The sequence below is a fragment of the Muntiacus reevesi genome, chromosome 2 (genome assembly GCF_963930625.1).
Source record: "Muntiacus reevesi chromosome 2, mMunRee1.1, whole genome shotgun sequence".
Lineage (NCBI taxonomy): Eukaryota > Metazoa > Chordata > Mammalia > Artiodactyla > Cervidae > Muntiacus > Muntiacus reevesi.
In genome coordinates, this window is record NC_089250.1 from 159,176,468 (window position 1) to 159,320,646 (window position 144,179).

Consider the following 144,179-nt stretch of genomic DNA (forward strand, 5'->3'; position numbering starts at 1 on the left):
AAAATACACTTTAAATAGTCTCGTTACTCCTAGATAGCAGAGGCAAATAGATAAATCTGGTATCTCACAGCATAAAAAAAGAGTAAAACCAAATTTAATGCTTTTAGACAATTTTCAGAATAGCAATTTTGTTTAGCAAAAGTGGACTTTTTTGTTAAGCTTGTTTTCACGGCCCAATTATACAGGCAATAATTCCACATAGATGCCGTAATCACTTTTTTTCAGATGTTGTTAAATGAAGATATTCTTGTTTTCTTGGTAATTTTTATTTATTATTATTTTTAAGCTATTGATAACATAGCATGGCAGAAAGATTACATCAGGAATGTGATATAATACAACTGTTTTCATTGAAGCTTTAGACCTTACTATTCCCTAGGTGGCTGGGAGGGTTTCCCCTCCCTTGCCCTAAAGTACAACTGTGATGCCTCTATTGCCTCTCACCAATAAATAGAAAAATATCACACTACACTGAAGGTATATTTTACAATTATCATTAGCAGCATTTCTGAGCTTTCCATAATTGTGGTTCTACAGAGTTAGATACTTTAAAAACATGAGCAGATTTTTATGAAAGCAAAGTTTTGCATTATTTCTACAGCTGTTTCAAATGCATCCATTTCAGCAGCATGCTTGGATGTCACTAAAACTTCCATGGTATGATCCAAAACCACCAGTCACTTACTCTGCCTTCCAGGTTGTCAGTGGCAAGTGATTTTTTTTATGGTAAAAGTCTGTGATCACACTGGGAAGATTACTTTAAGCTACTGTTTACAGAACAATATTTTAGCTTTCAGTGAATTTGGTGTATATAGACTTCTATAGCAGTGTTCTTTTAAAATGCAAGCATGCTTAAACAAAAAAGGGGGGCATAGAGAGATATATTTTTGTTATAAACTTGGCCAAGAAAGGTATTTGGTTTCCTTATATTTTACTTGATAATAAAACAGCAAGAATGAGAACTGGCTATTGATTCTAAAACTGGAATAGCTTTTCTACCCATAAAAATGTTTTACCATCCATGTAAGTCATCCCTTTTATTTGAACAGCTTTTTACTATTCAGAGAACTTCTACAGTTATGCTGTTATCCTCACAACAATTCTGTGAGGTAGTTAAGAGGAAGTTTTGGTTTATTCCTACTTTAGAGCTGGGGAGACTGCAGCATGGAGCCCTTTTGTGGCTTGCTTATGGTTACACAGTCTGCTAATGGCCAACAGAAGAGCTTCAACTTAAACTCTTGTATGGAATCCTAGCTTATGGACATGGGCCAGAATCCTTACTATTATACGATGCCATTTCCGGCCAGTTATATAAGTTGTGCTATCTAGTTTTAAATTCATGTCAGTTTTACTATATAGCAATTATCATAGTAGCTACCTACGAAAGGGAAAAACATGTACATATCTTTTACAGACATATAAAAGGCCAAAACTTTTGTGGTATACCAGCAAAGGTCATGCTCACACGTCTGCCCTCGTCATGTGTTACTGAGGATCCACACTGAACTATTACAGTAGACCTTCCTTTAAAGACATCTGGTCCCAATTCCTAGGTATCTACGCTATTTTTTTTTTTTAATGAATAAAAGACAGTCTGAACTATAGAAGCATTCAGAATGATCATTCCTTTAAGTCTGCAGATGTCAGGTGAAACAATAAATGTATTTTGCATGATCCCTCTTGTTCACAACATTCTCATGCATGAAAAAATTTCTAAAACAAAACAGCCAAACCAGATATCAACAAGGTCATTTTAAGAACAGTCCTCTGAAACTTCAAATATCCTTGCACATGCTTTATTTCCTATGGGAGAACTGAAGCTGAAAAATAATCATAAATGTTTAAAACTTCCATTTGAAAGGAAAAAATCAATATTTTGAAAGATTCTATTTCAAAATCCTATGGCTACTTTTTTTTTAAGCAATCTTGTTATCCTCTCAAAATTCTTAACCAACTGCATTCTATATTTATTCCCTATTGCATTTTGTTTTTCAATGCAAGCTCTTCAAATTAATCACTATATGCTTACTATACTTAAACTGCACAGAAGCTTTAGAAAAAAAGTTCACAGAAGCATAAAAAACAAGCAATATATGTAAATCTCTTTTTTTTTTTTACTAAATCAGCATAACTAACTAAAGTTGCAGCACCTGCTTTCATATTACATTTGGCAAAATCAAAACAGAAAGCATCACCCCCAAACCCCAAAATAACAAAAATCTCAAGCAAGTAGAAATGACAAACTTCATAACACAAAGTAAGATTCAAAACCTGTTCCCTCAATGATTGCTGTTGTCAAGTTGGGCATGCAGCAAATTTGTTGTTACAACCGTGATGGAAGTGAAAATATTTCAAGAATCTGGACAGTATGCTATTTAACATTAATTCAAAAACTAGGAAGAGGAAGGGGAAAAAACACAATGAGACATCACACATACATAAACACAAAAAGTTAGCTTACATAATTACATAATTAGAAAAAGTTAAAAATAAATTAGTAAAAATAAATTCCCAGTATAAACCCAAAAAAGCATAGCTATAAATGCAATCTGAAACAACCAATTTAGTGGGCTGGTCATGTTTTTACTGGAAAACCACCTCTTCCACTCTAGTTCTCACACAAGCAAATAACTGTAAAGAAGCAGGCCAAAGTGCATAATAGGAGGGTTTAAATGTGGTTGTATCTGTGGTATTTTAGATGCAACTTTTCCTCAAGCACTTGAAAGTTTAAATATGGACTGTTACACAGACTCAGATGGGCCAAATAAGTCATCTGATATGCTACTGAATGGCTGAGAGTCTATGAGCTGGGTTATCTCACTGTCGAGGTCTTCTTCTGCGTCATCTGTGTACTTGCTGATTTTCTTGGAGTGCTGGTCTAAAGACAGACTTTCTAAAGACTCAATATCTTCAATGCCTGCTCTGTAGTGGATCATGAGAAGTGTCAGAGCTTGTAGTCTTTCACCAGATTTAGCCAAAGCAGCAGAAAGAAGGGACTTTTTCCTTGCATCAGTTGTCTCTTTTTCTTCTCTAACAAGGGAATTATTATGTTCCAACTCCTGATCAATTTCATTCTGCAGTTTATCTAGCATGAACTCTAGTTTCTGAATCCTCTCCTCTGTAGGCAAGCCCCTGTACAGATCTCGACCGATCTCTTTAACGGCAATGAAAACGCTATCATCCAGACCACCCTCCTTTCTCACTAACTTTATTCCTGCACTGTTGCCTCGTTTAGAAGGGCTGTTCGAACCACAGACCTCTGTGTCACTGCCTTCATTGTCTGATGTGTTGGGTGTGTGTTTTGGTGAAGGTTCTACTAGATCAGTTCCTGGCTCAGACAGGCGAGTTTTGGAGACCTGACGCAGGTTTAACAAACGAGAGCTTGTATTGATAATATGTCTCGTCAAACCTGTTGTTCTGTTGACTGACTTCCCAGCTTCAGCATCAACACGAGGGGGCAGGCCTAAGAGGGTTTCCTGTCCTTCCAGTCTGAGATTTTTCAGGGCCCGATCTATCCGCTGATCCATCGCTCCACAAAGAGGAGTCTCGGCTAGACACTTTTCCTGACATTTTTTATGGCAGACATAAGCACAGAACATACACTGGGAAGCAGCTTTAGTCCAAACTTTTTTCTTACAGTAATCACACCAAGTCGGGTTCTGGAACTGAGTGTCCTGGAAACTGTGTTTATTTTCTGTTAAACCCATTTGTCCAACAAAATGCTCCTCTTTAGGCAGAGCAGAAACCTCTTCAACCAAATGGAGTTCTTTTTCTTTTTCTAAGTTAGTAACTACGTGGTCTGGCTCTCCATCTTTCAAATATTTGAAGTGAATAGTAATGTCACCGTAGCAGAATTTGTCATTGAACCCCTTCTGCATACTCAGATTTCGTAGTGCGGTTCTCGTGACCATGGCCTTAGGTGATGGGGGTTCCAGTCTGAACTTGGAAAGGTATTCCATGTTCGAAGTAGCTAAGCATCCTAACGCCACCTCTTCAAGTTTCAAGCTCACGTGCCCCAAGCAGATGAGACCCCCTAGTTTGAAAGGGTCCCTGCACCACAGTGCAATGTTTAAGTACCTGTGGCAGGCTTCTATGTCAAAGAAACAGCTGGCTCTGGTTCTTGTCCATTTTCCCAGCTTCTTGCGATAAGGAATTTCTGATGATTCCCACGTTTGATGGTCATCTGAACTGTCCTTAGGTGGGCAGGCACTTTCAGAAGTCAGATCTTTTGCCACTTCTTGCTTGGCTAAAAACTGCTTAGCTGCAGCTGCTTCTTCTACGTGATCCAGATTCTTCACTTGCTTTTCAGCAGGTTTATCTGCAGGAGGCGGTGGCAGCACCTTCTCTGGCTTTTCAACAGAAATGTCTGGTTCGGCCTGTGTCGGGGCATCAGCAGAAGGCAAAGGGACTTTGACTTGTGGTCGTGGCGGCACGGGTGGTTTGAAAGTGGACCCTTGGGTAGGTTTTGACACTTGGGCTGGTTCTATTACCTCAGAAGATTTCAGGGCTAAGGGCTTATTTCCTTCTTTGGATGGAAGTTTTGGTGGTGGTGGGTAACTTCCTACAACTAATTTACGGTTTAAAACAGGTGATATAGTTCCAAGGGGTTTAACAGAAAGTGTTGTTGGAGTACGTTTGGGGCTGTGACTTAGTGACTGTGCCTCCTCTCTGGCTTCAGTTTGGGCTCTGACATCACTTGCTAAGTCTTCAAATTCAGAATCCAGGTCTCTATTTTCAGCATCTACTGCCAACCCAGGTGCTTCCTCTTCAAAGTTCGGCTGGCATGAGCCTGACAGAAAGTTTTCTTCCAGCTGTCCAAAGTTATCTTGCAGCGCTGTACCCTGGTTACTCTGGCCAACAGGCCTCTCGTAATACACCAGCACCCGGTCACCAGCCTGCTTGATGAGCTTCAGCACCTGCAGTGTAGATGTGATTTTCACACCTGTTTTAAGATTTTAAAAGGGAAAACATAAAATTACTGCAGTAAAAATTACCTAAATTCACTAAGTATAATTGCCATTAATTCATGATCATTGAACTAATGGAAAAGCAAGAGTGAAAACTCTAAAATATGTTATGGGCTTATGGATACATCAGTGTACTGATTCCTAAACTCTGACTGCTCCAATGTCCTGGAAATGTTTACCTTTCCAAACCAAATGATGCCATGAAAATCTCAGGAGGGTGTCAAGCTGCTAACTCCTAACTGCTTTCCATTCCTTCCTAGGTTTAAATGACACTTTTTCTCAGTTTGAATTGAAGTGAACCTAGTGAAACCTACTGAAAAGGATTTTATTAACGGTTAAACCAGGCTTAAAAATGAGGGGGAAACTGTGATTCTACTGAAGGAAATTCTAAAGCACTTCAGGGATTATAAGCTAGGTGATGAATGATTCAAATTAAGAGACCAGTGCTTGAACTAAACTTAGCAAAATACTATGCTGTGAATAGTGGACGCTTACAGATTCTATTAGCCGTACACATGAAACGAATCTTTTTCAGGACGAGAAAGAATAAAGAAGGGATATGAGGGCTTCAATGTTAACCAAGTTGTTTATTACCTGTATCTGTAATTCAATAATACCTATCTTAAGTTTTCATTCTATTTTCTGATAGGTGCTATATTAATTCAAAATTCAAAAAGCACAGAAAGATGCACAGTGGAAAGTCTCCCTTCCCTGAGGCAATCAAAGCTAGCAGCTTCTGATGCATTCATCTAGGGACATTCCAGGTGTAACTTTAAAAGGTCTCCCTGCCTTCCCTCAAACAGTACTTACCTAAGCAATCCCCTTCTATAGGACTTAAGAGAAAGGTGAGGAGGAGTCTTGGCTTTCCAAAGATCCTACAGCCATCCTCAATAAATCAAAATAGTATCAGCCCCATCTAATAACCTGACTTCAGAGTTCCCCTATATTCTCCAACTTCAGCTGCCCAGACAAGAGCATGCTCTAGATCTGGTCATCACTTGGAACTTTTCCACATCAAAGATCTTCTACTTGGAATGAACTTCTGATCACAATCTCCTGTTTCCACCTGTCTGCTAACTGAATCTGTTTTGCGGTAGTGTCCATGTCCGGTCATTCCTCCTTTTGCTCCACTTGCCTCCCTCCCCAGGCTCAGTCTCACGACCTTACTGGTGTTCACATTAAACATTTTTATGCTTTTGCCCTAGCCCTCTCCTCTTCACCATAATGGTGTTCACATCAAGCTTCTTTCTGCTTCTGCTCCAGCCCTCTCCTCCTCTACCATCTGCTGCACCGCTGACCCCCAGCTGGGCAGCCCCTGCACGCCCTGTCCTGCTGCTGAGCTCCTACCTGGAGACAGCACCGAGTTATGCCAGCTGTTTCCAGCGTGCCTCTCAGTGCTGCTTTAGCATCCTTTGAATTGGTGTCTAAACAACTAAGTCTCCAAACACCAGCTTCAAACCTCTCTTACTCCCCTGAAGCCCACTGTTCCTGCTCTTTTATTCTATAGATGACATCACTCGAGTTACTGAAAAGACCAACAAACGGCTGCCTTTTCTCCCTGCCAATCATTTTCCAGACTGAGCTGTCTGAGAGGAGGAAGCCGCCTTTCACCTGTACTCTGGATTCTGTTCCCCATCTCCTTCAGGACGTTGCTCTGTCAGTTATTCTTGCTGAAATGTTAATTCCCGTCCTTCTTTTCCTTTAAAACCTTCCTTTTCTTTGGTTTTTACAACGCTGTAGTAATTTAGCTCTGATCACCTTTCCTTTACTTTCTTTTCCCCCCACCTCTATCGGTCCCTTGTATGCAAACATTCCCATGGTTCTGTCACTGGTTTCCTCGACCTTATTCTTCTTTCCCTAGATTACACCCATTCAGTAGTTTCAACCATCAACTTTTTCTTTGGGTGGCAACCCCTCTTCTTCAATCTAATTATACATTCCCAAAGGCTTCTGGACATCACCACCTGGATGTTTTGTTGATAAAGTTAAAACTTCTCTTTGACATTCTCATCTTGCTGTCCTCACTAGTACATGAATCAATTTGCTGCCCTCCCAGTTAACCTGATTTGAATTGTGGAGATGGTGGACTCTTGAGATTCATTCTGCTGTGAATCCAAGAGTTTTCCATTTTCCTTCCTGGTTCAGATCCTCCTGATCATTTGTTTCAACTACAGTAATAAACAGCTTTTTACTATGATCCCTCACTTAGAGCTTCCTTATTTTAATCACCAAACATATGCTGCTTCCCAACTTTCCTAAAACATTGGTTCAAAACCCTTTAGCAAATAAACTCAATCATATGGCAATCGAGAGCTAACATGACTTCATGATTCATCCAGCCTTAAGCTCTATTGCTTCCCTCTAACCACACACTGTTCCAGCAAAACTGTAGTCTGATATAAAAAATAAGTCCATCTGATGATCTGAGGTAGGTAAAACTTCATACCAATCTAAACTCATCCATTGGAACCGGCCAGCCAAACCTGGATTATTTTCCTTTTGGAATATTTCAAATATACACAAGAGCAGAGGAAATAGTAAAATGAACTCCATCATTGAGCTTAAATATAATATTTTGTCAGTCTTATTTCAACTATCACCAATCCTGTTACTAAAAATTTTTTAAATGATACATACTTGCATAAATGAAGTACAGTGATTTAAAAAAAAAAAAAAGAATGTGTATTATACCTGTCCCTTATCTCAATATTATAATTTTTAACAAATGTTCGACACGAAGAGATGACTTTTGCTTTTTCACCCTGTCTATACTTATATTGCTTGGATTTATTTTTGACAATAGATATTTATGACTTGTGTAACTGAAAACAAAAATTTCCTGTAAAAGGGTCTAAAAAGGAAAATTTTATGCTGTAGGTAAAACCAAAACAGGGTATGTATAAATATAAAAAATTATACTGAACTGTGAGTTTTAGCTGAGGGATAACTGTTATGTTTATGTTAAATAACTATGTAACAGATTAGGTCTATTTTATAGCTTTATTATCCTAGGTGTTTGTGGACCAGAGTCATCATCTGGGAGCTTGTTAGAAATGTAGAACCTGGAGCGCCACCCCAGGTCTACTAAATCAGAACCCACATTTTAACACCATGCCTGGGTGACTGGAATACACAAGAGACTTTGAAAAGCACTGTTTCAAAATTTTCAAATTCTAATTTTTCAATATTTTGAAACTTCAAATTTTTTCATTATTTTATTGTCATGATGGCTATGAATTAAAATAAAGACAGAGTTTCCTCAACATATAACCAAGGACAACTGCTCCTCAATTTAGGAACTAACCTACCTGGTTATTTATTGTCTTAGTTGTGACAGAATATTCCACATTGTCTTTAAAAGCTCAACTGCAACCAACCATGTGTTTAAGAAATCTCTTGACAAGTCTAGAATGGCTGGGCCAGGTACTACAAATATCTGAAAAGGCTTAGACTTTTCCCCACTGGTGTTTGCAGGTAGCCTTATTGATAATTTATACACATGCAAGCAAATAATTTGCCAATCAATAGATTTGCAGTTTTTATTAATGCAACTGACAGGAAGGCATGCAGGTGACACATTTTTCCACCAGTGACAGTGATTTGGGCTGCACTCTGAATGACAGTCTATCAACAAATGGCTGGCCAATAAGAACAATATGGGCCACCAATATGGGGGCCACAGGATAGATCAGGTGTGCCCAGTTAGACAAGGAATCTCTCTCCTGCTCTGTATCTAGTTCTAAGTGATGGGGGTAGTACTGCTAATTCTGCCAGTTTTAGGCTCAGAGTAGTAATAGTGGTGATCATAAAGAAAGATAACTGTTGACCTGCCCTTTCATATTCAGGAAAAAATACAGAAGTAAAAGGAGGAAAATGGTCTAACGAGGAAGTATTTTAAAGATTTATACATTAGAACTAAAATGATACCTGTTTCAAATTTTTTAAGGCTTCCTTCAGATTTTTACTTAATGCTTTTTTTTTTCCCATTATAAAAGTAATGTGCTTATAGAAACAAGGAAGAGGAAAAAAGCCCCACATCTACTCTCTGGTTTTCTTGGTAAATGTCAAGTATACTGCACAGTGGCATAATTACCTCCAATAGCAATCAGTCGATCTCCCCGCTGAAGGTTAGCAATTGCAGCTGGCGAATTTGGGGCCACAGTCTCAATTATGACGTGCCCAGCATAGCCGTCAGTTGACTGAACCAGACGAAGTGTAAGTCCGACACTTTGTAAATTCCCCTTTATTAATTCAACCTTTGATAAAGAGAAAAAAATGAAAACAGATTCAGTGGGTTCACGGTAGTAGAGTGAGAAAACACGAACACACAGAGCACTACAGCTCATGCTTTTACGCCACAGTGATTATTACAGACAGATAAAAGGTAGGAAATCTCTATTGTGACAATATAAACTAACCTATAGATAGCATACTAAAAAGCAGAGACATTCCTTTGCCAACAAAGGTCCATCTAGTCAAGGCTATGGCTTTTCCAGTGGTCATGTATGGATGTGAGAGTTGGACTGTGAAGAAAGCTGAGCGCCGAAAAATTGATGCTTTTGAACTGTGGTGTTGGAGAAGGCTCTTGAGAGTCCCTTGGACAGCAAGGAGATCCAACCAGTCCATCCTAAAGGAAATCAGTTTTGGGTGTGCGTTGGAGGGACTGATGCTGAGGCTGAAACTTCAATACTTTGGCCACCTCATGTGAAGAGCTGATTCACTGGAAAAGACCCTGATGCTGGGAGGGATTGGGGGCAGGAGGAGAAGGGGACGACAGAGGATGAGATGGCTGGATGGCATCACCGACTCGATGGACATGAGTTTGAGTAAAATCCGGAAGTTTGTGATGGACAGGGAGGCCTGGTGTGCTGCAATTCATGGGGTTGCAAAGAGTTGGACACGACTGAGCGACTGAATTGAACTGACTGATGCTTAGACTGCACATCTGGGCCATTGAAAACATGAAACACCTTATCTTACATATGTTAGGAAAGATGCATGCTTGCTGTAGAAAATTTGACAATAAAGCAAAATGAACAGAAAATCAATCCTAATCTAGAAATGCTGTTAATTTGTACTTTCTTATACACACACACACACACACACACACACACACATAAAGTTGAGATCCCATTATGAATATAATCCTGAATCTTGCTTTTTTGAAATGGGAATAATCTTCTATTAATATCTATTAAGATGTGCCTGGGAACTTCCATTTTTTATAGTATATTGTTAAACTTTTCTGGGGGGGAAAGAGTTTATGCTCATGTTTTATTAAGAGTTATCTTGTGAAATATCCCATTCTAACTCATCAAGATCATTCTGTTTTCTAAAGAAATACCATCCTATTTATTAGGAGTATGTGTCTCAGACTCATATCATCTATGAATTAAAAAACAACATATGCTATCTGTCCTCATTTGAATCACTTATTTAAAAAATGGATAGACCACAACCCTCTAGATGACAAGAATTTAATCTGTGTTTATGTACTATCATTCAGGCCATGTCTATTCTTCAAACTATCTCAAGAAGGACTCTGCCAAATAATCTGCTAATATGTACACAAATCACTGTCTATAGTGCTTTAAATTGACAAATCCCACTTAAATGTCAGAAATTCAATTCTCCTACTTAATGATGCTGGCCTAATGATGTTATTGAAAGCTGTTCTTTAATATGGGTGTTAATTGATATTGTAAAGTTATTTTTATATTAAGGAAAATCTTACCGATATTTTATGTTCAAGAAATGGGAAATGTAGTCAAGTTTTTGACTACCTAAAAGTTTACCAAAAAAAATCTATCAAAACAATCCTTCCATAAAACATTATTTCTGTTTAAACCTCCAAAAACATTGGTCCAATTCTTGCCTCATGATATAGTAAATAATCACCCTATAATGTTAAAAGCATTTTTCAGTTAATAAAAGCCTTAAAGAAAACTTTCTCTCAAATTCATGAGCCTATATGTATTCTTAATATACAGAGTACCAAAGCTTAAAAAGAATGCAAATTCTTCTACTTTCAAAAAGTTAACATGGCAAATGGGTAAAAAAACGCTAAACTGTATGAGTCTGAGAACTGTAAATTTTTAAAATTAACATTTAGAATGTGCTTTTTTGTGATCTACTCTTTGTTCCTAAAGTGGGATGGAGACGGGGCGGGGGGGGGGGGAATGAATGGTGGGGTTGAGAAGGGAACTGAGTCTAATACAGACTTCTGCACAATTCAGTTTCTTAATTTATTTTCCCCCTACCAATCATATTATTTCCTTTGCTTTTCTTATTTCAAATGATCCTTGAAGTAAACATTCCTGATGGAAAAAAGGTTTTTAGTAGGAATAATTAATAAGGGCAAATACTAAATTACTTCCTTCTCCCCCCAACTTTTATACTGATTATTAGTAAATGCTCTTAATTTCATACACAGGGTACAGAGCTTAAGACACTATTTATTTCATCTCCTTTCTTATTAAAAGCTTATTTCCTTTTAAGCTAATACTGCTGACCCATCTACTTTCAGAATTAGTTTCAGCCTCTCTGAAATACAAATTTAAAACTTACAATTAAGCGGTGACAATGATTCAAAAGTTTTAAAGTATAAAAACCCCTCAATTAAAAACCTGAGAAAAATTTTTAAAAAAATTTAAAAATGAATATCACACAAAATTTTTATTTTAATGAAAATTTAGGATAATGTTTACAAGACCATTCAAATATACCATACTTTTAAAACAAAACTGACATGTCCAAAAAAGAAAAACAAACAAAACAAAACTGACAAGTCCATTGGGGTGAAACTATTTTTAAATTAAGAATAGCAAAATAAGTATATAATTCTTCCCTATATACATGTATCTACATTTTAAACTTTTATGATTATTGGATATACCATATACTATAAAACATATGACAAAACAGAAACTTTTAAATGATGAGGTGAAAATAGAGATCCTAAATATTTTCCTTACATCTGGTAACAAAATTTTGGGGAATTTCACTAGTAGATGAGGATAATAATCATAATCAAGTGGAGTTGATTCAGGAATTCAAGGTTGATTCAAGCAGCCAGGAGTCAATAGCATAAGTCACTTCCTACTTTCTATAACTCTATCATCAGTTGATAACTATTATATTCATTTTTTAACTATTTTAAGCCATCAAGGTTGACTGAAAGTCAGCTGTGCTTAAAACACTATAACTATATAAATATTATTAACTGAGAATCTGGACATCTTTACATTTTCTGTCTTGTACAGTCTTTTGCTTTTCTTGGAGGCTTTTCTTAAAACAACATAGCTTTCACTTTAAACGCAGGATTTATGTAAGTACTGTTTCTGCAATTAGCTCTTAAATGCACCTATCCACTTGTTTACATATTAAATTATTTAAACTATTTAGCATTCGGTCAAATGGGAGTTTTTCTTTACCCCTCCCTCATTCCTGCCAAAAAGAAGCCAGTTAATAATGAAGCAGAAAGAATGATTAGATTTGAAAAATCACCCTTTTATAATCTCCCAAAAGGGCAGAGACGCATTTAGATTAAAAAAGAGAGAGACAAAGACTAAAGAGATGTAACAACACGATGCAACGTGTCAATCTTGGAAAGACATAAGCTTAGGGGAAAAAAACTCACAAAAACATTTATGGGACATTGGGAGCATTTTAATATAGACAACAAATTAAAGAATCATTAATTTTTTATGTGTGATGATGGTTATTGTAGCATCTATCTACCAATAGAACATGTAGTAAAATGTTCTATTTTTAGAAGATTCATACTGAAATACTTAGAGGTGAAATACAATGTCTTCAACAATCCTTGCCTATGACTTAGGCAAATATTAAGTTCTGTGAATGTCATTGACAAAATTACATGTTTTTCATATGTGGAGCTGAGAAAAGTTTCAGTATTTATTATTATTCTTATTAGTGAGACTTGGCACTACCAGTCAAAATGGGATACAAAAAGAAATTTAAAAACCTATCTTTTGTAAATGAACTTAATATACTGCTCAGCAAACAAGGCAAACATATCATGAAACAAATATCAATTCAGGATATTAGAATATTTAAACTATTTTATACTGTACAAAGTTTAATTTACTTTTATAAGATCAAGAAGCTAAAAATAATTTTATGATCACATGACTTTAAAAACTGTCTCATTAGAAAAGACAAAGATGGTGACTGATGTCAACACTCAGTAACAGAAGCGTAGCGGGTTCAAACCCGCTAGAAGAATGGGCTCAAGCATGGTCTTTATTAATACTTCTGAAATCTAGAAACCAGTGCAGTGATGATAAATATCTACCTTTCCACAAAATAATGCTTTTGTATTTCTATCTAAAATATGTTTCTATCCCACTAGAAAGTTTCCTCTATAGAAGACTAAAGACATATCAAATGAAAGGGGAAGGAGTCAAGAAAAGCAATAGCAGGGAGAGAAAAAAATTATATTTCTTATGGACAAATAAGAACATATATTTTGAATGAGGAGAGTGAAAAAGTTGGCTTAAAACTCAACATTCAAAAAACGAAGACCACGGCATCTGGTCCCATCACTTTATGGCAAATAGATGGGGAAACAATGGAAACAGTGACAGACTTGATTTTTTTGGATGCCAAAATCACTGCATCACGGCAGATGGTGACTGCAGTCATGAAATTAAAAGACGCTTGCTCCTTGGAAGAAAAGCTATGATAACTTACGCAGCATATTAAAAAGCAGAGACATTACTTTGCCAACAAAGGTCCATCTAGTCAAAGCTATGTTTTTCCAGTAGTCATGTATAGATGTGAGAGCTGGACTTTTAGAAAGCTGAGCAACGAAGAAATGATACTTTTGAACTGTGCTGCTGGAGAAGACTCCTGAGAGTCCCTTGGACTGCAAGGAGAACAGATCAGTCCATCCTAAAGGAGATCAGTCCTGAATATTCATTGGAAGGACTTAGGCTGAAGCTGAAACTCCAATACTTTGGCCACCTGATGTGAAGAACTGACTCATTGGAAAAGACCCTGATGCTGGGAAAGACTGAAGGGGGGAAAGAGAAGGGGATGACAGAGGGTGAGATGGTTGGATGGCATCACCGACTCAATGGACATGAGTTTGAGCAATCTCTGAGAGTAGGTAATGGACAGGGAAGTCTGGCGTGCTGCAGTCCATGGGGTCGCAAAGAGTCGGATATGACTGAGCGACTGAATTGACTGACTGGCTTACAGTATGTAATTAATAGATATAAATTACTGTATACAAAAGATAAACACCAAAGCAACAAAGATTTACTGTATAGCACGGGGAGCTATGTATTCAATATTGTGTAATAATCTATAAGGAAAAATAATCTGAAAAAATACATATATAAAATTGAATCAAATATATAAAATTTGAATACATATATAAAATTGTATACCTGAAACTAACACACATTGTAATTCAACTATAATTCAGTTTAAAAAAAGAAATGTCATGTAGAACAACCTAGTGGTTACCAGTGGGGGAAGGGAAATGAAAAGGGGCAAGACAGGAGTAGGGGTTAAAAGGTCTTCCCTGGTGGCTCAGATGGTGAAGAATCTGCTTGCAGTGCAGGAGACCTGAGTTCGATCCCTGGGTCAGGAAGAGCCCCTGCAGAAGGAAGTGGCAACCTACTCTAGTATTCTTGTGTGAAGAATTTCATAGACAGAGGAGCCTGGCAGGCTATGGTCTATGGGGTTGCAAAGAGTCAGACCATGACTGAGTGATTACCAATACCACCAGGGGTTAAAAAACAGCAAACTACTAGGTACAAAATAAGTAAGCTACAAAGATGTATTATACATACAGCACAAGGAAGATGAATCTGCCTGCAATGCAGGAGAAAGAAAGAAAGTGAAATCTCTCAGTCATGTCTGACTCTTTGCAACCCCACAGACTGGCCTACCAAGCTTCTCTGTCTACGGGATTTACCAGGTAAGAGTACTGGAGTGGGTTGCCATTTCCTTCTCCAGGGGATCTTCCCAACCCATGGATTAAAGCCGGGTCTCCCTCATTGCAGGCAGACGCTTTACCATCTGAGTCACTAGGGAAGTCCCAGCAGGAGACCTGGGTTCAATCCCTGGGTGGGGGAGATCACCTGGAGCAGGAAATAGCAATCCGCTCCAGTATTCTTGCCTGGGAAATCCCATGGACAGAGGATTTCTGGTGGGCCACAGTCCATGGGGTCGCAAAGAGTTGGACATGGCTGAATGACTGACACACTCAAGGAAGATTGTCAGTATGTTAGAAGAACTATAAAGGGTAACGACCTGGAAAACGGTGACTCATTATGTTGTACCCCTGAGGGTTATAGAATACCTTACATCAGCTATGCCTCAATTAAATCACAAGGTGATGATTAATCTTCTGACTTTCTTCCCTTTAAAACAGCCCCTAAATCAAAGACCAAATTGGAGTGGATTTGAGACTTGTCTCTTGCTCCCTTGCTTGGCACCCTACAAATAAACCCTCACTTAGATTCACACACCTGCTGTCAGTGTTGGGCTTTTACATCTCAGGCACATGAGCCTTGCCCCATAGCAAGAGGACCCCCAGGCTGGCAGCTCCAGGTCCTAGAGTGTCAGCGACAGAGAGGCTCTTGGAAGGGTGCAGGTCTAGGCATCTCCAAACTTGTAAGCTGCATCCTCAGGGTCTCCATGAGGCTTGAGCTGCTGTCCCTACCCGCCAGGGGCAGCAGAGTAGGCTTCAGAGAGCCTGGGAGGAGCAGGTAACTGCGGGAAGCCATCCTTGCTGGGCAGGGTTACACCCCTGCCCCCTGCCCTTGCAGTACCCTCATGTGCCAAGGGAAGTGGGCTTTAAATCTGTAACTTGTATCTTAGTAGTTGATTATACTCTGAACTGTTATGAAGAAATTCTTTAACTGTGCTGTCAACATAATCAATATAGCAATCTCTAATAGGAATAGGAAAAAAATGCAGGATGGAAAAGTGTTTTCTCTGTGGCTTAGCATGAATCAATTGGCCTGAATTTTGCTGAAACCAAAAGATAAATTTCTGTTGGAATAGAAATATGATTTCTAGTATTCTTTTGCATGATATAACCCTCCCCCAAAGTTTATCAATTGTCAAGAACTGCTGACACATACTAACTAAACAGCAATTACCTGAGCTAAATCACTAGTCAATACATACAAGATTGCAGACAGCCTGCATTTAACTCCACCAATAATGCTGAACTCAGGTTAAAAAATCCTAACTGCATGTGTACCTAACTGGTGGACAGCAATTTAGTAAAAACACCAAGATAGCCTTTAAGAGCTCTCACACTCTGACATAATTTCAGCCTTTCCTGGACCCAGCTGTGATGCCTTATTTTCACCTAAGAGGTTGGGAAACAACATATTGATTTTTAAATCCCTTCCTAACAGGGACATAATTTTATATAATGGATAAGAAAAGGATATATTTTAATAACACATCAATATAATTCTTTTACAAACTTCTCTTACTGGAGCTGGTAACATTGAGCAAAAAATAAAAAATGCAAGAATAAAAGGGTCTATGTGAAAGACGCTTGAATTACTGTGACCAGGTATACTTCTGAGTATTCTTTCATCAAAAAAGCTTCTGAAAAAGACATCATGAGGACTATTTCATAGCTTTTTTAATAGAGTAGGGGAACAGGAGAAGGAGAAATGACACAACAGCCTGTACACAAACGTACACAGCACCTGTATAAATTGAACTTTTAAACAGATTACCTTTACTTGGCTTGCTTTGGGACGTGGCATTTAAATTCTGAATATTTGGGGCCCAGTCAACTATGATTAAAGATTTATCCCCAAACTCTGATTTATATTTGAGAGGTCAAGATTTCTAAAACTAGAACAGCTTTTACATTAAATATAGTTTCTGAGCTGTCTGTAAAGGAAACTTCGAGGTACAACATGCTTGGCACACAGTGTCTTAGATGTGTAACTTTCCGGTCATTTGCTTGAATACCAGACATCGGATCAATCTGTTTATGGCTACAGGGCATAGACTACAGCCAGGCTTGGGACCAATGGTTTACTGCCCATCTTAATTAGAAGCACCAATGAGGCTGTTGAAGAGCTAGAGCCAGATTTCACAGTTTTTGTGTGTGTGAGCAGTTTTTTTCCTAATTGGAACATAACTGCTTTACAATGCTGAGTTAGTTTCCGCTGTACGACAGCGTGAATTAGCCGTATGTATACACACATCCCCTCCCTCGTGAGCCTCCTTCCCACACCGCCATTCCACCCCTTTAGGTCATCACAGAGCACCGAGCTGAGGGGCTGAGCTTCCTGCGCTATACAGCAGCCTCCTGCTAGCTAGCGACTTTACGCACGGTAGTGTATATATGTCAAAGTTACTCTCAACTCCTCCCACCCTCACCTTCGCCCACTGTGTATTTTACCATCTATCATCTTTAAAAACCAAAACCATAACTGATGATTCCACTAACTCCATTAGTTAGTCATGGGGCTCTCAACTACTGGGTAACTATGCTGCTTCCAAAGATTCAACTAAATTCTCAACTGTCTTCCATTAAAGTTTATCACCTGACCAGAAAAAAGGAGATACCATGCTTATTAGCTGTCTTCTTTGAAACTCTTTATCAGCAAAGAGAATTCACAATTTACCGTCTTTTTCACAAAAAGTGTAACTCTTAAAATACACATATGGCAAATATCTTGTTTTTATCATCTTGGCAAACAACTATCAACTCGCATAAATTTTTTCAAAGGCCTGGCATTAAAGTTAACCACTTCATAAAGGTTTAAATCATAACAGATCTTAAACTCATAAGCCAGATTAAAAAAAAAAAAAAAGAATCTGTCAGATAAAGTGCCACCACAGAAGTAAATTTTCATGTCCTGTCCCAAATGATGACAAAAATTATTTTTAAAAGAGATGGGTGTTTCTTAAAAAGGCATGTATTAGTAGTACAGGGGATAAACCCTAAATTCTCTCACAAAGACTTTACAAGTACACATCTTTTTTTTGTTAGCAGAATGCCTAAATTTTCAATCATGACATCTTAATGAATAGTTAAAAAAAAAAAAAAAAGAAACAACAAAAATACTGAAATAAACTCCCTCAGTACTAGGACCAATTCAAAATTCATCCTTGAAGAAAAACTGCAATGTCTGAGATGGCCTGTATTCAGTATTGGATTTGTATTTTAGCTCTAACATTTACTAGTTCTGTGGTCTCAGGCAAGTGAGTTAACCTCTATGGGTCTTCTTTGTGGGAAGGGGACACTAATATCTACCACACTGGGGTGCTGCCAAGATTAAATGAACTCCAGGAATAAATGTCTAGTCCAGGAATAAATATCTAGTACAATCCAGGCACTTTAATTATCTCTGTTCAGGTGGATTAGGAAGACCTCTCTCTGGGATAAAAATACAAGTGAGACTCCTCAAGTGTTAAAACGGAATGCCAGCTTGGCCACCTGATAACCTTGTCTCTAAAGCAACTGGATGGTAAATTAGGGCTGCATCCTTTCATTGCCTCATCTGAGAGACAACAAAGATGTACAAATATGCTGAGAAAAAAAAGTCCATTATAAAAATACAATTGAAAAAAAAAAAAAAAAATACAATTGACCTAAGAGATTCAAAGAATAATAATGATCCTTTGCCCAGGTTCAAAGGCTCTTAGGAAAGTAAGCTTATCCAAATGATTACCTTGCCATACACTAGGTTTCTTCTCTCTTTCTTTTTAAATGTGATTGAAGTCTGCATTAATAGTTTGATCTGACACTAACTTAAATTTTACACAACCATTCCAGTGAAATAAAAAGCTCTGAAAAGTACGTCAAGTCTGAGTTGTTATGGAAACAATACAGTGGAACACTTTTGCCCTTTTAAATTCCTTTGTCAAATAGAAACAGCTCTGATTCTGAATCACCAAGTCAACTCGCAGCTTCATATATTGTCAACCGTACTTCTGCAGGGTGATTTACATCTCACTAAGAAAGTATGAGAGCTTTAGGGCTGGACCATTTTTTTATTATTTTTTATTTTGAAATAATTTCAAACATACAGAAACACTGCACTAAGGGTTTCCATTTATCCTAAATCCTGATTTACCAATTATTAACATTTTCCTACTTTTTTCTTCTCTCATATTTTTTCATGAACCATTTGAAAATGAGTTGCGGACATGATGTCCCCTCACCATTAAATATTTGACTGTGTATTTCCTAACAAGGACATTTTGTTATACAACCACAGCACAGTTATCAAGGTCAGAAGATTAACATTGATATAATACTATTATCTAATTTATAGCCTTGATTCTAGCTGGGATGCAATTTTGAAATACCTACTAAAAGCTTTTTTTTGTATAATCTTTGATCAAAGAATCATTTAATCAGGGGTCAGCAAACTACAGTTATTTCTAAAAAAGTTTTATTGGAAAACAGCCACACTAATTTGTTTATGTATTGTCTCTGGCTGCTTTAGAATTAAACAGGTGAGTTGAATAGTTCTGAGACTTATGACCTTGCCCACAAAGTTTAAAATATTTCCTATCTGGCCCTTTATAGAAAAAGTGTGCCAAACCATGACTTAATGAATGTGTGTGAATAAACACACACACACACACACACACACACACACACACACACACACACACACACACACACACACAGCCATTATATATTTCTCTACAACATCAAAAAACTGGAAAAAATTCAAATGTTTACCAATAAATGATTGGTTTAATAGATTATGGTACATGGTGGACTATCATGCAGACATAAAAACAATAACATGTATTGAGATAAAAATATGCCCCTGGTATATTGTAAGTTGGAAAAAAAGTAGGTCATAAAATATACAATCTCATTTTATTCTTATTTACAGAACCATATACATACCTGTGTGTATATGCTTGTACCTATAAAATTCTTCTTAAAAGTTATTAGTGGTTTCTCTGGAAAGTAGGAATATGGCTGGCTTTTACAGCCTTATTTATAGTCTTCTCTCTTTTTTTTGATATGGGCAAAAAAAGAAAGCTCATACCAATTTCCAAACATATATCATTTTTATCTTACATAAATTACTGATTTTACTGTTAAAATATGCAAATATCCTCCAATTTCACAAATGAGTATAACAAAAACTAAAACTCTTCTTCATGATACGTACTTACTTATGTTCAATGGTTTCCTACTTAGACTTGTGACAACATTCACATCAGTCATGTCCAACTCTTCATGACCCCATGGACTGTGGCCTGCCAGGCTCCTTTGTCCAAGGGACACTCTAGGCAAGAATACCGCAGTGGGTTGCCACACCTTCCTCCAGGAGATCTTTCCAGCCCAGGGATCGAATCTGTGTCTCACTGTAGTTCCTGCATTGGCAGGTGGGTTCTTTACCACTAGCACCACAGGGAAGCCCAACGGTGCTGATCAGTTTACAAAAGATAATCATCAGCTGTGATGAGCAATAGCTAGTTGATCTTTATCTTTCTTCTAATAGTCTTTAATAACCTTGTAGATGTTTTTAAAAGTAACCATCTGAAACTCTTAAAACAATACTATCCCTTCAGGAAGCTATTTCCTTGTCCTCCTCACCTTATCATAGGAAGGATTTAAAAGCGAGATGGGGATTTTAAGAATGTACAAAATATCAGATGCCACTAAAAACACTGGTGCAAAAAAGGTGGCATTTGGGTCAAGTTCAATAATAATAGTTACTGTTACAGTTACCATGACACTGGGCTAAGTGCCCAACCATTACTAGTATTTCTTTTTTAGAATTATGAAATAATTTGTTCACTGGCATAGAACTAGAGTGGAAGAACCAGACTTGAAGCCACCATTCATGGAGATGGCATAGTAACGCAAAACCCCAGCTCTGGAGTCACACTGCCTGGGTGTGCAGACTGTCTTACCACCTGCTTAGCTGGATTATCTGAGTCTGTTACTTTCTCTCTGTGTCTCAGTTTCCTCACACATAAAACGGAGATGATAATAGTGCCTATCGTCAAGGAGTAGTTGTAAGAATTTCATGCATGTGTCTTAAAATTCCAAGAGGCACAGAGAAATCACTGGTATCTTGTTATTGCTCCTAAATACCACCAGACTGAACACATGTGGGCAAGGAGCTGTAATACACTGCAGGATCTCTGATAAAACCTAACACTTTTCTAAACTGTCTACTTCCTAGTTCTGTATCCTGCATCTGAATGTATGACTCAGAAAATAAGCTATCTGGCTAAGTGGATTTCTATGGGAAGGTGCTACTGTGCCTTGAACAGAATGTTTTAGTTCATGACAAAGTATGGACTTAGGGGATCAGTTTTACTTGGATTGCGGTGAACTGCAGAGTTTTAATAAACAAAACCCCAAACCAGTGTTTAGGTCTCATTAGTATTATTTCCTTAATGTGTTCTCAAAGGCTCTTTAAAAAAAAAAAATTAGATTCTTACTATTCTTTTGTGAAACCATTCTGCTTCTCTTTATCCTTGAATAAAGAAATCTAAAAACAGAGTGAAGTGAAGTGAAAGTCGCTCAGTCGTGTACAATTCTTTGTGACCCCATGGACTCTACAGTCCCTGGAGTTCTCCAGGCCAAAATACTGGAGTGGGTAGCCTTTCCCTTCTCCAGGGGATCCTCCCAACCCGGGGATGGAACCCAGGTCTCCCGCATTGCAGGCGGATTCTTTCCCAGCTGAGCCACAAGAGATATTCCAAATAAAGTGTTCAACTTACCAGATATTAAAACTTTGAACAACAGCACTGAAAATATTAAAAACAAATGAACAAAAAACAATAAATCAAAGCAGCACATTAAAAAAAAAAATGATCTCCAGACGGACCTCTGACCATCACTGTGCCCTAACACATCACAGGTACGGTGAGCCTCCTCATGGCTCCTGTCTTTCTGGTTTTCTCTCTCGTTCTCCAAAACCCTCCATTTCCAGTGGTATCTGAGCCACACTGATTCTATTTTCCACTTTCGCCACTGTTCTGTTTTAGACTTCCATTACCCTTCCCCTCTTCTGTTTCAAGTCTTTCCCTTGTCAGATCATTCTTGCTTTTACCCATTTGCTGCCAGGTTTAGTGAACATTTTACTACCTACTATATGCCAGATATTGTACTAGGCATTTTAATATACAGAATTTCATTTATCTACTGGTTCAGTTGGTAAAGAGTCTGCCTGCAACTGCAGGAAACCTGGGTTCAGTCCCTGGGTAGCAAAGTTCCCCTGGAGAAGGAAATAGCAACCCACTCCAATATTCTTGCCTGGAGAATTCCATGGACAGAGGAGCTGGGCAGCCTACAGTCCATGGGATCACAAAGAGCTAGAAACGACTGAGCAGTATTTAAGAGACAAATAAAACACTTGTGAATGAGGTAGGTTTGGGGACTTTAGCATCCTACTGCCAATAAGTGAAACAGCTAAGACTCAAGATGACATCAGTTTCATTCTAAAAGCCTCCGTAACTGCTGTCTGGGAGTTAACAGTCAAATTTAACATGATCCCACTGCTTTTACTCTTGCTTTGCATGCTCTACCTGCATTACCAAATTCTTTAGCCAACCTGGATGACTCACTCACTCAGTTGCTTCAGTTGTGTCCGACTCTCTGTGACCCTATGGACTGTAATCCACAAGGCTCCTCTGTCCATGGGATTCTCCCATGAATACTGGGAATGGGTTGCAAGAATACTGGAGTGGATTGCCATGCTGTCCTCCAAGGGATCTTCCTGACCCAGGGATTGAACCCATGTCTTTTTATGTCTCCTGGCAGGCGGTTTTTTTTTTTTTTTTTTTTACCACTAGTGCCATCTGGGAAGTCCCCAATGTATCCTAAACATGCTCAAACATTCATACTATTTATTTGAATTTACCTCATGTTTTCTACCCGAAATGCTCTCCTATTACGTTTCAAAATCCTACATATACTGTGAGGCTTGGCTCAAATGTCACCTCAAAATATTCTTTCCTGGTTTTCCCAAAAGAAAGCTATCTATCCTCCAATGGAGCCTTATTATACTTTATTATGAAACTCTCTTAGAGCATTCATGTGCTAACAGGAATACTGATGCTTATCATGTTGTTGCTGTTCAGTTGCTAAGTCATGTCTGACTCTTTGTGACCCCATGGACTGCAGCAGCCAGGCTCCCAAGTCCTTCACTATCTCTTAGAGTTTGCTCAAACTCATGTCCATTAAGTCAGTGATGATATCTAACCATGTCATTCTCTGCTGCCCCCTTCTCCTTTTGCCTTCCATCTTTCCAAGCATTAGGGTCTTTCCAAAGAGTCAGCTCTTGGCACCAGGTGACCAAAGTACTGGAGCTTTAGCATCAGTCCTTCCAATGAATATTCAGGTATGCTCATTATATTGCTGATCTTATCTCCTCCTCCTTGAAGGAAAGAACCACATTGTCATCGCCTCGCACCTCATGCTCAGTTTCCTCTTTCTCATACTCAATGCTTTATACTGACTTGATTTGGAGATACTTCTGATTTTAACCTAAGTTCCTATTCTTTTCACAGAATTTCACAATCATATTAAACACAGAAAACATGAGACAGAAAACTGTATCCTTCATTACTAACCAAGATGAACTTAAGAGTGGAAATGCCAAATAGGGTTTACTACTAAAGTTCAAAGGTATTTAGTTTATTTAAGAAGCCAAACTATAGAGGGTTATATATGGTTAAAATTTCACTGAGTCCCTACTGAATTCATAAATATTATCAAATGGAACTAAAGCAGTGTTTTCATAAAAACTGACATTTTCAAAAAAGCTTTATTTGTTTTAATCGTTCTCTTCCTTTCAACAAGATTAAGACTGTAAATGGCAAATGGTTAAACAGGAGCACCAAAAAATACCATCTGCAAGGCATCTGGCCTTAAACAAACCCACCAAAATGCCAACTCTGAAGTATCTAGCTTAATGTGTTGGTAAATTTGTCTCTTATGTTCTTACTTAAAATCACAGTTCTTTAGGGAGCTTTTTTCGACAGTTTGTATGTACACACAATTCATGGACAAATAATATTCAGCATGAACTAAAACTCCAAAACTGAGAAAGAAGTGAGGTAAGTAATATTTTAGATCCCAGTCATTTTATTTCAGGATATGCTGAACTACACACATTGGATAAGAAGTTCTTCTGATATTTTTAATAATGCCATTATACTATTATGCGCCATATTTGTAAACTCCTCACTCTAAAAAGCAGGCTTCTTGAATACTGAGCAGTAAATCTCATTCTGTGGTTATCCTTAACCTAAATATTTTTATTTGCTTAAAACATACATCAGAGATAGACTTGAAGGGAGAAATGAGACAGAAATGTGACTAAGTCATGCTGAAAGTTTGGAAGAAACACTGTGGAATCTAAATTTTACTAGCCTTATTTCCCTTTAAGTTGTGGGGAGTTTTAGCAGCTCTTGCGGAACACAGGGAGGAAGTATAATATTATTAGCAGAGGTTAGAGGCTGGAGCATCAAGCAGATTTTTCCAGCAGAAGGTATAAGTGTAGTGCGTTTGTGTCCTGTGAGAAGTATGGAGCCATGAAGGCCACCAATCCTCCTCGTCCCCTCCCAGGACATTCACCAACAACTGCAACATGCCAGGAATTCTAATAGGTGTAGGACACATAGAGTAAATAGAATAGAACATATTTGAGTTCCTGCAAAGTCTATCAGCAAGTACATAATGTGCAGTATTACCAAAGACCATTTAAGTACCGTTCTTTAAGCATTTATCATCTGATTATCATCAGGGCTACGAGATTTATGTTCACAGACCCATAGACTTAGTTCCTTGACACCGTAAATTTGATCATTCTATTGTTTACTTTTTATATTTATATTCTTCCATTAATCATTCACCCACATTTGTCTTTTCAGCTGAAGAACATTAATTTTTTCCCATCCATTTATCTTTATATGGCTACCTCACTTCCATGTAAAGTTTAGTTCTTTCTCCCTAGCTTATCTAGCAAATATAAATTTGTAGTATTATAGAAACCAGAAATGTAAAAACAACTTATTCTGAGAATTTCATAGCTTTAAAATAAGCATATTCACTTTGTGACACTCACTCTAAAGAAAAGCTGTCTTGTTTTGGAGGTACAATGATATAACTGTCTATTTCTTTAGGGAACCTAGATTTCACATATTTTAGGCACAGTTTGGAATTCTTTCTTACACATTTGTCCTGAGAGTGCATTCTCAATTTTGTACCTCTTAACTGGGCACATTCTAGAAGTTTAGTGACATGTGCAAAGCTGAGTTGCTTTCTCTACATTTGTGTTGTCAGATGTAGTCACATGTGGCTGAGCACTTGAAATGTGGCTAGGATGAATTGTGGTCTGTTGTAATTGTAAAATATGCACCAGATTTCAAAGACTATTAAAAAAAAGTCTCCTTAAATTTTATGTTATGCAGAAATGACAATGTTTTAGGTTTATGAGTCAAATAAAAGATTACTAAAATTGTTTACTGGCTAATTTCTACTTTTTCAAACGTGGCTACAAGAACATTTAAAATTACTTAAGTGGCATGCATTTTATTTCCATTGGAGAGTGCTATTTTATTTTAGATCGTTTGTGAAAGCTCTTCAAAATCCTGAACTCAATCATCCAGGATATTACATTGGTCATTTTTACCCTGTTTCCTCTTATCCTTAAGACAAATCTGTAACAAAATATTCTCCTAGTAATTAGATGATTTGGGAACCTATAGTATGGATATTCATCAAAAGCTTTTTGAAAGTTGAGAATGCATTTACTGTTTCCATTTCTTTTATATGTTTGTTTAGCATCTTCAAACTAGACAGGAAAGATTTCCTATACATTGCATTTTCTCCAAAATGCAAAATGCATCTTCTACAAAACGCTTCCTGTACTCAGTGGCCCTAACCTTCACGCTGGAAGTAGAGGAAGAATCATTCGGTTCAGTCGCTCAGTCGTGTCCGACTCTTTGTGTCCCTATGGACTGCAACACGCCGGGCATCCCTGTCCATCACCAACTCCCGGAATATTCAAACTCATGTCCACAGAGTCGGTGATGCCATCCAACCATCTCATCCTCTGTCATCCACTTCTCCTCCCGCCTGCAATCTTTCTCAGCATCAGTGTCTTTTCCAATGAGTCAATTCTTCACATCAGGTGGCCTGGAGTTTAAGCTTCAACATCAGTCTTTCCAATGAGCATTCAGGACTGATTTCCTTTGATGGACTGGTTGGATCTCCTGGCTGTCTAATGGACTCTCAAGAGTCTTCTCCAACACCACAGTTCAAAAGCATCAATTCTTCAGCGCTCAGCTTTCTTTATAGTCCAAGTCTCACATCCATACATGACTACTGGAAAAACCATAGTCTTCACTAGACGAACCTTTGTTGGTAAAGTAACATCTCTGGTTTTTAATATGCTGTCTAGGTTGGTCATAACTTTTCTTCCAAGGAGTAAGCGTCTTTTAATTTCATGGCTGCAGTCACCATCTGCAGTGATTTTGGAGAGCCCAAAAATAAGGTCTGTCACTGTTTCCCCATTTATTGGCCACGAAGTGATGGGACCAGATGCCATGATCTTAGTTTTCTGAATGGTGAGTTTTAACCCAACCTTTTCACTCTCCTCTTTCACTTTCATCAAGAGGCTCTTTAGTTCTTCCTTGCTTTTTGCCATAAGGGTGGTGTCATCTGCATATCTGAGGTTATTGACGTCTCTTTGCTAATCTTAATTCCAGCTTGTGCTTCATCCAGCCCAGCATTTCTCATGATGTACTCTGCATATAAGTTAAATAAGCAGGTGACAATATACAGCCTTGATGTACTCCTTCTCCTATTTGGAACCAGTCTGTTGTTCCATGTCCAGTTCTAACTGTTGCTTCCTGACCTGCATACAGGTTTCTCAAGAGGCGGATCAGATGGTCTGGTATTCTCATCTCTTTAAGAATTTTCCATAGTTTGTGATGATCCACATAGTCAAAGGCTTTGGCACAGTCAATAAAGCAGAAATAGATGTTTTTCTGGAACTCTCTTGCTTTTTTGATAATCCAACAGATGTTGGCAATTTGATCTCTGGTTCCTCTGTATTTTCTAAATCCAGCTTGAATATCTGTAAGTTCACAGTTCACATACTGTTGAAATCTGGCTTGGAGAATTTTGAGCATTACTTTACTAGTGTGTGAGATGACTGCAATTGTGTGCTAGTTTGAGCATTCCTTGGCATTGCCTTTCTTTGGGACTGGAATGAAAACTGACCTTTTCCAGTCCTGTGGCCACTGCTGAGTTTTCCAATTTGATAGCATATTGAGTGCAGCACTTTGACTGCATCATCTTTCAGGATTTGAAATAGCTCAACTGGAATTTCATCACTTCCACTAGTTTTGTTCGTAGTGATGCTTCCTAAGGCCCACTTGACTTCACATTCTAGGATGTCAAGGCTCTAGGTGAGTGATCACAACATCGTGGTTATCCAAGTCATAAAGATCTTTCTTGTATAGTTCTTCGTATTGTTGCCACCTCTTCTTAATATCTTCTGCTTCTGTTAGGTTCATACCATTTCTGTCCTTTATTGTACCCATCTTTGCATGAAATGTTCCCTTGGTATCTCTAATTTTCTTGAAGAGATCTCTAGTCTTTCCCATTCTATTGTTTTCCTCTATTTCTTTGCACTGATCACTGAGGAAGGCTTTCTTATCCCTCCTTGCTATTCTTTGGAACTCTGCATTCAAATGGGTATATCTTTCCTTTTCTCCTTTGTTTTTCACTTCTCTTCTTTTCACAGCTATTTGTAAGGCCTCCTCAGACAGCCTTTTTGCTGTTTTGCATTTCTTTTTCTTGGGGATAGTCTTGATCACTGTCTCCTGTACAGTGTCACAAACTTCCGACCATAGTTCTTCAGGCACTCTATCAGATGTAGTTCCTTGAATCTATTTGTCACTTCCACCGTATAATCGTAAGGGATTTGATTTAGGTCATACCTGAATGGTCTAGTGGTTTTCCCTACTGTCTTCAATTTAAGTCTGAATTTGGCAATTAGGAGTTCATGATCTGAGCCACAATCAGCTCCTGGTCTTGTTTTTGCTGACTGTATAGAGCTTCTCCATCTTTGGCTGCAAAGAATATAACCAATCTGAGTTTGGTATTGACCATCTGGTGATGTCCATATGTAGGAGTCTGTGTTTGCTATGACCAGTGCGTTCTCTCGGCAAAACTCTATTAGCCTTTGCCCTGCTTCATTCTGTACTCTAAGGCCAAATTTGTCTGTTACTCCAGGTGTTTCTGGACTTCCTACTTTTGCATTCCAGTCCCCCATAATAAAAAGGACATCTCTCGTTCTAAAAGGTCTTGTAGGTCTTCATAGAACTGTTCATCTTCAGCTTCTTCAGCATTACTCATCAGGGCACAGACATGGATTATCATGATACTGAATGGTTTGCCTTGGAAATGAACAGAGATCATTCTGTTGTTTTTGAGATTGCATCCAAGTACTGCATTTTGGACTCTTTTATTGACTATGATGGCTACTCCATTTCTTCTAAGGTATTATTCTTGCCCACAGTAGTAGATATAATGGTCATCTGAGTTAAATTCACCCATTCCTGTCCATGTCAGTTTGCTGATTCCTAAAATGTCGATGTTCACTCTTGCCATCTCCTGTTTGACCACTTTCAATTTGCACTGATTCGTGGACCTAACATTCCAGGTTCCTGTGCAATACTGCTCTTTACAGCATCGGACTTTGCTTCTATCACCAGTGACATCCCCAACTGGGCGCTGTTTTTGCTTTGGCTCTGTCTCTTCATTCTTTCTGGAGATATTTCTCCACTGATCTCCAGTAGCAGACTCACTGGACTCTACAATAAGGCAGATTATCAGGCTCAATCTTTGGCAATTAAACATGGCTGACCTTATTATGAAGGCTCTTCCACTCAACTTCCATCTCCCCACAGTCTCAGAGTTCTCTTTGCCTCTGGTCTAAAATAATCCCACTAACATCACTCCCAAATTGTCTCCTAATTATCAGATTACCACACACAGTCTAATTTTGTTAAGAGGTAGTGGGATTTGAGGGAACAAGAACAGATCCTATGGGCAAAAAGTTTGGTTCTTTATATATGGTAAAAGAATTCAGTATTTCGTAGACTCTGAAGTATTACTTATGTGACATATTTGGTTTACATGTTTCTTTCCCTACACTGACAGTTCTTGACAGTTCTTAGAAGGTAGGCATCATCTCTTCAAATGTTTCTCTAATTCTAGTCAAAATCAAAGTCACTCAGTTGTGTCCAACTTTTTGAGACCCTATGGACTATACAGTCCATGGAATTCTCTAGGCCAGAATACTGGAGTGGGTAGCCTTTCCCTTCTCCAGGGGATCTTCCCAACCCAGGGATCGAATCCAGGTGTCCTGCATTGCAGGCGTTACTTTTTACCAGCTGAGTCACAAGGGAAACCCAAGAATACTAGAATGGGTAGCCTATTCCTTCTCCAGCGGATCTTCCTGACCCAGGAATTGAACTGGGGAATTCTAAGGGTAGGTTAAAAGAAAATGGAAGGGAATCTAATATAAATTATCTCTCAGAATCAAATCCTTTCAAAAAATGAGGTTTTGATAGGGAAGTGGTAGTAGAGAGAAGAAAAAGTACCAATCAAATAAAACAAAAATATAAAGTCTAGACTCCAGATGACTTCTTCTGACTTCATGATTTTGGATGTGACTGATCCTATCTAAAGCCCTTCTTAGAGCAGTGGCCAATTTCAAGTTGCCAGCTGACAACACATAACCCTCTAAAAGGAATACATTCGTTCTGATTAAGAGTTTCAAATTCTTATTTATGGACTCTCCCCAAGTGGTTAGCTGAATGCTTTTTAGAAATTTATTACTTCTTATTTTTCAGACAAATCTGAAATGTCATGACATCTCCTAATGTCTTTAATGGTTCCCTCTGGTATCTACATACTGGGCTACATAAGACACTAAGTGCTTCTGTTTTTCATACTGAACATGTGACTGTAACAGTAGCTCTCTTTTGTCCATCTACTACATATCCAGAGAAGATTCCTTGCTAATTCTTCATCACCTCAAAGGAAGAAATCAGTATTCTTTCTTCCTGTTTGATAGTGACATATTTATGTGGATGGACTGCCTTAACAGTTATTTAGATTTTTAGCCTTCTATCTCTAATTAGAGAAGGGAAAACTTAAATCTTACAAGGGACAGTTGCTATCACGGGTCTCAGGGCATAGTCTGGTAGGCTGGTAGGAGAGGGAACAGGGTTAGTACCAAAAACGTACATTAAAAAGCTTGTTTTAAAAATTAAAACTCCTTTCATATTTTTATTCAAAATGGAGAGCAAGGGAAAGTTAGACCGGACAGCCGGGTGCCAAAAGGCTGCCACTGCTTTTCCCTCAACCCCAGAATTTCCACATTCAGAGGTTCCACAGCTCATTTTCATGGTGCCTTCTTCTCTTCTCCTCAAATGGCCTCAAGAATTCCACGCTGCACCAAGAATAAAACAAAGTTTGAAGACTCCAGTGGCAGTTTGGATAACTGATGGAAGAGAAGACATGGATGGCACAGACAGGATAGTTAAGAGAGAGCAAAAGAAAAGAGCATTTACAGATAACCTATCTTATGTCCGGGAGTAAGGGTAAAGCAAGTGGGTGGTCAAGGATGAGTGAACTCCAGTTCCGGGAGGGTAAGACTCAAGATCTCTCTTTCTTTAAAACCATGTATGTCTAAGTGGCATTTATGAGATCTGTTTGCTTTACCAAGCACACAATAATGATTATGTGTGATCAATATTTTAATATGTGTATGTGCTAAGTTGCTTCAGTCATGTCTGACTCTTTGCAACCCTAAGGACCATAGCCTGCTTAGCTCCTCTGTCCATGGGATTCTCCAGGCAAGAATACTGGGTGGGTTGCCATGCCCTTCCTTCAGGAGATCTTCCCAACCCAGGGATCGAACCAGTGTGTCTTAGGTCTCCTGCACTGGCAGGTGGGTTCTTTATCACTAGCGCCACCTGCGACGTCCCATGTTTAATAGATGTCAGGTTAACTGTATTTCCAATAGAGCTGAGCGATATTGTTGTCTTCATCGTTTCCTACTGAAATATGGCCTCCAACTTTTTTAAAATCTGAAAACTTCTTAAATTCGTTCCTTAGTAAAAGAGAAGCAAACTATCATCACCAAACCTGTATAGCGCAACAGATGAAATAAATCATAGTGTCCTGTCTCTTTTGGTGCAAGTAAATACATTTTTAGTATTGACACTGTCATCACTTTCAAGATGATCCTCTAATTTTTGTTTAAGCCTAATTTCAAATTTATTCCTCATTCTATCTCATGAGTATCTTTACTTATTATTTTTAAAGAACAAACGCTACCACAGAGTACTTCATTTACCCTATGAGCTCTTTTATTGTGCAAATATGCTAACAAACAGCACTGAACTGAGTGTCTGATTTTGATCCAAACTTTCCTCAGATTTCTAATAAGGTAGGAAGTAGGTTCTATGCAGGGTATTTATTAAATTATTCTTTTCAATTATTTTCTGACATCCCAATTTAAGAAAAATTCCACAAGACAATTAAGTTCTTTTCTTGCTTAAGCCGCTATTCATTAGATTTAGCTAGGACTCACAGCTATTGCATTACAACTGTTCTACTTTCACCCCCAGCTACAACATCTATGCAAATACCACAAATTCAAAACTTTCCATTTATTATTGATCTTACCCAACTTAAGAGCATAAAGTAAATTACACTTTAAAAAAGGTTTGAAAAACTCAAAGGAGTATTTAAAACATGTAATTAAGTTTCTTTCAATTTTTTTTTAGCATAGTTATTTTTTAATGATATACTTTTTTCTAGCCAAATTTGCAATGTATCTCAAATGATCAAATCCTATTCTGTAATGCTTTATGTAGTCTTCAGAAACACTGTGATTCTGCTCCCTAGGGTTATTAAATTCAGACACATGTGATTTAATGCCTGGAGACACTGCAGTGCTGCTGCCATGTTTGACACCAGATGTAATTACTAACCTAGAATTCCTTCCCCAAAACTACCTATGACATATGCTAAGATCTAAAATTATGACTCAAGATTAAAGTCTCAGTAACCTTTGCTACAAAATATTAAAGCTGTCTAATCTCATATCTTTGCAAGTATAATAAACGAAACTGAAAATGCCAACAGCAATGGCAAATTAGGACCCTTTCATATCTAGACAAAACAATGCTGGTTTTCACATATTTATTTATTTGAGAACAAACTGTAAACCTGGCTATTTTCTCTGAGAAGTTGCTTCAAATTGTTTGAGATGTAAGAAAGGAAAGGTGGCATGAACAACCACAAGAGAAAGGGGAGGTTTTCCTACAAAAAACTATTTTGACCCTGTCACTCTGTTCAGTTCAGTTCAGTCGTTCAGTCGTGTCCAGCTCTTTGCAACCCTATGGGCTGCATTCCCATGTCCCAAATCCAATTCTCCCAATTACTTTCACACATTCAAACTCTCGGGGCCCATCCTCCCTTTTCAGCTTTATTTCTCCCTCCTTTCCTATACTCATTGAAATTACTCTATTCCAAAAGAATTCCACAGTGCTCAATTTTTTTACGTAAGAATGTTCATAACAATTACTACATAGAGAAGCTGGCAACAATTCAAAAGTCAAAGGCACATCCATAAAAATACTACATAACCATTAAAAGTCAAAATTTTTGAAAGCATGGTAATATGCTTATGTATCTGTTTAAAAAATTGAGAACTGTCTTTTTAAAAATGCTATGAAGAATAACAGACTATCCTAGAAATTCCAAAAAGTACCCTTACTACTACTGTGAAACAGCTAGGTGGTACAGTTCAAAAGTACTTATTCACCAGTATAATGAAGACAAAAGAGGAGTTTTCTTAAATACTGGCCACCAAAAAATAATCATAGGATTAGTTATGCTGCCACCAAGAGTTAAATGGGAACAGCTAAATATCTAACTTGTTAAACACAACTTTAAAAACACAATAATTTATTCCTGCAAAAAACTACTGATGTTACCTTAAAACAGACTAAAAGTAACTCTGGAGAGGTCTGGGGTTCCAAAAGCACTCTTGGCATTTTATTATTACTAAAGCCATAATAGTATATGCTTAGTAAACTAAATAAACCTTTTTTTTTTTAAAGTCTGAGGGTCCCTTTAGGACACTGATTTTTTTTTTCTTTTCTATTTCAGCCATAAAATTCTGGGATCCTATTCTCGTGTAACTTTATGGGCTTAATGAAGAAAATTTGTAGACAATATCTTGAATAAATGCTCTAAAATCTTTAGCAGACTACTAGATTTATGCAAATTCCAAGAAGCAAGACATAACTGCTACTAAAACTGCTACGCAGAACATTCAAAAACACCAACTCAACTTTGAAATCAAATTAGCTAATAACTAGTGACAATTTTTACTCATTTAGGAACCCAAAGAACACAAACATGTTCAAATAAAACATAATGAGATTAAAGCACTGTTTTTATTTTTAATTATAGCACTTAAAATATTTTTAAAATGCTTTTACAGTTTTTTCAAACTCTTTGCAATTTCGGTGACAGCTTCTTTTGAGAGAGATCAAAAAAGGAAGCAGAATGCCATCCTCTTCTTTCCATTGCCTTAACTGCCACCTAGTTAAAGCAGTCAGTGTCTCCCCAAATGCCTCTTAACTGATCTGATCTCTCTGCAGGTTTACCCCTGTCCTCTTGTAATTCTTTCTCTGTACAGGCAGACGAATATCAAACCCTGGGACAGCACAACAAAAACAGGGTCTCTTGTCAGACAAGAGACTGTTTCCCCAGCAGCTAACACAGTGCCTGGTACAAAGTAAGTGCTCACAAAACATCCGATAAGTGAGTGAGTGAGTGAACGCTCTGAATGTACATACTTTTCAATGTTTTCAGAACTATCTCCCTCTGATCTCACAACTATGAAACGACTCAAGTTACAAAAGGAAAATTAGTCAGACAAGGTTTTTGATGCAAGCAAGCAATTAATGTTATACCTTTATGTGATTCATTTTATTATGGCTGCATTGCAACAAAAAAATAAGAGCTGTTCGTAATTATTTGCAAATGACTAAAAATAACTCAAGGATACAGAAATATGAAAAAAACTTATAGAATATAAACTTTATACAGATGTAAAACTAAGCAAATTTATCTTACCGTCTTAATAGAACTCCTTTGCTTTTCTTCCCAAACACCAGTACTCAGCTCAAGTGTGCAATGAATATTTGCTTCAGTGTCATATGATCCAAAAATAAGTAACCTGACGTATAAAATAAAACATAGGGACTATTATACCAGTTATATGTATTAAACTTTTTCTTCCTGATCATTATGCCCCAAATTAATACTGTTAACAGAGGAAAAAAATTTAATTAAACACTTGGTACACGCTCTCGTGGAAAAGTGAAATAAAATGAAAAATCAGATGAAACTCTAGGAAAGGCTGTTTTTAAGCAGCTTATTCAAAGAAAGTAGTATTTATTCATGAGGTAAACAAATTGATCAGATATGTACACATAGCAGCAAATGCTACAGATTTTCAAATCAGGCTGTTGAATTTTAAAAATAAGTTGCAAAGTGATGCATGTATAATAGTATGATACCATCTCTGTAAAAATTAAACACACATAAAATAGAATAATATGGTTGCTTATGAACACACACACACACACACACACACACACACCCCTTCCATCCACTAATGTGACTTGAGCAAATTATTTAACTTCTCTAAACTCATGTCTTCCTCTGGAAACTTCAGGCCAAAAACAGTAACTTACCTCTTAGAAGAAGCTGTTGTGAGAATAAGAGACAAGGCATATAAAGCATTTAGCACGGTGTTTAGCAAACAGTGTGGAAAAGGAAATGGCAACCCACTCCAGTATTCTTGCCTGGAGAATTCCATGGACAGAGAAGCCTGGTGGGCTACAGTCCATGGGGTCGCAAAGAGTCAGACACAACTGAGTGACTAACACTTAGCGAACAGTCAGTGCTCAATATATGTTTACTATTTCTATTAACTTGAAAATAACTGTCACAGAATAACTGCACCACTTAATTTTACTGTTTTATATTTAGATCTAAAAAGGAAATCTTGAATCCAATCTTGAGATGATATAAAGCAGTTTTTCTTATTGAAGGAAAAAACTGTCACTGACATGTTCAACTTCTATATTACATATCTCCTAAGTCAGAATGTGGGTCTGCCAATGTGTTTTAGGAGTAAGTTTGTGAATAGCTTTAGCATTAATCACCATTTTGACTGTTGCTCTATTACTTTATCTCTACACAAAGACCATAGGGATAGGAGTGAGATAATGAAAGAGAAGTGGATAAAAGACCTTAGAGTACTAAGAGAAAATTGTGTCCTAAGGTTGGAGAACTGAAGAAAACCAGGCCCGTACCTCACAAACTGTTTTCATAAACTGAAAAGCCAGTATAAACTCATAGCAAAAAAGTTCCTAAATTTAAATAGTTTTTAATCTTAAATGGAAATTTAAACTTACTGCCTAACAATTTATTGCCAAGAGCATTAAAAATTTTCATAATTCAAAAATACTAGGCTTAAAAATTGATAATTTTCATTCAGCAAAGCTCTGCTGCCACCATCTGTTCAAAACAGCAAACTACCTGAAGGATTTACTGTCAATCCAGAGAAGTCTATGCACCATCTGCTGCTGCTGCTGCTGCTAAGTCGCTTCAGTCGCGTCCGACTCTGTGCGACTCCATACACGGCAGCCCACCAGGCTCCCCCGTCCCTGGGATTCTCCAGGCAAGAACACTGGAGTGGGTTGCCATTTCCTTCTCCAACGCATGAAAGTGAAAAGTGAAAGTGAAGTCGCTCAGTCGTGTCTGACTCTTAGCGACCTGATGGACTGCAGCCTACAAGGCTCCTCCATTCACGGGATTTGCCAGGCAAGAGCACTGGAGTGGGTTGCCACTGCCTTCTCCGATGCACCATCTGGTACTCCCAAATTCTCAACAGGTATTACAGGATTCAGGAATGAGAAAGCATAATTCTTGCAATCCTTCCCTGAAATCATAAGTCATTCTATATTTTTGACAACACGTTTTTAAAATTTTAAAAACATGTAATAAAAATTAACCAAAAAGTAAGCCACAGAACTAAATGTGTGATAAGAAATATTTTTTTGTTGTTTCAGAAAATAAACTTCTGTTAAGAAAACATAAAACCAAACATTTGGGATCTTAATTAGGCAACAATTTCTTAAAACAGGAGACCAAAAGCACAGGTAACAAAAGAAAAAAATAGGTGAATGGAACTTTACTGAAATTAAAATTTTTCTCCTTCAAAGGATACCTCCAAGTAAGCAAAGACAATCCACAGAATGTGCGAATCAGGTGTCTCATAAGGACCTAGTATAACCCAATTGAAAAAATGAACAAAGACTATGAATAGATATTTATCCAAAGAAGACATGCAAACAGCCAGTTAGCACATGAAAATATGCCCAACATCATTAGTCATCAGGGAGATGCAAATTAAAACCACAATGAGACGCACTTCATACCCACTAGAAGCTAATTTGCAAAGAGAGACGTGTGGGTGAGGACATGGAGAACCCAGAAACCTCACACATTGCTGCAGGGGCTGGAAAATGATGTAGTCACTTGCTCCTTAAAAAGTTAACACAGAATTAACATATGACCCAGAAATTCTACTCCTAGATATATAATCAAGAAAAATAAAAGCATACATTCACACAAAAACGTGACATGAATGTCCATGATAGCATTTGTCACAACAGCCAAAACATGAAAACAACCCATATGTCCATGAGGTCATGAACAGGTAAATAAGATATGGCATATGGCATATACACACAATTTGTATTATTTGGTAACAAAAGGCAATGAAGTGATGATACATGCTATAATATGGATAAACCCTGAAAACAAGCTAAGTGAAAAAAGCCAGTCACAAAAGATCCCATACTCTATGGATCTGCTGCTGCTGCTGCTGCTGCTGCTAAGTCACTTCAGTCGTGTCCAACCCTATGTGACCCCATAGATGGCAGCCCACCAGGCTCCTCCGTCCCTGGGATTCTCCAGGCAAGAACACTGGAGTGGGTTGCCATTTCCTTCTCCAATGCATGAAAGTGAAAAGTGAAAGTGAAGTTGCTCAATCATGTCCCACTCTTAGTGACGCCATGGACTGAAGCCTGCCAGGCTCCTCTGTCCATGGGATTATCCAGGCATAAGAGTAATGGAGTGGGGTGCCATTGCCTTCTCCAATGAAATGTCTGGAAATAAGCAAATTTATAGAGGCAAAAGTAGCATCAAAGATCACTGATCATAGATCACCATAACAAATATAATAATAATGAAAAGGTTTGAAATACTCTGAGAATTAACAAAATATGACATAGACACAAAGTTAGCAAATGCTGTTAGAAAAAATGGTGCTGACAGACTTGCTCAATGTAGGGTTGTCACTCGATGCAGGGTTGTCACAAACCCTCAATTTCTAAATGCAATATTTATGAAATACAGTAAAGCAAGGTGCAGTGAAACGGGTAGACTTGTGTATCTCTACTGCTATTTCATGTAGTAAAGAAACTATTTTCATGCTTCTGATATCTGAATAGCAAAAGAATTTAAGAAAATTAAGTACAAACCCAGATGACATAAAGCGAACACTGTGTTAAAATGCCAGACTCCAAAATATTTCAGTGTGGTGTTGGCATGCTATACACTTAAATATGATACTTTCAACAAAAGTGAACTGTGAAATGAACTGTGGTCAGAAAAATAAGAATTCAAGAGACTCTTGGTTACATAAGGTCTGGTGGAAGAGGACTAGGGGGCATAAGGATTGACTGCTAATCAGTGTAGAGCTTCTGTGACAAGGACAAAAATGTTCTAAAATCAGACTGTGTTGATAATTGTACCTTCTTCTCCCTCTGAAAGAAGTGTCACTATTTCCCCCACAAGTCCTGAAGAGAGAAACTTTGTTTTGAACTTTATAACCTCTAACATTAGAAAATAACCAACACTTGACCAAATCAAAGTTCAGTGAGATCATAACTCTCCTAGACTCAAATTCTTAACATTCCTTGGCTTCTTCTACCTACACCCACCCACATATTCTGTCACTCACTAAATCCTGTCCTAGTTATACCATTTGTCCCTTTTTGTTTCTACTAACATGTATTTCAAGAACTTACTCCCTCACTTTTAACCTATAACACCTCTTAATTTGTTTCTGGGCCTTCAATTTCTCTTACCATGCAATCCACACTATAAATAACAATTTCTGAAAACAAGTGCTATCTTAATGTCACCTTCAGGTATCTTTAATAAGTTCATCAGAAGCACTTGATTGACAGTTATGGCATCATGGTGCAAAGAGAGGGAAAATTCAGATATAATACCCTTGAATTTTTATTTTTCTAACCACAGTTCATGTCACAGTTCACTTTTGTTGAAAGCATCATATTTAAGTGTATAGCATGCCAACACCACACTGAAATATTTTGGAGTCTGGCATTTTAACACAGTGTTCGTTTTATGTCATCTGGGTTTGTACTTAATTTTCTTAAGTTCTTTTGCTATTCAGATATCAGAAGCATGAAAATAGTTTCTTTACTACATGAAATAGCAGTAGAGGTATACAAGCATACCTGTTTTACCATGCCTTGCTTTACTGCTCTTTGCTTTACTATATTTTGTAAATATTACAATTTTTAGAAATTGAGGGTTTGTGACAATCCTGCATTGAGCAAGTCTGTCAAGACCATTTTTTCCTACAGCATTTGCTCACTTTGTGTCTGTGTCATGTTCTGTTAATTCTCAGAGTATCTCAAACTTTTTCATTACCATTATATTTGTTATGGTGATCTATGATGAATGATCTTTGATGCTATTATGTAATTATTTTGCAGCACCATGAAGAAGGCAAACTTGTCTGACTTTTAAAAAATCTGTGAATGTCCCTTTTATTTCAGTTGAACAATGCAGTGATAGTTTCAGGTGGACAGAGAAGGGACTCAGCCACACCTATACATGTATCCCTTCTTCCCCAAACGCCCCTCCCATCTAGGCTGCCACATGACACCGAGCAGAGTTCCCTGTGCTAAACACAGTAGGTAGTTGTTGATTATCCACTTTAAACACAGCAGTGTGCTCAGATTCATCCCACACTCCCTACATATCCCTTCCCCCTGGCAACCATAAGTTCATTCTCTCAACAAAGTCTGCGAGTCTCTTTCTATTTTAAGTTCATTTGTCTCATTTCTTTTTAGATTCCACATATAAGGAATGTCATGCAATATTTTTCCTTCTCTGACTGGCTTCACTCAGTCTGACAATCTCTAGGTCCTTCCATGTTACTGCAAATGGCATTATTTCGTTCTTTTTAATGGCTGAGTAGTATTCCATTGAATATATGTACCACATCTTATTTCATTCCTCTGTCAGTGGACATTTAAGTTGCTTCCGTGTCTTGGCTACCGTAAATAGTGCTGCAGTGAACACGGGGATGAATGTATCCTTTCACATCATGTTTTTCTCCAGGTATATGCCAGGGATTGGGACTGCGGGGTCATATGGTAGCTCTATTTTTCATTTTTTAAGGAACCTCCATACTGTTCTCCATAGTGACTATACCAATTTACATTCCCACCAACAGTGCAGAATTCCCTTCTCTCCACACCCTCTCCAGCATTTACTGTTTCAAACTCAATTGACTTTTGAAAATAACAGCAAAGGATTTAGACTATTACATAAACTTTACTGATAAAACAGTGGCAGAATTTGAGAGCACTGACTCCAGTTTTGAAAAAAGTTCTGCTGTGAGTAAAACACTACCAAGCAGAATTGCATGCTACAGGAAATCGTCTATGAAAGGAAGAGTCAAATCAATGCAGCCAGTTTCTCTGTTGTCTTATTTTAAGAAATTACCATGCCATCTCATCCTTCAGCAACCACACCTGGTAAGTCACAGGAGCCACCAACATTAAGGCAAAATTATCCACCTGCAAAGAGTTAATGACTCACTGAAGGCTCAGATGATGGTGAGCATCATTTGGTCATCAAGTCTTTTATAATAAGGTATGTACATTTTTCTAGACATAACACTATCACACACTTAATAGACTATAGTATAGTGTAAACATAACTTTTATATGTATTGGGAAACCAAAACATTCATGTGATTTGGTTTATCGTCATATTCACTTTATTGCAGTGCTCTGGAAATATGCCTATACAATTACAAAAGAAACAATACTATTTCCAACACAATAATCTTAGGGAAGAAGAACTGGGGGAAGAAAAGAAGACCTACATAAACCTAGGGCAAGTGAACTCCAAATTTGGGATCTTCTGAGAAGCCTGCTTCTAGTCAAAAGCAACCTAACTATAGGGAAGATTACTTAATTATACCCCAGAGAAGTGTATAGAAACAAAGGGAAACATCATTCAATTATTTTATTTTATTTATTTACCTCTTACTGCTAGAGGAACTTAAACAGTTAAATAAATACAGGCATAGGCATAAAATCTCTAGGAATTCAGTTCATCTTGTGAAGTTATATGTCCAAATTCAGAGTTACAGACCATTATTGTTACAGATCTACATAGCTTTTAAAAAAAATTCTAGGAATGATATTCAACAACAGTGCCAAGTAATTCTTTTGTTTTTCAACAGCTCACTTTGAGTGGAAGTTTTCCCTTAAAGAAAATTAAATATCTCATGTTTGAGCTAATTTCCTTTTATCTCTCCTCCAGCCTTTATATAAATGATGCTTCATTATTAATACACGTTTCTATATCTCAAGATCTTCCTGAAAAGGTAACTTAAAAAAATGACTTGCCTTCAAACAGACTAAAAAAAAATCCCAAAATTTATATACTTCTAACACAATATGAAAAATTTAAGAATCAAAATTTTCTTCAACAAGCTAAAAAAAAAAAAAAAAAAAAAAAAGACTATGAAGATAGAATGAGTGAAGGATTTTGAAGTCAAACAAACCTAGCTTCAAATTCCAGCCATGTGGTTTTAAGCAAGTAACCCATGGATCTCAGTTCTTCATCTATAAAAGATATATTATTAATCTCATGAAGATGTTCTTAGGACTGAAACAATGAATGCAAAGTACCTACCATATATATATGTGTGTATGTAAATTGCAGATAATAAGTAAATGCTATTAACAACAATAAAGGTAACTGTGGAATCATGCCCCCCAATATATTTAAATTTAGCTAGATATTTTCTCTTTTTAAAAAAGATAAAACTGTCAAATATTAAAATGAATGCAGACTATAAGGAACATTTATTTACCAACTACTCAGGAGAGGAAACAATATTTAGCATTATTTACTGTGGATAATATTTTTTTTTTTACCACTTGAGTCAAAAATAAACAAGTGAATGTACTCAAACTCAATCCTAAAATAAACGGAAGATTAAAAGCAAATGTAAGCTAGAATTATATCTTTGGTTTTAACTTTTAAAATAGCTCATGAGTTTGAAATGAATTTCAAAATTCCATGTTAATAGCCTTCTCTATGGAAGAACTAAACACTTCACCATATAATATGGATATAACGCTACTTAAAAGTATTAATTCCTTCTGCCAAATTTTTATGTCAAAGCTGCCTCTAATAAAAGAAACAAGACCAGCTGATTTTATTTTAAATTTGTTTAATCACACAATTAAACCCTTTCCTTTGCCTTATAAAAATCTAAGTAAAAATATGTATTTCTGGTTCTAGAAGGATAGTGGTAGTGATAGCATGGTTTTGAGTCTTCCAAAATCTTCCCATAAAAGCACAGAGAACAATCAGGAAAACAAAAGCAAAACAAAGGCAAAACCTGTCAACAACATCTAAAACAAAACCAGGTGAGCAGTACTTCAGGTAACAGTGGTAAAGTGGTCACTACAAACACTCCAACAGACTGCAGTTATAAAAAGTGGATAAAAAGATTTGTAAAAACACATTTAAAGGCAAAGAAAACTTAACCAAAGCAGAGAGAAGCCAGAGGACAGTCTAATTTCAAAAAATTTCAAGAAGGAGTATAAACTACTAGCGTGGGGTTTACACCGCTCAGGGCTAGAGTTGCAGGAAAATGGTAGTGTAGTTCATGCAGCAGAAAGTTGAAGATTTATGGGTTTTAACTATCAGAGGATGGCGTGCAAAGCCGACAGAGCAGCTAGAAATTATGGAGTGATCCCTAGGAGCAAAGAAACCACTGAGAGGGTAAGTTCCATCTCTGCTCAAATCCTTGGCTGACTCCTATGTAAAGGAGGAGACTCCGGGACACCAGTCTACAACGGCAGTAGTGGGAAGACAAAATAGAGAACAGAAACATGCTGTTGCTAGGAAGATGGAAAGGTGGGAAGAATAAGGAGACAACAGTTTGCAACTTGAGAAAAGGAAAGTCAACTGCCCTCTAGAACATAAAATCAATCATCCCAGAATATAACAGAATCCGGAGTTTCTACAACTCATTATTTCCAAAGTCCAGTTTTCAAGAAGCAGCAGCAAGAAAAAGAAAAGCAAAGAAAAAAGACAAGGTCATGTCACAAGCATATAGGAGCCAGTTTGAAGAGGCTCCAAGAAGCTACATCTGAGAAAATTTAGGCACTGAAATAATTAAGCATGGTAAGGAATTATAACCATTGAAAAAAATAAGAATCCATGAGTGCATGCTGATAACAGATAATTATGGGATAAGGGAGAACTCTTGGTAATAAAAGTAGAATGCCAAGGGCTATGGTTTTTCTGCATTTGTGTTAACATTTAAAAAATTTTTAAATGATGTATTTTTGGAACCCAGTAAAACAAAACAACACTCCAAAAGGTGCTGAGAAAACAGAAGCTTTACAATACTGTAAGTATGACTCAGTGAAGAACTGACCTTAATTAGAACTTCTATCTATAATAAGGACAGTCTATCCTAAATACTGCTTTAGAGTACAGAACTGTCACACGACAAAACTTTACAGGCTTCGCTTTCACTGACTATAATCTTAGCTCGTTTCTTAAAAATATCACCAGTGGCTAAAACCAGGAAAACAAAAGAGAGAAGAGATGAGATGAGGCCCACTACACTGTTTAATATCTTTTATACAAAGAGGTAGGGACAAATTCCTTCTAGAATTTGACATCAGAATCTCTCTTCCCCTGAAAAGCAGGCACGGTTTATCAAGAGATTAAAAACTAAAAAACCCATCCATCGAGTTTCCTTCTCTGCCAGAAAACCGATCTCTTTTCTACAAGGCTGTTTTTGATCTAATTTATCTTGTACTTAACTGCACATGGTAATATTATTTTCTCTAAAATCCTTTTAGAAGATGAACTATAAATTTAAAAATAACAATCTTAATAATCTTAGTGACTGCAACACTAATGTGAAATAATTTAGTCTTCTAATAGCAGTACTACAAACACAGCAGTTGAGTTCTTCTGTGATTAAAAAACTAACTTTAGTCAATGCAATAAAAAGGAGGCAACTTCAGAATGACTGTTCGCTTTCTAAAACATTTGATAAAAGCAAGGTGTAAGAACCAATTTTTACAAACACAACTATGTTTCCATTCCCAAGCTTTATTTGGGAAATTCAAAACTGTATTTCATAAATTAGAAAACAACTTCCCTTCACAGTGCAAGACCCTTTCAAATTAATAAAATTCAAATTCCAGTTCTCACAACTACATGTCCAAAAAACCCAGTTTTCTATAAAGATTTTTTTCTTGATAAGTATGAGAATGATTATATCAAGGCATAACAACAGAAGTTACACCTACTGAAGCCTTAGCGTGTAGTAATGGCAACCCACTCCAGTGTTCTTGCCTAGAGAATCCTGTGGACAGAGGAACCTGGTGGGCTGCTGTCCATAAGGTCGCACAGAATCAGACACAACTGAAGTGACTTAGCATGCATGCGTGCATTGGAGAAAGAAATGGCAACCCACTCCAGTATGCTTGCCTGGAGAATCCCAGGGACAGAGGAGCCTGGTGGGCTGCCGTCTATGGGTTCGCACAGAGTCGGACACGACTGAAATGACATAGCAGCAGGCGGCACTATAGTTTATTTACTTATCTCTGATCACAATTACCAGTAAGCAGCATACTTTTCCATTTTTACAGATGTGTAACTTGCCCAAGAACATGTAACAAACAGTAAAAGCGTATCGCCAGGATGTGAACATAGCATTTGCTAACTCAAAAGTCAGGATTATTTCTACTTTGCGTTGCCTTCTGAAGCATAAAGCTTCCAGCTGTACAACTCCAGTTATTTTCAGTAAACAGTTTACTATGAATACTTCTAACTTGTTTCCTCTTTGGCAAAATTTACTCTTAAATTACAACAAATTACAATTGCTAAATCTTCACACAGACTTCTGGAAGTCTGAAATTCAAAATAAAGCTAAGAAAGAAAAAAATCCTCACAGAACCATTTTATCATTTCAAAATAGTTTTAAAAATTAAGAAATCCTTGCAGAAAGCCATCACTGTGTGTGGGTGACAAGTATGATCCTTTCCTGGATTTCGGGAAAACATTATTAAAGTTATATTTTACTCGATTCAAGGTCAAGTTCAAAAATGGTTAAGAAACAAGCATTTAAAAGAATATTAAGCTAGGGGACTTCCCTGGTGGCAGAGTGGATAAGAATCTACCTGCCAATGCAGGGGACATGGGTTCAATCCCTGGTCCAGGAGGATTCCACATGCGACGGGGCAACTAAGCCCAGGTGCCACAACTCCGGAGTCTGTGCTCTAGAGCCCACAGGCCACAACTTCTGAGCCTGTGTACGCAATTACTGAAGCCCACGTGCCCAGAGCCTGCACTCCACAACAAGAGAAACTGCCACAATCAGAAGTCCATGCACAGCCACAAAGAGTAGCCCCTCTCACTGCAACTAGAGAAAGCCCATGTGCAGCAATAAAGACCCAGTGCAACCAAAAGATAAAAATTTTAAAAATACATTAAGTTAAAACTGTAACAACACTGGGCTTCCCAGGTGGCTCAGTGGTAAAGAATCTGCCTGCCTATGCAGGAGATGCAGGCTTGACCCCTGGATTGGGAAGATCCTCTGTAAGAGGAAATGGCAACCCACTCTAGTATTTTTGCCTAGAGAAGCCCATAGACAGAGGAGCCTGGCGGGCTGCAGTCCATGGGCTGACACAACTTAAGAGACTAAGCATGCACGAACACAGTACTGAGTGATCCCTATGACACTGTAACTTGGACATGCTGAAATAGTCTCAAGGAGGAGAGATGTGAATATGCATGCCTAGATGTTAAAAATCCAAGAAACTTCAACTCATGATAGCATGCTAATTTAGAACAATTTTATATACATACAAGTGGTCTACAGATATGTTCTAATCTTAATTGGTTTATGCTCTTTCAAAACTTTGATCATTCTAAAATGTTCTCCTATCGCCCTTTCCAGTGCCCTTTTAAGGCTGACGCAGTGCCTTAAGAGGCTAACACAGGAGGGTAAAGAAAGTCTCCGTAAAACCCAGAGAAGAGATTTTTAGAACTCCTCTCTGGATCCTGTCTGGAGTCACAACTGAATAGGAAGATTTTAAGTCTTAGCACTTACTAGTATGTGTATAGTTAATACCAAAGTCATTAAATTTAAACTTGACCGTCAAAAAATAAATAAACTTACTGTGAAAAAAATAAAATAAAATGTTCTTCTATTTGTTTCAAATCTTCTCATGTGAAGCTGGGTTTTGAAGAGGCAGAGGAACTAGAGACTAAATTGCCAACATTCACTGGATCATGGAGAAAGCAAGGGAGTTCCAGAAAAACATCTACTTTTGCTTCATTGACCATGCTAAAGCCTCTGATTGTGTGTATCACAACAAACTATGGAAAATTCTTTAAGAGATGGGAGTACCAGACCATCTTAACCTGAGAAACCTGTAGGCAGGTCAAGAAATAACAGTTACAACCAGACACGGAACTCACTGGTTCAAAATTGGAAAAGGCTGTATAATGTCAACTTCTGTGCAGAGTACATCACATGAAATGCTCGGCTGGATGAATCACAAGCTGGAATCAAGATTGCCAGGAGAAATGTCAACAACCTCAGACATGCAGATGATACTAGTCTAATGGCAGAAAGTAAAAAGAGGAACTAAAGAGACTCTTCATGAGGGTGAAACAGGAGAGTGAAAAAGCTGTCTTGAAACTCAACATTTAAAAAAACTAAAATCATGGCATCAGGTCCCATCATGTCATGGCAAGTAGAAGGGGAAGAGTAGTGACAGATTTTATTTTCTTGGGCTCCAAAATCACTGCTGACAGTGACTGCAGTCATGAAATTAAAAGACGCTTGCTCTTTGGAAGGAAAGTTATGACAAGTCCAGACAGCATGTTAAAAAGCAAAGACATCACTTTGCCAACAAAGGTCCATGTAGTCAAAACTATGGTTTTTCCAGTAGTCATGTATGGATGTGAGAGTTGGACCATAAAGAAGGGTGCGTGACAAAGAATCAATGCTTTTGAACTGTGGTGCTGCAGAAGACTCTTGAGAGTCCCTTGGACAGCACGGAGATCAAACCAGTCAATCCTAAAGGAAATCAACCCTGAATATTCATTGGAAGGACTGATGCTGAAGTTGAAACTCTAATACTTAGGCCATCTGATGTAAAGAGCTGACTTATTGGAAAAAACCCTAAAGCTGGGAAAGATTGAAGGCAAAAGGCGAAGTGGGTGGCCAAAGATGAGGTGGTTAGATAGCATTACCGACTCAATGGATGTGAATCTGCGCAAACTCCAAGAGATAGTGGAGGACAGAGGAGCCTGGCATGCTACAGTCCATGAGGTCACAAAGAGTCGGATATGACTTAGCAACTGAACAACAACTTTTCATATTACTAAGTGAAGCAATCATGGTAAAAATATCTTAAGAGCTCTTAAGCCTTAGGCTTCCAAAACTGAAATAAACAATAAGCATTTTTTTGTTCTTCCTCCAAAAAGGAGGGCATTGTTATTTGTTCTTCTGTTTTTTCTAAAGTGTCACTTTCTATTTTAGAGATTACAATAAACTACACAAAATGAATTTATATTCAGTAGGGGAAAAACTTAAAATACTGAGATAATAATAGTATCTTTCCTTTAATGTGAATCCTAGAAACTTGGAAGCTCTATGAATTCAGAGTTCTATTTTTATACTAACAAAAATGTTTAGAAGAAAATAATGTAAAAAAGATTTTAATAAAAATAAGACAAATGTTTCGACTTCTCAACACAAAGACAAAAAAGCAAGGATGAGTTGAAAATAGTACTTTATTCTCTCCTCCATTAACAATGTTAAGTACTCCTTAAACTGTGTGAATAACACACAGCACGACAACACTGAGGAGCTTTACACGGTCAGGTCTGTAACCATAGTGACTAAAAAACCACTGAGATGCGTGCTTGTTCCCAAGATTAAGCTGTCACCCGGTGGAAGGTGCTGGCACTATATAACCCAAGCCTACAAGTACTAACATAAGAACATGAACTACTGTCCATGCTTTCTCCTTCAACTCTCCAGAAATACAGGTCTTTAATTTTATTTTTTGACAAGGTGATACAGTCACAAAAATCAAACAATACAAAAAAAGTTCATAATGAGAAGTTTGGCTCCCACCTTCACCCCTGTCCATCATCATTAACCCAGTTTCCTTTAGCTTTTCCCCATAAAAATCTTTACTGGTTTCTTGTATATTCTTTCAGAGATTCGTTATACAGGTCCTTATTAAAATAAAGTAGGATACATATACTTCACAAATTGTCATGTTTTTCTTTGTATCATTTACCTCAATTCAGCATGACCTAAACAATGCCTTACTACACTCTCTTGATGCCTTCATGCAGTCGGGTTCAAGACTGACCCAAGGCTTTAGGTGAGCAGTATCTCAGATACAGCAAAAGAATGGTGAGCAAAGGAGACAACAATAGCTAGTGGTTAAAAGCCATACGCAATAGACACAAGGAGCTTGGTATGTTTAAATACCTAAGGCCGGGAGTGGCAAGCTATGGTCCATGGACCAAACCCAGTTCATTGTTGGTTTTTCTATGGCCTGTGGGCTACCAATAGTTCTCACATTTTTAAATGGTTAAAAAAAAAAAATCAAAAGAACTTTATGACACATAAAAATTATAAAATTCATATAATACAGTTTTATGGTTACACAGTCAAGTCAGGCCCATTCATTTACCTACTGTCTTATCTATGACTGCTTTCATACTACAAGGCAGAGTTGAGTAGTTGCAAAAGAAACCACGTGAATGCCAAAGCCTAGACTATTTACTTATCTGGTACTTTAGAGAAAAAATCTGCCATCCTCTTCTCTTAGGAAGGCCTTTTTGGCTGAAGCACTGTGAGTGAGGGGCTGAGTACAAAAAGAAACTAGACAGGTAAAGAGGGGCACGCATGTCATGGTAATAATGCTTTGGGTCTATAGTCTAAGAGGAATGGGGAAGCCATCAAGAGAATTTTAAGTAGGAAAGGGACAATCAGATATGTATTTTGAAAAGCTTATTCTGGTTGACATATTGGTAAGCAATGTTAGGAGATAAGGAAGGAGGCTAATGTAGTAAGTAGTTCAAGCAAAGTATAAACACAGCTTAGACTATAGGGATGGAAAAATAAAGAGGCTGGGCCAGATTATTTCTGAGATTCCCTTTCAGCCTAAAATTTAAGAATCACAGGGGTTTACAAGTCTGGTTTTGCAACTTTCCAAGGTATTTTTAATTACCAAACCAATTTTCAAAACTGTTATGTTATGAACAGCTTTCTAACAGGTAATAAGAAATATGCCAACAGAGCATTATGTACCTAAGAAGTCTGGAAATTACTGCAGGACAAATGATTCCCCCCATTAGTATGCTTTCTAAAATATAGTTTATATTTTTTATAAGTTGGAAAGGACTACTCTTATGAAATTTACCATTAAAGAATCTACAGATAATATAATATAAATTAACACAGAGGGGAACAAGCACAAATACTGCTCACGGACATTTTAGGTACACCTTCTTCCCTTTAATGTAGTAATAACAAAGAACATACCTGCTACATTCTAGCAATGTAACTTTAAGGCGGCCTTCAGTCAGTGCCCATTGCTGTATATGGATATACTCCTCGTCGTCGTCTTCAAATCCTTGCAAGGTTTGGAACGGGAAAAACGGCTTATACCTGACAAAAGTAAAGATAAGTCTAAATTTCTGAATAATAAACACCACACTTTAAAGCACAGTAACAAAACTTACCTGTAGGAAAACAACACAAAACACCTAACACCTAAATTATAAAACCGAAGTTTACCACTCTCCCTTCATAACTGGCTGTAAATGGTGCTTTCTTTGCAGCAGTCAAAACTTCCTGGTTTTTCTGGCATGCCCTCATTGACCAGGCAAGGCTCTGAGAAGAATGTTAAAGAAAATCTAAGGCCAATCAGTGGGCTCTGAAACTTGAGTGGGGAGGAGAGAGATTCTTCCTGGACCAGATGGGAAGTGTTCCTGCAGTAACAAGATCAAAACTAGAATGCACTGTTCCATGGGGATAGTGATCAGCACCGCTGCTGCTGCTGCTAAGTCACTTCAGTCGTGTCCGACTCTGTGCGACCCCACAGACGGCAGCCCACCAGGCTTCCCCCGTTCCTGGGATTCTCCAGATAATGATAAATAATAACACAACAACAATTAACAGCAGCAAAGGTATTTATCAGAGATGTTTACTATTTGCCAGGCAGTGTGCTAAGAGCTTTACATGCTTTGTATCTTATTCATGCTTACAATCCTGAGTGGGCAATATTACTAGCTTCCCTTTCCAGATGAAATGAGGGTTAGAAAGGATAAAAAATTTGTTCAACATTATACAGTGAGTGGCATAACCAGAATTCAAGCTATTTTAACCTCATCAAACCCCAGACTACATAACACTTCCGTTACCTATGAATTATTCACATCTTTACGTGTTCATTGTTAATAATCTTGGTTTTTATGGAGATGCTTGTGGTGAGTTATAATCTGCAGGCTTTAAAAAACTTCAATTTGAAACATAATTCGTACTCCTCTATTTAAGCAAAGGACAAAGAAAAAAAGAGAAAATTGGATTTGAGGGTCCATAGTTTTCAATTAACCCTATTTGCTGTCACTAGATATGACACTTATCTGCTCTAAAGCTTTATGCCTTCTCACTAACCATACAATACAAAAGAAAGTCAAAAGTTCTTGGTTTCATATTCGAGGTCTACCAAAACCAATCTTTCCAATAGCATTTTTCCTTAATACAAACTTTCCAATCTAGAAGAGTCATCACCTCATGAACCCAGAGGGTGCCATGTGTGTTCCTGTTTTCAAGCCTTCTGTACTAAGGGAAGGTCTCCCCTATTCCTCAAAGCCTACTTAAACCCGAAATAACCGGCTTTAGGCCCTTTATCATGGTGGATCACACACACTGATTTCACTCTTCTTTATCTCATAGTTATTTAAATTGCTGGGCACTTATGCCTTGAAATCTAAGTGTGATCTGGTCTCACATCTAATTATCTAACCCCTCATACATACCATCAGGACTGAAGCATGTATCGATCTGGTTTATAAAAATCCAACATTAAATATGAAACAAACATTAAGAAAATATGAAACAAACATTAAGAAAATATAAATGGCCCTCAACAGTTTATACTGAAAAAGATTGTTAGAGGGAGAGAAATATAATTTTACAGTTGCCCGATGAACAGGATTAAAGAAAAAAACTTAGAGAAAGGCAAGTAGGTACACAGATAATGCTCAGTGCTTTTCTTCTGCTTTTGAAATAGATGGAAAACAGAAAGGCCCCTTTTATTTCTTAGTTTCCATCGAACTTATTTGATTCAGACAGACTGGCGCCAAATTTCTGAGAGAAAAAAAAGCTAGAAACTACATCTATCAAAGAAATGACAGAGGATGTTGTAGCTCAGTGTTTTTAATAAGCCTTATGACTCCTGAAGAACATGTTACTGTCACTCTATTAAAAACAAACAAAAAAAATCACAAAAAGCACTACATACACTAGCAACTTTGAATAATCCAGGTGCTAAATCACAGCTGCTCCATGAATTAACTTTTCTTGTCAAATATAAAGCTAAAATTCAATTAAAAAATTTCTCACAGGTGTATGACTTCAATGTTACAAGCACTAAATCTAATTTGGGTTTATTAATACTAACTGGGGTGTTGCTGAAATGATTTCTGCACAAAAATAAACTAAAATTTAAGAATGTATTTCATTTAAAAACAGCACACTAAACAGTGAGATAAAGTTACTTGTTCAACACCCTCTCATCATACACAAAAACAGAATCAAAATGGCTTAAAGACTTTAAGACATGACACCGTAAAACTCCTAGAAGAGAACATAGGCAAAACATACTCTGACACAAATCATACTAGAATTTTCATAGGTCAACCACCCAAGGCAATAGAAACAAACAAATAGAACCTAATCAAATTTACAAGCTTTTGTACAGCAAATAAATAAACAAAACAAGATGACCTACAGAATGGGAGAAAATATTTGCAAATAATGCAACTGACATGGGCTTAATTTCTGAAATATACCAACAATTCATACAACTGAACAAGAAAATAGCCCAAAATAAAAATGGGCAGAAGATCTAAAAAGACATTTCTCCAAAGAAGAAATACAGATGGCCAATAAGCACATGAAAAGATGCTCAACATCATTAATTATCAGAGAAATGCAAATCAAAACTATTACAATGAGGTACTACCTCAAACTGGTCAGAATGGCCATTATTAAAGAGTTTACAAACAACAAATGTTGGGGAGGGTATGGAGAAAAGGGAACCCTGCCACCTGGCTGGTGGTAATGTAAGTTGCTGTAGTCATAGTCACTCTAGAAAACAGTAGAGAGGTTCCTCAGAAAACTAAAAACAGAATTACCATATGATCCAGCAATCATACTCCTGGGCATATATCCAGACAAAACTATAATTCAAAAAAATACATACACCCCTATGTTCACAGTAGCACTATTCACAACAGCCAAGACATGGAAACAACCTCTAAATGTCCAGAGACAAATGAATGAACAAAGAAGATGTGCTACACACATACAATGAAATATTATTCGGCCATAAAAGAACAAAATAATGCCATCTGCAGCAGTACACGTCAACAGATGCAAGTAGAGGTTATTGTACTAAGTGAAGTAAGTCAGAAAGAGAAAGACAGATACCATATAATATAACTTATATGTGGAATCTATTTCTTTTTTTAGGGCCAAGCCATGTGGCATGGGGATCTTAGTTTCCCAACCAGGGCTTGAACCAGTGACCCCTGCATTGGAGTACAAAGTCTTAACCACTGAACCACCTGGCAAGTCCCTGTGGAATATAAAATATGACACAAATAAACCTATCTATAAAAGATGAACAGAATCACAGACATTGAGAACAGACTGGTGGTTGCTAAGGGGGAGGAGTCAGGAGGAGGGATAAAGTTGGAGGTTGGGGTTAACACATATAAGTTTTAATATATAGATGGATAAACAACAAGGTCCTATAGTATAGCACAGGGAACTATATTCAATATTCTGTGATAAACCATAATGAAAAAGAGTATGAAAAAGAATGTATTAATAAATATGTGTATAACTGAGTCACTTTGTGGTATAGCAGTAATTAACACAACATTGCAAATTAAACTATACTTCAAGAAAACAAAACAAAAAGCTACTTGTTCAACAAGTTAATAAACAGAATCCACACTCTCACAAAGAACACCTGGTTTTCAAAACTTTTAGTCCAAGTCTTTAGTAGCTCAAACCCATAAACGAATCCAAACAATGAAGCAGGCTACTTCTATACCTTTCTTTTGTCTTCCCAAGGGAACATTTCATGCAAAGATAGGCACAATAAAGAACAGAAATGGTATGGACCTAACAGAAGCAGAAGATATTAAGAATAGGTGGCAACAATACACAGAAGAACTATAAAAAAAGATCTTCATGACCCAGATAATCACAATGGTGGGATCACACCTAGAGCCAGATATCCTGGGATGAGAAGTCAAGTGGGCCTTAGAAAGCATCACTATGAACAAAGCTAGTAGAAGTGATGAATTCCAGTTGAGCTATTTCAAATGCTAAAAGATGATGCTGTGAAAGTGTTGCACTCAATATTCCAGCAAATTTGGAAAACTCAGCAGTGGCCAAAGGACTGGAAAGTATTAGTTTTCATTCCAATTCCAAAGAAAGGCAATGCCAAAGAATGCTCAAACTACTGCACAACTGCACTTATCTCACCCGCTAGCAAAGTAATGCTCAAAATTCTCCAAGCCAGACTTCAACAGTACGTGAACTTCCAGATGTTCAAGCTGGATTTAGAAAAAGCAGAGGAACCCGAGATCAAATTGGCAACATCCATTGGATCATGGAAAAAGTGAGAGTTCCAGAAAAACATCTACCTCTGTTTTATTGACTATGCCAAGGCCTTTGACTGTGTGGATCACAAGAAACTGTGGAAAATTATTAAAGAGATGGGAATACCAGACCATCTGATCTGCCTCCTGAGAAATCTGGATGCAGGTCAAGAAGCAACAGTTAGAACTGGACATGGAACAACAGATTGGTTCCAAATCGGGAAAGGAGTACGTGAATGCTGTATATTGTCACCCTGCTTATTTAACTTAAATGCAGAGAACATTATGAGAAATGCTGGACTGGATGAAGCATAAGCTGGAATCAAGATTGCCAGGATAAATATCAATAACCTCAGATATGCAGATGACACCACCCTTATGGCAGAAAGCAAAGAAGAACTAAAGAGCCTCTTGGTGAAAGAGGAGAGTAAAAATGTTGGCTTAAAACTCAACATTCAGAAAACTAAGATCATGGCATCTGGTCCCATCACCTGATGGCAAACAGATGGGGAAACAGTGGAAACAGTGGCTGACTTTATTTTGGGGGGCTCCAAAATCACTGCAGATGGTGACTGCAGCCATGAAATTAAAAGACACTTGCTCCTTGGAAGAAAAGTAATGACCAACCTAGACAGCATATTAAAAAGCAGGAATGTTACTTTACCAACAAAGGTCCATCTAGTCAAAGCTATGGTTCTTTCAGTAGTCGTGTACAGATGTTAAGAGCTGGACTATAAAGGAAGCTGAGCGCCGAAGAATTGATGCTTTTGAACTAACTGTGGTGTTGGAGAAGACTCTTGAGAGTCCCGTGGACAGCCAGGAGGATCCAGCCAGTCCATCCTAAAGGTAATCAGTCCTGAATATTCACTGGAAGGACTGATGTTGAAGCTTAAACTCCAATACTTGGGCCACCTGATGTGAAGAATGACTCACTAGAAAAGATCCTGATGCTGGGAAAGATTGAAGGCAGGAAGATAAGGGGACCACAGAGGATGAGATGGTTGGATGGCATCACCGACTTGATGGACGGGAGTTTGAGTAAGCTCCAGGAATTGGTGATGGACAGGGAAGCCTAGCATGCTGCAGTCCATGGGGTCGCAAAGAGTCGGACAAGACTGAGAGACTGAACTGAACTTTGTCTTCCCACCCTACCACAAAATCGTTTCATTAGCCTTTATCTCTTGTTAACCTATCAATTTAAAACTGTCAGTTTTCTCACTCAAGTTCCCAGAAGACAAACCTTTGACAAGCTATCTGTATTTCCTCTTGTAGAAAACTTTAAAAACCAATCTGGGAAGATGGACTTTCATAATAACAGCATGAGACACTCCACTGACCTACTGGGGAAATTATTAAATTTCCAGTAAAACTGGGGAAATTATTAAAACAGATATTAAGCCCTCTGGAAATGGTTCCAAGGGCAAACAGCAAGTAAAGAAACTTCTATTCAAGAAAACCTACAGAAATATGGTAAGAAAGGGGACAGTCTATGGTGCTGACGTCAAGACTGCTCCCATCAACAGGCTCAGCAAGAGACATTTACTCTGGACTGCTGAAGCCAAGAACACAGGCTGTCTTGCCATCACCACCGCCCCAACTCCAGTTCCCTGTCAGAGGGAAGAATAGGTCATCAGTGTTTCTCATCTGGCCCTCGACTACCTATGATGAGGTTAAGTTCAGGGCAAGAATGCTCAAGAAATTGGGAGCTCCTTTCATCGACCCTGTCCCCACTTGAGAAACGCAGACTCTATCTTGGGCATGGCACACTAAGGATTCTGCTATCTTGATTGTCCTTGCCCTGGTTCATGACACAGTGGTTCTCTGCCGAGAGGCAACCCAAGAGGACCTCAGGCTTCTGCCACCCCCTCATCCCACTTCCATCTAACATCCAACAGCTAGAGTCAGAGGACATTCCAGGGCATTGTTGAAAACAAAAGACACGTCAGAGGTTTAACACTCCACTAAAATAATCCAGGCAAATCACTAAAACAATCACTAAACAAACACTAAACCCTGGGAGACGGGGACCAGTATCCAGTTACTACAATATATTATCTAAAATATTTGGTTTCCAACAAAAAATATAAGGCATATAAAGCAACAGGAAAGCATGATCTGTAAAGCAGAAAGAAAGCAGGCAGCACAAACTACAAACTGCCAGTTAAAATGACCAAGTGCTGGACTTAACAGAAGACTTTAAAATAGCTCTTAAAAATGTTTTTACAAAAAATGTTTAAAGCATGATTAAAGAAGTAAAAGGAGGTATTATGACAATGTCACATGAAATCTTTAATATCAATGAATACATTGATATATATTTAAATATATATATATTTTTAAAAAGTGTGAATTCTGGACTTGGAAAGTACAATATAATTTAAAGTACAGAGAAATTCTGAAGTTCAACAAAAGTGCTCTGAACAGTAGCTATGAACTTGTAGAAGAAAAAAAAGTAGTGAACTCGAAGACAGAGCAATAGAGGTTGCCAAGTCAAAGAATGGGGGGGGTGGCCGGCGGTGGATGAAAAAACAAACTGAGCCTTAGAGAAATGATACCATCAAGTACACCAACATAAACATAACGGGAGTGCCAGGGGGAGGGGAGAGAGAGAGAGAGAAGAGCAGAAAAAAATATTCAAATAGAGGTAGCTAGTAAGCCCCAAAGCCACAAATTACATGATTTCATTCATATGAAAATCCAGAATAAAGACATCTACAGAGACAGAAAGTAATTAGTGGTTGCTTAGGGTTTAGGGTGGTAGATGGGTAAGGAGGATGATAGTTGAGGGTATGGGGTTTTGTTTTTGAGGTGATAAAAAATGGTCTAAAATGACGGCAGTGACAGTGGTACATATCTGTGACTATACTAAAAACCAGTTAATTATAGATTTAAATAGCTGAATTTGGAGTCTGAATTATATATCAATAAAGCTACTTTAAAAAAATCTAACCCAGTTACCCAGAAATAGTTGCTCTTGTCACTGTTTTGCTATGTAAATATTTGGTTAGAATTATCTGATTAAAGAAACAAAACCATAAATGACACTTTTCATTAAAATAACTTATAGGGGACACACAGTTTTTCGAGGCAGAAGCCCAGTGTGTCCCCCTTTGCCTGACAAAGTAATAAATCTATCCTTTTTGGGGAGGAGCCAAGATGGCGGAGGAGTAGGACGGGGTAACCACTTTCTCTCCTAGAAATTCATCAAAAGAATAACTGAACGCAGAGCAAACTTCACAAAACAACTTCTGATCGCTAGCTGAGGTCATCAGGCGCCCAGAAAAGCAGCCCATTGTCTTCGAAAGGAGTTAGGACAAAATATAAAAGGAAAAAAGTGAGACAAAAGAGCTAAGGACGGAGATCCGTCCCGGGAAGGGTCTTAATAGAGGACGTTTTCAGACACTGGGAAACCCTCGCACTGGCGGGCCTGGGGGAAGTGTTTGAATCTCGGAGTTTGAATCCGACTGGGAGGGAAACAACAAATAAAACCCACAGATTACGAGCCTAAAAGCAACTCCCAGCAGAAAAGTACCCCAGACGCCCGCATCCCACCAGCAAGTGGGGGCGGAACGGAGAGAAGCGGGCGGCATTGCTCGGGGCAGGGTCCGGGCCTGAGTGCCGTGAGGACAATCAGAAAGAGCTTTTGTGAGTTGCCAACTTGAACTGTAGTACAGCAAAAGAGAGAGAGAAAATTAACCGACCCGAACACACTGCCGGCCGTTGGCAGAACAAAGGGACCAAGAAAGTCCTGAGAAGAGCTCGCAGGCTGCGGACCGGCCCAGCCCCGCCGGAGGCAGGAGGCAGGAGGCAGGGGAAGGCGGCAGGCTCTGCCCCAAGGACCGCATCCCCTACCACACTGCAAACGGGCCTCCACCTTCTAATAAAAGTCCACCCAAGATTCTGGATGGTCGACATCCGCGGGAGGGTCGCGGCTATACACAGGGCACACGCACCCGACCGATGCGGCCGGGGATTGGGGCTGGGGAGGCGGAGGGCAGAAGGCGCACGCACCCGAGTGGTGCGGCTGGAAACTGAGGCTGGGATCGCGCAGGACAGAAGACGCGCCGCACCCGGGGAGAGAGCGCCCGTCAAGCGCCTGGCTGCCTGAGCCACTCGGGCGGCGTAGGGACAAAATGCAGGCGCAGCTTTGTGTTTCGCGCTTTTGTGGATCACCCGAGGGCTGGAACCGCGCGCAGCGTGGGGCGCGCTCCATACAGAGCAGCCGGGAGCCTGAGCAGCGCAGACGGAGAAAATAGCGCCAGGCCCTCCGCGGAGCGCCAGCCCCTCCCCGCAGCGTGACGGAACTAGCTACCTGAATAAGAGTCCACCTCCGCCCGCCTGTGTCAGGGCGGAAATGAGACCCTGAAGAGACCGACAACAGAAGCCAAATAAACAAAGGGAACCGCTTCAGAAGGGACCGGTGCAACAGATTAAAATCCCTGAAGAAAACACCGACTTCACCGGAAGGGTCTGTAGATATGGAGAAGTGTAAGCTGGAACGAGGAGCTATCTGAAACTGAGCCGAACCCACACTGACCACAACAGCTCCAGAGAAACTCCTAGATATATTTTTTCTTTTTTTTTTTTAAGTAAGAAAAAAAAACTTTTTTTCTCTTTTATTTTCCTTTAAAATTCCCTATTACTCCCCCATTATTCCTTAACTTTCATTTTCATAGATTTTTACGATTTTTTAAATTAGGTAAAACAATTTTTTTTCCTTTTTTCTTCTTCTCTTCTATTTTCTATTTTTCTTTTTCTCTTATTTCCTTTTAAGTCCTCTAGTACTCCTCTTACTACTCCTTAATTTTCATTTTCAATACACTATAACCTTACTGGAAAAAAAAAAAAAGAAGAGAAGCCCTATTTTTAAACCAAACTTCATATATATTTCTAAAATTTTTTGTGTGTGTTTTGGTTTTTGTTTTTAATATAGTATTTTTAAGAGTCTAACCTGTACTCTAGATTTTTAATTTTTGTTTTTCAGTATATGATATAAATTATGAACATTTAAGAATCCAATATTCAGCTCCCATTTTTATTCAGGAGTTTGTTGATTATTCTCTCCCAATCTTGACTCTTTGTTTTCTACCTCAGAACACCTCTATTTCCTCCTTTCCCCTTCTCTTCCCAATCCAATTCTGTGAATGTTTGTGGGTGTCTGGGCTACAGAGAATGCTCTGGGATCAGACAACTTCGTAGATCTGTCTCTCTCCTCTTGAGTCCCCCTTTTTCTCCTCCTGCTCATCTCTATCTCCCTCCTCCCTCTCCTCTTCTTCATGTAACTCTGTGAACCTCTCTGGGTGTCCCTAACGGGGGAGAAACTTTTCACCATTAACCTAGAAGTTTTATTATCAGTGCTGTATGGTTGGAGAAGTCCTGAGACTACTGGAAGAATAAAACTGAAATCCAGAGGCAGGAGACTTAAGCCCAAAACCTGAGAACACCAGAAAACCCCTGGCTACATGGATCTTTAAGTAATAAGTGACTGTCCAAAAGCCTCCATACCTACACCGAAACCAACCACCACCCAAGAGCCAGTAAGTTTTAGAGCACGACATACCACGCAAATTCTCCAGCAATGCAGGAACATAGCCCTGAACGTCAACATACAGACTGCCCAAGGTCACACCTAACACATAGATCCATCTCAAAACTCATTACTGGGCACTCCATTGCTCTCCAAAGAGAAGAAATCAAGATCCACGCACCAGAACACCGACGCAAGCTTCCCTAACCAGGAAACCTTGACAAGCCAATCATCTAACCCCACCCACTGGGTAAAACCTCCACAATAAAAAGGAACCACAGACCTCCAGAATACAGAAAGCCCACTCCAGACACAGCAATCTAAACAAGATGAAAAGGCAGAGAAATACCCAACAGGTAAAGGAACATGAAAAAAAACCCACCAAGTCAAACAAAAGAGGAGGAGATAGGGAATCTACGTGAAAAAGAATTTGGAATAATGATAATAAAAATGATCCAAAATCTTGAAAGCAAAATGGAGTTACAGATAAATAGCCTGGAGACAAAGACTGAAAAGATGCAAGAAATGTTTAATAAAGACCTAGAAGAAATAAAAAAGAGTCAATTAAAAATGAATAATGCAATGAATGAGATCAAAAACACTCTGGAGGGAACCAAGAGTAGAATAACGGAGACAGAAGATAGGATAAGTGAGGTAGAAGATAAAATGGTGGAAATAAATGAAGCAGAGAGGAAAAAAGAAAAAAGGATCAAAAGAAATGAGGACAACCTCAGGGACCTCTGGGACAATGTGAAACGCCCCAACATTCGAATCATAGGAGTCCCAGAAGAAGAAGACAAAAAGAAAGGCCATGAGAAAATACTCGAGGAGATAATAGCTGAAAACTTCCCTAAAATGGGGAAGGAAATAGCCACCCAAGTCCAAGAAACCCAGAGAGTCCCAAACAGGATAAACCCAAGGCGAAACACACCAAGACACATATTAATCAAATTAACAAAGATCAAACACAAAGAACAAATACTAAAAGCAGCAAGGGAGAACCAACAAATAACACACAAAGGGATTCCTATAAGGATAACAGCTGATCTATCAATAGAAACCCTCCAGGCCAGAAGGGAATGGCAGGACATACTGAAAGTAATGAAAGAGAATAACCTACAACCTAGATTACTGTACCCAGCAAGGATCTCATTCAGATATGAAGGAGAATTCAAAAGCTTTACAGACAAGCAAAAGCTGAGAGAATTCAGCACCACCAAACCAGCTCTTCAACAAATGCTAAAGGATCTTCTCTAGACAGGAAATGCAGAAAGGCTGTACAAATGTGAACCCCAAACAACAAAGTAAATGGCAACGGGACCACACTTATCAATAATTACCTTAAATGTAAATGGGTTGAATGCCCCAACCAAAAGACAAAGATTGGCTGAATGGATACAAAAACAAGACCCCTATATATGCTGTCTACAAGAGACCCACCTCAAAACAAGAGACACATACAGACTAAAAGTGAAGGGCTGGAAAAAAATATTTCACGCAAACAGAGACCAAAAGAAAGCAGGAGTCGCAATACTCACATCAGATAAAATAGACTTTCAAATAAAGGATGTGAAAAGAGACAAAGAAGGACACTACATAATGATCAAAGGATCAATCCAAGAAGAAGATATAACAATTATAAATATATATGCACCCAACATAGGAGCACCGCAATATGTACGGCAAACGCTAATGAGTATGAAAGAGGAAATTAATAGTAACAATAATAGTGGGAGACTTTAATACCCCACTCACAACTATGGATAGATCAACTAAACAGAAAATTAACAAGGAAACACAAACCTTAAATGACACAATGGACCAGCTAGACCTAATTGATATCTATAGGACATTTCACCCCAAAACAAGCAACTTCACCTTTTTCTCACGTGCACACGGAACTTTCTCCAGAATAGATCACATCCTGGGTCATAAATCTGGTCTTGGAAAATTCAAAAAAATTGAAATCATTCCAGTCATCTTTTCTGACCACAGTGCAGTAAGATGAGATCTCAATTACAGGAAAAAAATTGTTAAAAATTCAAACATATGGAGGCTAAATAACATGCTTCTGAATAACCAAAAAATCATAGAAGAAATCAAAATATGTATAGAAATAAATGAAAATGAAAACACAACAACCCAAAACCTATGGGACACTAAAAGCAGTGCTAAGGGGAAGGTTCATAGCATTACAGGCTTACCTCAAGAAACAAGAAAAAAGCCAAATAAATAACCTAACTCTACACCTAAAGCAATTAGAGAAGGAAGAAATGAAGAACCCCAGGGTTAGCAGAAGGAAAGAAATCTTAAAAATTAGGGCAGAAATAAATGCAAAAGAAACTAGAGACCATAGCAAAAATCAACAAAGCTAAAAGCTGGTTTTTTGAAAAAATAAACAAAATTGACAAATCATTAGCAACACTCATTAAGAAACAAAGAGAGAAGAACCAAATTAACAAAATTAGAAATGAAAAGGGAGAGATCAAAACAGACAACACTGAAATACAAAGGATCATAAGAGACTACTACCAGCAGCTCTATGCCAATAAAATGGACAACTTGGATGAAATGGACAAATTCTTAGAAAAGTATAACTTTCCAAAACTGAACCAGGAACAAATAGAAGATCTTAACAGAACCATCACAAGCAAGGAAATCAAAACTGTAATCAAAAATCTTCCAGCAAACAAAAGCCCAGGACCAGATGGCTTCACAGCTGAATTCTACCAAAAATTTAGAGAAGAGCTAACACCTATCTTACTCAAACTCTTCCAGAAAATTGCAGATGAAGGTAAACTTCCAAACTCATTCTATGAGGCCACCATCACCCTAATTCCAAAACCAGACAAAGATGCCACAAAAAAAGAAAACTACAGGCCAATATCACTGAACATAGATGCAAAATCCTTAACAAAATTCTAGCAAACAGAATCCAACAACATATTAAAAAAATCATACACCATGACTAAGTGGGCTTTATCCCAGGAATGCAAGGATTTTTTAATATCTGCAAATCAATCAACATAATACACCAAATTAACAAATTGGAAGATAAAAACCATATGATTATCTCAATAGATGCAGAGAAAGACTTTGACAAAATTCAACACTCATTTATGATTAAAACTCTCCAGAAAGCAGGAATAGAAGGAACATACCTCAACATAATAAAAGCTATATATGACAAACCCACAGCAAGCATCACCCTCAATGGTGAAAAATTGAAAGCATTTCCTCTGAAATCAGGAACAAGACAAGGATACCCACTCTCACCACTGCTATTCAACATAGTGTTGGAAGTTTTGGCCACAGCAATCAGAGCAGAAAAAGACATAAAAGGAATCCAGATAGGAAAAGAAGAAGTGAAACTCTCGCTGTTTGCAGATGACATGATCCTCTACATAGAAAACCCTAAAGACTCTTCTAGAAAATTACTAGAGCTAATCAATGAATATAGTAAAGTTGCAGGATATAAAATTAACACAGAAATCCCTTGCATTCCTATATACTAACAATGAAAAAACAGAAAGAGAAATTAAGGAAACAATACCATTCACCATTGCAACAAAAAGAATAAAATACTTAGGAGTATATCTACCTAAAGAAACGAAAGACCTATACATAGAAAACTATAAAACACTGATGAAAGAAATCAAAGAGGACACAAACAGATGGAGAAACATACCGTGTTCATGGACTGGAAGAATCAATATTGTCAAAATGGCTATTCTACCCAAAGCAATCTATAGATTCAATGCAATCCCTATCAAGCTACCAATGGTATTTTTCACAGAGCTAGAAAAAATAACTTCACAATTTGTATGGAAATACAGAAAACCTCGAATAGCCAAAGTAATCTTGAGAAAGAAGAATGGAACTGGAGGAATCAACCTGCCTGACTTCAGACTCTACTACAAAGCCACAGTCATCAAGACAGTGTGGTACTGGCACAAAGACAGAAATATAGATCAATGGAACAGAATAGAAAGCCCAGAGATAAATCCACGAACCTATGGACACCTTATCTTTGACAAAGGAGGCAAGGATATACAATGGAAAAAAGACAATCTCTTTAACAAGTGGTGCTGGGAAAACTGGTCAACCGCTTGTAAAAGAATGAAACTAGAACACTTTCTAACACCATACACAAAAATGAACTCAAAATGGATTAAAGATCTAAATGTAAGACCAGAAACTATAAAACTCCTAGAGGAGAACATAGGCAAAACACTCTCTGACATAAATCACAGCAAGATCTTCTATGACCCACCTCCCAGAATATTGGAAATAAAAGCAAAAATAAACAAATGGGACCTAATGAAAATTAAAAGCTTTTGCACAACAAAGGAAACTATAAGTAAGGTGAAAAGACAGCCCTCAGATTGGGAGAAAATAATAGCAAATGAGGAAACAGACAAAAGATTAATCTCAAAAATATACAAGCAACTCCTGAAGCTCAATTCCAGAAAAATAAATGACCCAATCAAAAAATGGGCCAAAGAACTAAACAGACATTTCTCCAAAGAAGACATACAGATGGCTAACAAACACATGAAAAGATGCTCAACATCACTCATTATCAGAGAAATGCAAATCAAAACCACAATGAGGTACCATTACACACCAGTCAGGATGGCTGCTATCCAAAAGTCTACAAGCAATAAATGCTGGAGAGTGTGTGGAGAAAAGGGAACCCTCTTACACTGTTGGTGGGAATGCAAACTAGTACAGCCACTATGGAGAACAGTGTGGAGATTTCTTAAAAAACTGGAAATAGAACTGCCATATGACCCAGCAATACCACTTCTGGGCATACACACTGAGGAATCCAGACCTGAAAGAGACACGTGCACCCCAATGTTCATCGCAGCACTGTTTATAATAGCCAGGACATGGAAGCAACCTAGATGTCCATCAGCAGACGAATGGATAAGGAAGCTGTGGTACATACACACCATGGAATATTACTCAGCCGTTAAAAAGAATTCATTTGAATCAGTTCTAATGAGATGGATGAAACTGGAGCCCATTATACAGAGTGAAGTAAGCCAGAAAGATAAAGAACATTACAGTATACTAACACATATATATGGAATTTAGAAAGATGGTAATGATAACCCTATATGCAAAACAGAAAAAGAGACACAGAAGTACAGAACAGACTTTTGAACTCTGTGGGAGAAGGTGAGGGTGGGATGTTTGGAAAGAACAGCATGTATATTATCTATGGTGAAACAGATCACCAGCCCAGGTTGGATGCATGAGTCAAGTGCTCGGGCCTGGTGCACTGGGAAGACCCAGAGGAATCGGGTGGAGAGGGAGGTGGGAGGGGGGATCGGGATGGGGAATACGTGTAACTCTATGGCTGATTCATATCAATGTATGACAAAACCCACTGAAAAATAAAAAGAAAAAAAAAAATCTATCCTTTCCTAATTAAAATAAAGTAACTTACAGGTTGTTTTAAGGCTTATGAAAAAGTGTTACTGAATGGCTACCATACCAGGTACTGACTGTATAAAGCACGTATTTGCTCACTTAACTCCCCAAACCAGGAAATAGCACATTGTACATAAGGAAACAGTCCTAGATGTCTCACAAACACTATACACTGAAGCCAAAACTGGAACCTGTATTAGTTTCCTAGCACTGCCACAACAGAATACCATAGACTGGGTGGCATAAAAAACAGAAGCTTGTTTTCTCACAGTGGAAGTCAAAGATCAAGATGCCAGGGGGGCTGGTTTCTGGTAAAACCTCTCTCCTGGCTTATAGACAGCCACCTTCTTGCTGTATCCTCTCATGGCCTTTTCTCTCTGCACACACACTTCTGGCATCTCTTCCTGTTCTTGTAAAGAACCAGTCCTACTAGGATGAGAACTCCATCCTTATGAACTCTTTAATGTTAATTACCTCCTTAAAGGCCCTATTATCTCAAATAGTTACATTGAAGGTTAGGGCTTTAACATTTTGGGGACACAATCCGTCCATAAAAGAACTCAAACATAACTCCAGAGCCTGGTCGACAGTTCCTGAGGCTGACTTGATGACCACCCTGATTTCTGCCGGAACACATGCTCTAAACCTGGTCTGCAGTTATCTGACAAGGATGGGCATGGTTTCAAATGTACTACTGTGCTTGATTCTCACTCAGCAACAACAGGGTGAGGCACAGCTGCAGATCACAATAGGTTCACAGAGAACATGCTGGAGACTGCATCCTTTATTAAAAAGTTACATGTAATACACGCCAACAAAATGAGGGTCTAAAGCAAGAAAGAAGAAAGTAATCCAGGAAACAGGGGATCCAAGTCAAGAAGGCAATGATGTCCTAAACCCAGATGACAGGACTGTGGCAAACCAAGGGAAAAGTCCACTTTGGGGAAGGTGATGAAAACTCTAAGAAGGGGATCTACAGAATATAAGGAATGGAAGAAGAAATAAGGAAGAGGTTCATTTTTCAATTAAATCTTGAAGATTTGGTTAAGGCAATTTGGTAAGAGGATAAAAAAGAATTCAAACTTGACTCTAGGAACATACTGATTTGAATGGCTCAAAGATTTTGAAATTGTAATATAGAAAAGGAAGCATAAACCGGCATATTTGGCAGTTCTGCAATAAAAAAAAAAATTGTACAGACCTAACAATAAGGTATATATATCAATCAAGGAAGATTTCAGTCCGAATAGAACATAGTTGTTACTATATATGAACAAGGATGCAGCTCAGGGAATGAAGTGAAAATAGTGGCATAACTGATTGGAAAAAGACAGAAATGAATATGCTGCTGCTGCTGCTAAGTTGCTTCAGTCCTGTCCAACTCTGTTCGAGCCCATAGACGGCAGCCCACCAGGCTTACCTGTCCCTGGGATTCTCCAGGCAAGAACACTGGAGTGGGTTGCCATTTCCTTCTCCAATACATGCATGCATGATAAGTCGCTTCAGTTGTGTCTGACTCTGTGCGACTCTATGGAGAGCAGCCCACCAGGCTCCTCTGTCCACAGGATTCTCCAAGCAAGAATACTGGAGTGGGTTGCCATTTCCTTCTCCGAAAAGAAGGTGAGAAGGTATCATTTAGCTAAATCCTCATGTATCTTAGAAGGAAGTCAATCAATAGAAAATATTTAAAGATGTTGAAGCAAGACAACTGACTATATGACTTGGTTGAACAATATAGGTAATGTCATAATTAATTAGTATAGCTAACCTTTACTGAGTACTTACTACATAAGTCATTTATTAATTCTCACAATTTTGTAAGATAGATACTATAATTAATCCCCATTCTGTAGATGAAGAAACTGAGACACAGAGAGGTTAAAAAACTTGCTCAAGGTTACACATTCAGTAAGTGGTAAAGCCAAGAAGAGAATCTAGGCAGTCTGGCTTCAAAATCTATGCTATTTATCACTGCCTCTTAAATTAAAAGTTGCTAAAAACAGAAATAGTACATATAAATGGTTGCTTCTGAAGACTGTGATTTACAGGAGGAAAGTAGAGGGTTTAGGGAAGTAACCACTGATTTTAATTATCAGTCCTTCTATTATGTTTGATTTTAAAATTATGTACATTATTTAAAATTATGTACATTAACTCAAATGAAAAGACATGCGTGCATGCATGGTAAGTCGCTTCAGTCGTGTCCAACTCTTTGCAACGCTATGGACTGTAACCCACCAGGCTCCTCTGTCCATGGAATTATCCAGGCAAGAATACTGGAGTGGATTGACAGGCCCTACTCCAGGGGATTTTCCCGACCCAGGGATCAAACCCGTGTTTTTAAGTCTCCTACACTGGCAGGCACATTCTCCAAATGAAAAGACAGACAATATCAAATGTTGAAAAGGATGTGAAACTGCTAGTGTGCTATTATAACTACTGTAAAACTGTGTGGCTGTATCTACTACACCAAAATAGATGCTTAACCTATGACTCAGCAATCCTAGATATCCAATAGAAATGTGCATAAATGTTAACCAAAAACATGTATAAGAATACTTGTAACAGCAATATCCAACTATCCATCAACAGTAGAAGGGATAAATCGAGGTACATGTGAAGACACCACAGCAAATATAATGAACGAACTATATACACAATAACGTGGAAACAATCTCAGAAAGGTACTGTCGAGTCAAAGAACCCAGAAAAACAATGAGTGTAAACACTATGGCTCAATTAATACAAGTTAAAAAATAGGCACGCCCCCGCCCCCACAAAAAGCAATGGTGGTAGATGGCAGGACAGTAGTTACTGCTAAGCAGAGCAGGGAAGGCAGCATGTGAGGGACTTCCTGATTGCTGGTAATATTCTATTCCTTGTTCTGAATGCTGTTTTGTTCATTTTGTAAAAATTCACTGAACTGAACTTCTACAGTTAGCGTGCTTTTTAAGCAGTGAGTTATACTGCAGTAAAAGTTTAAAAGAAAAGCCATGTTTAATTTAAAAATATGTTACTTTGATAACATTTTAAAAATACATATTTAAAATTTTACACTTACAAGAAACGCCAAGCCTTCTTCTCATATGTGGATCCGAGAGAATCTTTTTTAACATCTAAAATATGTTTTTGCTCTAAGATGTTTCAAGACTGCTCTATAAGCACCCTGAATGCCAGCTGGTGACATCTCCATCACATGGCAGCAGTAAAACTGTTTGCAAACACTGTGATCTTTAGAGAAAAGGCTTTACTACAAACCCAGTATAAAAATATTCTCAGGCCTAAATCTACTTTGGACTTCACCATGGGTTCTTGTATCCTTGCCATAATAATAAATCAGCTAGAGTTTTCAACTCAATGAAAGGGAAAACTTTCTACCAATTAAGAGATAATAATATTAATAAAAAAGGCACAACAGTCTCGAGGCATTGCTTGCCTTCTATTTCTCAAAATATTCATGTAGAGGTTTATGAGGCCTTGTCAAGGAGGGAAGGTGTTGTGTTAACATGATTTAGAGTCATACACACACAGATTATGGTCCCAGTTCCTAGATATTTCTTTCAAAATAATCAAAGGGGGGGAGCATGGGAAAATACAGAAGATCAAAAGTGCCTACAAGTTAATGACTATCTGGATACAGATAATGGGGTTTATCAAACTATTCTCTTAACTTTTGAGTAAGCTTGAAATTTCCCATAATGGAGAATTAGAAGTTTGTTCTGTAAACTAAAACAACTTGGATTCTTTCTTTCCTTTCTCTTCTGTACTTTCCTTAGCAACATCATTTGCTCTCACTGCGTCTATGAATTCCATATATTTATGCTTAAAAGTAAATGGAACACCTTTCCTTCAAACTTGCTCCTCCTCTCCTGTTTTCTCTTCTTGGCATCATTGATCTCATGAACTCTTAAAAATCTGAAGGTAACTTGTACCTCGTCCTCACAACCAACCAGTTCCACCTCTGTTCCCCCAATTTCCTACTGTTAATATTCTAATATTCTGTGTTCTCCACTAGCTTGGTTCAGGTTATCAATGATTAGTCAGAATTTTGTGACTTCTAAAATTATGTTTCCTCTTCTTAAAAAAGACCATTTTCTGAACCAAAAACAAGAGCCTCTGTCTTTTTTTTTCTCTAAATAAAAAGCTACCTCCCAGGACTATTAATTAGAGAGTTCACACATGTGAAGCACCTCGTAGTTCTCAGCAGGTAACAGGTACACAAATGCTAGTTTTCTCCCTTCTCTGCGCTTGAGTCTCATCAAATTGGCTTCCTTAATGTCCCTAAAGATAGTACACAGTGTCCTGATTCTGTTCCTTTGCTATTTCTTCTACCCACACTAAACTTCCATCCCATCTCCCTAGGTCTAAAGCCACACCATCCTTCAACAATCAGCTTAAATGTCATCTTATCCCTTCAACAAAGGTTTACTGTGTTTAAAGATGGAGAGACCAGTCCCAGTCAGGCACTCAGAGGCGAGTCTTATCTCAGGCTCAGGAACATAACCAGCACTACATCCTGCCTAATGAAGAGTAGAACAAGCAGATATGAGCAGGCAACTGGGAGTTCTGTGTGGTTTTTGCCTTTTAGTCTGACAGTCTTGACTCTCTCACATTAGGAACTAGCAAACATAAATGTGCTCCCAAATCTCCTAGACCAAATATATAAACTAGACAAATCAGTGGTGATCATTTCAAAATGTGTCTCCATTCATTGTTCTTCAGAGGTACCTCAGTAGTCATTTAAAGAAAGAGTTCTCCTGGTGTATTTAAATATCATCACAAACCTCTATTAGTCATAACTTGTATGGTGCCCCTTATTACGCAAAGTACAGTACACATGCAAAACCGTATGTAATGAGAAAGAAAACAAAGTACAAGTAGTTCGAAACACTCTTTATTTTCTATATTGGTAAACTATGGACCTAAATTTCAAATCTTCTATTTTATGTAGACAACTCAACTAATATTACACTAAAAAGACAATTCATACACCAAGCTCCTCCCCTCAGCAAGGTTAGCACAGCCATATTATTTCCCCTGAGAGACTTGTCTGCCTGCTAATCACTCTGATCCTGTAACTAGCCTCGGATGGTAAGTTCCTAATTTACACTATTCAAAGTCACCTCCTCTCTAACAGCAGCCCCCTCCCCGCTCCCACCATCTGGTCACAGCTTCTCACTAATCACATTACATGTCTGTCTCTCTGTGGTTCTCCCACACCTCCCACTCCTCCCAGCTAAACAGGGAGTTGCCTGAAGAGAGGAAACATCTATGGCAGGTAGTACAGAAGAGTGGTTAAGAGCAGACTCTGGAGCCAGACAGCTGGGCTTGGGATCCTGTTCTGCCACTTTGCAGCAACGTGACCCTGAGTCAACTATTGCCTTTAAACCTCAGTTTCCTCATATCAGAAGGAGGACAATAACAATGATCTCACAGTGCTGTTATAAAGATTACAAGAAATAATGTAAAGCACTAAGCATCCTTCACTTCTCAGTTCCTTTTTTACATGGTAGTTTAAAGCAGTGGTAAGGACACAGATTTTAGTTAAGTCTTAGTTTTGAATTTCAGGTCCAACACTTATTAGCTTTGAGACCTGGGCAAGCTATTTCAACTTTCAGAGCCTCAGTCTCTCCATCTGTAAACATACGGTAGTAATTAGAACCTGTCTTACAAGGTTACTCTAAGGATTTGATGAGAAAGTTCACATAAAGCATTTGGCATAGTGAGATGCTCTAGAAACATTTCCTGTCAAACTTTCTATTTATTTGAAGGCTGGTCTCCTAGAGACATGTCAGACAGCAAACTTCTTCCCTTCCACAAGGAACCATCTCAGGTCTTAGTATTCATCATGGATGATGTTCAAGATTGTAGCTGTTTGTCTTTCTTGAATTTCAGATTTCACATGACCATGATTTCAGTCACTCCACTAGTTGGCCTTTTAAAAACTGTGTCCTTTGTGTGGATATAAATTTGCAAGTGCAAAGAAACAAGTTAATAATAGCCAGTATGCTTCCCTACCTTAGGTATCACCTTTATATTTCTGTGTCATTACGCTTTTTAAACAAAGACTTATATTAAACTGAATATATTAATACACTGCATGGGTTTCTTAAGGAAACCCACACAGAATTGTTCTATTTATGGAATTCCTTGGGGCACATTAGGTGGATCAAGTTCATACTTGGGAAAATGATTTTAATTTCTGTACTCCTGGGGAGAAAAAAGTACTTCTAAGTGGTAATTAAACTAATAAAACCGAGGATAACAAATAATGTTACAAAAAAATTTTCCCTCCTGCTCATTCATCCATACATCCTCTACCTAATATGCAAGGTTCACTTTTATCCAAACTCCTAATTCTGCATACACTAATCAAGGTCTAAGATGTTACAGAATTTTCTGAAGTGGTTTTATATATAGGCTGACAAGAGTGATAACAGAGGCTGCCAAGTCCCTCACTAAAGAACTCAATAGCTGGTGACTCAAAGGTGAGTCAGTGTTAACTGATATCCTATGCATGAGAGAGATAAAGTATCAAATGAGATGAGTTGCTCAGGAAACCAAAGCAAGTCTCTTGACCACGTCTAATAGATCTATCTTTTTATGTTTATCACAACCTACAACGTGAAGGTCTCTTACCATGGCCTGTGACCAATTACATTGAAACTCTAAGCTTTCATGAAGCTTAAAATAAAGGTAAGCAACTGACCCCTAAAATGGCCTTTCATTTAGATAAACTATATTCATGGGCTTTACTACAGACTAAGATCACCATGATTTATCTCCTTATACTTCATGAATTTCAAAATACCTGAACTAAATCTGTGCTATCTACTATTCCAGAATGAGTAAACAAAAGCTGTCATATTTCACTACAAACATTTACTTAAATTCTTTCCATGTAAAGAGTCTGCAATTCTGCTACTGCTACTGCTAAGTCACTTCAGTTGTGTCTGATTCTGTGCTACCCCATCCCTGGGATTCTCCAGGCAAGAACACTGGAGTGGGTTGCCATTTCCTTCTCCAATGCATAAAAGTGAAAAGTGAAAGTGAAGTCACTCAGTCTTGTCCGACTCTTCCCGACCCCATGGACTGCAGCCTACCAGGCTCCTCCATCCATGGAATTTTCCAGGCAAGAGTACTGGAGTGGGGTGCCATTGCCTTCTCCGGTCTGCAATTCTAGTCCTGATTGAAATCCAAAGTTAAATATTGAGAACTAATAACCTTCCCAAACTTTAAAATAGGCCAGACATCATCGTCCTGAATTTTACAGAATATTGTACTTAATAATGGTGAGAACAAAACAAAATTTTCAGTGTGTTATAAAAATAATTATCATACGATGAAATGAGCTACAGAAGAATGGCTCTTAACTTCAGCTACACCAAGTTTCACAGAACTAAAAGCTTTGAATAATTTACTTGCTTGACCAAATAACTAAGTAGAGAGATTGTGCAGTCAGCAACCACATCCATCCTTAGTAATGAGTATGAGTATAATCTCACAAGCATGAAAGGCTATTGTGTGAGGAGGACATTAGGTTAGCACACACCACCAGATGCTCTGTTTAGCAGATACTGATGCCTGCATGAAACAGCTGTACTAAGAACACAGTCATTTTCAAAACAGAGATTCTTATAGCCAGCTGCTAAACAGAAATACTTTCTCCCCATATTGCTCCTGAAGATTTTACAGCAAAAAAAAAAAAAAAAAAAAATACTAAAAACAACAGTCACTTATAATGTAGATAATCTAGGAGGATATGGAGTTGATCCTAGCAGAAGTACCATTTCTAAACACACACCTATTCAGTGACAGGCACATACCTCACCAAATGAAACAAGTGCACATTAACAGGCACATAATGCAAAAGAATGCGTGCATGCTCAGTTGCTTCAGTTGTGTCCAACTCTGTGACCAGGCCCCGCTGTCGTGGGATTCTCCCTGCAAGAATACTGGGAGTGGGTTGCCATGCCCTACTCCAGGGCATCTTCCCCACCCGGGGAACAAACCTGTCTCCCCAGCATCTCCTGCACTACAGGCAGATAAAACATCTTTACTGTTGTGCTTGCTAATCAGCATGTTTGTTGTAAGTACATATCAAGAAAAACTAATTATGCTGGGGAGGGGGAAATTGTGCAGCTTTTTAATCAAAGTTATGCAAATCAAGGCATAGATATTTTAGTAATTCACATAGCATATTATCAGCTCCATTCCCCCTACAATATATAAAGAATTCATGGGCACAAAATAAAGACCCAATGTGCTGATTACAGAAGAAATACATGTTCTGAAGCATTCAGCTGGTTTTAAGAAAACTGGTAATTATGTGAAAATAAGTTTTATTGTATCTGTCCAAGGGAAGGATGATAACCTAGTTTATCAATACTGACCTTTCCAAACAATGTGAAATCAAAAACCAGGGCTTCTAGAGTGTCAGAGAAGGTTGCAAATGCATTCATGTTTTGTCTTTGTTTGTGTGTAAGAATCAGAGGAAGAGAGATGGTGTCCATGAGGTGCCTGACAGACCTTAAAGTCAGCACTGTCAACTTTTGGAAACCTCAATCAGCATCATTGGAGTGCATGTATGTGTGTTGGGAGGAAGGCATTCCTCCTCAGTACTGATTTTACAATCAGAATTGGATTATACATCATCAGTCTGTGTTTATAACCACAACCTTCAACCATTAAAAAAAAAAGTTAATATATTCTATACATTCCATTTAAAGAAAGTCAACGAATAGGCATTCTTCAGACTAAATTCAAAATCCCAGCACTTGAGTTACAAGGCTGAGTTCACTTTGTGAGAATTTAAGTGTATCCTTAGGATTTGGGCAGTTTCTATATCACACACAGAAACACAATGTGTCAGTAAAAAGTCTGTGCAAAAAAACCCAATAATTCCACACGTAACACGCTAATGTACTTTTTTATATAGGATAACTAAAAGGTGATACGGAAGCAAGGACCTGAAAAGTGACAGGGTGAGCTCTTTGGCTATTTGTGGGAAAAATATTCCCAGAGAACAACTAGCCAAGGCCTCAGGATGGCTGCAAGATTGGAGTGTGAGAACACTCAGGAGGCTAGAACAAACTGAGAGGAAGAGGTATGGAATATAAGGTCAGAGTCAGAGAAAATAAGTTAGAGAAAATAAAGTATGACCAGGAACGGAATAAATCAGTGAATTAGACCTAAACATGCTGCCTGGAGGGATGTTTGTGTTACACCTACAAACCAATTTTCAGGGTCACATTTATATTACACTCCCCATTTTTTTTATTGAGGAGAAAAGGATGGGGACACAGAGAGGGAGCAAAAGAGGAAGAGACAGGCACCTCCTCAGTATATAAGAGGCTTGTATATTTGTGTTTGAGCATAAGAGTTTGGTGTACACCTGAAAGGCTTGTATTGATGTACCTGTGATTGAGCACAGAGCTGGGTGTACACCACAAACTTAACAATGGGTATATCGAGGAATGAAATTAAAAGGGAGAGGAGTATATTTTCAACTCCTTAATGCTCCTAAATACTACTTGAACACTGGCAAAAAAAAAATGGGGGGAAAAAAAAAACAAAAAAATACATACTCCTTCAAAAAAACAAATCACAAGAAAAAAAACTAGTATCTACTCAAAGATATATAGATAGAGGAATGTCTGTGATACCATTATTTATATTAGTGAAAAACTGGGGAAAAAATCAACAAGGTGGTACTTACAATCAGGGTAATTCCAAGCACCTTTAAAAAGAAAATAAAGCAGGTACATTTAAAAACCTAAGATACAGTGAGTAAAACATACCAAAAAAGCAAGATGCTAACAGTGGGATACCAACTGTTTTTATAAATTAGTAACAAATTACAGGGGCTTCCCAGGTGGCATTAGGCGTAAAGAATCCACTTGCCAATGCAGGAGACACTGGTTGGATTCCCTGGGTTGGGAAGATCCCCTGGAGGAGGAAATGGCAACCTGTCCTAGCGTTCTTGCTGGGAGGATCCCATGGACAGAGAGAAGCTCCAGTACTTTGGCCACCTGATGTGAAGAGACAACTCACTGGAAAAGACCCTGCTGCTGGGAAAGATTAAAGGCAGGAGAAGAGAGTGGCAGAGGATCAGATGGTTAGATAGCATCACCAACTCAATGGACAGGAATTTAAGCAAACTCTGGGAGATAGTAAAGGACAGGGAAGCCTGCTGTGCTGCAATCCACAGGGTCACAAAGAGGTCACATGACTTAGTGACTGAACAACAACAAATTAGAATACATTTAGAAAAAAATATGGAAGAATAGTCCCTGAATTTAACAGTTTTCTTTAAGAAGACATATTACAGGAGATTTTCCACTGTGATTTTCTCTAACAGATTTTCTCTGTATTTTTTTTTACAATGAGCTTATCACTCATTTGAAAAGAGAAATTTTTTTTATAGTATCACCTAACAAATTTCTGACATATCTCTAGCAAAACGTGACGAATGCAGGATAATCAATAAATGAGTACATTCGATTAGTTACTAAAGGAAAGATATTTATTCAGTAGGTATCATATATGACATTTATTATCTCCAATTAGATATTATTTCATCTCCATTTTACAAATATGGAAACTGAGAATAAGAGAAGATAAAAGCCTTTTGTCTAAGGTCCTTTTGAGCAGTAGAGCGCTGAATTAAGGTATATGGTAATCCAAAGCTCTATTTACTGGAATAGAGAATTGAAGTACTTCTCTGTAGCCTCAAACAAAAGAGTGAAATAATTCCACAGCACTGGCAGCCTCTCTGTAACACCTGTAGTTCTACTCATTTGAAGGTAAATAATTAACACTTACATCTCATTTTTCCCTAATACAAATACAGTAAGTATGTGGTTTTATCAGAGTCCTAACAATTTGGCACGGAGAAGGCAATGGCACCCTACTCCAGTACCCTTGCCTGGAAAATCCCATGGATGGAGGAGCCTGGTAGGCTGCAGTCCATGGGGTTGCGAAGAATCAGACACGACTGAGCAACTTCACTTTCACTTTTCACTTTCATGCATTGGAGAAGGAAATGGCAACCCACTCCAGTGTTCTTGCCTGAAGAATTCCAGGGATGGCGAAGCCTAGTGGGCTGCCGTCTATGGGGTCGCCCAGAGTTGGACAGGACTGAAGCGACTTAGCAGCAGCAGCAGCAATCTGGCAAGAGAGATTTCGAAACTACTCTGTAAAACTTCTGCTAATGACCAGGTAGGCGCTTTACAACTTTCCAATGAAGTGTGATGTGCTCTGATGTCATGACAAAAGTATTGGTAGGTCCTATGACTCTAGAAAGAAACAAAGGGATTAACAGCATTTGTTTCCTGATGACAACGTTAGGAGGGTATGGAGAATGAAAAGGGAAGAAATGCTGGGTCAGTGAACCATAGAAGCCATACAAGAAGGCCAGCAAAAGTATGAAGTGCTTAATATTTTTTTTCAGAAGATTAGTTTTAGTTATATTTATGGGAACAAAATTGTATTCCTTTGTGTTTACTATGCAACCTGGGTTAAGAACCCCAGACAGGTTTCCAGGGGACTAAAAATTCCATGAAATTAAACTGTTTATGCATTTTTCTGCAAAGTACCACAGTTATCATTAGCTTTCCAAAAAGATAGGACTCTCAAAAAAAGGTTTAAAAGTACCTTTCAATGTATTGTATATGCACACATGTTCCTTTTTTGTATACACTGAAGTACAGTTTTTTTGTGTGTTTTTTTCTTTAGGGCTTTCTGTTTCAGGGTTTAGACCAGGGATTAGCAAACCTTTTTTTATAGTGGACTAGAAAGGAAATATTTTAGAATCCAATATGGTCTGTTGCACATTCTTCTTCTTTTTGTTTGAACAACTTTAAAATGTAAAGTTAAAAAATGTAAAAGTCATTCTTAACTTGTAGGCCTAGCACCAGTTTGTTTGCAAACTCCTGGTAGAGTAACCATTGATTTATCTCCGTAGAAATAACACACACGACTTTAGGAGTTCAGGACTTTTTAAAAAGACTCTGAGGGTCACTAACCCCCTGGAAGTCTCAAGTTTCCACTGTCTCTGTAAAAATGAGATACCAACTTCTCCTACACAGTTCCTGTAACTATGAAAAAAGATAGCAAGTATTTGGAAGTACACACACAGTGCTTTGCATATAGCTAGCAAACTGATTTTGTTACCTGTGTCTCTATCTCATATGATAGACTAGTAATATTTTATAAGTCAATATTAAGTGTTTGATTAGGCATGCTCCTTCAGTGCAATCTACTTTATAGTGATCTGCTTTGGCTATTTCCAGTAACACAGTAGGGCTTTCTCAGAAGCCAACAGATCTCTACACTACTGATTAGACTCAAACAGCTTCCTCATTATTACTCCTCTTTTCAATATGTAAGCCAAATTTTTAGAACAAAGATTTAATTTTCAATATACTATTTTCCATCTAAAGTGTTTTAAATGCCTAAATCATAGTAATTCAAAATAGCTGAAGAAAACCCAACTTGCAAGAAGTTAAAACCAGCACTAAACTGGAGCATACTCAGGTATTCCAAGGTCACAAAACATTATACAGCACAAAGTAATCAAGTGTTTGCCTAGCAGACACTGATCGCTCCTCTTCATTTCTCACAAAACTGAAGGTCTTAAATATATACAAATGCCAGTATAATGAGCTTTAACTGCTTTCTGTTTTTCCCAGGAAGACTAACCAGCTTGAAAGCATGAACTATGCTATAACCATTTTTATCATCATACTCTTACAACACTAGCTATGGGGTGTGTGTGTGTGTGTGTGTGTGTGTGTGTGTTTTAGCCACTTAGTATTGTCCAACTCTTTGCAACCCCATGGACTATAGCCCACCAGGCTCCTCTGTCCACGGAACTGTCCTCCAGGCAAGAATACTGGAGTGGGTTGCCATTTCCTTCTCCACTTGGTATGATAGTCTTCAGTACTTCAGTTATCTTTAGCTACTAAAAATAAGGGACTATTTAAAAAATGACAATTATTTATCTAAGACAATGTCATCTTACAATTCCATTTATATAGAGATACTCACCTGAGCAGAAGTACAAGAAATAACAAATTAAAAATTAGCTAATACATTACATCATTACTCTAGAACAGTTCGAGTGATACCCCAATGTCCTTGTCTTCACTATCCCAAAGTACCAAAGGTGAATTTTTTCTACTAATATAAGTAAAATTATAATTAGTAGCTATTTTAAAGTATTTTGCAGCCTAAGCAAAGATATTTTTTAAAATCTGTCTATATAAAGAAAGAAAAGTATGAAAGTGTAAGTGAATAAACACAGAACCATACATTTAACTTTACAAACGATTTTGTCAGCTTTCAGAGAATTCACTTTGAAAATTTTTAAGAAGACATTGATTACTAGAAACTATCTTTACTTCCAATATTCAATAAAATTTTAAAAAGTTATAATTAACATTAAGAATAAATGTTTTTCTTTCTCATCTCAGACCAAGGAAGAAATAACACAATTATAAGCTGCTCTATATACTATGAGGCTTTCCAGACCAAGTCTAATTTAGTTCTCTGAAATTAATCATATATTAGAGAAGACACAGATAATTATGCTAAAAGACCCTATCAAACTAAATATAGACCTATCCTCAATCTCCAGTCACTAAGAATATGTGAAAATTTTCTACAAATATATATCAGAACATTTTTAAGAGTAAAAGAATGAAACAGTTTTGACAAAATAGTCATGCTCAGAAGACATTCCATGAACTTGAAAAGTGAAGTTTTCCAATATTTGTTCCATACTAATTTATTAAATTCAAATAGTGTCAATAAGTAGATGCCCCCTTATTTGTAACTCAGAGAAGTAAACACTTATACCTAGTTAACTGATGACCCACACTTTGCACTAAAGCAAAAGTCCAGCAAACTCAAGGGAAAAGCAGCCACTGTCTACTTACTATCATTACACTGCAGAGAAACAAAAAACATTTCAAGGGATTTTTAAAAGATTTCCAATAGAATGATGTTTTTAGCATTCAATATTATAATGATAATATCTTTTATAAAATAAAGTTGTTCAGTGAAAGGCTTTTCAAAGATATAACGTTTAAAAAGGGATAAAAATGATCAACCTCTACTACCCAGCTACTAACACTCTTCCCATTTGCAGTGAAGAGCAAGAGTAATGTTCATTTAGTAAGCAATTTCAAATGTATATAATGCCAGGCCAGGCAAGTGTCATCAGTAAATGTTGCAAGTGGGTGGGGACTCACTCAATGTAAGAGCTTCCTGCACCTAGACTCCATCTCTCCCATCTTATTACTGCTAGGACAAATGCAGGCCTAGTGCTTTAAGGTCTTCCAGATTTTCCTAAGAGAAGCCAGAAATCCAAATCATGCAATATTTTCCATTTTTAAATGCTGGCAATGAAGAAACAAAAAAACTACAGTGCAAGCCAAATTAAAAGTACCTACGAACCAGATCTGGCCTTTGAATATGCAACCACTGCTGACTACTCAGCAATGATACCCTAGGAAGAGAAGCATCAGTTCAGAATCTCAAATACCTGACTCGCAAACCCTAAACTCCTCAGGACTATTACTTAGATTTCATGTTGAAAATGGGTTCTCCATGTAGTCAAGAGCACTGGTAACCCACAATTCTCTGCTAATAGGAAATTAAATAAAAACAAAATTTTTGAGAACAAAAAAAAAAAAAATAAGAAGAAAAGAACACTGATGGTAATCTTTTTCTCTATAATTTACTATTTTAAAGTGTACATTTTAAGAAAAAACTCAAAAAAATTAACACTGAGATAGTGACATTGGAATATTAATAAAATTAGAATAATATGTAAAAAAATGTATACTCGTTAAAAAAATACTACAGCCTTTACCAACTATGTTACCTGGGGTAAAATGAAGCATCTTTCAGCTAGGTCCTTAGAAAGCAGCCAACCACTTAAGCTGCCTTCTCATCTCCTGATGAGAACTGGTAGCCCTGATGGGCCACTTTACACTTTCACTTTAGCAACATGAAAATGGAAAAACAAATGAAAAGGGGGAAGAAGTGACAACAAGGCCAACTGTTAAAGATATTTCTCCTTTATAATAATTTCAAGTGTCAAGAGACCCTAAGATTCAATATAGTTTTCTTTACTGCTTTAGCTCTACTAAGTAGATTAGGCAGATAAAAAGGATAAACTAGCAAGACCTTCTATTTGGAAACAAAATCTGCTGGATTAAAAATGAAATGCTAAACAGGGTAGCACCCAAAGATTTAACCTTATGATTTAAATTTTAAAAAATTTAAAAGGAATCTTTCTCAAAACTTCTAATTTAAGGGGGGAAAAAAGCTGTACAGTCATATGCCTCTTAAGAGTTCTCAGTTAATTTGGAAGGATACCCCCCACATACATTATTTTGACGGCATACTTTAAATATCCCTTAAGGACAACACAGTATAGTTTAAGAAAAAAGGGTAGTCTGGTGTATCTGAGCTGGATTTCACCATCTGACAGTTGTGTGACTTTAGGCAAGTTATTTAACTACTCTGAGCACTCTTTCCCATCTATAAAAAAGGAGAAACCACAGCTACTTTAATTCTCATTATGAGAATTGTGACACATCTTAAATGTATTTCAATTCATTCTCTGCTGAAACTTGAATTTGCTCCACAACATCAGTAGTTTAAAATATTCCTGGCAGAACAGCTACACACAGATAAGAGAACTCAACACTTTCTGAAGCAGCACTCTCCATCCTCATACTTCTATCATTTTCTTTTACTAAACTAAAATCAGCTTCCTAGTTACTTCAATGTTACCCCATCAATGTCATTCTAGCTAAATCTTACTAAGTACAGCTAATTCAATCCTCACTAAACTCCAACCTCCATTAGGGTTGAGACTGTATTGAAACCTTGTACCCAGAATAATGGTTAAGCACAGAGCAGATGCACAATAAATATTTACAAATTGAGTGATATATTCTGTGCAGTACTTACTGACTATGCTTTGGAATATAGAGCCCAAGAGTGTAGACTTTTGGAGGTGACCATTTAACTTTTAAGGTTTAAAAGCTGAAATATCATAATACCCAAACACACCCAAGATTTTTAGGTTTTCTAAAAATCCTTTTGGATACAGTAAATAAAAGCAATTTGACTATATTTTAAATGATGATGCTATTCAATTAAACAGACGCTAAAAGTTCCTTCAAAGGAAATAAACCTATTAATGGCTCTATAACTGCTAATCACAATTTCCTTCAGATTTAACTGAATTTCAAGTCAACACTGAAAACAACTAACCAACCAACCAACCAACTCAAAATGACATGTAATCCCATTACATGCTGGTTAACCTGCAAATAACCCCCAAATATCAGTAACAGCTTAGCCAAGTTTTTGGCATCTTAAAGCCACTTAGAAAATATTAGAACTGAAGTTGTGAAAACATATCAAAATCTCTAACAACTTTCTCTCATGACTTTCTCAGCCACACACTGCTATAAACACCTCACTGCTTAAACACTACAACTCACTGAGAATTTAGTCACATATTCCAGAGCTGAAAGAGTAGGTTTCATAAGTATGTTCTACTTCACGGAACAGGAAATCAGACAGTGAATGACCAGTTCACCATCCTGTGCAAATCTATGGAAAATTTTCCATTATAAATTTCTGCCACTTGACGGTTTTAAGCTGTCACTACGCTATTAGCCTAAACAAACACAACTACTAAGGCAAACCTGCCACATAATACAAGTCAATACTCCATCCCAAACAAAAGCATTCCTGAATTATCTGGGTCACTGATGTTTTAAACTGTGGTAGCAAGTTAGTGATCCAGAAATATGTAACTTCCACTAAAGGGAACTAGGTGAGGCAAATACCAGACTGACATAATTTTATGGTAAAGAACAAAATCCTAAAGGGTTAAACACTTTAAGTTAAAAATCTATCTGTTTTAGAAGAAATAGCCATATATGACCCTTCAACACCGACCAAGCCTTCCCAAAGTGAAGACTCCAGCCCCACAAAATTTCTTTTCCCCTTCCACCTCTACGATATTAAAAATAAAAATCCAAACCCTTGTACATTAATCAAAATAGTATACTACATAAAAATCAAGCCGCTAGATATAGGTAGGCTTTACAAAGTTAAAGTCACTAACCTATCTTAAAAATACTACCTGCTGGGCAATTTCTGGTACTGTGGGAGGAGCCTACAGCCAAGTAGAGTTCAAAGGTCAGGGGGCAGCCTGGGGTTGTGCTACAGAATTTACCCCAGACGACATTAGCACAAAATGTACAGAGAACTACAAGATGTATAGGCTCCCAACTCGTTTCCAATTTGCAGTGGGAAAGTATTCCTTTCCAATAGATGCTGCCTCTGCCTTGAAAGTTGCCAAAGCACCAAGGCAAAACTGGCCTGCGGTTGCAAAATACAACAGCTCTGGGCTCCCAGAACACTCCTCATGCCTGTACTTGGTGTCCACGAACAATTTCTCAATGTGGCCAAGGCGATGCTGCAAAGCTGCCCTCAATGCAGCAACCACCTAGAGAAATAGTTTCTCAACAGTCCCAGAGCCGTCCGGGGAGGGAGGGACTTCCCTTCCATTTTCAATATGCTGCTTCGACCCGCGCTGACAACACCGTGGATGCCCAAGAGCACACGTAAAGGCTTCCAGCTTCTTATTAATGCCCTTCGGAAGCAAAGAATGTGGGTACTTAATCGAGGGCCCTGTCCAGGGTGGGGAAGAGCCCTGGAAAGCAGGGGCTGTATAAGTCTCTGCCCTTCCCACCCAACGACGGAGGCAATGCCCTGCCAGGCTCGGGGTCCCAGCAGCCACGGGGCCCAAGAGCCCGAGCGACCTTCCCCCGCAACCTTCCTCTCACCTCATCTTGTAACTCGGAAGGGTGTGCTTGCGCTTGATGATCTTCTTGAGCTGGTTGACGATGAAGGAGGTGAGCTGGGGCAGGGGCCGCCCTTCGAACTGGGAGCGCACCTCGAAGTCGATCCGCGGGTCCTCCACGAAGGAGAAGAACCAGTGGGTGAAGGGCACGCGGGTGAGGACGAAGCGCAGCCTCCCTACCACCCGCGATAGCTTGACGAACAGGTAGGCGGACTTGCCGAAGACCAAGTCCACGTCGATGGCCAGGTGGAAGCCCCCGTTGTACTCCACCTCCGCCTCGAAGGCCAGCTCCTCGGGGGTGGTGGCGGGGGGCACCGCCTCCCCCTCGGGGCCGTCGGGCTCCCCGGTGGCCGAGGGCGCCACGGGCCGGAGGAGCCGGATGGTCTTGATGAAGGGCACGGTCTCGCCCAGGAACACGTCCCGCAGGCTCAGCCCCTCCAGCAGGCGCCCAGCCGTCTTGGTCTGCAGCAGCTCCTCGAACTCCACCTTGATCTTCTTGGTGACCCAGCGGCGGGCAAGTGCGGTGTCCCGCAGCTCCCGGAACAAGAACAGGATGATGGCGTTGAGGAAGTAGCAGGTCTCGCGCGTCGGCGGGGCGGGGGTCTCGGGGGCCGGGGTCGCGCCGCCCTCGGGGGGCCCGCCAGAGGGCTCCTCAGCCCCGCCGCCGCCGCCATAAAGGTACTCTCTCAGGGACAGGCCCGGCACCGGCTTGATATAGCGGAAGCCGTCGGCCGCGCGGGCGGCCTCGTCCGGCGGCGGCTCGGGCTGTTTGCGGTAGAGCAGCAGGAACTGGGTGAGGAGCGTGAGGAAGGAGCCCAGCACGGCCGACGCCAGGATCATGAGGAGCAGCCCCATCCCGCCGCCGCCGCCGCCGCCGTCGCCGCCTGGGGCGCCCGGGCCCTTGCCCCAGCGCACACAGCGCCGCTTTCTTCACGCCGCCCTCCCCGCCGACTCCATCTTGAGGACATCGGGCGGCGGGGGTCGGAGCAAGCCGCACGCTGGGCCTCGGCCCGCGGCTCCGGACCGCGCGCTGCGGCTCCCGAGCCTGCGGCGGCCCCGCGCCCCCTCAGACACTCCCGGAGGCGGCAGCCGTGGTGGCGGTGGCGGTGGCGGCGGCGGGGGCGGGAGGGGGCGGAACGGCGCCTCCCTCCGGCCGCCGCTCAATGGACGAGCGGTGCGTGACGTCAGGAGCGTACTCGCTCCCGGCGGCGTCGCCTGGCAGCCGGCGCCCGAGCATGCGTACGCGGGTCCTTCTTCACCTCTTGGGCGCCCTTCCAGCCCCGCCCCCCACGCCAACATTCTAGTCCCCCGCAGTCCACGTGGCTGTCACTTCGGAAGCCGCTGTCCGGATCTAGGAGGATAACCGGGGCCACCAGCTGGAGGATAAGAGGCCGGGCGGAGAGGGCGTGGCGGCGTGTTCTTGATCCCGGTCATCCCGTTATCTTCTAATGCGCCCATCCCCCTTCATTGGCCTCGGTCCCTGTCTATTACCTCTGCTGCAGTGTGATTCTTCCACTCGCGCCCCTGAGAATGGGCTGGCGGCTTTCCCTGCAGGGCAGCGCCGCAGAGGATCTGAGCTAGCGGTCCGGAGACTTTCCAAGCCGAGGACAAGATTGCATTGCCTTGGAGACTGCCGTAACCGACCATCAGTCTGACCAACAGACGCTCTGCGTCCGCAGAGGGTGGGCCCTGGGAAGGAGGGACAGACCAAAAAAAGGCGTCAGATGCGAACTAACTTTACTACCTAGAGAGATATTTGAGATTTAAACCAGAAGGACAGAAAAGAACCGCTACAAGGAATGAATGAGGAGTGAGATGAACTTGCCAGATGATTGGAAGATGAATAGTCACCGTCAAGCTCTTGCAGTGGGTTAAGCCCCTGAGTGTATTGCCACGTTTAGCCCATTTAAGAGACAGTTTTAGTTAGCCACCAGTTTTAGTTAGCCACCATCCGTTTTACAAATGCAAACGCTGGCGCAGAGGGAAAGGAAGTTGCCGGGTTACACAATGGAGCCTGGTTTGTCTAAAACTAAACCCTAAGTCTTCGGTCACTACTCTGCACTTGGGTAGCAAGATTGCTAGAGTTGGAAGGGGGCTGATTGGTTCCCTGGGGCACAGGAAGGGGGAGTTGAGGTAGGGGGAAGGGTGGGGGTGAGGAAAGACTTCAGGAAATTTTGCACAGGGTAGCACCTTGAGGAAAGCCATAGAGTTAATGAAGCCAGGTTGCCCAGCAACAACGTTACTCCCCCTGCCGTCTGGTTACATCATAAATGCTTCTGTGCCTCAACCGCAGGGACAACACAAAGATCTGCCCCTACTCTCACTCGGGTCAGATCAGTTCAGTTCAGTCGCTCAGTCGTGTTGGACCCTTTGTGACCCTACTGACTGCAGCATGCCAGGCCTCCCTGTCCATCACCAACTCCTGGAATTTACTCAAACTCATATCCCTTGAGTCTGTGATGCCATCCAACCATCTCATCCTCCGTGGTCCCCTTCTCCTGCCTTCAATCTTTGCTAGAATCGGGGTGTTTTCAAATGAGTCAAGTTCTTCGCATCAGGTGGCCAAAGTATTGAAGTTTCAGCTTCAAAATCAGTCCTTTCAATGAATATTCAGGACTGATTTCCTTCAGGATGGACTGGATGGATCTCCTTGCAGTTCAAGGGACTCTCAAGAGTCATCTCCAACACCACAGTTCAAAAGCATCAATTCTTCGGTGCTCAGGTTTCTTTATAGTCCAACTCTCACATCAGTACCTGACTACTGGAAAAACCATAGCTTTGGGGAGGGGCGGGAAAAAAAAAACCATAGCTTTGACTAGATGGACTTTGTTAGCAAAGTAATGTCTCTGCTTTGTAATATGCTGTCTAGGTTGGTCATGCTTTTCTTCCAAGGAGCAAGCATCTTTTAATTCCATGGCTGCAGTCACCATCTGCAGTGATTTTGAAGCCCAAAAAAATAAAGTCTGTCACTGTTTCCACTGTTTCCCCATCTGTTTGCCATGAAGTGATGGGACCAGATGCCATGATCTTAATTTTCTGAACTAAGGGTCAGAATACTCCATATGTAAAAGTCTCATAGGTTCTGGATGGCCTTAAGGGGCCAGGGCAGGCCTCCTCTCTAGTTCTGGAAGATCCCCAAGCCAGTGACTGTCCTGAGTCTGGGTGAGTCTAGAATGAAAACAGAATTCTGACCCAGCTGGAGCAGGTATAGAACTTTGGAACCAATCTGACCTCGTCTTACTTACTCATGCCCAAGTCAGAGAAGGCAATGGTGACCCACTCCGGTACTCTTGTCTGGAGAATCCCAAGGATGGAGGAGCCTGGTAGGTTGCCACTATGGGGTCACACAGAGTCGGACATGACTGAAGCGACAGTAGCAGCAGCAGCATGCCCAAGTATGAGACCAGAATGACTCCTTTACTATGAAAATGTAAGGCTGCTGAGAGAACTAGGCTCAAAACCATATTCCACATCCTGTGGAAGTTCAGAACCCTGTAGGGATATCTGGGAGCTCCAAGCAGCCTCTTTTCCTGCAATCACCTCTGGCTCCTGCCTCTGCTTCTGGGCTGCTGTCTCAGTTCTATACTGTTTCAACGCAAATGGGAAATGTAGACCCTTAATTTCCACCAAAAACCTTTGTAATACTCCTGCACCATTGCAGTAAGGCTTCCCTGATGACTCAGAGGGTAAGGAATCTGCCTGCAATGCAGAAGACCTGGGTTCAATCCCTGGGTAGGAAAGATCCCCTGGAGAAGGAAATGTCAACCCACTCCAGTATTCTTGCCCGGCAAGTTTCATGGACAGAAGAGCCTGGTGAGCAACAGTCCATGAGGTTGCAAAGAGTCAGACAGGACTGAGCCAATAACACGTTCACATTGTACTAAACATCCCAGAAGCTGGAGGTGAGGTGAAAAATTATCTGAGTAATCTTCACATTACTGAGATACAAAACCTTCAAATTGTGTGTTAATGCATTAAGCATCTTAAAATATTTTTCGCCCACTTCCCTCCCCCACACAGAAGTTGATGATTTTCCTGGGAGTCTCAGTCTCAGACTCCATCTTGCAGGCTGTTCCCTCTTCTGCCCTCCTACCTCATCCTTAATCCTCAGATTATCTCTGAGAACCTCAGATCTTCTCAGTCCATTATATAGGGTTGATCAGGTGCCCAGCAGAACTTGTCCCCTAAAGTTCGTTCATTCGTGCTCATGCTCAGTCATGTTCAAATCTCTGCCACCCCATGGACTGTAGCCTGCCAGGCTCCTCTCTTTCTGGGACTTGCCAGGCAAGAATGATGGAATGTGTTGCCATTTCCTTCTCCAGGGAATCTTCCCAGCCCAGGGATTGAACTGGCGTCTCCTGCATTACAGGCAGTTTCTTTACTGCTGAGCCAGAAGGAAAGCCCATGTGTCAGGCTTAGTGTTACAGATTTTATGTGCCTTATTCCATTTAAAAATTAAGATGTCCATAAGCATTGGCCCTGTCCCTCAACCCTGCCCAGGCCTGGGATAGCCAGTCCACTTCCTGTCTAGCTGACCTCATCATAGCCCATCTGGCCAACCCACTCCCACATTTCAACAGTGTCTGCCAATTCAAATGTCTGCCAGGTTGGGGGCTTCTCTTCTTATGCCTTTCATTAAGAGCAGCTAACCCAGGGTTTCTGAACCTTGGCACTATTGTCATTTAGAGCTGAAAAATTCTTTGTTATGAGGGATGTCCTATGCATTGTGGGAGGTGATACTGTATTCCTAGAAGCTTATTATTTTTAATGGCATTCTAGGGAAGAATAGAAATTCAGCAACCTTTTAAAAATATTAATGCTAGTTCACAGAAACTCATAAGTCTGAGAACCTTTGACCCCACCAGCTCTCAAGGTTTATGATTCTGAGTATGTTTTTGAAGGAAGAAGTACTTGGCCAGCCTTTTAATGAGTTTCAAATGATGTCATTGAAATGTATCTGCCCCACCAGCCTTCCTGGGAAGTATCCATTTCAAGAGGAAAGGCAGTTGAATACTGGAAGATGGGGTACAAATAAGACCAGCATTCTCTCCAGCCAGACAGAGGTGTGAACCACGTCTGCTATTAAACTCTGAATTCCTCTTGGTGAGGGAACAAATAGGATGAAAAAGCCAAAGCATGTGAATATGGAGGCTTTGTGAGTAACCTACTAACCATTTATAAAAATGATACAAAATAATGCAAATGTCACAAGATATGGAGAAAACTGTAGAGAAGTTTAGAATGCACTGAAGATAGTTAAAGAGAAAGAACGTTAGAACATTGATGATACTGAAGCTTTATACAACCTTGCAGTCCCACCTCGGGACCTCTTTTGCTTTAGAGAAATATATCCCTTAAGCTATCTGGCTATTTCTCAGGTCTCTGTTGTTGTTTAGTCGCTAAGTTGTGTCCAACTCCTTTGAGAACGCATGGGACTCAATCCTGATACAGGCTCATCACATCTTTTGGTCATCACTTGTACAACGTGTCTTATAAACAACACAGTGTTTCCCAGTCCTCAACATAGAGCTTGGAAGATAGTAAGTGCTCAACTGATATTTATTAAATGAATGAATGTATTCACATGTCATCCTCTCTCTCTCTCACTTTTGGTGAGAGAGAGCTACCCTATTTTTCTGAAACTTTGAGACCACTTGTTTGAAGAAAGAGGCTAGGGAAGAGGCAGCGGTGATACCAGAATGCCCCATTAAGACTGAGAGAAGAGACACTACCCTTGGCTGTACTCTGCAAAGCAGAGGAAGGTAACTGTGGGGGAGGATGATAGGCTGCAGCTGCAAGAGGCGTGGAGTTTGTAAGCCCTTGAGATCTACTGGTGGATCCAGATCTACTGTTGGGAATCAGTGTAACTGATGGGGTCCCAGGGCACATTCACCTCTTCTGTTTTTATATTCACTCCTTAGGTGATCTAATTCAACCACATGACTTCACATAATACTGAGCAAAACTAAGCTGATATTCCCCACTACTGGTTCTTCTGAGGGGCAGCCCTCAGTTAATGGTGCCTCTGTCCTTCTAGGTACTCAGGCCAAAACTTTTGTGTTGTCCTTGATACCTTTCTTTTGCGTATATCTACATATGGTCCGTTGATCAATCCTGTTGGCTCTATCTTCAAAATATATTTGGAATTTTACCAATTCAACATCCTGGTTCAAGCACCATATTGGGCCTGGATTTTCAGAGCAGACTCTTCACTGGCCTGTCTCTTTCTTCCCTGGCCACCTTGATGTCTGTTCAAACACAGACGCCCCTGTGGCTGCATTAAAGCATAAGTCTGATTGTTTCACTCAAGTGCTCAAAACCACCAATGTCGTCTTGGTGGGCAGAATAGTGACCCCCTCAAAGATGTCCCCATCCTCATCCCCAGGACCCTTCAGTATGTTGTGTTATACAACAAAAAGGAATGAATGTTGCAGATGGAAGTAAGGTTGCTATTCAGCTTCCTTTAAGAGAGGGATATTATTCTGGATTATCCAGTTGTGTCCAGTATGATCATAAGAGTCCTTAAAAGTGGAAGAAGGAGGGAACTTTCCTGGAGGTCCCATGGCTAAGACTCTGAACTCCTGATGCAGGGTGCCCAAGTTCAATCTCTAGTTAGGGAATAGATCCCACAGGCCACAACTAAGAGACTGTATGCAGCAACCTAAGACCCCACATGCTGTAACTAAGACCTGGCTCAGTCAAATAACCAAACAGAAGTTGTTTCTTTTTTCTAAGTGGAAGAGGGAGGCGGGACAGAAGATCAGAATGACATGATGGGAGAAAGACTCAGTCCACTATTGCTGACTTTGAAGATGGGAGAGGGCCAAGAGCACAAATTGTGGCAGCCTCCAGAAAGGCACACTTTAATTTCCATCCAGTGAGATTGCTGAAAGTTGGGCTTTTGACCTCCAGAACTGTAACAGAATAAATTTGTGTTAAGCCCCTGTTTGTGGTTAATTTGCTATACGAGCCACAAGAAACTTACACAGTTCCCTGTCTCAGGCAAGGTGAAAGCTGGTGTTGAACAGTGAAACCCAAGGTTCCAGATGACCTGGGCCTGTTGCCTATCATCTTCCACTTTCCACCTCATTCACTCTTCAGCCATCCTTTTGATCCAGTCATTAATCTACAGCTTTGTAGAAGGAATGAATGACTTTGAAACTTCATTTTCCAGAAGAAAGAAGTGACTTGCCCTGGTGCCCCAGCAGGGACTTGAACTCAGGACTCCTGTCCAGCTGCCAGTGGGTTACTGATTCTCTGGTGCTTAGCTTTTATTTCAGTTTCTTTCCCTAGAAAGTCTTGTGGTTACATTTTCCTAACCACCTACTGAAGTGTTTAAATTCTCTTTCAATAAGGGAGTCTTTCTTTTGGCCATATTCCTTGCCAGAAAAGTAGCTCGTTTCTTGCTGTCTAAAATTCAAACACAGGGACTTCTCTGATAGTCCAGTGTCTAAGCCTCTGAGCTCCCAATGCAGAGGGGTTGGGGTTCAACCCCTGGTCAGGGAGCTAGATGCCACTTGTTGCAACTAAATATCCTGTGTGCCAGAAGTAAGACCCAGCGCAATCAAATTAATAAAATAAATAGAATTCAAAGACAGAAATATTTTCTCTTGAGAAGGCAGAGGAAGATATTCCCAGGGCATCAGACTATAGTGATCAAGACAGGCAAATTCCTTAGGAGGAAGAGTCAGGTGTGGTTTTTCCTTCAGTCAAAGAGGTATTTACTGTGTGGATTCCTGTTTACACCCCGGGATGTGGGGTGACCAGGAGTGAGCTACATATTTAGAAACCAAGGCACTTTTCTAAGTGATGTTGGCCTTGTTAATCTGAGTGCAAATAGCCCTCCTTATTTTGCTGACTTGGCACTTATATTTCCAAAAAAGAAGGTCTGATTGGTTAGCTCCTCAAGCCCCCTCACCCCACTTTTGTGCTGAGTCATCTCAGTGTTGCTCAGCCTCTCTTGTGTTCAACTGATGTGTGTTGCTCTGGGACCGATCTCTGGTCTAGTCCGCTCTGGCCACAGGAGCCAAAGTGGCTTCCTCTCAAAGCTTGTGGGTACTGGCCTGGCCAGTATAGATATAACAGGCCTAGTTATGTCACTGGATATTTTTTTTTTGTCTGCCCAGCACTGGTTTCATTTGGAAACTCCCCCTGGATCAGAGGTCTGAAAACTTTTTCTGTAAAGCAGCAGAAAGGAAATATTTTAGATTTTCTGGGCCATCCGTTCTCTATTGTAACTACTCAACTCTGCCATTGTAGCCAAATACAGCCACAGGCAGTAGATAAACAAATGTCGCTGTATTCCAAGAAAGCTATATTTACAGAAATAGGCAGGGGGCCGTAACTTGCCTACTTCCTGTTCTAGAAGATCTGGAAATTTGCCCTCTATTCACAATCCAGCCTCACCAGCCTCCTCTCAGAAGCTTCATGCTCCAACCCACAGGGCTCTTTCCTTAAGGAGCTCCCAGCCTGAAATATCCTCCTGAACCTTTGTGCGATTAACCCCTACTCCGACCGTCCTTGATGAAAGGTCACCGCCTCAGGTAATTCTTCCCTACTTCCCTGTGGCTCCCCTGGTAAAGAATCTGCCTGCAATGCGGGAGACCTGGGTTTGATCCCTGGATTGGGAAGATCCCCTGGAGAAGGGAAAAGCTTCCCACTCCAGTATTTTGGCCTGGAGAATTCCATGGACTGTATATAGTCCATGGGGTTGCAAAGAGTCAGACATGACTGAGCGACTTTCACTTAACTCTCAGACTGGACCAGATTCCCCTAGTTCCCACTTTCCTAGGGCACCTACCTCTCCTTCATGGCATCTTGGATCATTGTGGCAATTTTCAGTCTTTTCATGTAAGTTTGCTCTCTGTATCCCCTCTAGACAGAAGGATGAGGTTCTGTCTGCTTTGTCCTGAACCAGGCATAGTTCTCAGTGAGTGGTGTTAACTCAGTGTCTATTTCCTGACAGACAGACAGAGACAGAGCGAGAAAGGGAGAGAAAGGAAGGAAAGAAGAAATCAGACCTCAGAATGAGCATCTAAGAGTAACACAGTTACAGGGGACCTTCTTCTTCCCTGTTTATGTTAAAGTCAGGAGAACATGAAAAGCTGGCAACGCTGGTGCTCCTGCCCACCTGTTCAGATGTCTGGTAGCTTTTGGAGCTTGGGGATGCCCTCTGGAGGTGACCTCAAATCTCCGGTCTGACTGCAAAGCCCGGTAGAACGTGTTCTCGAGGCCCTTTCCCCCTATACCTTGGCCCGCCCACATCGCCTTCCTCTGTCCAAGTTCCCCACAGCACTGCACATCAAGGTTGCCTCTCCTAACAACCTTTCCCAAAGTTACTCTGACTTCCTGGGGTCAGATCCCAGCTCCAGGACTTAGAGGTTATATGACCTTGAGCAAGTCACTTAAACTCTCCAAACCTCAGAGTCCTCTCTGTAAAGCACGGATACTAAAATTACCGGTGACACAAGACTATCAGGATTTAATAAAGTAGTATGTAGAGAGTACTTAATAGGAAGTCTGACACATGCTTAGTGTCAATAAGTTATTACTAGCTAAAATTCAGGAAAAGAATAATCTGATTATCTGATTGAAGCAATGGGGCCCCGTCTTAGAATATGTGGACTCAGGGCTAGAGTAGGAATACTGAAAATGTCTGAAAATTATAAATCAGACTGTTAAACAGGATTTGTCTTCTCCTTCTGCATTATGAATATGGATTCACAATGGCAAAACTTTTTAAAAAATCTGCATGTTCTAGTTTTTACATGGCTGAAAGTTGGTAAAATATCAAGGACAACTGAAGTTAATTATTATCGTTTATGTGCTATTGACGGGAGAAGGCAATGGCAACCCACTCCAGTACTCTTGCCTGGAAAATCCCATGGGCAGAGGAGCCTGGTGGGGTGCAGTCCATGGGGTCTCGAAGAGTCGGACAGGACTGAGCGACTTCATTTTCACTTTTCACTTTCATGCATTGGAGAAGGAAATGGCAACCCACTCCAGCATTCTTGCCTGGAGAATCCCAGGGACGGCGGAGCGTGGTGGGCTGCCGTCTATGGGGTCGCACAGAGTCGGACACGACTGAAGCGACTTAGCAGCAGCAGCAGCATGTGCTATTGATGGCCAAGAAATATTTGCATTGTAACAAAGATTCCTACTCAACCCCCGAAGAATTTCTGGGATGAATGCATAAGTATATGTGCTCATTATGTGTCTGATTCTTTGTGAACCCAAACCCATGGACTATAGCCTGCCAGGCTCCTCTGTCCATAGAATTTCCCAAGCAAGAATCCTAGAGTGGGTTGCCATTTCCTACTCCAAGGGATCCTCCAACCCAGGGATCGAACTCGTGTCTCTTGCATCTCCTGCACTGGCAGGTGAGTGGCGCCACCTGGGACCTTTAAAAGGAAATTTGTGTAGTGCTGCCTGCCCTTACTGTCCCTCACTGCCCCCCCTGTCCCCTCCACATCAGAAGAATGAGCGTCTTCACCTCAATGTCCTCATTCTGACTCCACACTCTTTCTAGCTAAGCAGCAGTAGAGTCACAACTGTTCAGTAGCAAAATACACAGTAATCAAATGCTTTAATTCTTTATTTCCTGATTGATAGCAGAGTTTCAAGGAAGAACTTGGACAAGTAACTCAATAATAAACACACCAAAGTCAAGCAGGACTAATGAAACAGGAATAAGATACTGATCTGCAGAAAATGCCAACACTATTTTTTAAATCAGGACAAAGTAACCAAGATATATTGCTCATAAATGCCTATTAAAAGTTTTTTAAAAACAAAGGTAACTGCAATGGGCTCAGCCCTCAAGTAAAAACTGGATCAGGATGTGTGGGTGCTAAGTTGCTTCAGTCATGTCTGACTCTTTATGACCCCATGGACTGTAGTCCACCAGGCTCCTCTGTTCATGGGATCAAGATAGAATTCCTGTTTTACAGAGAGGAAATGGAAGCACAGAGAGGCTAAGCAACATGCAGAAGGTCACACAGCCACTAAGTGGCAAAGGAAGAAAACGAATCCAGGTTCATGTGTCTGGATTCCAACTTGGTGACCACCTTGACATACTGGCTCTTTGCTCCCTACCATCTCGCTTCCAGAGAACCAAATAATCAACAATAGTGAAGAAAAATTTCAGTGGGACCCCTGGGTAAGCATCTTTCTTCTTCTTACTCCTCAGATTCTTCAGAAAGACAAATAAAGCTTATTAACACCATGCAAACATTTAATAAGCATGTGTTAAAAGTTAGTTTTAAGATGTTGTAAACCAATATTTTCTGACCTATGCTTTCCTATTGAGTAAAAACCTGACCTATGAACGTTGAAGTACTTCTTCCCTCTAATTACGAAACTTTGACTTGCTTTATCTTTTGAAGACCAACCGGCTTTACAAGGTTATTACAAGTTGAAAAAGTGCCAAGAGGGTCTTGAGTAACAAGATGGGGAAACATACTGTAGTGCTAGGAAGATACTGATGTATCTTTATGTTTTATGTTTTGTTGATATCTTTATGATTAGTGAGATTTGTAATAGGTTTGTTGAAATATTTCTCACATACCGTAAGATTCATCCATTTAAACTGCGTAGTTGATTAGTTTTAATTATTCAAGAGTTGTGATGCCATCACCATAATCTAATTTTAGAACATTTGAAGAAGGAACCTCATGCCCATTAACAATTACTCCTCATTTCCTCTCACTCCAACTCCAGGCAACAACGAATCATTTCTATCTGTATGCTTAATCTGGATATTTCATGTAAAAGAAATGACACAATATGTGATTTTTTTTTTGTCACTGGCTACACTTTGGCCACCTGATGTGAAGAACTGACTCATTGGAAAAGACCCTGATGCTGGGAAGGATTGAAGGCAAAAGGAGAAGAGGGCGGCAGAAGATGAGATGATTAGATAACATCACTGACTCAATGGACATGAATTTGCACAAACTCTGGGAGATAGTGGAGGAGAGAGGAGCCTGGCCCGTTGCAGTCCATGAGGTCACAAGGAGTTGGAAGTGAATCAGTGACTGAACAACAAAAACTTGCGCTTAGCATAATGCCTTTAAGATTCATCCATTCTATAGCATTTATGAGTATTTTATTCTTTTTTATGACCAAATAATAGTCCCTTGTATGATTATAAATTTGTTTATGCATTTAGCAGATGTTAGACATTTAGGTTTCTCTGCTTTTTTGGCTATGATAAATAATGTTGCTATGAAACAGTGTGTACAGGTGCTTGTGTGGACATATGTTTCCATTTCTCTTGGATATACACTTATGACTACAGTTGCTGGATCTTATGGTAGCTTTATGTTTAGCCTTTTGAGAAACTACTAGGCTGTTTTTCAAAGCAGTTGCACCATTTAACATTCCACCAGCAGTGCATATGTGTTCCAATTTCTCCACTTGCTTGCCATTGTTTGTTTTCTTGATTTTAGCCATCCTAATGAGTGTGAGGTAAGATCTCTTTATGGTTTTGATGTGCATTTCCCTCACATCTAATGATGATCATCTTTGGAGAAATGTCTTTTCAAATCCTTTGCCTATTTTTAAATTGGGGTACTTGTCTTTCATTATTAATTTACAAGAGTTCTTTGTATTTCTGGATGTAAGTCCCTTCTCAGATATATGATTTGCAAATATTTTCTCCCATTCTGTGAGTTGTCTTTTCATTTCCTTGATGATTGGGCTTTCCTCATAGCTCAGTCGGTAAAGAATCTGCCTGCAATTCAGGAGACGCTGGTTCAATTCCTGGGTTGGGAAGATCTGCTGGAGAAGGGACAGGCTACCCACTCCAGTATTCTTGGGCTTGCCTTGTGGCTCAGCTGGTAAAGAATCTGCCCGCAATGCGGGAGACCTGGGTTCAATCCCTGGGTTGGGAAGATCCCCTAGAGAAGGGAACAGCTACCCACTCCAGTATCCTGGCCTGGAGAATTCCATGGACTATAGTCCATGGGATCGCAAAGAGTTGGACATGACTGAGTGACTTTCACTTTCCTTCATAGTATCCATTGAAGTATAAAAGCTTTCAATTTGGATGAAGTCAAATTTATCTGGTTTTTTTTTTTTGTTTGCTTGTGCATTTTGCATCATTACTTAAGAAATCATTGCCTAACCCAAGGTCATGAAGACTTACCTCTATATTTTATTGTAGGAATTATAGTTTTAGCTCTTACATGTGGTTACTACATAATCCACCTTGAGTAGACTTTTGTGTATGATGTGAGGTAGGGGTCCAGCTTCATTCTTTTTCATGTAGATGTCCAGTTGTCCCAAATCATCCGCTGGAAATACTTTGTCCTTTTCCCCATTGTCTGTGCCCTTTTCAAAAATCAGTTGACCGTAAATGTGAGTGTTTATTTCTCAGAAGAGTCAGGTGATCCTGGTTGTCTGCATATGTTTAAGAGAGGTGGGCCAGGTAGCTGATAGAAACTTTGTGTATGTTAGTCTGCTTCTAGATTTTGAACTGTCTATAGAATGATCTGAATCAGCCATCCTTTGGGTAATTGCTCATGCTGTATCATTAGATATTTCCTTGCAGGCAAGTGAGATTCCTTAGAGAACGCTCTTTGATTCTCCTGGCTTAAAGATACAGACCAGAATGTCAGGGTTCTGGGAACTGTGTAAGGGTAGAAAACAGGAGGAATTCAGAGATCAGTGTGCATCCATTTATAAATTTTTAAGTTATTTTATTACAGCACTCATGCCCTCAGCTGTGTTTTACTCCCTCCAAATATTATAATCCCAGTCTTCTACCAGGGTGAGAGAGGAGAAATAATGTGGAGTGGGAGGAGGGAATTATTTCTCACACAGCTTTCAACTAAGTCCTCCCAATTTCTAATTTTAATCTCCCACCTTTACTTTCACTTCTAAAGGTATGTGGTGCCACGATTTCCTGAGTCTTTTGAATTTTCCCCACATTCCCCACTGCCAGTTTAGAATTTGGCTTCCTTCTGTTTGTCAAGTCAATTAACACTCATCTGTCTGCTCTCTGGGCCTCCCAGGTGGTGCTAGTGGTAAAGAACCCACCTGCCAATGCAGGAGACATAAAAGATGCCAGTTTGATCTCTGGATCAGGAAGGTCCCCTGGAGGAGGGTCTGGCAACCCACTCCAGCATTCTTGCCTGGAGGATCCCATGGGCAGAGGAGCCTGGTGGGCTATGAGAGGGTAACAGGCAGGAAGGCCAGGGGTCTCCAAACGGAGGAAATAGGCTGCAAGTGCCAGACATTTTTATCTCTCTTAAGCGGCAGGAGGAAACAAACCAGCGATATTTTTTTCTGCTCTATACAAATTTAAAAGGAGGTTTCTCTTAAAATGCTATGTTAAAAAAAAAAAAAAATGCTGTGTTGCCATGACACCTGGTTTCACCTGAAGCTAACTACTCTCAAACCTTGAGTTAACCAATACATTTCTTTTTCTTATGGAAAAGTTGTCTTAAGATATGTTAATGTACCCCAGACTCTACCTTCAAGTTGGTTCCAAATGGCCCAACCTACTTACTCAGGTATTGTTCCCCTAATCTATGTAAACGAAACTATTTGTTGGTAATCTGGCCTTCTACAAGATTCAAGTCAATCAGATTCAAGTTTTCTGGCCAGGGATGAATTATCTGGTGCCATTCTAAGTTTTATGACATTCCTTTCTTTTCTTAACAGATTGTGAGTGACTATATAACAATCATGTATCCTGCCTGAGGACAGTCTTTGGATTAAACCCTCTGGCTAATTCTGTTATCTTAAAACATAAATCATGGGGTAGGCCTGGTCTTTACAAGGATGTATCCTGCCTGAGGACAATCTTTGTATTAAACCTTCTGGCCAACTCTGTTATCTTAAAATGTAAATTATGGGAGTAGGTCTGGTGAGGTCTTTACAATCTCCAGACATTCTTTGGATTCATTGGAGAGTATTTAACTCCATTGCTAACACTAGCAAAGGGGGTACTCTTTTGCCCCCTTCTGATGCCTATGTCAGAAGTTTTCTCTGTCTCCTTTATGCTTTAATAAAACTTTATTACACAAAAGCTCTGAGCGATCCAGCCTCATCTCTGGCCCCGGATTGAATTCGTCTCCTCCGGAGGCCAAGAATCCCGCGTCTTATCGTTCAGCAGCAACCTTTCAGCTACAATCCATAGGGTCGCAGAGTGAGACATGACTGAAGTGACTCAGCACGCACACACATCTGCTTTCCAGAATTTTGATATTGTCTCTTAGCCAACTCTCTCTGTCCTTGTGGATTTAGGTCTTAGAAAAATTTTCTTTAATATAGTTTTAAGTGAGATTTTAAGAGGAGGAAAACCAGATGCTTGGCTTAATACACCATCTTTGTCTGGGAATCTGATAACCATCTATTTAAAAAAACACTAAGTGAAAGGAGAATGATGGAGTGGAGGCCTTTCTTCTCTTTGTAGTCTGTTTTTCCCTTGGATTCCATTACTCTGTCCTCTGCTAACTCCTGTCTTTAATCTCTGATTATTTGTTCTGGTTTCCTTTGCTGCCTCTTCTTCCTCTCTCTGTCCCCTAAATGATAAGAACCTCCACATTTGGGCCCTTAGTCCTCATTTCTGGGGCTTCCCTCATAGCTCAGTTGGTAAAGAATCCACCTGCAATGCAGGAGACACCAGTTCTATCCCTGAGTCAGGAAGATCCTCTGGAGAAGGGATAGCCTACCTACTCCAGTATTCTTGGACTTCCCTTGTAACTCAGCTGGTAAAGAATCTACTTGCAATGTGGGAGACCTGGTTTTGATCCCTGGGTTGGGAGAATCCCCTGAAGAAGGGAAAAGCTAGGGTCCTTAGTCCTCATTTCTGGCCTTTTCATCCTTTGCCTCTTTTAACAGCCTTCATCTCAGAATAGCCTTCCCAGACCATGTTTTCTAAACTGCTTTCCAAACCCATTACTCTGTCTCGCCTCCTGATTATTGCCTTCACAGCACTCATCACTATGTGAAATTAAGTTTATTAGCTTGTTTATCCTGTTTCAGCCCATCAGAACGTAAACTCCATGAGCTCGGGAACTGCATCCGTCTTGTTTAGTGCTGTATCAAAAAGTACCTGCCTGGTAAGTAATAGGTATTCAGTGAGGCTTCCTGAAGGTATTCAGTGAGGCTTCCCTGGTGGCTCAGAGAGTAGAGTCTGCCTGCAATGCTATCTGAAGCAGTGAGTGAAAAATCTGACCTCTCCTGGTATGGGCAAAAGGGAACACTTCTACACTGTTTGGACATAAACTGGTGTAGCCACTGTGGAAAACAGTATGGTGGTTCCTCAGAAAATTAATATGATCCAGCAATCCTGCTTCTGGGCATATATCCAGACAAAACTGTAATTCAAAAAGATACATGCACCTCTATGTTTATAGCAGCTCTATTCACAATACTGGAATCAAGATTGTCGGGAGAAATATCAATAACCTCAGATATGCAGATGACACCCTTATGGCAGAAAGTGAAGAGGAACTAAAGAGCCTCTTGATGAAAGTGAAAGAGGAGAGTGAAAAAGTTGGCTTAAAACTCAACATTCAGAAAATTAAGATCATGGCATCTGGTCCCATCACTTCATGGCAAATAGATGGTGAAACAGTGGAAACAGTGGCTGACTTTATGTTTCCGGGCTCCAAAATCACTGCAGATGGTGACTGCAGCCATGAAATTAAAAGACGCTTACTCCTTGGAAGGAAAGTTATGACCAACCTAGACAGCATATTAAAAAGCAGAGACATTACTTTGCCAACAAAGGTCCATCTAGTCAAGGCTATGGTTTTTTCAGTGGTCATGTATGGGTGTGAGAGTTGGACTATAAAGAAAGCTGAGTGCTGAAGAATTGATGCTTTTGAACTGTGGTGTTGGAGAAGACTCTTGAGAGTCCCTTGGACTGCAAGGAGATCCAACCAGTCCATCCTAAAGGAGATCAGTCCTGGGTGTTCATTTTCAGGACTGATTTTGAAGCTGAAACTCCAATACTTTGGCCACCTGATGCAAAGAGCCGACTCATTTGGAAAGACCCTGGCACTGGGAAAGATTGAGGGCAGGAGGAGAAGGGGACGACAGAGGATGAGATGGTTGGATGGCATCACTGACTTGATGAACATGGATTTGGGTGAACTCCAGGAGTTTGTGATGGACAGGGGTGCCTGGCATGCTGCAGTTCATGGGGTTGCAAAGAGATGGATACGACTGAGTGACTGAACTGAACTGAACTGAACATGTGAAAACTAAAATATGACACAAATGAATCTATCTATGAAATAGAATCAGGGACATTGAAAATAGACTAGAGGTTGCCAAAGGGAAGGGGGGTGGGAGAGGGATGGATTGGGAGTTTGGTATTAACAGATGCAACAGATGATATGTGTATATGTGTATATGTGTATAGTGGATAAGCAACAGGGTCCTACTGTATAGCACAGGGAACTATATTCAGAATCCTGTGATTTTGATGGAAAAGAATATGAAAAAAAGAATGTATACCTGCATAATAATCATTTTGCTGTATAGCAGAAATTAATATAACATTGCAAATCAACTATACATCAATAAAAATATTGATTAAAAAAAAAGATCAGACCTCTCCCTATGTTTCTTCATCTTTATCTTACATGCCTGTTTCAATACTCATCATACCTAACCATCAGCAGTCCCCTGAGTACTAAGACTTTACATCTCAGGGCCTTTGTACAAGCAGTTCTCTCATAATGGAGTGCCCTTGTCTTCCTGCCAGCCTCCCTCTTTATTCTTGAAATACCTTCTCTGAGCCTTCTGACACCCCTTCCTCCACACCTCCTCTTTCTCATACAAACTTCTTTCCTTGACTTAGTCACTCTACAGGGACTTTCAATTTGCTAACATGCCTGTCGCTCCAACATAACTGTGCTTCTTGAAGACAAGGGTTGCATTCTATCTGTGTTTGTAACTCCAGCCTAGGAATTCACAGTGTGTTGAAGGAATGATTTGGATGCATTTGGTGTATGCGTACTCCTGTGGGTAGATAAGCACACGGATATTGTACAACTATTGACACTATAAGTCACGTGTGTGGCCGTGTTTCTTATACAAACTGAACAGGAGCTTCGACAATTACTGGATTCATTGACAAGTAATCGATGGTTTATTAAGAGCCTGATCAGGCTTTATACACACATATTTAAAAGAAATCCATATGCATTGATCAAGTAAACTGATGATTGTCAAAACTTCTCTTTTCTTGGAATTCTATAGAAATTGACTGAGATGTTCATTCAGCCCGAGGAAATTCCGCTCTCATTTGTGCTAAAGCTACTTTCCTCAAACCACACTTGGGCTCATTACATCCTCTAATATCTTTGATCAATAGGTGGAAGGTACTCATGGGTTTCAGATGTTTTTACCCTCAGTATCTCACTTCCTGGCTCAGACAGAAATATCTTTGGACTGCAGACAATTCAAAACCATCTATCCTGTCCAGTTTAGACCACATGACTTTTTACGGTTATTCCCATCAGAGTGAGAGTAATTAAGACTCTGACTGACAAGTGTATGACTTTTTTCCATAAAATTGGTTAGCTGGGCAGACTTTCTTCTTCCACGTTCTTTAGTTACCTCAAAGGTCTCTGGAGGTGGGATTGGGTGGGGTCTCATTCTTAAAGAAGAGGAACCAAAAGGTCTTTGACCAAGGACAATTTCCTACTCTAGCATTTAATACTCCATGTTGTCTAATGAACAAATCTGACACATATTCCCAATGTATTATGAAGGTTAGGAAACTTCTACTTTGAAACTACTCTCTACTTTGCAAAGGATCCTTCAAAGGACTTCTTACTAATTTTAACCACAAAACCACTGCAGATGGCCTCGCATTACTTCCTTCCCCTACCCTTCGTGTTCAGAGGTCATATGTAAGCAAAAAAGTGAAAAGTGAAAGTGTTAGTCATTCAGTTGTGTCTGATTCTTTGTGATCCCATGGAGCTTAGCCCTCCAGGCTCCTCTTGTCCATGGGATTTCCCAGGCAAGAATACTTGAGTGGGTTGCTCTTCCCTTCTCCAGGGGATCTCCCCGACCCAGGGATCGGCCTTCATCTCCCATGTCTCCTACCCTGGCAGCCAGGTTCTTTAGCACTAGCAGGACTTGATGACTGATTTGCATGAGATAGCAGAGGATGGCGTCCTGGTGGCTGACTTGGGTGACTGTGTGGGTAGAGCTAGTGAGGAGGAATAAAGCGGGAGGTGAGTGATGATCTTCATCTGCACCGTGTGTCCTCAACTCTTAAGGGAGAGGAAGGGGAAAATTCCACTGGCAATAAGGAGGAAGGGGGAAACTATGAGAATAGGGTGAGGCTTTTGAAAATAAATCCTTTCCTGAGGTTGGGGTAGAAAACTACTATGACAAAACATGTACCAAGAGAAGCCTTCCCTTTGGGGCATGACCTTGAAGGCTGCTTCACTTCAGTTCTCATCCAGGCACACAACTTGAGAGGTGACATTAGCAGCTTCTCTAGTGAGAAGAGTTTTCTAATTCAGGAAGTCCTTTCTAACCTTTAGTTTACAACTGCCACTCTGGTGTCCACCTGTGTTGTGTTTCCTTAGGTTGGTAGAAATAGATCTGTAAGGGCTGATAACTCCTGGGCACTGATGAGCAGGAGCACCTGGGACTTTGTCCTACTGACTTCAGCAGGTTATATCCAGGGAAAGACCTGGCTAGCCTGATTGGTCTCCCGGAATTTCTGCACCATCTCTCTAATGGAGGAAGCATAAAGATCAAAGGAGATAACTGTGACGACCCAAAGGCAGTGCTTGACACATGGTAATGTGTGTGTGCTAGGTCACCTCAGTCATGTCCAACTCTTTGTGACCCTATGGACTCTAGCCCACCAGGCATGAATATTGGACTGGGGTTGCCATGCCCTCCTCTAGGGGATCTTTCTGACAAAGGGATCGAACCCTCATCTCTTGTGTCTCCTACATTGGCAGGCAGGTTCTTTAGCACTAGCGCCACCTGGGAAGCTGACACATAGTAGGGGCTGCTTATATTAGGTCCTTCTCTTTTCTCTAATATCCACAGCCCTCAAAGGTGCCAAATCTCCAAAAGGTCTTCCTGGTGATGAAAATGCTGACTTTGCACCAGACCAATTTGAGTGTGACTCCTGGGGATAAGAAAACCACTCTCAGAAGATCTTGGTGTTGCCCCATAAACAGCCAAATACAGTGCCTGCTACTGAGCACGTGCTCAATTCATCACACTATATTATCACCAATACAAATCCAGAAGAGTTTAGAGAAGACAGTGAGTTCAAATATGACAAACCAAGACTTGAGTCCATCCCAGAATATTCAAGAACAACTGGTCACAAAGCACTTCCCCTAAAAAAAAAAAATACAAATAGATTTTTATTTCATTTATTCATTCCTTAGAATCTGTAAACAGTTTTTGTTGTGGGCTATATATCAACTGGTCACTGACACTTTGCAAGCCTAATCAGGAGTGTTTGGCCAACTCACCCCTGGGCTCAGTGGGTTGCAAGGTATATAATGAACTGAATGGTGACCCTCTAAAAGCTATGTTCAAGTCCTAACCCACAGTGACTATACTCGTGATTTCATTTGGAAAGGGATCTTTGCAGGTGTATTTAAGTTAAAAATCTTGAGATGAGATGATCATGAATTAACCAAGTGGGCTCTTAATCCAATGACAAATGTCTTTAGAAGTGACAAATGGGGAGAGAGGCAGAAGAGAAGAAGGGCATGTGAAAATGGAGGCAGAGATTGGAGTGATGTGGCCACAAGCCAAGGAATGCCAGGAGCCACCAGAAACTGGAAGAAGCAAAGGATCTCTCCCTAGATGAGAGAGAAGGTAATTTGTTACAACAGTCACAGGAAGCTAATACATAAGGAACAGAAGCACACTCAAAGTAACTTTGGTAACAAGAAAGATGGGGAGCAGGCATTTTCTCAGAAGACACAAAGGGTATCATGGATTCCAAGGATGGGAAGTCCATGCTGGCCTCATAAGGGACAAGGATCAGGACCCAGGAAGGTGGGAATGGGGTGACTCTCTTGTTCATGGACACTTGACCTCTTGTCATCCTCCCTATCGGCAGGCTGGCCTTCTTTGGTTCTTCACACATGCAGCCAACACAGTCACCTTCAACGTGACTTGTCTGCACATCACATTTCAAGTGTGTAAACAATTCTATCCCACTTGACAGGTCAGGGAGAATATGACCTTTTTTCCAAGTCTTCTTTCCTGCATTAGACAACGTCCTTAGCTTTCTAACCTTCTGTGTCCTCAAATTCCTCGCTCTGGCATAACCGCATCATATCACAGAGGGGAGAAAGCAAAGAACTGTCCATTAGATTCTTGTTTTAAACATGAAGTTAATCTACTGGAAGAAAAACATTATTGATCTGTGTCTATGATAGCCTTCTGAAACAACCAGTGTGTGCTACTCTTGGCAAAATATTTGGCTTGTTTGAATTCAGATCTTAATTTTTAAAAATTCCTCTTTTTGCATTCTTCCTTCAAAGGGCTCCTTTTGGCCAACTGGCACGAGAGATATTTGGAGGTGGAAGGCCTTTGTCTTTGCCTATAATGCCTTTGATCCACGAAACAAAGCCTCAAACCAAACAGAAATCCAAGCCAAGCAGGGGTGTGGCAGAACCGGAGAAACAAGTTCTGGGAGAGAGTCTCATTACTTGAAATTCATTGAATAATCAAGGAGAATTTGCTGAGTGCATGATATGCACAGAAGTAGAGCTAGGATTGTGTATGTATACATGCTCAGTCGCTCAGTTGTGTCTGACTCTTTGCGACCCCATGGACTGTAGCCCATCAGGCTCCTCTGTCCATGGGATTTTCCAGGCAAGAATACTGGAGCAGTTTGCATTACCTTCTCCAGGGGATCGTCTTGACTTAGGGGTTGAACCTGCACCAGGTAAGAGTTGGGATTACAGAGAGGAATAAGCTGGACTCTATGCTTCCCACATGGAGCGAGTGTTGCCATTTCCTTCTCCAACAGGAGAGGCAGGCAGAGATAAAAGAAAATGACCCAGATAAATGCATAATTGCAAGTTACAGCTAAGGTCATGGAGGAGAGGGCTTGGCACAGAGAGTATGAATAACTTGGGCAATTAGCCTGAGGAGTCAAGGAAGTCATCTCTGAAGAAGGCACATTTCCCCGAGATCTGAAGGTGTGTTGGTGTTTAACCAGATGAAGCTGATGGAGGTGGGGAGATGGGGGATATTCCAGATGAAGGGAGCGTTGCATGTAGATACTCATTATGCCATCCAGGTAGAAAGTCATAAGATGTAGAGACATTCATAACACGCAGACCCACTGACGTATGAAGGAATGAGACATCGGACAGTTATGTGTTGCTTTTCTGCACATCCTCAGATACAAGAGGCTGCATGTGGCTTTCCACCAGGCCTCTGACTCCAGATAACTCTCACTAGAGCCTCTGGCATCCCTGGCCTGACCCCTCAGGGCTCTCTCAGGGTCAACATCCTCTAAAGTGTGTCAAGGAGCTCAGTCTAAAGGAAATTAGGCAAGCCTGGATGGGAGCGGAGTTTGAGGGAGAATGAATATATGTCCATGTATGACTGAGCTCCTTCACTGTTTACCTGAAACTGTCACAGTATTGTTAATTGGCTATACCCCAATACAAAATAAAAAGGTTAAAAAAAAATAAAGGTGCTTTAGGCAGACAGAAAACAGATTTTGTCAGAAAGAAAATTTATTCTGAAATGAGGAACTGTTTTGTCTTATTTTGTCTCTAAAGGAAATCAACCCTGAGTATTCATTGGAAGGACAGATGCTGAAGCTGAAACTCCAATACTTTGGCCACCTGATGTGAAAAGCCGACTCACTGGAAAAGACCCTGATGCTGGGAAAGATTGAGGGCAGGAGGAGAAGGGAATGACAGAGGATGAGATGGTTGGATGGCATCACCAACTCAATGGATATGAGTTTGAGCAAGCTCCAGGAGATGGTGAGGGAAAGGCATGCTGCATTTCGTGGGGCTGCAAAGAGTTGCATCCAACTCAGTAACTGAACGGTAACAACAAAGGGAGAAGGTGGGATTCCTAGGGCATGGGGAGATGTCCATCTGAGATTTTCCTATCTGATGATGTGCTTGTCTGAGAAGGCTACCTGGAGGAGTCAGTTTATCACCCTAGAAGGAATCAATGCAGACGACATTAGTAGGGGCATCTACCTTCTCCCCAGGACATTGACCTTCACTGGCCATTCCTGATGGCCCTCTCCTTCCCACCTGGCCCGGGACCCTGGGCTAGACCTCTCTTGTGGTCCACTTTATCGTGCTTTCCTATCTGTCTGCTTCCCCAGCTAGCTACCGGGCTCTTTGAGGGACCGTGTCTTTTTCAGTTTTTGTTCTGTGCCTGGCACCTGGCAGTCACATGATAAGCATTCAATAAATGTTAATTAAAGGAATGAATACACAGACCTTATTAATTTACACTCTGTTTAGTACCAAACATTTTGAAGCTGAATCATGTTGCTTAGTAATAGATGAGCGGAGACTGGATGAAGGATACGGTTCACACTGCGTTGTACGGAGTCGTTGCTCAATTGTGACATAGCGAGTGGGTGGTTACTAACATCTCCATGTTAATGTTCTGGTACAGGTGGTGCAGTGCTAAAGAACCCTGCCAATGCAAGAGACGCAAGAGATGTGGGTTTGTTCCCTGGGTCAGGAAGATCCCCTGGAGGAGGGCATGGCAACCCACTCCAGTATTCTTGCCTGGAGAATCTCATGGACAGAGCAGCCTGGAGGGCTAAAGTCCATGGGATCTCAAAGAGTTGGACATGGCTGAGGGACTGAGCGCACATACACACACACACACACACACACACACACACACACACACACACACACACGCAGCACAATTCAGATCTTAACGGCATTGATTTTGTAACAAAGCAGCACTTTTGGGCAGGATTCACACAATCCTAAGCTAGTTATTTCAGTGAGGCAGAATCTTCCAGTTATCATTCTTTCGTTACATAAGAGAATATATCTGCCCTTCCATTAAAGATAGGACACAGACTTCTTTTGTTGTTTTTTTTGTGTGTGTCTTGTTCTTGACCTTTGTAGATCAGGACAACTAGTTCCCCCTAATTTGTCAGTGTGTGTGTGTATGTGCATGTTCAGAAAACAAAAGCTCAAAGTCCTTCAGCAAAGGCAGCTGAGGCTCCTGTGTCTCCTCCTTGGATAATGAGTCCTGCCAGTCAGGGCTATGCAAGGGTGGGAGGGGGTGGCGACTTGCCAGCATGGTCTGTGGCATTTGGATAAACAGACATCAATATTTATCAGAGCTGCTCCAATGTGCTTCCACAGCGGTTGCCAGAACAAGGAGCTCTCCCTCTACCTGTATGTAGCTTTCTCAGTATGAGATAAAAGTTAGGGGCCATTAAGGGAAAAAAATGTTTGTACTCTGATCCCCAGTTACCTAGGTTCATTTACTGCACTAGCAGGCTTTGTAGTTCATTAATAATATACAAATACAAACCAAGGGAAGAAATTGACTTGTTAATTGACTTTTGTGATGCTAATCTAGGACTCCTTGCCTTTAAACCTTACTCAACAACTGGGCCTGCACCAAACACTTTAGAGAAAGCAGAAAGTCACCCAATGCAAATACTTGAAATCTTTGCCTCTGGGTTATATAAACAGACACAACTCTACTGGTTCTCTTTATGAGTCTGGAGGTGGAAGACTCAAGGAAAAGATGCAGAGAGATGGGGATAGACTCAGCCATCCTAGAATGCAGCCCAGACATGCTACAGTTGCAGGCCAGGCTACGCTACGCTACACTGTGCCGGGCTGTGTAGAAAGTTGCCAGGCTCTCTACTCCAGACCAGATGGCTGCAAAGCTTGATTAGACGCAGTATTATCAGGCTTAGCTGACTGGTCCAATTAGGAGCAAAGTTCATCAGCGTCTTAAAAAACCAAACCTCTCCCACTAACATCCCTAAGCTAGGCTTCTGTCTCTTGTCCTCTCTGACATGGAGTTTTGTCAGTTCACTAATGATGAATTGGGCAATAGTAGAGGTCAGTGACAAGGTTTCCCAGGCCAGCCTTGATAGTTAAATAGATCTGGATTGGAATCCTACCCATTCTCCCACCAATTACCCATCCCTACAAGTCTGGAGAACAGGAGTTTCAAGTTCATGAATGTGACTTTAGGGATTAACAACTTCCTCATCCCCTTTGAGTCCTCTGGGTCACCTGGATGACGACTCTGGTTCCTCCTTGTAGAAACCTCTTACCCATGGGTGAGGAGCCATGCGGATTTTACTGCAGATTTCATAGGGTGGACAAAGGGGGGCCTTTATGTTGCATGCCCCACAGCATACAGCTTAATCTTTGTGTTTGATTTTTCTATTTCACTAAGGTCCTCCTTTTCAAAAATTTTTCAAAATTTATTTACTCTTAATTAGAGACTAAATTGTTTTACAATATAGTGTTGGTTTCTGCCATATATCCTGAATCAGTCATAGGCTTACATATGTTCCCTCTCTCCCTGAGGTCCTTCTTGATTACTTAAACTCTGGGACTTCTTCCTCTCTGACTTTGCCCTTTGGAATCTCCTAATTCCTCTCATTCTTTTTTTTTTTTTTGAATAATAAAATAAAAGAAAAATCAGATCTGGTGTGTGAAGCCTGAGATTCATTTTTCTCCTGTAAAATGCGGATGACAATAATTCCTACCTCATAAGGTGACAGGGAGAATTAAATGAAAATTAACTGAATTCTAAAGCCATGTTTTTCTAACATGACCCTGAAATCAGTTTAATGGGTTGCCACCAGCATTAAAAAAAAAATGAAGTAAGATAAAAATAGAATAGAAAATATCAGAGGGCATCACTTGTAGTGGAGGGGTCACTCTTATTTTGTGAATCTTTTCTTTCAGCTTTATATATTTCTGTGCAATTGTGTGTCACCACCGATGGAGCATAAATGGATTTTTTACTGTAGGTTATGGTTCTAAAAAATGCTTGAAATATATGTTATTAAAATTTGTCTTCAGCTTTGAGGTGACCATCTCTGAGAGCTAGTGAGTGAAAGTGAAAAGTCGCTCAGTCGTGTCTGACTCTTTTCGACCCCATGGACTGTAGCCCACCAGGTTCCTCCATCCATGGAATTTTTCAGGCAAGAGTACTGGAGTGGGTTGCCATTTCCTTCTCCAGCGAATCTTCCCGACCCAGGAATCGAACCCGGGTCTCCTGCACTGCAGGCAGACGCTTTACCGTCTGAGCCACCAGAGGATGGGGAGATACCAAATCTTAATGTTGATACGATCAGCCCTACCTCCAGCCCCAGCCAGGAGGCTACGACATCACACCAAGGCACACTCGAGCAGCAAGGGACTCAATTCTGTTCATGGATATTTTTGGTAGGCTAGCACTGCACTGACAAAAAATTTTGAAATCATTACTATCGTTTGAAAATCGGACATAAAAATCTAGATTTTCAGCTTCTCTGGAAAATTCAGAAGATTTAACTGTACCAGGTATCTTTGCCACAATCTCTGCCCTGTTAGCATCCTCACTTGTCTCCTGTCTGGGTTTGGGAAACACGCAAAGCCTTCTGGTAGATTCCATGAGTGGGTTGCTGCTCATTCCTTGACCTAGAGTCCTGGCTCGATGTTTTAATAAAGAATCACAAAGCTGGATTGTAATCAAAGAGTCCTTTGGTCCAAACCCTCATACGTGGGTAGCGGAAAGAGGCCCAGGGAGGAGGAGGTGACTCATCTAAAGTCACACAGGTCATCTGTGATGGGGATGGAAAAGTACCCAGGTCTCCACCCTCCGAGGTCAGTGCTCCTGTCCTCATAAAAACTGAGACTTCCTTAAGAGATGTGCTTGCTTCACTTGCAGGGTCATCAGCCCGCACTTTTTCCCTCTGTCTCTACCAAGGCAAATGTTTACCTTGCAGAAGAGAAATTTGATCCTGAGTGGTTCCTGCTTGTTTTACAAGGTGTTTACATGACTCCGCCTTTGTCCTCGCTGACTTCTCTGTGGCTTGGCTGTGGCTGCAGCTGAGTGAATGTGGCTTCTGCAGGAGGAAGACTCTCAGGCAAAGAGATTCGCCCGGGAGGGTGTTAGGAAGGGACATGTATCCCCAATGTAGTCGGGCTATTTGTTTCACCTTCTTTAGCTGAAGAGCAGAGAAAACCAGCTTCAGATGCTTTATTTCTCGAGCATGGTCACAGGCAATGCCAGTAGCAGCAGATGATGTATGTGTAATTCCCCATCACCCTACAAGAATATATAGGGTGGCCATTCTCAGAGGTGGAAGCCTCCCTTTGCCAGGCACAGGGCCAGGAGCTTGACAGATATTTTGGCTGTTTGTAATTTTTTTTAATTTATAAAAATAGTCAAACATATACCAAAGTAGAAAGGATTAGTACAACGAACCTCCATACACTTATCACTCAGACTCAACATTTAAAGATCTTGCTGTGTATACTTCCTAATCCCCCTTTTAAATTTTTCCTTGACATGTAATTCATATTTAGTGAGATTCATAATACATTAAGTGTACAGGTATGTGTTTTTTTTTAATTTGAATTTTTATTATTTTGAAATGATTTCATACTTCTAGAAAGTTACAAAAATAACACGAAGAATTCCCATATACTCTTTAATGTGACTCCATTCATGTTAAAATTTTACCACATTTGCTTTATCATACTTTACACACATACTGTCATCATCATCATCTTTCTGAACCATTTGCAGGTTGGTGAGTTTTGCCATCTATGCAATTATCAGTGAAATCAGATTATAGAACATTTCCAGCACTCCAGAAGGCTGCCTGGTGCTCTTTTCCATTTCTCATTTTTCATTGCTTTTCTTTCATTTTCATTTCAATTCTCATTCTCATTTTTATCATCATAGATTCATTCTGTCCGTTCTTGAACTTGATGTATGTGGAATCATCCCCCACTGTATTTTTGCTCAATTTTTTAAAACCCCTGATCTCATGCTGTTTCCTTTCTGTATATTTTGTGAGTTTCTCTAAAAGTTATGGGCATTTTCTTATATACTCGTAATGCCAATGGAATTATGTAAAAAGTCTCCACAGAAAGCTATTGGGATTCTCTCTATTTACAGGTGAGAGCACAGACCCCGGGAGGTGGCAAAACTTGCCCAAGGTCACCCCGGAAGTAGCTGGTGGGGTGGCAGTTGTCCACCAGGGCCCGTACTTAGGGCTCCCTAGTCTCAGGTATGAACCCAGGGAAGGGTCCTTGTGGAGCTATTTGCCTTCTCTGGGGCACATGCAAGGCTGGTGCCTCTGCAGACCCTTTCTTGTGATTCCTCTCAGCCGAGTCCCCTTGGCACATGGCACATGACAGACCAGAAACGCGCTCAGAGTGGCCCTTTGAGCACCCGCCCACATATACACTCACTCATACCAGCACTTTTGAGAGTGCTGCCTGCGGTCTCTGGCTGCCTCTCTTTAAAGACAGAGGAAAGAAAACACTCAGCCCCACAGTGGCTGAACAGCCTGAGAAGGCAGATGTGTTTGAAGGCTGCTCAGAGTTTCCCATTCACCAGGATTTAGACCTCAAAAAGGTGCCAAGACGAATTAAACAGTCCAAATGCAGAAAAATACATTTCTTGCCTTTAATATTGACATTTTAGATCATCTTTGCAAATGAGTTCCAATAATACACAAACTCACCTTTCATTTAAAAAAAGAAACTATCAATAACACCCACAGCAATCTGTTTTCCAGGAGACAATTAGGTATTAGTAGAAGGAAATCTAAAAGGGTATTTTCCCCACTCTGGAAGCCCAGCACAGAACTTACTGTAAACAACTTGTTGTAAGCCTGGATGAACTGCTAGTAACCATGATTTTATTCAATCTCATAAATTGTAGGGCTCATGAAGCAAGTAGATAATTCAGACTTAAGTGTATTCACATATAAAACCTTACCCCTTTCCCAAGAGACAGAATTGTTTGATAAACACATCTTTGTTGCCTGTTTCTAAAACAGAGCTGGATGGACCTGCTTGATTGGAAATGGATTTTCAGCAAAAACATATTTCTCAATTACTTAGAAATAGACTCCTCCCTCCTATCCCACCTTCGTCAAGTCTCTGTTCTCCACATGATGGGCCTGTTGAACCCAGGCCCATCTTACAAGGTTTTCAAGCTCTGTTTGCTTTCCACAAAAATCAAAAGAGGGGCCTCATAGACCAGGGGATGGAGGGTGGGGATGGTTGGAGCCTCCCTGTCTTTTCCTCTTTCCCTCCCTGCTTCCTTTCCTTCCTTTTAATTAGCTGTCTGGCTCCTTTTGTAACCTGTTTTATGTACTAAGCTTGTGTACAAGGCTCAGACAGTAAAAAATTTGCCTGCAAGGCAGGAGACCTGGGTTCAATTCCTGGGTCAAGAAGATCCCCTGGAAAAGGAAATGGCAATCCACTCCAATATTCTTGCCTGGGAAATCCATGGACAGAGGAGCCTGGTGGGCTATAGTCCATGGGGTTGCTGAGTCAGACACAACTGAGCAACTAACACAACACTTGTGTATAAGATGGCCTTTGGAGAACAACTGGCCTCATCGACCTTTTCTTTCTCTAGCAGATGAGATGCTAAGTAAGTCAACATTGTGGTGGTTTAGTTGCTAAGTCATGTCCAACTCCTGGGACCCCATGAGCTGTAGCCTGCCAGGTTCCTTTGTCCATGGGATTCTCCAGGCAAGAATACTGGAGTGGGTTTCCATTTCTTTCTCCAGGAGATCTTCCTGACCTAGGGATCAAACCCAGGTCTCCTGCATTGCAGGCAGATTCTTTATCGACTAGGGTAATTTCCTAGGCTGTCAGCACTGGGCAGGCCTGGGAAGTGGCCTTGGGTCCTGTAGCTGTCAATTCTATCCTGAGGCCCATGGACTTGCTACCATGGTGCCTCCATCTCCCCAGTGACTTCTGGGTATCCAGAGAGGGAAAGTGTGATTTTAGATGGAAACCAGCAATACGCAAAGGCTTGAGAGGCCTTTCAAGGTTTCTCACCTCCTCCTTTTCCTTTCTCCCCTCATCCTCATTATCTTTATAAAGTTACATGCCAGGGTCTTCCCTGGTGGTCCAGTGGACAAGATTCTGCACTTGCAAGGGGAGTGGGGTCGATCCCTGGTTAAGGAACTAAGATCCCACATGCCACGTGGCACAGCCAAAAAAATTAAAAACAACAACAACAACAACAACATGGTCATGGAAAAATTAGTAAAACACAGAAAAGTAGGAAGGGAACGTCCCTGGTTATCCAGTGATTAACACTTCACTTTCCAGTGCAGGGGATTTAAGTTCAATCCCTGGTTGGGGAACTAAGATCCCACATACTTCCTGGCCAAAAAACCAAAACATAAAACAGAAGCAATATTGTAACGAACTCAAAAATGACTTAAATAAAAAAAGAAAAGTAGGAAGAAGACAAAAAAAAAGCCTCATCATCCACTGGCTAGACACAAGTAAGTGTTTTTATCTTTAAAAAATTTTTTTAAATGCATTTCAACATAGCTTGGATCATACAGCATGTAGTACAATTTTGTACTCTGCTTTTTTTCACAATCCTTTTTCAACATGATGTTTTTACTGATCAAGTAAAATCCCCTTGCAGTACTGAACCAAGATTTCCCTACAAGTGGGGATTTACAGGAGGGTTTTCTTTTCTATGAAAATTGCTTAAAATGTGTCCTAACCTTGCACTGAGGGTTCCCTGATAACTCAGTTAAGAATCTGCCTGCAATGCAGGAGACTCTGGTTCAACTCCTGGGTTGGGAAGATCCATTGGAGAAGGGACAGGCTACCCACTCCAGTATTCTTGGACTTATCTTGTGGCTCAGCTGGTAAAGAATCTGCCTGCAATGTGAGATGCCTGGGTTTGATCCCTGGATTGCGAAGATCTCCTGGAGAAGGGACAGGCTACCCACTCCAGTATTTGGCCTGGAGAATTCTATGGATTGTACAGTCCATGAGGTCTCAAATAGTTGGACACAACTGAGTGACTTTCACTTTTACTTTCAACGTTTCACTGAGTGGGGAGGTCCCTTCCCTCTGACTCTCTCCAGCACGAAGCAAGGGGGTTGCATTTGCACAGAGCCTACACTCACGGCGATGGAGCAGGCAGCCCCAAAGGCCAGCTAGGAATGAACTTCTTTTAAATTCTGTGGAGAATTTAAATTAAATAGAGAATTTAAATGTGGAGCATGGCAAGTGCATGGTCAAGGTCTGTGACCCAGAAAAGTGCTCCCCAGTTAGTGGTGCTGGAGCACCGCTGCTTCTGGGCAATAAATCACTTCCTTGGAGCTTTCAGGAGAGCTCACTGCCCTCTTGTCTCATTAATCATATGTATATTTCAATCATATGTATATTTCAATCATATGTATATTTCTCAAAGCCTTTCCCACCCCTTTATTATTCTCTCCAAAGGACCCAGCAAATGTCCCCTCCTCTCCCTGCACCATCAGAAAGCATGCTCTAACATACAGCCCTGTAGAATGTAAAGCCCCAAAAGGAATGACGGAAATATTCTCTGGATGTGTCTGCACCAGGCATCGTGCCAAGGAATTACGTGACATTTCATTTAATCTTTATGAGGCAGGACTTGTTCTCCCCGCTTTGCAGATGAATAAAGAGACACTCAGAGCTTCAATTATATGCTTAAGGCTCCCAGGGCTTCTCAGGTGGCGCTACTGCTAAAGAATCTGCCTGCCAATGCAGCAGATGTAAGAGACATGGGTTCGATTCCTGGGTCAGGAAGATCCCCTGGAGAAGGAAATGGTGACCCAATCCAGTATTCTTGCTTGGAAAATTCCAAGGACAGAGGAGCCTGGCAGGCTACAGTCCACAGGGCTGCAAAGAGTCGGACATGACTGAAATGACTTAGCACGCAAGGCTCCCAGGTAGGAAGGGCAGAGCTGGGACTAGGACCCGTCTCCCTGCCTTACCTGTGCTGTCTGGCATCGCAGCCTTGGGCCATGATCAGTTGCAGGACCCCTTCACTGTGGCCAGTCAGGACTCTCTTCCTCACCACGATTCTCTTCCTGGCTGGAGGAGCCAGCCACCCTTCCTCCCAGGCCTTCTTAGTACCAAAGGTAAAGGTGTATCCTTGGCTGCATTGAAAGACCTCATAGGATCTCCCTGGAGCCTGACAGTGTTCAGAGAAATGAGGCAGGCAGAGTTCCCTAGAGACAGGGCCTGTTTATTTTATTTCATTTCACAAACATAATGAAAAGAAAAATTCTGCTAATAGGATTGCCGACTCAGCACGCCTAGGCAAGCAACTCCAAGTAAACATAAAGCATCCCAGTACACCTTGAGACTGATGACAAGTCAGGAACAATGACAGACAACCAGAAACTAATCAGGAGAGTTGTCTTTTACTAAAGGGAGGGGGAGGGAGAGAGAGCAGACAGGAGGGCGCAGCTGTTATACCAACTCCTGCTGATTTTGTGCCTGCTTCTCTTGGGGCCCCTGTGGCTCCTAGGAGCCGAGGAAGCAGCCAGGTGGCTCTCTGGGCTGCCTGAGTGCTTGCATGCATACACATGAAGTTGCTCCAGTCGTGTCCGACTCTTTGCGACTCTATGGACTGTAGCCCACCAGGCTCCTCTGTCCATGGGATTCTCCAGGCTCCAACACTGGAGTGGGTTGCCATTCCCTTCTCCAGGGGATCTTCCCAACCCAGGGATCGAACCTGTGTCTCCTGGGTCTCTTGCATTGGCAGGTGGCAACTCTGACCAAACCAACACTCTTCCTCCATGCGGAATCTCTCTGCCTATGAAGGAGGGGCTTCCTCTGGTCCAGGTGTGATAAGCCTCCTGCGATCCTGAGCCCTGCCCTTCAAGCCTCGCTGGCAAAGTATGGTGTCTCCTGGGCCAACACCACCCTCCTTCTAATACTGTCCTGGCACCAGCAACTCTAACTTGGGGCTGATGGATCATGGCCAGCCTGCAAACTGCTGTCAGTCACCTCCTGGGTTGGGCTGGTCTTGAGTGCACCATTTGCACATTGCCCTTCCCTTTTCTTATCTTTCTCCTTCTCCAGGGAGCTGACTGTGGTAAGGAAGCTAGCTGGTAAGTAAGTGGGCCACTGTCTGCCGGGGGTGGCAGAGAAACCCAAACTGTGCTTGGCTCTGGGCATGTATGGTTCACAAGTCCCCTCCTCTTTCTGGTCATGGTTAGCTCACCTGGAAGGTAGTCTGTGCTTGCTCAGTTCTTAGAAGGTACAGCTTAAATGTGTCAGAGGACATTCATGATCATAAGCTTACCCTTGACCTCACACCCTATATCCTAGTCAAGAATTTTCCAGAATGTCCCATGATCTACTCCTTCTCCATGCTCTCTCTCCATGCCTCTACTTGGCTACTCAACTCCTAGCTCCAGCATCACCTCTTCCCTGGTCCTCAGGAGGCCTTATTCCTCCTGTGTGTATCCCCACATCTTGTTTGCCCTCTAGATGGCAGGTAAATGTCATCCAGTTAACAGCTGTACACTTCTTAAACCCAGTTCAGTGCTACATCCCAAAGAAATACACCCAATAGAGGTATCTTAGGCACAACTTTGTAAAATGCAGGCATGTGAGAGGGGTGGGAAGCACTGGATCCATTTCTAAACCCCAAAAGCCTGCTACGGAGGCATCAGACTCAGACCCCCAGTTCTCTTCTAAGATTCAGAAGGTCTTCCTGAGCCTGAGAGCCACCATCAGAGACATTAGGTTGCTTGCACTCCTTTTCATTTTAAGATTCAGCAGTAACTTCTAGGAGGGCTAATCCCTATGGATGGGAAGTGTTGCTGGCTTCCTTGGTTTTCACTGTCTCCTTATCACAGGGCAAAGGGCAGAGCACCTTTGTGGGGCTGGAGCCTTTATGTGTCTGACTCCCATACCCATGCAGACCTGTGTCTTCAGGAGACCCTGGGCTCTACCAGGATGGATACACCCACATCTCTGCAGGGAGAGATGGGCAGGACACACCCAAGTATCTACTTGTAGGACAGTGAGGCCTCAGAGGTTTCAAGCTCTCAGGGATGGCAGCCTGGTGGCGGGGAGCTAGAAGACCCGGCCTCTGCCCAATCCTGCCTTTGTAAGCCAGGAGTTTCTTCCTGCTGGTCACAGTGCAACAGAGCTTTATCCTCTTCAGCCAGGCTTTTTCTCCAGCCCCATTAGGTTCTTTGGGTACCTGGTTTTCTGGTGCTAGGAGAAAGAGCAGAGGGACGTTCACATTTGGGGAGAATGTTGGGACAGTGGAACAACTGCCGTCCAGAAAGCACTCACGGGTAGGAGTTGGCAGGGACTTGAGAATCAATCAACCCGTTTGTGTCTTACCACTTAGGAATGCAGAAAGTTGGAGGGCTGGGTTTTGTTTTAACTTTTGAAGGGCATGAACCACATAGTGCTATGAAGTAACTGAAGAGGCAACATGGTGGTCAAAATTGTCAGGCCCCGAACTGTGGTAGATACTCATGACAGGGATATGTAGGTCAGAAGGGCCCCTTCCCTGAAGGAAACTCCCAGAAATAAGACCAAGTCTGGGCCATGTGGTCTCACGCCTGTGCCACACCATGCAATTGATTAGCTTAGTGCTGGCACCTGACTCAGATCAGAGGTCTCACCTGGGAATTCAAAAACTTGGAACCCTTTAGAACTTACTTACAAAACAGAAAGAGGCTCACAAACTTAAGAGAATCAACTTGTGGTTGCCAGGGGTGCGGAGGGGGGACGGTGGGGGAAGGGATAGTTAGGGAGCCTGGGATGGACTTGCACACACTACTATATTAAAAATGGATAACCAACAAGGACCTACCATATAGCGCAGGGAACCCTGCTCAATGTTATGTAGCAGCCCGATGGGAGGGGAGTTTGGGGGAGAATGGATACATGTACATGTAGGGCTGAGTCTCTTCTGAAACTGTCACCACATTGTTAATCAGCTATACCCCAATTCAGAATAAAAAGTTTTTAAAAGGTGAAAAAAAAAGATTTAAAAAATTGGAACGATTTGGAGGTTGGGAGCATTGAGATGTGAGATGGATGACAGTAAGCGTGTTCTCAGCTCATGGAGAAAGAATTAACTCAACGGGCGGAGGAGAGGTGGTGCTGGAGTTCCCGGTTTCAGTCATTCCTGCAGCCCCGCTGCCGCTCTCTCCGTGGTGGGATGAGAGACCTTTTTGTCTCAGCTACTTTGGTTGCACTCCTGGCACGTGCAACCCAAAGTGTCCTGACTCACAGAAAGAAAACTGTATCAAGCTATTTAACAGGCTTGGAGCTGGTTGTCCTTAAAACCCCTATCTGGATATTAAGAAAGATCATAGCAACTGTAGGAGATGACATCAGAAGAGAGTTCTGTAAATTGGAAGTATCTGTACCGAAATCACATTAGGCTCCCAGAAAGAGCTTTCAGAACCAAATAAACAAAGCGCAACTTCTGGTGTTCCCTAACTGCTTCTGACCTCGGAGCCTCCTCATCGATGCTCTGATCTGCTATTCTGCATCTAACCATTCCATGTGTCTCTAGGGTAGAAGGAGCACGGACTGGGAGCCCTGATGCTGTTCACTTCTGTCATCTGATGTCAAACACACCACTCACCCTCCATGGATGTCTCCTCATCTATAAAACGGAGGCCCAATGGGAGTGAAGTTCCAAACTCAAGTGCTGTGACTGTCTCTTGGGAAATGAAAAACAAGCCACATGGTCTGACAACTCTCTTCAGTCATTTGATTTAGTTCAGTACCATTCAATAAATATTGCTGAGTGACCCCCCCCCTCCTCCCCTGCCCTGAGCCAGTTCTGTTTTGAGAGCTGGTGATGTTGTAATGAGCAGGGGAGATGAGGGCTATTCTTATGCAGCTGATGGCCTACCAGGGGCAGCAGAAAAACAAGTCAGCCAAGAAATGAACACATAGGGACACTTTGAAAAAAGAGAAGTGCTATGAAGAAAGCAAAATGGGATGCAGAGTGAGTGACTGAGCTCCTGAAGACAGCAGGGCAGGCTATTTGAAACGGGGCCAGTCCTAGAAGACCTGGGGCATGAGGCACCATGATAATAAACCTGTCTTGTTAGGTCGTACACCTAGCATGCAGTGATGGGCCTATGGCCAATGAAGGATGTGGATAAACAGTTGAAGAAATCCCCATGCACACTGCCTACCCAGTTTTGGTCTCTGGAACCCAAAGAACTGATATCAGACTCAACTTAAAAAAAAAAAAAGGGTATTAACTGAACAATGGCTTGAGTAAGGAAAAAATGCCCCTCTGAACTCACATTTCCTTTGGCATTTCTTTGCTATGGATGGTAACTTAAAACTTTTCCAGGTTAAGGCTGATTTGGCATTAGTTTCGCCCCCCCACCACCTTCGACAATTAGGTCCCACTCAGTTTGCCCAGCTGCTGACATCTTTAGAAAAAGACTTTCACCATTGGGCTTCTAAATCCTTCTTCCATAATGATTCTGTTGGAAGGAAGGTACTAAAGCCTTAGACATGGTGCCAGGCGCATATCATCATTTAATTCTTTTAGGACTGAACTTGGTGAGGTTTTGTGACTCATCCTTGGTCACAAGTTACAAACCAATCACGCCTGCCTCTCAGCCCTGGGCTGGCCGCCCAGTCCCTTGACTTCTGAGCTTTACCAGTGGCTCTGTCTACAAACGACAGGAAGCATCCCACAGGAGGCTTTAAACGACGCCACGTTGTGGGAGCTCTTTTGCGGGAGCTCTGTACCCATCATCAGTTGATCTGCACAATGGCTCTGTGAGGTGTCATGGACATTTTTATCATGACTTGTCAGCATCCCTTATTCTCTTTCTCAGCTTTGCTCCCTCTTTTCAAGAAACTGCACCTACCTCATTCCAATGAATTGGATCTACAGTCATGGCAATGGATCTTGCCAGGCACCGAAAAAAGGGAGGGAAGCTTCCAGTCCTCCCAGTTCAGTAGGTGGTTTCCTGGTAACAGAAGAGGTACCTGCTCCCTGTGGCCTGATTCTGCTGTGTGATTGAAAATTATACCTTTTTTTCCCAGCCCTTCCTATAATTCTGTAAACTGTAAAAAATAAAACAGAACAAAACCACCCTTCTAGGGATACAGTGGACTTCCCGGGCAGCTCAGTGGTAAAGAATCCTGCAAAGCAGGAGGAGACACAGTTTGATCTCTGAGTCAGGAAGATCCCCTGGAGGAGGGCATGGCAACCCACTCCAGTATCCTTGCCTGGAGAATTCTGTGGACAGAGGAGCCTGGTGGGCTACAGCCCATAGGGTTGCAACTAAAGCAACTTAGCATGCAGCACACACAGGGCAAGAATAGATTATTTTCCTTGACAGACAAACTTATACAGCAACATAATTATTTCTTTGGGTTCAACACCCTCTGATACCTCAAGGAAGCAGGGGATAATTGGTTTATAGTTCTTTCAAATTAAGCTCAAGTAGAAAGACTGGACTAAGCTTTAAAAAATTCTGCTCTGGTAATTTATGAAATCTGGTGGCACTGAAAGAGTCAGAACAATGGTCTCTGAGTCTCCAAAATCCCCTCCCCACATTTTCTCTCCTATGCACACCCCATTTTGCTATTTCTGGTCATCTCATAACTTCATTTAGAGCCACTCTGGAAGACAAGTCTTCCTTGCCAAAACCCTAGTCCAAATACAAATGGAAAAACAAGGGAAAAAAATAAAAAAGAAATGTACAAGGGTTATTCTACTAGTGCAGTAGGCATCGACAATAGCTCCCTTTGACATTAGAAGATGTGGTGCTTTGTGTTTTTCCTTTGGGTTATGATTCTACTTTTAAAAACCTGTTTCATATATGATTTTTGAAGTTATATGGGCTCTGAAGTTGCTCACCAATGTTTATCTCAGAGACTTGAGTCCAGGGGAAAATGCAGAATGCCCTTTTCTGATGAGGTCACCCTGCCAGTCCAAGGCTGAGTCTCTGAAAGCCTCAGTGAAATTGGAAATGTTATCTGTCATTTGGCCAAACCTCCAGAGTCACTTCTCAACATGTATTTACCGGCTCCTGTTTGCCCTACTATGTCCATCACCATTTCATCCTAGAAGCCCCAGCTGGACAGCATCTCGCAGCTGACAAAATGCTCTGCAAACATTCTCACTTGGCACTTACCACAGCACTACGAAGCTGGCTGAGAAGGGAGCGCCAGTCTCACTTTGAAGCGGAGGAAGCTGAAGCACAGAGAGTTTAAGGGGCTTGCTCAAGGTGACACAGAGCAGCAGGTCTTGAACCAAGCTTTCTTTTCTTTGGCTGTGTTGGGTCTTACCTGGAGCAGGTGGGACCTTCGATCTTTCCTCTACCCGGCAGGATCTTTAGCTGCAGCATCTGAACTCTTAGCTGTGGCATGTGGGAATCTAATTCCCTGACCAGGGATTGAATTCAGGTGCCTTGCAATGAGAGTGAAAAGTCTTAGCCACTGGACTACCAGGGAAGTCCTTTGAACCAAGCTTTCTAACTTAAAATCCCGTGTGTTTTTCAAGGCCCTGTGGCTCTTCAACATTTTAAATTTATATGGTCTTTACTGCATTGCCAGTGATGGCCCCATTTTCTTGCTATGAGACTAGAGTCATCATTCAGATAACCCCTGGGCATCTTGTAAACTGACAAGGCCTTGGCCTGAGTTGCTTGGCCTCTGGCTACAGATCACACCGTTCTCCAAATTAACAGTACGTATTGGTAGCTGTCAGCTTCCAAAGCTCCTCCTTTCCTTGGGTGAACACCCACTAGATTCTAGGAAGACAGAGATGGAGAGCTTCAGGCAGAGAATTCTCTGTGACCACTGGATGTCAGTACTGATCTACACCAGATGGCAGAACCTCTTCCAAAGCCGGGCAGAGCCACCAGCACTGGGATTTAAAATGGAACAGGAGAGGCATGTTGATCAAAAGCTAAGTGTACCGTGACTTCATATTTTAATTAAACAGTTGGGTTTCTGCAGCCCCATCTCTGAAGGCTGCTGTTCTTGGATTCCCCCTCTAAGTTGTTTGGCTTAACTATTCTGGACCTGATCTAGCAGGAGAGAGAGCAACTGGGATTCCAAGCAAAGCTGAGGACATCTCTGTTGGCTGGTTAATTCGCTTTCCCAGGATGGTACAACTTCAGATGTAGCAAAAGTATCACCAAGCAAAGAGTTTAAGTGGCTGCCTTTGAGATGGGGAAACCAAAAGCCTTGGAGACCTCTGAGATTCTTTAAATTAAAATTATGGCAACGTGTAGTCTGAATAAAATGGGAGCCAAAAAAAAAAAAAAAAGTTACAAAGCAGTCATAAAATGTAGAAGGAGGGGAAGGAAGGGGAAGGTAGCACCATGTTCATCTCACTACTCCCAGACCTTCCAAAACGAACTTCCTCTCTGGAGGGACTTCTGGCTTTGCTTATTTGGCCATGGCCTCCTGCCACCTTTGTTTTTTGCTATTTCTCATCACAACTGCCCCCCCCCCCCCACACCCCCACACATCCATGTAAGTCTCCACATATTTGCTTCTGGTTTTGCCCATCTGCGATTCTCCTAACCTCCACATTCTCCTCTTAAAAAAAAAAGTTTTATTGAGATACAATTCACATACCACACAATCCACCTAAAGTGTAAGATAAAATCATTTTTTAGTATATTCACAGGTATGTGCAATATTTCACAGTTAATTTTAGAACATTTTCATCACCCTAAAAAGAACCCGATAAGCCTTAGCCATCACTTCCCAGTCCCCTCAGCCCCAGGCTACCAGCCCTAGACAACCCATAATCTACTTCCTTTCTGAATAGATTTCCCGGTTCCAGACATTTCATATAAATGGAATCGTATATGTGGTCTTTTGTGACTGGCTTCTTTCACTTAGCATAACGTTCCCAAGGTTCCTCGGTATCAGAGCGTGCGTCAGAACCTCATTCCTTTCTATGACCAAATAGAAATACTCTCACTCTACCTTTCAAAGTTCAGCTGACTCTTCGCCTCCTCCAGGAAGGCTCTGTAGTTCCTCGGGTCCTTCTGACCTCTCCCTGGGATATTTTCAGTGTAGCATGCAATTGTCCCTGTGTCCTTTCTTGCCCTGTCAGATGGGGTCCCAGGCCAGTTCCCTGGGAAGCAGGCTCTTGTACACAAGAAGGTTACTGGAGATGCTCTCATGCCCGGGCTCATGGGGGAGTGAGAGGTGCAGGAGTGGGCAGAGGGAGAAGAAGAACTGCAGCCCTGCAACCTTGGTCTCAGCCAGCCTCCAGGAGCGCTAACATGGGAGCGCTTTCAGAGCTGGGCAAAGACTGGGCGTTTCCACCCCCTTGTCGAGACATTGGAGGCAGCTGCTCCTGGAAGAAAGTGTGACCTTGGACATCTTGTCTCTCTTCAGCCCAGGGCAAGTCCTGGAGAGGGACTCAACTGAGGGCTGCGGCAAAGCAGCGCCTCCAGTGACTCAGGGAAATGAGGACATCACGGCGTCCACTATGGACCGGAAGCCCCTCGAAGTTGGGGGCCACGTCATTCTTCCTACTTGCCTCTCCCCTTGTTCAAAATCAGGCTCTGGCGTCAGGCTGTAATGGATTCAAATGTCAGCTCTGTAGCATATTATCTGAGGAACCATAGAAACACTCCAAATTCCTTTAAGCCTGAGCTTCCTCACCTATGAAGTGGGGCTAATAACAGTCCCTACCTTACAAAGTCGCTGGGAATACTGAGCTGATATTTGAAAAGCATTTAACAGAATTGGTGCGTGTGTGTGTGTGTCTGTGTGTGTGTGTTAGTTGCTCAGTTGGGTCCGAATCTTAGCGACCCCATGGACTGTAGCCCACCTGGATTCTCTGTCCATGGGATTCTGCAGGCAAGAATACTGGAGTGGGGTAGCTATTCCATTCTCCGGGAGGACTTCCTGACTCAGGGACTGAACTCGGGTCTCCTGCACAGCAGGCAGATTCTTTACTGTCTGAGCCACCAGAGGAGCACATATTGGTACATACCAAGTCCTCAATAAGTGTTAGTTACTGTTGTTATTAATGTTATTATTAGCAGATGCTCAAGGCAATCTGATCATCAGCTGACAGAGGAATGGGAGCTGATATAAACTAAGGGGCAACAAATGAATCAGATGTCATATTGAGATGTTAGTATTCTAAGGTAGAAAGTTATTTTTTAAATTAGGAACTATTTCAAACATTCAGAAAGGCATAGGGATATACTGAATGTTCATGTTCCCACCATTGAAACTGATTTGCAGAATTATAGATATATTTGAAGCCTTTTGGGTACCCCTACCCAATATGCACCTGCCCCCAAGGTAAATCTTACAGATGATGTTTATCATTCTAAGGAATGTCTCACTGCTGCTGTGTATGTCTGAATCTCTAGATAAAATATCATTTTCTGTATGTTTTAAAACATTTAGGTAAATGACATCATCCCTTCTGCCTTTTTTTTGTTGTTGTTTTTTTGCTTTTTTTTTTCAACTTCACAGGATGCTTGATGTCAATTGTGTTTTTTGCTGTGACTCTGGCTCATTTATTTTCCCTGCAGTATAAGAATAAAAAGACTGGTCCCAAAGTATAAGAAGTGGAGGGAAAGAACCCCTTTCTGAGTGAGCTGCTTGGTTCCAACTTCTTTCCAGCCACTCTCATCTTCTGGGGGAGGTAGTGTAGCCTAGAGGTTAAAGCCACTGGAGCTGGATTTTATAGGTTTGAATCCCGAGTCTACCATCTGGGGAAACATGGGTAAGCTCCTTAACCTCTCTGTGCCTTGCTGCCTCATCTGTAACATGAGAACAATAACACCTCATGCCCACTTTAGAGGACTCCTTGGGAACACTTCATGAAGAAGCTCGAGGTGTGGTTCCAGACGGGTCAGCTAGGACTCTTCTACTTGGGTTGTCTCTAAGCAGATGACGTGGAACGTAGCTCCATGAAGCATCATCCCAGTCACAATGGCCTGATTCCTTCTCCGTAGGGGAGGGCAGCTTTACAGACCTGGATTTTCCACATTTGGAAAAGCTGGGATGCTAACATGGAAAGCTGACTGTCCGATTTTGTGGTTCCATATCCTGCTGGTGGCTCCTGGCCCCATCGTGTAGAGAGGGCTCCCGGCTCCCATCTATCGATGCCTTTGAACTGTCCAGCTCCCTTGAGGCCAGTCTTAGTACTGCCCCCATCGCACAGATGAGCAGATGGGCTCAGGGATGTAAACTGACCCGCGATGAATAAGTGAGCTGTGCTGTGCGGAGCTCATCGCTTCAGTTGTGTCCGACTCTTTGTGACCCCACGGGCTGTAGCCCGCCAGACTCTGTCCATGGGATATTCCTGGCAAGAATACTGGAGTGGGTAGCCATTCCCTTCTCAAGAGGGTGTTCCTGACCCAGGGATGAAACCCATGTCCCCACTGTCACAGGCTGACTTTACCTGCTGAGCCACTGGAAGCCCAACCTTCCAGAGACATGAACCCATCTCCTTATTTCAAATCCTGTGACCTCCAGCTGTCTACTTGGCCTCCCCAAATTCTATCACTGATTTTCAGCCTTTTGTTTTCTCGCTTGAGAACAGGGCAGAACTGGAGGCTCGGGAGGAAAGAGAAGCAGTTTTCAGGACCACTCACCCCATGGGAGGCATGACCTGCTGCTGGCTTTGTAACATCAACAATCACATGGCAGAAAGCCATGTTAGAACCAGAGGCTGTTTTGCGGATTTTTCTGTCTTTCCTTGAGGACTTTAGCTGAGTCATCACAATGTACTTTCCAAAAGGCTGAACAGCCAGCAGGGTGGGAATGAGGGGAATCAGTGGGTGGGTGACGAGCGTGGAGGCAGATGGTGGTCAGCCAGCTCGACTTGCATTCATTCAGACGCACAAGTTTTGTCTTGCCTCACATTGAAATGCAGCTTCCATGCGGGGAAAATTTGTCAAGGTAGACAGATTCTCTCCTTTTTGAAATGTCTTATGACTATTCTTGCATGCAGTTATTTCTTTTAAAATAATTCATAGTGGCAGAGCTCACTGCCATTAATCAGCTTCTGTTTCCATTACAAAACCAATTTTGGAAGGTGATGGTGTCTGCTATTTCATCTTCTTCAGGACTCAAACTTTATGTTTTTCTAATTAAAAAGGGAGCAGTTTGTGTGTATGTTTTAATATACTAAGGGCCTGGACTCTTTGGGGGTGGGTTAGCAGTAGGAATTTAGGCAAGAACAATGAGAGTAAAGAGGTTTCAGCTCCCATGATAACTTGGACCAATGTGTATTGGGCGACTGGAGTGCTGAGTGGAGAAGGATTCTGAGACTGTGTGCAGCATCAGTGGACAAGAGCTGTGATTGATTGGTGACGTCTGTCATGAATCTCTGCGTGGGAAGGGAGAGCCCAGAGAGAGCCCTGCAAACACTCATTTGTAAATAGAGTAAGCTTTGTAGTTTTCTCCTAAGACAAACCTTTATTTCTTTGTAGCACTTGATGGTTTGGAAAGCATTTTCATGTGCTTTGTATTCACTGAACCACTCCATCATCTGTGTGAACTAAGTAGGGCTAATCTGTTTTCATAGTAATTCATTTATCCTTTGAATATTTATTGGCGGTTATTGTACTAGGTTGTGGTAGATCATCTGTAAGGAAGATGACCACCAGTGTCTTCCCTTCCGGTTCATGAATGCTGTCCCTCAACAAGAAGTAGAATAGAATTTCCTTCTAGAATCTGGACTGCTCTTACTGATGTGCTTGACTAATAAGATGCAGCTGAAATGATATTCGGGGACTTCTAATGATAGGTCTTCAGAGCTTCTTTCAGCCTGTGTCTTCTTGAAATGTTTGCGTTTGATTACACTTCTGGGACTAGAGAGAGGGTCCCAGCTGAGCCCAATCTTCCAGCCATCCCACTGCAGCACCAGTGATATGGGAAGCTGTCTTGGGCTCTCCAGCCCAGTCAGTGGCCAGTTGAATGTCACTGAGTCACCCCAGTTGAGACTGCAAATACCAGAAGAATCACCAAGATGACTTCTGTATAAATTCCTGACTCACAAAATTATGATGTGAAAAGAGTGTTATTTTAAATGAGTAAGTTTTGGGATAGCTATGTAGCAGTAGGTAACTGGGACATTGACACTAGGCTTCCAGAGATGAGTAAGACCCAGTTTCAATCCGTAAGCTCATAGTCTCTTGGGAGAGATGGACCCATGAACAAACAAATCATAATTTGGTGAAACCAAACATGTACAAGATTGCTGTATTTAAAAGGGGGCTATTTTGACCCTGCCCATGTTTCATGGCAAAACTAAAGTGAGGAACTGAGGACAGTTCTCGAATTTTGCTAGATCCCATATGTCTTCTCGGGGCTTCCCTGGTGGTGCAGATGGTAAAGAATCTGCCTGCAATGCTGGAGACCCGAGTTCAATCCCTGGGTTGGGAAGATCCCCTGAAGAAGGGAATGGCTACCCACTCCAGTATTCTTGCCCGCAGAATCCCCATGGACAGAGGAGCCTGGTGGGCTACAGTCCATGGGGTCACAAAAAGTTGAACACAACTGAGCAACTAGACACACATCTGTCTTCTCAGCGTGAGGCAAAGGTGGCGTCCTTCTGGCGTGAGTCAGTCAGATGGAAGTGTACCATTGTCCACCTGGCTCTCTGTGTGTGTGTGTGACTGTGTGAAAGAGGATCTTTTGGGTCACAGGGTCAGAGATGCACTCAGGTTGTTTCAGATTACAACGGAAACTGAAGTGCTCCACCTCCTCAAGCAGCCATGCCTCAGGAAGACTCCTCTCCCTCCAACATCGTTCCCCTCCTCTCAGCAAATCGTTCCACTGCTCATGCTCATATTTAGGAGCAATTTTCTGCAGCTCTCAGTGCCCCAGGAGAGAGTCTTGTTGGTTTAACTTCTGCTCTAGAACAGAGCTTTGGCTCCTAGTCAATCATAAATCCTGCCTTTGGGGCTGTATCAAACTCCCGGTGAACTAGGTGCAAAGCATGGTAGACCCTCTATGGGCATCTTAGAAGAGGTTTATGAGAAAGCAGATCCCTGAGCTGCCCCCACAAGGGGAGGAGTCTTTGGCAGGCATGATTATGACTGCTGGAGTTAGGGCTCAACTGTGCAACTGATCACCCCTTGCAAATTACAGGCCGTGGCTCTGAACCCAGAATTCCCAGTTTCCAACCAGTTGGGCAAACCCAGTGGCAATGGACAAGGTGCATCCAGGGGAGGCCACTTTTGAGAATAAATTCCCTTGGGAAACTCCGAGGGCAGCTTAAATCTCAAGAAAGCAACTCATTAGGAGCTCGGGAAGCTGTTTAATTGCCCTGTCCAACCAAGATGCAGTGCTGCCTGGCCAGCTTGCTGAAAAATAATGAAGTCACTAGAAGTCCCAGTTCCCTCCCTGCCTGCCCAGGTTCCCTCCTGCTTCCTCTTCGTCCTCTCACCCCAGGTACTGTGGCCCCCTGCTGCCCAGAGGCTCTTGCTGTGGTGCTCTGTAACCTGTCTGTCCCTGCGGCAATCAGATTCTCAGAAAAGAATATACAGGACCAGGCAAAGGGATGATTTGCTGAACTGTTAATGTAGTCACTTGAAAGTTATGTTTACAAAGGTAGAAGGAGTAAATCACATAGAAATACTACTCATCTCTCCTTAGAAAAATATGACAGTTCAAGAAATTCATCCAGTCTTGGAAAAGCTGTGATTTTCAGTTGCCATGGCAACACCCGCCTCCTCCCTGGAGCCACCCTGGAGCCACCCTGGAGCAGGCTAGTTGCAGGCTGGAGGATAGTGCAGTGGGGGGCAGCGAACCACTGGAAATGGAGCTGGGAGGCCATGCTCTAGTTCCAACTCCTCTGGGGACCAGTCCCTCTGGGCTTCCCAAACAGGAGTGCTGCAGCATAGATCTTAAAAAGTCTTTTCCAGCAGGAACACTGCATGGTAACTATCTACCCATTTATATCGATCTATGTTTATATCTACTGCCCTGCTTCCGGGATCTTGGTTCCCCGACCAGGGATTGAACGCAGGCCATGGCAGTGAAAGTTCCAAGTCCTAACCCTTGGACTGCCAAGAATTCTCCCATCCATGGTAATTATCTGAAGCTAAGGGACCATAGGCCCTTTTAAGGGGATCTAGCATGTGAAACTGCTTGGTACTAGGAGACATTCTCCCACAGGATGGGTTAAGGTGTGAGGTGGAGCCTCCAGGTCCCTGAGAAAGGCAAAGTCCAGCAGAGGGCGTCTCTTCGTTCTTTTCCACTAGGGGGCAGCACTTAACTTGCTGGCCACAGGCTCTCTCCACTGGAACCTGGAATCTTGAGGGTCCCAAAGAGGTAGAGGCTGCTCCGGCTGGTAGCCGCTGAACTGCTGGTGTAATGACTGTGACTGGGAGTGTCCCCTGGTGCCAAGAGTGATGTCTCAATCAAGCTTTTCTGTGGCATGACCCTGACTGTGTTCTCTGTTAACCTGCTCTTGCCTCTTTTACTGCTTTTTCTTTAATTTTCTAAGCAGTGGCTTCCCAGGTGGTGCTAGTGGCTTTCATCCCTGAATTAGAATATCCCCTAGAGCAGAAAATGGCAGCCCACCCCAGGATTCCTGCCTGGAGAGTTCCATGGACAAAGGAGCCTGGCAGCTACAATCCACAGGGCTGCAGAGTCAGACATGACTGAGAGACCTAGCACAATACTTTCAGTAAGGATTTGGTGTTTTCTCTTAGGTTGGCCAGGGTTGAGTTCTCTCTCTCTGTCAATTTAGTGGCGGCTTGGGGTTTCACACATCAAGTGACACTCAGCCGGTTAACCATCCCTGTTACTGGAATATCTTACAGTATTACTTTTCTTTGGCTAATGTATTAACAACAAAGTACCCCAAACTTAAAGGATGTGAATGTATCTTATTCTGCAGGTCGGATGTCTGACACAGTTCTCACTGGGCCAAATTCAAGGTGTCAGCCAGGCTGCTCTTCATTCTGGAGGGTCTGGGGAAGAATCCATTTCCTTTATCTTTTTTGACTTCTAGAAGCTGCTCATGTTCCTTGACTCATGCCCCTCTTCCTCCACCTTCAAAGCCAGCAGTAGTTGGTATGTCTTTCTCCCATTGAATCACTCACTGTTCTTTCTGCCTCCTTCTACATTTAAGGACCCTTGTGATCACTTTGCTCCCATCCATATAATCCAGGATAATCCTTCAATTTTCAGGTTAGCAGATTACCAACTTTAATTCCATTTGAAGCCTTAATTCCCCTTTGTCATGCTAGGTAATGTATTTCCAGGTTCCAGGGATTAAGACAGGAACATTTGATGGGGGTTGTCATATTTTGCATGGGCTTCCCAGGTGGCTCAGTGGTCAAGAATCTGCCTGCCAATGTAGGAAATGCAGGAGATGTGGGTTCAATCCCTGAGTAGGGATGATCCCCTATTGGAGAAAGTGGCAACCCATTCCAGCATTCTTGCCTGGGAAATCCCACAGACAGCGGCGCCTGGTGGGCTACAGTCCGTGGGGTTGCAAAGAGGACATGACTTAGCGACGGAGCACACACATATCATATTCTACCTTCCATACTCACCTTCTTTCTGAAGTCAGGATTTCTCATCCTGAAAAACCATTTCTTTGGTCCTGCTACCTACGTGCATGTGCTACCCAGCTCTCCTGGATTCCATGCTAAGTTCCTTGGAGGAGGGTCTACTCTTGCTGTTTCCCATCCTTTTCACTCACTCCTTTTAAAAAAAGAAAAACTGAGATATGATTCATATACCATAATAGTCATTCTTTTAAAGTGTACAATTTAGGGGTTTTAGTGTGTTCACTATAGTGCAAAGCCATCAGCGCTAATTCTAGAACATTATCATTACCCTTAAAAAGAAATCTTATACCCTTCAGCAGTCACTCCCAGTTCCTCCCTTCCTCAGTCTCTGGCAACCACTGAACTTCTCTCTGTGTCTATGAATCTATCTATTCTAGCCTGAACAGTTCATATAAACATAATCATAGAATATGTGGCCATTTATATCTGGCTTTTTCCCCCAAATTCCCTGGTAGCTCAGGTGGTAAAGAATTCACCTGCCATGCAGGAGACACCGGTTCGACTCCTTGGTTTGGAAAATCCCCTGGAAAAGTGAATGACAACCCACTCCAGTAATCTTGCCTAGAGAATTCCATCAACAGAGGAGCCTGGTGGGCTACAGTCCATTGGGTTGCAGAGTTGGACACGGCTGAGTGACTTTCACTTCATAGTGTTTTCAAGTGCCATTCACTCTTACATATCTCCCAACCTGGCTTCCATGAACCTTCCCCATGCTTCACTTGCTGAGCTCCCTGAGACATCCACTCAGTTGCTCCCAAATTTCATGGCCTTTCATGGCCTCAGTCAGTCACTGGTGGCAGCCTCCCTCTTGGAACACTCCATCCTTGGCTTCTACCATGATGTCCCTTCCTGGTTCTCCTTCCATCTCTACGTTCTTGCTTCTCCTCTGGCCTTAGTCTCTCCCCTGGTCTGCTGAAAGGAACTGCCCCGCAATGGTCAGCCTGGGTTCTCTGCTGTTTCCTGTATCCCAGAGGTTCTAACACCACAGGCTGGGACCTTAGATTGTAGATAACATTTTGTGCATGCATCTGCTTCTCAAATGGGTCCATGAACAGTAAAGTGTTAAAAGCCACAGCTATGTAATCTTTCTGCCTCTGAGAAGAGAGGTTGCCAAGAAGCTTTGGGTTGCAAGTGACAGAAACCCAACTTAAGCCAAGTTGGACAAAGAAGGAATTTAGAGACTTAACATGCCTGGAGTAGCTCAAAGAACTCAAGGAAGCACAGCAGCTTTGTGGATTTGGGTGAACTGGAATCATGAGCATGCTGCTGTCAGAATTCTTTATTTTTCAACTATGCTTGGCTTATTCTCTCCTTAAAATTAGCTTTTTCACACACCACAGAGGCTGGTGCCTGGCAGCCCTCAATTCTTTCCCACTCTGGGACTCAAAGACCAAACCCTTCTCCTCCAACTGCAACTTAAAAATCCTGAGGCAGGGCTCTGAGCACCCTGTGTTGGGTCACATGTGGCCAAGTGAGTTGTGTGCTAGGATTGTGTTGTGTACCCTCGTATATTGTGGGGCAGGGCTCAGCGGTCCTGCCAGATGCCCCTAACGGGCATGAAGGGGAAGCAGCTCTTAGAAGAGGTGTGTGTGCATGTGCTGGACAGTGAGAAGCAGCAGATGTCTCCTTCAGGAGCCTGCCAGCCACTGTTGCCATGACGACCACCATGTGGCTAACTCCTAGTTATCCAGATGTCTCCTGAGGTCCACCCAGTGGTGCACTGGCACCCCCAAACTGAGCATCTCTGGGGCCCCCAGTTTTGTCAATGGCACCACCCCCAGCAAATCTCCCAAGTTTCTCCCAGTTTCTTGCCCCACTGAATGGCTGTCCCCTCTCCCGCGTAGGTAGTGGCGCAGGCCCACTTATCTTTGCACTTCAGCATCTTTCCCACCCCTTGTTCTCATCCCCAAGGCTCCCTGTCTAGAGAAGACCCTCAGTGCCCGTGCCTCAATTCACCCTCCTGAACTCTTCGTGAGACGCCCTGCCTCAAGGCAGATTCAGCCAGCATTCATGGAGCCCCTACTCCATGCCAGAAATGTGCTCAGCATCACTTAAAAAAATCTGCATAACAATTCCATGAGTAAGATAGTGTTATCACTGATTTATAGGTTAGGAAAGTGAGCTTTAGTAAATTAAGGGCTTGTTGAAAGAGGCAGGGGTGGTGGAGGAGAATTTGAACCTGGGTCTCTAATAGAATATATTCTGGTTCCCCTCCACTGCCTTTTCAAATAGTTGCCTAATGAATTTATTTTATTTTTTTTATACTATTATTTTATTTTCCTAATTATGAAAGATTACAATATGCTGATTTTAACTCACACAGCTGTTCTAAAAACTGTAGTTTATAAAAAAGTGTCCTTATAAAAATGTGGGGCCTTGCTCATTGCTCACAAAGGGAAGTTCTGCGGAGGTCACCCTCATATACAGGCCTCCCTGCAAGCGGGGGGGGGGGGGGGGGGGGCGGTCCCTCTCTCCTGCTGGGTGTCTGGGGTCACCAGGAGAGAAGAAAGCTTGTTTCCAAAAATAATTAAACAGGAGAATCCAGTCTTAAGCACTTAACACCGAGCGCTTGATAATAAAGTAAGCATCTGATAAGGTTACTTATCAGATAAGACTGCATGATATGATAGTTATAAGACAGTTATGGTGGTGGTTCATTCGCTAAGTCATGTTTGACTCTTGTGACCTCATTGACTATAGCCTGCCCAGCTCCTCTGTCCATAGGATTCTCCAGGCAGGAATACTGGAGTGGGTGCCATTCCCTTCTCCAGGAGACCTTCCTGATCCAGGCGGCCTCCTGCATGGCAGGCTGATTCTTTACCAACTGAGCCACCTGGGAAGCCCATAAGACAGTTAGCCACAGCTTTAAATCAGAGTTCTGGGGGGAGAGGGGGGAGAGCTGCACTGTCCTGGCTGCCCTGGAGGAGGCACCCTGTGGCCTCCTCTGGGCGGCTTCCACAGGCTCTGTTTGTTTGTTTGCTTGTTAATGTGCTGGTTTTCAGTCTGTCCCCCCATCCCCCAAATAAGCTGCAAATGAGGACCTCGCCTCTCTTCTTCAGGACCAGTGCTAGACAATGAGTAGGTGCTCCATACTTACTGGCTAGGTAGATGGATGGTTGGATGGCCTGGGGGGGAGAAGGAAAAGAGTTTCTAGTTAAAGTCCCAGAATGAGATATTCTGAATTGTTACTACATCACCCAGTGTTGTCATTCAGTTGCTAAGAGGTATCTAACTCTGTTGCGACCCCATGGACTGTAGCCCACCAGGCTCCTCGGTCCATGGAATTTCCCAGGCAAGAATACTGGAGTGGGTTGCCATGTCCTTCTCCAGGGGATCTTCCCAACCCAGGGATCAAAACCCTGTCTCCTGCTTGGCAGGCGGATTCTTCACCACTGAGCCACCAGTTCCACCCAAGTGGTCATTTATTTCCTACTGAGTAGGTCAAGTGTGCCTGAACAGGGAAGCCCTGCAAGGACAGGGCCTCCACCAGTTATAGAAGGCTCCATGCTCCCAGGCCCTCCAGGCTGCTCCTCCCACCGTCAACTTCCTGCTATAGAACACTGGGCTGCTCTCTAATTGACCTTGAAAGAGGCGGTGTTTACAGCTGCAACTTAGCAGCCATTGATCGTGAATTGATTAAGCCAGCATTCTGAAAAGAACTACAGAACAGGGACAAAGAACCCCGTGTTCCGAGGATTTCACACCATCCATTTGCATCCAGTGTGTGTGTGTGTTTTTAAAAAATAAACAAACAATTAATGAATTACTTAGGAGAGGAAACAGGTCCAAATTTTTCTCAGCAGGAGGGCACACTGGCTGCCTAGATCCTTGAAAGGGCATTCCCAGCCCTCATTAGTTCTAACTGGAGAGGTCTGTCCATTCTCCCAAGCCGGCAGCTGATCAGGGCTCAGAGGGTTGGGGCTTCGTCAGAGATTGTAAACTCTTTGGATCTGCCTTTTTTTTGTTTTTTTTTTTTTTTGTGTGTGGCAGTTCCAGCACTTGGCAGGGCACCCGGAAAGAGCAGAAAACCTGGGTTCTTGTCTTGGCTCTGCCTGGCTGAGCTTGACTAGGCAAGTGACCTCCCTTTTGGGGCCTCAGATCACTCATGTGTAAAATGAGGGGGTTGGAAAAGAACACTGGTTTCTAAACCTTTTACTTTTTTTGCCCTGAAATCTGTTCTTTAAATGAAAGCTAAGTGGGTCTCCTCTTCCCCTCCAGCACGTTGAAATGAAAGTTGGAAAAAAAGATGGAGTAGGAAGAGGCAATGGGGTCCCCTACACCCCCACTCCCAATCTACAGTCTGAGAAGTGGGATCCATGGAACTGCCTAGCATCTGTGGCATGCAATGTGAAAACCACTTCATGCTCTCCTGCCCAGCTCTAATTGGAGTTGTTCCTCATCAGAAGAAGCCTAATGCTTGTAGTATCTAGGAGTTGTGGATGGTTGCTAGTAATAAAGTATTAGTCACTCAGTCGTGTCTGACACTTTGCGACCCCATGGACTGTCATCTGCCAGGTTCCTCTGTCTGAATTTCTCCAGGCAAGAATACTGGAGTGGGTAGACATTCCCTTCTCCAGGGGATCTTCCCAACCAAGGGATCGAACCCAGGCCTCTTGCATTGCAGGCAGATTCTTTACCTTCTGAGCCACCACAGGAACCTGATAAGTAAAAGTTTAAGCAGATTGAGGGGGTTGTTCATTCATTCGGTAATGAGAAGTCTGAAGGCAGGCACTCCACGAGTAGTATGGTAGTTCCACAGCATCATCTGGGAGAAGAGTTCCAGACTCCTTTTATTTTTCTATTCCTTTATTCTGAGCATATGGCTCCCATCCTCAAAGTTGGCTCATGGTTAGAAAATGGCTGCTGAAGCTCCAGACATCACACTCACATTCTAAACAAGAAAAAGGGGGAAGGGAAGAAGGGCAGACAAGCACTTGCCAATTCAGTCTGCTCCCTTTAAAAAGTTTCCCTGGGTGCATTACTGGAGATTCCGGCTGATGTTACCTTGGCAGGAACAGTGTCACATGACTACTGGGTGCAAAGGAAGCCAGAAAACATTAGTATCATCATTTTTTTAAACCAAGGTGTATTGGCACCCAGCATAAAATTGGTGTTCTGCTAATAATGACAAGCAGAGACTTGATATTGGGTGGGCCACAGGAAGAATCAACAGCTAACAGCTCCAGAGCACTTACTAAATACTGTGTATGCATTATCTCATTTAATTTTCATAACTGCCTAGTGAGGTAAACACTCATCATTCCCATTTTATAGCTGAGGAAGTCAGAGCTCCAAGAAGTTAAGTGACTTGGCCACAGCAAACAAGTGATGAAGCCAAGATATTAACCCAGGCACTCAAGCTAGAGTCCAAACCCTTAACCACCAGAGTATACTGCTATGGTAAAGACCAAAATGTAGATTACATGCAGGGCTTTTCAATGCTGTTTCAGCATCTTTAAAAAAGAGAGACACAGCAGTCCACAGTGCCTGCCTTTTCTCCTCCTCTGCAGTTTCCACATCCTCTTTCTCCTGGTAATGACAACTGCGGTGGCAGACTGAATTGCCTATGATGCATTTACCAGAAGGTAAGTGTTTTAGATACGCTTTGGAGGGAGTTCAGGGGAAACATTTTCAGGGACTTGACTTACAGAAATGATTGATGAAGCAAGATTAAAAGCGCTAAGTCTATGTGGGCTGGCACAGCATGAAAGGAAGGGAGGGAAGAAGACAGCATGGAAGTGGAGCACGTAGGCAGCCTGAGGGTTCCAGAAGACTAGGGGAAGGCTGCGGTCCGTGAGGCAGAGGGCTCACAGCTCAGATCCCATTGGAAAGGGACCAACGGCAAGCCCGTGGCGATGTCTTTTAAGTCGTTCCATATTTACAGACCACTTGGGCCACATTTTTCTCTTTTAATCATCACAATATTATCCCAGGTGACATCACATACCCCGGGCAGTGGGAGATCCAGGAGTGCGGACAGCATCAAAAGCAGCATCTTGGGCTTCCTTGGTGGTCCAGTGGTTAAGAATCCACCTGCCAGTACAGAGGACGAGGGTTTGATCCCCAGTCTAGGAAGATCCCACATGCTGCAGAGCAACTCAGCTCGTGTGCCAAAAACGACTAGCTCACATGCCACAACTACTAAAGTTGCCTGCACACCCTGGGGCCCATGCCCCACAAAAGAGAAGCCAACTCAATGAGAAGCCCACGCATCACCACTAGAAAGTAACACCCGCTTACCACAACTAGAGAAAACCCATGTGCAGCAGTGAAGACCCAGAGCAGCCAAACATAAACAAATAAATAAAATTAGAAAGTGGCATCTTCGTTCAGTACATCCACTATGACGTCCACTGTCATAGTTGCACAATACAAGTTCTCTGTAGCTAATGCAGCTTAGAACCAAATCCATGGACATAGCCCTTGTGGGTCAGGATTTCTCTTAAGGGAACTGCAACTTCAGCTTGTTCACCAGGAGGCAGACTTCCAGAAGAGAAAGTGGGAATACTCCACTGTAAGACCAAGGAGTAACGCAAACTAAATTCTCATGAGCCAACACAGAAAGTGCTAGCTCCTAACCTGGCATTTTATTTTCTAATTGAGTTCTTTTTTAACGGGGGCTTTCTGGGCTTTGGTAACATTCTATCTTGATCCATTTGTGAAAATTCATTGTGCTTCATTGAATTCATTGTGAAAATTCATATTTGCATTTTCTTTACCAAAAAAACCACAAACAAACAAAACCAAAACACACAAAAACAAAAACAGGCATCTTCAACATTTCAAGGTGCTAAAATGGCATTCTGGTTAAGACTGTGATGTGGCAGAGACCACTGGGCGTCTCACAATCTCATTCTCTGCTTCCTCCTTAGAAGGAGACTCCTGATTTTTACCTGGGCACAGGGCTAGCTGGAATGAAACTACTGTACATCTTCCACCTTCTCTTGCAACTGAGTGTTGCCTTGTGACCAACTTCCGGGCAATGGGATATGTGATAATCATAGTAAGCAGTTTTAAGAAGTCACCTTTTTTCCTTCCCTTCTCCTTCTTGTTGGCTTGAAAGTAGATGAAATGGCTGGATCTTTGCAGCTATCCTAGTACAGGAGGTGGAAATTGTGCTGTGGATGTTGGCACACAGCACAGCTGGTCCTTGAGTATCACGTAGCTCCCACAGCAGCCCTGAACTGTTTTTCTCTAATTCCCTTTTTATAAAGCTTAATAAACTATCCTGCTTAAGCAGCTGTTTTGGGGGTTTCTCTGATTTGTAGCCAAATTTAATCCCAATAGGTATATAGGATGGACACCAAATTCAGATTCTTTTGAGTAGAAGGAGGAGAGAGTGTGATCAATTTCAATTCTATTGGTAAAAAGTTTGTTTCTTAACCTGGGTGGTGGGCATACAGGTGGTACTTAGGTTAAATTTTAAACTTTTGGGGGTATATCTAAGTATCACACATTAAATCTCTTTATATGTATTGGTAAAAATAGTGTCAAAGCAAGACCATGAGATACATAGAAAAATAATCAAATGGTGGCCGTTTGGGTCTTCACCCCAGTTCTGGGTTCAGATCAGCTTTGGTGTGAGAGTCTAAGTGCTATCTCTAAATAAGCTTCATGGACAGAATGAGCAAGATTTGAAGGGGCAAGGGTGGGTTCAGCCTGTGGATACCAAACCCAGTGTCTGGGAGCAGGAAGGGAAGAAGTAGAAGGTAAGAGCTTGGCACCATTCTCTCCCCCACTCTGCCCAGGCCCTGTCTGGGATGGGTCACCCAGAAGCGCTCACTGCAAACAAGCCATGGAAAGGTCTCTTTTTCCCATCCACCTACCTCATCCCTTTGCTCTCCACCAATCCCCACTTTTATTTTAAGGGAGTAAAAATGAATGTATTTAAAATCCTATATTTGCATGACAACAAATTCAACTGCTGCTGCTGCTGCTAAGTCGCTTCAGTCGTGTCCGACTCTGTGCGACCCCATAGATGGCAGCCCACCAGGCTTCCCCGTCCCTGGGATTCTCCAGGGAAGAACACTGGAGTGGGCTGCCATTTCTTTCTCCAGTGCATGAAAGTGAAAAGGGAAAGTGAAATCGCTCAGTCTTGTTGGACTCTTTGCGACCCCATGGACTGCAGCCTACCAGGCTCCTCCGCCCATGGGATTTTCCAGGCAAGAGTACTGGATTGGGTTGCCATTGCCTTCTCTGACAAATTCAACTAGATGTGGTTAAAGTGAAATATCCACAAAGCTTCCTCCTCTGGTCTAATCCTACCCTTAAGAGCTAGCCATGCTGAATAGCAGCGTGAGCCTGTGACTGCTGCAAACGCAAGTTTAAAGGCTGGAGCCCCAGGGAGACCAGGCAGATGTCTTGGTGGTGCAGGAGTAACGAATCCGCTTGCCAGGGTGGGAGACCTAGGAGACTTGGGTTTGATTCCTGTGTTGGGAAGATCCCCTGGAGAAGCAACTGTTAACTCACTCCAGTATTCTTGCCTGGAGAGTCCCATGAACAGAGGAGCCTTGCGGGCTACAGTTCATGGAGTCACAGAGTCGGCCAGGACTGAGAGAGTGCACAGTCCTCTGCCTAGGTACTGCCCATGGATATTGTAGGATGCTGTGGTAGGGAAGGGCTGCTCCTGCTGAAGGGTAGGCCTGGGAGCTCCTTGAACCTCTAAACTCCACGCCACTGCTTTCACTTCTCCTTCCACCTGCCTCCCCCTGAATGCATCTTCAGTTCTCACGATGGGGGCGCCCATCCAGGAAGCCAACCCTGACCTCTCTCCTCCCTGCAGGAATCCTCAGCCTCACCTTCGGGCCCCCAGAGCTCACGAAGACATCATGGAAACACCTGCAGCCCTTTATAGCATGGATGTGAGCCTGTGTCTCGTCTGGCCTCGTAGAGCCCCTGGGGGCAGGTTTCTCCCTCTGTTCTCTGAATCCTCAGACCAGCTGGAGCCCACCCCACGCTTGCTGATTGAAAATGGGTGTTTGGCCCAGATGTCTGCTTGGAGCCACATCTAAGACAGCCTGTGTTGTGGGAGAGGCTCCCCACCTTCCCAGGTGCCTGAGCCAGTCACCGCAATCCTCTCATCCTGACAAGAAAAAAACCCGCCAACCTCCGCTGGGCTGAGCCCTCTGAGAAGTGAGAGAAGATTCCAGAGCCAGAGCCCGGCCTGCCCGGAGGGCCTGGGACCGGAAATGGAGGGGCGGGGGCAGGAAGGGGGGGAGGAGCCGGCGGTGAAGGCTCTCCAGGATCCACCGGCTTTGTGGCGCCATCTTCTCTGTCGCCTCCACGAATGCACCTCAAAGCAGGTGTCACTCTCCTCCATGTCACAGAGAGCACTAGGTCAGTGAGAGAGCTTACCCAGGGTTCCACTGCAGGAAAAGCAGGCCTGGCTTGGGCCAGTTTGCTTGCTTTTAAATAAGCAGAAGTTTGGGCCAGGGCATGCTCTGACTGCCACTTGTGGGCCCACTGCACAGAGAGGCTGCTCACCTGCTGGGAGACGGGTCCAGTCTAAATAGGAAGACAAACAAGATACTTCCAGTTCAGTTCAGTTCAGTCTCTCAGTTGTGTCTGACTCTTTGTGATTCAGATTTGGATTGCAGCACGCCAGGTTTTCCTGTCCATCACCAACTCTCAGAGCTTGCTCAAACTCATGTCCATCAAGTTGGTGATGCCATCCAACCATCTCATCCTCTGTCATCCCCTTCTGCTCCTGCCTTCAGTCTTTCCCAGCATCAGGGTCTTTTCCAAGGAGTCAGTTCTTCACATCAGGTGGCCAAAGGGTTGGAGTTTCAGCTTCAGCATCAGTCCTTCCAATGAATATTCAGGACTGGTTTCCTTTAGGATGGACTGGTTGGATCTCTTTGCAGTCCAAGGGACTCTAAAGAGTCTTCTCCAACACTACAGCTCAAAAGCATCCATTCCACACTGGTACTCTATTGATATATAGACTCTATACCCACATCCCTGTATACACTGACACAATAAAGCTCAAAGCTCTTTAGTCCTGTTGCTAAAGGTTGCAAAAGAAAACTATTTAAAACAAGCGCATGGTGGCTGCGTCCAGGAGAGAAGAATGCACACTTGGGAAGAGAGATTTTGAAATCGCTGCTCAGCTGAGTGAACTTGGGCAGATGACTGCACTCCACTGAACTTCGGTTTCCGCGTCTGTAAAATGAAAACAGCCATGCTTTCCTTGCCTAGTTGTCCAAGGATTACATGTATGTGAGGTATGTAACTCCAGCCTGGGCCATAGCAAGTGCTCAGTGAATGAGCTGTTATTACTGAAATGAATGTCACTAGTGCGACCATTGTGTGTGTGTGCTCAGTCATGTCCGACTCTGCGACCCCATGGACTGTAGCCTGCCAGGTTCCTCTGTCCATGGATTTCTCCAGGCAAGAATACTGGCGTGGGTTGCCATTTCCTTCTCCAGGGGATCTTCCTGAGCCAGAGATTGAACCTGCATCTCTTAAGTTGGCAGGAGAGTTCTTTACCACTAGCACCACCTGGGAAGTTACCATTAGGAGACATTTTTGTCTCCCCCAAACATCCAGCAGAGTGCTGAGCCCATGGGGGCAGGAATTGTATCCTCCTCCCTCATTTCTGATCTCTGGTGCCTAGACATCGTCTGGCACAGAGGAGGCACTTGGTAAAGGTCTGCTGGGTTGAACTCAAGACTTGTTATTCTTCATTGTTATGGGGCACTCTGCCCTTATTCAAATCCTCTGAGTATATTATTCCTCTTGAACTTTTCCAAATGCCTGTGGAGCAGGCAGGACAGGTGATACTATTGTTCCCACTTTATGGCTGAAAAGCACTGAGGCTTAGAGCAGAGATGCCTCCTGCCCAAGTCATGTGGCTGAGCTGAGCTGAGGTCAGTCTCTTCAGACTGTGGGTTTCACGACCACTGTGTGTGAAAACCATCCACAGGAAGCGCATGGTGTTGCAATGAGCAGAGTTGGAAACCCCTTGGGAGACGGCTCCCTCCATCACATCCCAGGGTTCTCTGCCCACAGATTCAGAAAGGGCTTCAGAGAATGACTCAGTGTAGGTCATCTAAGTCACACTGATCTTGGCCCATTTTTCTACCCAGGCTCAGTCCTGCTCTGCATCTGAGGTGGATGCCAGCTGGACCTCCTGGCCCACCACAAAGGACCTGGAGAGCCTGTGGATTTCAGAGCAGGTCAGACAGGGACTCCCTGGGGCACTTGGAGGAACTGGAAGTACAGGGCCTTGGCTGGCTGCAGACAACACCTACGGGCTGCATCCTGGCCTGGTTGACAACCTCACTGACAGGTTTAGTACTGGGTTTTATGACTTCGAAACTTAGTCACTGCCTAAGGAAGTCAGCCTGCTCAGAAACAAACATTTAGCAAAGCCATGACCCAGATGCTTAAGCAGGGTCCCACCCTTGGCAGAACTGGCCTCTGGAACCAAGTCTGGGGATACAGGAGGCAGCAAGGCTGGGGTCCTGGTATCCTTCAGTGACCCACATGGTTGTCCTTTATTTGCCCAAGTTTCCACTGCCAAGTTTTAAGGGAGCAGGAAGCAGATGTCTGCTACAACCAGAGACAGCCTGACAAAGGCCAAGGGCTTCTGATCCCTGTCCCCAGGCCTTCCTTGCGAGTTGAGTCTGACGGGGTGAAGAGCAGAGGTCTGGTTCATCCTGTGGTAGATAAATCAACCCCCCTCCTGGCTTTCAGTTCCTGCCCTGCAGATGAAAGACCAATCTCTGTTCCAAAGCATTTCAAGCCTGGATTCCTCCATGTTGCTCCCCACCCCCACCTTCACCTCTATGAAAACTGGAAGCCTCTCCAGCATCTCTTCAGCCTTGACCCAGGTCTGCAATCTACCCTTCCTGCGAGGCTGGAACAGGCCCAGGGGGAGTGGGGGGTGGGGATGCCCCTCAGCTCAGGTCACACAGCTGCCCTCCTGCTATGAGGACATGGGATCCTGCTTGGATCTCTACCTAATTGGGGACCTCGGCCCAGGCTGAAGAAGAGATGGGGTGCCCAGTTAACGGAAACCAGCCCTGACCTAGAGTTGGGCTCTGTAGCTCTTAAGTTTGGATGGGGAGGAGGAACTTGGAGGATGCCATTGATGTTAGGTTGGTTGTCTTGCCCAGTTCCCTCAGAGCGTGGCTTTAGGACACTTGCCACATCATGTGTGTTCGTTCTCCAGGAGCTCACTTAACCCTTTCACCCTTGGTCAGGTCACCACTGTCACTTGCCTGATGATAACTGCAAGAGTCTTCTCATGGATCTCCTGGTTGGAGTGTTAGCTCCACTCCAGCCTCTTGAAATGAATAATAGTAATCATCTCTTTTTCCTTCTTTCCCTCACTGGGATTTTTATCTTCTTAAATACAATCCGTCTCCTTCATTTCTCTTTCTCCCTTTCCAAGATGCTTAAGTTTTATTCTAAAAATTGCTCCCGCTTTCTAGTGAATTTTAATACCACAAAACCTGCTGTAATACCACAAAATGAAGTGAAAGTTGCTCAGTCATGTCTGACTCTTTGTGACCCCATGGACTATATAGTCATTGGAATTCTCCAGGCTAGAATACTGGAGTGGGTAGCTGTTCCCTTCTCCAGGGGATCTTCCTAACCCAGGGATTGAACCCAAGTCTCCCGCATTGTGGGTGGATTCTTTACCAGCTGAGCCACCAAGGAAGCCCCAAAACACTGGAGTGGGTAGACTATCCTTTCTCCAATGGATCTCCCTGACCCAGGAATTGAACCGGGGTCTCCTGCATACTAGGGACAGCCTAGGAGCACAAAACCTGCTATTAAACAGGTACTTAAATTTTTATACAAATGAATTAGGATAGCATCACTGGTAAGTCTATAAAACAACTAGGATAAACTTGTGCAACCGGGCAGCTCCAGGCTCTAGCGGCCAGTTGTCTAGTACTTCACATCCAAATTTACATCACCACAGATGATGTAATCAGATACTATACAGATACAGATACAGTCAGTATCAGTGCAAAGGTTTTATTGAAGCAGCACCAATACCAACCTTTTGGAGGACTTTAGCCCCAGAAAGTCCTAGCTTTAAATCCCAACTCTGCCACACACTAATTTTATGACACAGGCCAAAGAATAAACCTCAATTCTAGTTTATCCATCTAGAAAATGATAGCAAACAAAACTTCATAGAATTGTTGTGACATTTAAATGCTGTGTCAGCTAGCTAATGTTGTGTAACAATCAACCAGTACATCTCAGTGACATCCAACAACAAAATATTTATTTCTAATGTTTCCAAGGATTGGCTGGGACCAGCTGCTGGAGCTGGTCTAGGCTGGGCAGCTCTGGTTCAAGCTGTGTGTCTGGATAACTCCAGTCTCCTCCATGAATCTTACCGTGGGCCCAGGCTGAGGTGGCAACAGCTGCCTAGGGGAATCTCTTCTCATAGCAAGAGCAGAGACACAAGAAAAAGAATGCTCAAGCACATTTCAAGTCCTTGCTTGCATCTTTTCTACTAACATCCCATTGTCTAAAGTAATGGGATGGCCCAAGGCAAGAGCACGGGTGCAGGGAGGAAGGAAGAATCAGAGTTGATAATTCGGGCAACCACAGAGGACAATGCTCACCGAAAGCAGCTATTCAGCTTCTGACATGTGGTAGGTGCTTAGTGAAAGGTAACCATGATCACTGCATGACCCCTTAGAGTCTGGGCAAAGCAAAGTGTCTCAGTCTCATCCTTAGTAAGCAGCAAAGTTAGGAACGGGCCTCAAAGCTTCTTGCTACTGGTCAACATTTTTTTAAGTGGTCCCATCACTAGCTTCCCATGTCTGACTTATCCCAACCCCATACACCAAGAGAGATACGTAGGATAGATGATAGGAATGTAGAAGTGAGAACCTTAGGCCATAGCAGCTGAAGACATGTCCAAGACTTGTGGGTATCAAAGAGGATATTGATCAGCCCCACCAATCCCATTTGTTTAGAGATGCGGATCCCGTGGGAAGAACAAGGCTGTGCATTAGAATCCTGGTTCTGCCGCTCACTGGCTGGGTCACGGAGGGCTCCTGTAGGTGGAAGTTTTCTCTGAGTGGTCTATGTTAGGTCCCCACATCGTTCACTCTCATGGTACCTTTGGCCTTTTCCTAACTATACTGTATTTACAGTGACATATAATCATATATTTACTTGTGGGCTCATTTATTTAATGTGGGCTTCCCTTGTGGCTCAGCTGGTAAAGAATCTGCCTGCAACGTGGGAGACCTGGGTTCAATTTCTGGGTTGGGAAGATCTCCTGGAGAAGGAAAAGGCTACCCACTCCAGGATTCTGGCCTGGAGAATTTCATGGACTGTATAGTCCATGGGGTTGCAAAGAGTCAGACACGACTGAACAACTTTCACTTCACTTCTTTAATGTGGGTCTTCCTCATCAGACA

The 144,179-nt window shown here is 41.5% G+C and overlaps 1 protein-coding gene and 1 non-coding gene across 2 annotated transcripts; one reads left to right on the plus strand and one right to left on the minus strand.

Annotated features, from left to right (window-relative positions):
* Positions 1-480: 480 nt before the first annotated feature.
* Positions 481-83,413, minus strand: PDZD8 (PDZ domain containing 8). Its single transcript, XM_065923405.1, has 5 exons — positions 82,255-83,413; positions 49,046-49,171; positions 34,156-34,258; positions 9,061-9,223; positions 481-4,942 (listed from the first exon to the last, which is right to left on the minus strand). Exons 1-5 carry the CDS (start codon positions 83,124-83,126, stop codon positions 2,742-2,744), a joined length of 3,465 nt encoding a protein of 1,154 aa, XP_065779477.1. The 5' UTR covers positions 83,127-83,413; the 3' UTR covers positions 481-2,741.
* Positions 45,427-45,549, plus strand: LOC136162308 (small nucleolar RNA SNORA26). The gene has a single exon (XR_010662111.1). It is a non-coding gene; the product is annotated as a small nucleolar RNA SNORA26 (small nucleolar RNA).
* Positions 83,414-144,179: the final 60,766 nt, after the last annotated feature.

Bases quoted from the DNA above. Each gene is read 5' to 3' on its own strand.
- PDZD8 (XM_065923405.1), bottom strand. From the start codon at position 83,126: ATGGGGCTGCTCCTCATGATCCTGGCGTCGGCCGTGCTGGGCTCCTTC. The intron at 49,172-82,254 runs GTGAGAGGAAGG...TACTTTTGTCAG, and splicing joins CTTCCGAGTTACAAGATGAG to GTATAAGCCGTTTTTCCCGT. The intron at 34,259-49,045 runs GTATGTTCTTTG...TTTATACGTCAG, and splicing joins ACATTGCTAGAATGTAGCAG to GTTACTTATTTTTGGATCAT.